The following is a 127,174-nucleotide window of genomic DNA, read 5'->3' as shown; positions in this document are numbered from 1 at the left end:
GACTTTGTGAAGGTTGGAGATAATTTTGTCACCAGAAATGTTGACAGAGCCTGAAAACAGCTGCGTTTTTAATAACAATAACAGCCACAGTTTACTGAGTGCATAGTATGTCCTTGGCACCGGGCCAAACCCATGGGACACTCAGGACTGCCCTGGGAGGGCAGGGCTCGCACCAGACCCACTTTAGGAAACAGGCTCCTAGAACTCGTGCGACTGCCCATGGTAGTGAAGCTAAGTGGTAGAGATGATGTCAGACTCGGGTCCACGTTTTTGACCATGGTGTTATAGCACCTGCATCGCTTTCCTAGGGCTGCCATGACAAAGCACCAAACACTGAGTAGCTTAGAACGACAGACATTTACTGTCTCCCCCTTCTGGAGACTCCACGTCTGAGATCAGGTGTTGGCAGGTTTGGTTCCTTCTGAGAGCTGTGAAGGGGACCCTGTCCCATGCCTCTGCCCGGCTTCTGGTGTTTGCTGGCAATCTTTGCTGCTCCTTGGCCTGCAGATGCATCACCCCGTGTCTACCTTCATCTTCACAAGGTGTCTTCCCTGTGTGTGTGTCTGTCTCTAAGTCCAATTTCCCCTTATAATTAGGACATCAGTCATACAGGATTTGGGCCCACACTAATGACTTCGTTTTAACTTAATCATCTGCAAAGACCCTATTTCCAAATAAAGTCACATTCACAGGTACTAGGGATTAGAACTTCAACATCTTTTGCGGAAACACAATTCAACCCATAAAAGGGCCCTTTCCTGCTTTGTACGCTGGTGGCTTGGGCTTTCTTAGGAGCGTTAAGAGAAGCTGCTACCCTCAGCTCCAAGACAAGATAAGTTCCTTTCCAGGACTCTTTTTACTTGCTCACACAGTATACGCACAGACACACACACACACACACACACACACACACAGCCAGGCAAGGACAGTGATGATCAGGACAGAGGCTGAACTGCCACATTAACATCTGGATCCCATGGAGACAGTGGCACATCTGGCCAAGATGAGGCATGGAGGGTGCCAGGTGCCCCAGCAGGACAGACAGGAAACGGCCAGCAGTGCAGACACTCACCCTCCGGGCACAGCAGTTTGCACCCCCACTTCCCCTCCAATCCCCATACCTTTCCTGAACTCACTCCACTGCACTCCATACCACCACCCATCCCTTCCCTCAGCCTTGGGCCTTCCCTGTGCTCTGAACTGTGCAGAGGCAGGGGCCACATCTCTGCAGCCCTGGCATTTGGTGCAGGGCAGAGCAAGGCAGCTTGCCAGCTGCAACATGGACTCTTCCGTCTCCACCTCCAGCTATACCCAGGGTAGCCCACATGTTTGCTACTACTCCTGCTGGGCCCACGGAGCAGGCCCCACTCGCCTGGTGTGGCTGGGCCCAGCCAGGCCTCCCAGGCACGGTGGAGCTCTCCTGGCCAGCCAGAGCCTTGGGCCTTCCTCCAGGCTCCTGGCTCAGCTCCACCCCAGGCCTGTCCCGGCCTCCCCTTCTCCTCCTCCCACCACAGCTCCTGGGGGCTCCCTGCAACTTTCTGTCTCCTCAGCTTCTCCTCCACCTTGACAGGTGGTTTTCTCTGGTCAGGTCTCCCAGGCCTCAGGCACACGCTCACACGTGCTTTGTGTCACAAGGTCACACACACGTTTTTTCCACAAATGGTTTGTATTCTACACACTGTTCTGTGCCTTACTTTTCTCACTTAACAATATATCAGTGAATGTTCTGTATCAGTAGCACATAAAGGGCCTCCTCATTGTTTTATGGGCCACGTTGAATTTCATTATACGGAGGTACCATCATTTATTTAACTTATTCTCAATGAATGGGACGTTTAGTTTGTTTCTAATCTTTTGCTATTTTAAACAAAGCTTCAGTGAAAAATTCTGGATAAATGTCCTTTCTGACAGGTGTGAATATATGCATTAATATTATAAATATATAAATATAAATATTAATATTATAAATATAATATTATAAATATATATATTATAAATATAAATATATAAAGCACCAGGTGCTTTTCCTGGTGCCTGGGTCTCTCTGCCTCCTTATTTATTTATTTATTTATTTATTTATTTATTGAGGCGGTCTCACTAGTTGCTCAGGCTGGTCTCAAACTCCTGGCCTCAAGTGAACCTCCCACCTTGGCCTCCCAAAGTGCTGGGATTACAGGTATGAGCCATCACACCCAGCCCCTGTTTACTTTTTATTTATTTCTTTTAGAGACAGGGTCTCACTCTGTTGCCCAGGCTGGAGTGCAGTGGCATTACTGCAGCCTCAAACTCCTGGGCTCAAGGGATCCTCCCACCTCAGCCAAGTGGCAGGGACTACAGGCATGAGCCACCATGCCTAGCTCCTCTCTTCCTCCTTAATAGGCACTCATTTCTACAAGCTCAGGCTGCAAGAAGTCTGGTGGGCATTACTACATACCTGGAGGACCCTGGGTTGTCCTAGTACCCTATTAACCAACCCAAGAGACCCTTGCTTTGGCTGAAGTCCTTTCCTTTTGATTCTCAGCATTTCAACTGGATTCAATTCACATGTGATGAGCAAACACTGCCTGGATGTGGAAGGACAGAGAAGAATGAGTTATAGACCTGCAGGAAAAAAAGGGCATTTGCAAACCAAAGAGCATGTCACTTGTGCATTTGCCTATTGCTTCATTTAATGTACGTATTTGGGGACACATACAGCTGCCACGCGCTGTACTTGGGAATGAGGATACAGTGGAAACAAGACGGGGCAGGTCTTGTCCTCATGGAGCCTGCAGTCACACGGTGGAGACAGACACAAAGCAAACAATTCACAAATGACACCTGCTATGACAGAAAAGCAGGGCATAGAAAGAACATTCCTCAGCTTAGGCCAACTCCAGCATTTTGAGGCAGAAGAGGGTACCCCCAGCTCTCTTTCCTGAAGCCCCTTCAGGTTTTCCCGAGAGCTACCCTGGGGTCTTCTGCCCTGGTTTTCCTTCCACCTCCTCACATCCTTTCCCTCACCTGCTCTGGGCGGGTGGGAGCCTGCAGGGCTGGGCTGGCGAGGTGGCTGCTGCCACCGTGGTTTCCCTGGAGCCATGGTGGCATCTCACGCGTCTCCAGTACTGCCGACATCAGCCTTGGCAGGCCTTGGAGAGCTGCTTTTGTCACCGGTGAGAGTAGAAGCTGGAAAGTAAAGAAAGCTCACCCGCTACCCACTCCCCTTCCCAGCGAGGGCTGGCAGCGCTGGAAAATTAGGCAAGGGCTGCCTTCGCGTTCTGGCCACTGCCCCACAGCTTGGTGCTCTGTGCTCATCAGAGCCAGCTCACCCTGCGAGACACACAGGAAAGCAGCAATCTGATAAAATGGGTTGCAACAAGGTGTCACTTAATGTGGTGGCCCTCCCAGGAATATTTGTTGAGGGCTTTGCTTAGCTGCAAAGGAGTGGATTGCTAATTACACAGGCAAGTCAGGCAGGTGGGAAGATTTTATTTGGGTGGATCACAGGGGATCTCCCCATATTAGCAACAGTTTACTTCATTTAGGATGGTATTCTCCATAATCTCTGCCCTGATTTTATTGTTTTTCTAACTGTGTGAAATTTGTGGAAATGAAACATTTTCTTAAATGTGGGAGGTTCTGAGCCCTCATTTTCATCAAACACCTTTATAACCAGGCGTTACCTATGACTGTTAAAAGGCCATCTCCCTTCTGACAGTGGATCCACAGAGAGGGAAATGTGCTGTCACACTTGAGTGAACAATACTGACAGAGTCACAATTATGGGAACATAGTGTGTTGGTTTTCAACCTCTAGAATCTATCTATGGTGAAAGAAGAAAGATTGAATTAAATGTTATCCACCATATGATATAAATGTAGAAGTACACCTGACAGAAGTTGGGGGTAGGAGGGGAGGTCTTGTGGAAAGACAGGTAAGGCCTTAATAAACCCATTTTAGCACGAGAGGAGACCACTGAAAAGGGACCCAGCCAGAAATGAAGTAAGTGTTAAGCAAGTGTTAGAAGTTACAGAGATAACCAATGGAATAACTGAGAACTTGTATTTGCTAAAAACAAGGGTATTGGGGAGAAAGCTGGGGGTTGGATTAGTGAGCTAAAACCTCCTCTTTCTTAGGCAGGAGTCATAGGTATCTGAAGTTGAAAAATAAAAATTTAGCAGCAAATTACTTGGTGTTAGGGTGATGAGCATCTAAAAGCAGAAAAGTGTAAAACTGGTTGTCTCTGGGGAGGATTGGAGTGAGGCAGGGAGCTAGTACAGCTTCTCTCTCTAATTCCTACTGTATCATGTGTAAATTATGGGAAAGTTTTACTGTCATCAAATTTATGGGAAATACTTTTTCTCCCTCCCTCCCTCTCTCCCTTCCTTCCTTCCTTCCCTCCTTCCTTTCTTTCTTTTCCTCTCCCCAACACCCCTGCCTGCCCCCATTTCTTTCTTTTTCTAGAGACAGGGTCTCGCTCTGCTACCTGGGCTAGAGTGCAGCAGCATGATCATAGCTCACTGCAACCTCGAACTCCCAGGCTCATGTGATCCTTCTGCCTCAGTCTCCCAAAGTGCTGGGATTATGGGTGTGAACCACTGTACCCAGTCCCACATTTTTCATAATGGGCATGTATGATAAGAGAATACATGAAAACCTTAATTGATTTTTTATTTAAAATTTTTTAAATCATGGTAAACCATAACATAAAATTTACTATCTTAACCATTTTTAAGTGTACTGTTCAGTGGCGTTAACCATATTCACATTATTGTGCAACAGAGCTCTAGAATTTTTTTGCTTGAGGCCAGGAGTCTGAGAACAGCCTGGGTAATATAGCAAGACGCCCATCTCTACAAAAAATAAAAAAAATTAGCCCGGTGTGGTGCTGTGTGCCTACAGTCCCAGTTACTTGGGAGGCTGAGGCAGGAGGATCGCCTGAGCCCAGGAGGTTGAGGCTCCACCATTCCACTTCCTGTCTATGAGTCTGACTACTTTAGATCCCTCATATAGATGGAATCACACAGTATTTCTTTTCGTGACTGGCTTATTTCACTTAGTGTAATGTCCTCAAGCTTCCGCCATAGTGTAGAATTGACAGGATTTTCCCCCTTTTTAAGGCTGGATAATATTCCATTGTATGCATATGCCATATTTTCTTTACCCATTCAGCCACCGATGGGCATTTGGCTTATTTCCTCCTGTTGGCTATTGTGAATAATGCTGCAAGCTGAATTTATTTTTTTAAAAAGGACAGCCCTTCAGCTGGGCACGGTGGCTCACACCTGTAATCCTAGCACTCTGGGAGGCTGAGGCGGGTGGATCGCTCCAGATCAGGAGTTCAAAACCAGCCTGAGCAAGAGCGAGACCCCGTCTCTACTAAAAATAGAAATAAATTATATGGACAACTAAAAATATATATAGAAAAAATTAGCCAGGCATGGTGGCACATGCCAGTCCCAGCTATTGGGAGGCTGAGGCAGTAGGATCTCTTAAGCCCAGGAGTTTGAGGTTCCTGTGAGCTAGGCGGATGCTACGGCACTCTAGCGAGGGCAACAGAGCAAGACTCTGTCTCAGAAAAAAAAAAAATTAAATAAATTAAAAAAAAAATAAAAAAGGACAGCCCCAAATAGATGTGGAACCTATGGTCAGAGAAGCTCCAGAACATGTGTAAGTCCCTCCTGAGCCAGGGCAAGCCCAGGCATGAACTCAGCTCTTGCCTTCACCGTACTGACAGCTGGGAGCTGGTCAAGGCCCCGCCTCTTGGGATGGTTGGCCCCTGTCAGCTGGAGGAACTGAGATGGGATCAGAGCAAGGTGCACAAAAAGGAAACAACTTGGCATCAGCTTGGCAAACAGTCCCCTTTGTCATCCCTCATCCTCTGAAGTATATCCCACTGCTGGCTCTCCCAGCCTTGCGCACACCAGCACAGTGCCCTGGTCTGGCTTCTGGTGGCCGTGAGCAGCTAGAATCTGAGTTCAATGGGAATAACCATCTTACTTTCCCACAAGCTCATTTTTGTCTTCTAGTCTTGGGCCTGTGCCTTGGTGTTAATTTGCAGGACTAGTGTAAGTTTCTCCTGGGTTTGATAACCCAGGACCCATTCACCTAGTCCCTGACTGTCCAGATGGAGCAGATCCCTTTCTAGGCGGGAGGCTGTGGGTGGAACCCAACACATGCCTGCTGTCTAGCTTGGATGGTTTCCCACTGTGTTAGGTGACAGCTTATTCTTGGACAGGAAATTATTTAAGTTCAGCCTTTCCTCTGACGATCTGGGAGGCACTCAGTCAACACATGCATAACTGAAATCCTGCAGGGACCTGGCCATTAATGGACATGTGACCTGGGGTTCTTAGGCACAGCATGAGATACTTTCCACAGTGGAGGAAGAGTCTGGAATGTGGGGTCTCCAAAATCATGGGGGGAGGGTATTTCCTATGGGACTGTTGGACGGTGTGGAAGTTACTTCCTTCCTCGCTGGACCATGGTTTGGGGGCCACCTGGTAGCCTCAGATGACCTTTTGTGAAGTCCTTTTCCGAGGCAGTTGCTCTCAGAGCTGAGTGACAGTTGCCAGAGATCAGGCAGCTGATTCTGTGTCTAGGAAGGAGGTTGACCCCAAGGTCTTCTGTATTTCCCATTCTATACCATCTGCCTTTCCTGACGTGGATCACTGATTGGGATGTTCTGTTCTAATTTATCCTGTCTTTTTCCCTTCCAAGCCCTGGAGGTAGGTGGAGGAAGGATGTTCGCTGAGGCTTAGTGTCTAATACATAGCCACTAGCATGTGGTTATTGAATTTTTAAATTAATTTCTATTAAATAAAATGAAAAATTCAGTTCCTCAGTTGCACTAGCCATGTTTCAAGTGCTCAGTAGCCACATCTACTTTGCAGATGTGGAACATGACCATCGTCGCAGAAAGTTCTATAGGACGTCACTGTCCTGAGCATCCTCTTTCTTTTCTGCTGATTCTGATCTCGAGTAACTGGAAACTGCTACTCCATTAGGCTGGGAGCCCCAGAGCTCGCTGCCTATTGAAAATTCAAAAGCAGAGAATGAGCAGGGTAGAAATGCCTTCAGCCCCCACTCAGTATTCAGTCCAGGGCAGCGTTAGGCTCTGAAGTCGTCTTCCTGAGTGTGACACCCACAGCCTGCAAGCTGCCACCCAAACCCTTTAGGTGAGTTCTGGCCTGCAGCAGGGGTTCTGTTCGCTCACCTGACATGACCAAAGCCATTTAATGGGTTTTCTGGGGTGTGAGGGTGTGCCAGCCTAACCCGGTCTTCTGGTCTTGATCCCTTTCCAAACACACCACATCTGCTTGGATGCTTATGCAGGTATCAACCCTGCTGCAGTGCCATAGGTAGTCTGTGCACAGGCTCTGGTGGCAATGCGCCATGCTCCCCTGTAAAAAGGGTCTGGCCACTGGGGGTGGGAGGAAGCAGGGACCTGTGTCTGTCTGGAAGTCTGTAACAGGAAGAGGTTTTCCAGAATAACACAGCACAGCCTTGCCTTCTTCCTCAGGCCCGAGGTTGTCCTTTTAGTGTGTTGAGTCCATGGCATGGCACCAGTTATTCCCCATGTGACAGCCACTGGGCTCGACCAGTGAATCTATTTTTCCTACTTTGTCCAGGATCCTGAGAAGGAGCTGTGAAGAGGCCAGAGGGAAACTTCCTGTCTTCCTACTGGGGTTGCTAAGCTCAGAGAATATGAGTGTAGTGTTGCCAGCAACGGTCTTCCTTGCCTCGGAGGGACAGCCGGCCTAGAAAGTGGATCTCAGCAGAGTAGAAAAAGGGAGAGAAAAGAGAGCCCTGCAATATTATCAGAGCCCCTAGCAGCAGCTGCGCCTTCACACTTTGCAAATTAATGTCCTTCCACACCTGGACTTTCCAGTTATAAGAGACAGTTAATGCCCTTTCTGCTTAAGTTAGTTTGAGTTGAGTCTCTGTCACTTGCCATCCAAATAATCTTAACCAATAGAGTCATCAGGCCAGAAAATTAGCAGGGAGGAAGCCTCTGTTTGAAGACTATGTTCAGATTCTTGCCAAGACATGTACAAGGTATGACCAGACTGAAATAACAAGTGAACCAGAGACCAACCTCGACCATGGGTTTGCCTTGCTGACACTGTCTCTGCTGCTGATATGTCCTGTCCTCTTCAGCTCCCCAAATCCTCCCTATCTCTCCAGACCCTGGTTAGAGCCCTCCTCCTCCAAAGCCTTCTCTGACCACCTCAGCCTGCAATGAACTTTCTACCCTCTGCTTTCTGTGACCAATTTTAATTCTCAAAGGATTGTGAACTGTCTTATAGGGTGTCTGCTTTCATTGTCTAGGATGGCACTTTAAAGATTGCACTGTTTGCAGTTTGTCACCCTTTCTTACCAGATCAGAGATAGGATTTGGGATGCTTTCGTGTCCCTGGCAGGAGCCAGTATACTGCCTGGCACATAAGAGACCTCAATGAATGTTTGGGGATTAGAAAACCGGTGGGAACATTGATTTGAAGGCAGAAAACAGCTGGGATCTCACCTGTGGCAGCTATTGGAGGCAAATGTGTATGCTATGCGGCTCTCCTGGGTTGAGAGATAAGCACTGGAATAAGTCCCAGGATGACCGTGGGCTGCATTCCTCTATTAAAGCTCTTTGTCTCTTACCGAAGAACTCTTCTTCATGTCAGGGTGTGCGGATGGAGGAAGGGGAGGAGTGGGAAGGTGGGGAGCACTGGGGTGGGTGTGAGTCAGCTTCTCTTTGGGGCTCCAGGGCTGGCTCCAGAGTGTACTGGAGAAACTAGTGTCCTCATTCCACCGTCACTCCTCATTCTAGATCGGCTTTGACACAGCTGGAGATGGCACTTGCCACCAGACCTGGGTCTGAATGGCATTGGCTATTTCCTTCTCCCAAACCTTAAAAAGCCCAGGATTTGCCAACATTGAAGCTATTAAAAATAATTTAAAGGCTTGTTGGGTGATGAGATCTTTGATATAAGCACATGTCCTCATCCTTTGAAAACAACACTATTTGAATATATGCATTCTGGGTCATTGTTAAAAAGGAGGACTCTGTCTCCTCTGTTCAGGTGTGATAATAGTCATACCTGAGAGTTTAGAAAATATGGCATAGTTAGGCCCTCCACTGTTCTCTAACTGTTTTCTGGCTCTTCTCTTTTTGATTTGGTTGTACATTTTCCACCTGGGGTGACACCATGTCTTATATATGTCTTGTACTTCTCCCAGCAACCAGAACACTCAGTAAGTGACTACTGGATGGATGGATGGATGGATAAATATGAAGTAGACACCTGCCTAGACAAACACCAACAAAAACCTCTAACATTTATTAAGCATTTACTATATCCCAGGCATGTGCTAAGTACTTTACTGATATTATCTCATTCTTAGAAATGTATATGTGTGAAAATTGCATGGGGAAAAATTACATTAGGTGACTTCTAGGGCCTCTCAGCTATACGATACTCCGACTTGATGCAGCACCAGGGAAGCTAGGGTATTGAGGTGGGGCTTGGGAACCTGACATTTAGAAATAAAAATAACATTATTCGCTACCTCTTTCTGTGAGCTAGGAACTGTGCTAAGTACCTTAAAAATATTTTCTCATTTATTCCTGAACAACAATCCAGTATGATAGGTACTACTAACCCCATTTTCAGAAGAGGAAAGCGAGGTGCAGAGAGGTCACAGGGCTGGCCTAAAAAGCAGAGCTCACATCCAGGTCTGCTGACTCCGCAGTCTGTGCTCTTAACCACCACACTTCCAAAGAGACCGCAAAGCCCTCCTACCTGAGAAGGTGCCTTTCCACTGGGCCAGGGGGTTGGGAGGGGGGAGGGCGTTGCCATAGGAACAGCAAGAGCCTCTGCGAGGAGGGGTTGCACACGGGGAAGCTGGGGCTGAGGAAGGTTCTGGAGACAACTCCAGGGCTTCTGGCCTCTCCAGACCTTCAAGGAGTCTCTGAGCCCAGCAGGAAGCCAACTCCCCGCTCCATTCTGTAGCACTTGGTAAACCTCAGCTTAGCTCCCCAGAAGGGTAGGACAGGATGTTCTCTGAGTTCTAGCAGCAGGACTATTAGGCAGCAGAGCTGCGATTAGGGCTTGAAAGTCTGCAGTTACCAGGCACAGGCCCTGCTTCACCTTTTATAGCCATCTAGCTTGAGAAGTCGGAAGAATTCAGGGACTTTTGCTTTTCTCCCCTCCGCTTCATCAGCTTTATGACCCGGAACACATTCTTTCTTCTTTCTGTCACTCATTTACCAGTCCTTGGAATGAGTGTGCAATTCACTAGAAGGCTTTCTGGTGGCGTTTTAAGGAAATTCAAACCTGATTGGTTGGACAAAGCAGAGTGGGAGGTTTGATTTGCTTAAGTTGCTCCCACCTGCTCTGCTCTGGTCTAGCAGCTGGCTCCTTGAGAGCTGGAGTAGGACATTGTGGTGGTAGGATGGTGGATAAGAGCAGGGGTTTAGCCTGCAGAGGGGCCTGGGTTCATGTCCTGGCTTTGCCATTAAGAACCACATGGCTTGAGACATGTGACTTGACCTCTCCCAGCCTTGATAGTCTCATCCGTGAAATGGGAGCGAACTATTACCTGTCTCTCGAAGGACTGCTGTGAAGATGGGATGAGGATGCTAATGAAGTACTTATCACTGTTCCTGGCATGCTGTTATCGCCTAATCTCCAGCCATGGGCCTGGGATGAGGGTATCTGAATGAGGGGTTATGAAGCCAGGCTTCTCTCCTGGCCAAACTTGGAAGTGAAGGATAAAGAGAGCTTCCTGTAGCTGAAAGATTCAGTTTGGGGTTTCTTAAGATGGTAGGATCTAAGACTTGCAGGATTGGAAGAGATCCTGGAAGCCCTCGGAGACTGGGAAGACGATGGCAGCTTTGTTGCAGGAGCATGGAAAGGGTAGTGGGCCAGGGTGGCTTCCACAAAGTACCACTCATGAAGGCATTTGAAGTTTTGATAGGAGCACCTGGCAGCCAAGACTAGGATGGGACTGTGTGGGGTCTGTGAGCTTGGTCACTGCTCGAGTGGAAGAACAAAGTTATCCCATCCTCCCTTAGACTAATTTCTCATCGTTCCAGGAGGAGTTGCTGGTGGCAGGAAACTCGGTCCCAGCTCCCCTAATCTGGTAATCACCAACCCATGCTTCCTGTATGGTCTGGCACAGAAACCAAAGGAAGAGTATGCAGGTCTGTGGGGCACAGCTGCTCCGTCCTCTCTGGGTAAGATAGAGAAGCCAGGCTGAGAACTCACGGGCTCCTTCTAAGAGGAAAACATCAACAACCAAAATTACAGTCAGGAAGAACTGCCTCATCTGCAAGTAACTGAGCAATTACCTGCTAATTAAGCTCTCAGTTTGTTTTCTGAGGCTTACAGTATAGCACTTGGTAGATATGCCCTGCCCTGCTTGTCACCAAGGTGTTGAAGATCAAGCGTTTTTCACATGAATCAAGGTGGAACTCTTCCATCTAATTAAATTAATAGCCTGGTTTATTCCTACATCATGAGGCCTTAAAATGCCCCTTTTTTCTTTGGAGAACTGGGAGGGACTGCAGGGCTTTTATTTTGAGTCCTCTGTATTTCGCCCACCTATTATGAATGCAGATTCCTGGAGTCTGCATCAGTCCCGAGTCAGAAACTTTTCACATGATTCTTACGAACACCCAGGTCTGAAAACCTCAGGCAGAGGTGCAAAGTCTTCTGGGGATATTAATAACACTTATCAGTGAAGTATACAGACAGATCAAGAAACCATTTCAGCCAACCCCAGAAAATCTTTTAGTCTGGCACTGAACAGGGTAAAGCTTGACTGTTCTGTCTTTACACCTCATCTATCTATAGGTGGAGATGCAAATAGAAAAACAGCCCAAAGGCCAGCAACCAAAGAAACAGCGTGCCAGGCCGGTGTCTCTGTGCCAACTCCCTGGTCTCAGGTGTTGTAAGTGCTGACTACAGCCCGTTTATCTACTGATAACAAAGGCCAACATAAGTGATCTCCAGAAATGGTTCACACGGGGCTCCTGAGTTCTTGAAAAACCACAAGTGATTGGCAAATGTTTCTGTTGCAGGCGTAAACTCAAACAAACAGCTAATTTCCTTCAAGAAATGGAAGTGGCTGCAAGCTGAACGTAGGGAAGGAGGGGAGAAGTCTTCTCCCTTTCCCCAGAGCTTCTTCCCCTTTCTGACACTAACAAGTCCAGGCTAGGGGAAAGAAGTGATTCATAAAGAACTTCAAGAAGTGGACCCTTTTTCCTCAGAGGACAGGGCCCTCTCAGAGTTAGTTACAAATTTTTTTTTTCAGGAAGCCTGGGGGCCACAAGCCTTTGTCTCCTAAGACCTCGCTTTAGAAAGATTCTCAAACTCCATTCAGTGTGCTCTGGTGGAATGCAGAGAGGTGGGTTCTGCCCACTGAAGATTCCACAGGATTCTGATAGACTGTGCTAACTCTGGAACAGGGGGTAGTGGCTCACACTTATTTAAAAAAAAACACCTTTATTGAGATATATTTCACATACCACACAATCCACCCATTTAAAGTGTACAATTCAATGGCTTTTAGTATATTCAGAGTTGTGCAGCCATCGCAATATTTTAGAACCCCCCTAAATATGTGTATCATTCCTAAAAAAAAGTCTCAAACCTGTCAGCAGTCACTCCTCATTTCCTCCAGCCTTCCCCAACGCCCACGCCAGCCACAGGCGAACACTAATCTACTATCTGTCTAGGTTTGCCTCTTCTGGATGCTTCATATAAGTGGAATTATACAATATTTGGTTCTTTGTGACTGGCTTCTTTCACTTAGAATGTTTTCAAGTTCATCCATGAGTCAATACTTCATTCCCTTTTATGGATGAATAATATTCATTTGTACAGAGATGGCACATTTTGTTTATTCATGAGTTGAACATTTAGGTTGTTTCTACTTTTTGGCTATTGTGAATAATACTGCTATGAACATTTGTGTACAAGTTTTTTGGGTGGAAATGTGTTTTCATTTCTTCTGGGTATACACCTAGGAGAGGAATTGTGGAATCATATAGCAAATCTATGTTTAACCTTTAGAAATTGCCACACAGTTTTCCAGAGCAGCTGCACCCTTTTGCATTTCCACCAGCAGTCCAAGAAGGTTTCAATTTCTCCATATCCTGGCCAACATTTATTATTGTGTGGTTTTGATTATATGTATTCTAGTGGGTATGGAATGGTATTTCATTATGTTTTTATTTGCATTTCCCTGATGGCTAATGATGTTGGGCAGCTTTTCATGTACTTATTGGTCATTTGTATATCTTCTCTGGAGAAATGTCTATTCAGATCCCTTGCCCATTTTAAAATTGGGTTGTCTTTTTGTTATCGAATTGTAGGATTTCTTTATTTCAGCAAGTTCTTTACTAGGTATGAGATTTACAAACATTGTCTTCCATTCTTTGGGTTGTCTTTTCACTTACTTGATGGCCTTTAATGCACAAAAGTTTTAAATTTTGATGATGAAGTCCAATTTATCTATTTTTTCTTTTGCCACATGTCTCCTATTTTGAGTTCTAAGTTGCTGAAATGCAGCTTAGAACTCTAGAACAGGGGTTCCCCAGCCTATGGTGAGTTGTATAATTATTTCATTATATATTACAATGTAACCATACAAATAAAGTGCACAACAAATGTAACCCGCTTGGATCATCCCGAAACCATCCCCTGTCCATGGAAAAATTGTCTTCCATGAAAATGGTTCCCGGTGCCAAAAAGGTTGGGGAAGACCTCAGAGCTTGGTAGGGCTTTTCAAATCATCTTAGAGGGGGATTTTGAGGTTTCATTCCTCCATTCCAGCCAGCAGTCTCCCTAAGCCAGCACAGAGCCCCAGGGCACCTTCACTGGGTTTACATCCCCTCCCTCTCCTGAGGTCTACCACAATAGAGCAGCTGAAATGACAGTCTGGAAATGTCCTTTATTGTGAAAACTCAATGGCCTTTGTCTCTGGGATTTGAAATGTTCATGCAAGTGTTGGCAGCCAAGAGTTGGGAAGGAGGGGAAGAGATGGGGGAGTATCTGCCACTGATTTCCATAGTGAGTCATCTCAACTGTTTGTCTTGGTTTTCCCACCCATAAAACAGGGAGAATACCTCCATCTCCTGGTCTGGGGGGGCGGGTGGTACTGTGAAGATGAATTAATCTGTATTTGTTAGAACACTTTGAGATTTTGGATTAAAGGCATTACTGAGACATAAGGTATTATTATATTAATAATAAATGATTTAATAGCAGGGTGAGGCCACTGAAGCAAGAAATGGTAGGAAGGACAGAGGCTTTGAGCTGTGGGGGGGCTGCAGCCTGGAGCTCCCCAGGCCCGACACAGATTTTTATTCTTGGAGGTGAGACTGTGGGATTTCTTATATACTCTTCAGGCTGTTTCATCTGAATTTCAGCATTGCTTTATTGAGTGCTTCCTATATGACTTCTGCAACAGGGAGATTACAATCTTTTTAGGAAATAGGCAATGTAAATTAAAACAATCAGAAACAATGCAAGACATCACAATCAAGTGCTGAATTGAAGTGTCAGAAAGAAAGCAGAAGAGGTGGTGGTTGAGTAGAGTTCCCTGTTATGACTCCCAGGTCTACCACCCACTAGCTGTGTGACCTTGCCTCAGTTTCTTTTTCTGTAACTGCAATTGTTCTTGTAAAGCACTTAGAATAATTGCTATTATAGTAAGTATCAAATGTTGGACCTATCTAGGCTCTTGTCAGGCTCTGCTTTTGCCTGTTCTGCAACCTTGGCCCGGTTGCTCTATCCCTCTGAGCCTCAGTACTCATCTGTAAAACGGGATAAGGATACCTGCTGCCTCACAAGGTGGCTGTGAGGACACAATGTTTGCAAAGAATATAGTACAGGCACTATGAGGCGCCCTGGCTGAGGAGTGAGGGGTGCGCTCATAAGTGGCTTAGTTAAGCCAAGGAGCGTCTTTGGAAGCTGCAATTTGAGGGGGACAGGAAGGGACCGGTAGGATTCAGGCGATCAGAAACAGAAAAGGTGGAAGCCTGAGAATGGAAGGCCAGAAGGGTCTGGGGCTTCTCACTTTTCCCTGCAGCTCCAAGCCTGGAGGGCTGCGTACAGTGGAGCCGCAGCGGAAGTTTATCTCCCATCCCCCCCACCTTCTGCAATCTCGGCTCTCACCTACGAGGTCGGCGAGTCTGGGGCTCTGCAAGCGTAGAACCGACCCTCCCTCCCTGAGGAATGTGGGCCCGGCTCTCTGGGCCCGCCAGGCCCAGCGCCTACCGCTTCCTCCGCAGTCAGAAGCCAGGACGCCCGACCGTCTTCACCCGCCCCCTCCGCCGGGATCCAGTTACAAAGTCACCTGAAAGCCATTTCCTCCCGCGCCCGCCCCGCCCCGCCCCGCCCTGTAAATCACCTGGAACCTGCATTTGTCCCGAGCAGCTTTTTTTGGGGGTGGTGGTGGTGGTGGTGGTGGTGGAAGGGGTTATTTTGTTTTTAACGTGACCTCTATAAACTGTTTATACCCGGATATATCCAGTGGTTCTGATATCAGTGGCCCATTTCTCCTCCCAAGGAACCGGTGATCCCGCCTAACCTGGCAGCGTTGTTCCTCTTCCGGAGTCCCACCCGGGCTTCTCTCCCCCAGGCTAGTGTTGGGACAGCATCTTTTTTTCAGGATCTTTATTGATGAAGTGTTACGGGTTTTTAGATTAATGCTCTTGGTCAAAATCCAACGTGTCTGTATTGAATGTCCCTGACCCCCGATTTCCAGGTGTGTACCTTTCCATGCGCACATGATCACTTACAAAGAGCGTTCTCTGTCTTTGTTTTACCAAAAATGGGGTCCTCTATCACCCAGGTGCGCATCTTGTGTTTCCCACCTAACAGTGCCCTGTGGAGCTCGCTCCAAGTTATCATCTTTCCGGTCAGCTTCTTGAAGGCTCGGATTGACATCTGTGAAGGGTCACAGGGACCGAGTTATGGTGAAAAATTCAAGACGTGCCTTTCTGAGTCAGAAAAGCCGAGGTGAACTGCCCTGGTAGGATCAGCACCTACAAATTCGATCCCAAGTGGCTCCCCTGAGAAAAGCCCCCTTTGCTGGACCTGGTATTCCCTGTCCGCACAATGGGGATGCTTTGGCTGTCCGGCGCCCTCTCGGAAGGCGGTGATAGCAGGTCTGTGACACCATGGTGACCCCACCACGTGCGTCTCGGTATCTCATTTTTTCTAACAGCTACTGTTCCTGCAACGTCTCGGTATCTTAGAGCATCTAGGCTGCCCGGGAGGGGCTGGCGGCTGGCAGGACCGACACCGGCCCGGCGCGCACTCGCCCCACCTGCGAGCGTTAATCATTAGCCGCACCAAAGCCCCGCAGCCCCGCCGCAGCCTTCACCCCGGCTCGGGCCAGCAGCGCCGCGAAGGCTCCCCCGGCCCCCGCGGCTCCGCCAATTGCCGGACAGCAGCCGCGGGCCCGAGTCTCCACCCACTGGAAAAATTCCTGGTCCGCCCCGCCCTCGCTCTCTCCCTCCCGCCGCAGTCCGGCTCGGCTCGGCCCCGACTTCCTGCCGGCGCTGGGAAGCGGCGCGCGGGCTGGGGTCCCCGGGGGCCGCGCTCGCAGCTGGCCACGTCCTGGACGGCCCGGGGCTGGCAGTGGGCGGGAGCGGCCGGCAGCCTCGGCCCCTTCCGAGAGCGACTTTCAAACTCGCGCCCGCGTCGCGGCGGCACCTGGGCAGCCCCACGCGCCGTGCGTGTCCGGAGCCCGCGGCGGCGACCGCTCGGTGAGTGTCCCTGGATTCTTCCCGCTCCCCTCTGCCTGCGTGCGGCTGGCGAAGTGGCAGTGCCCGGAGCCGCGCTGGGGACCCCGCCCTCTCGGGGCCCTCGTGCCAGCCCCCTGCGTGGTGAGGACCGGAGCGACCGAAGAGGGCCTGGGGCCTTGGCTCCTCCCCGGGCGACCCCTGCCCGCATAGGGCGAGAAAGCTGGAGGGTCGAGCGAGGAGACATTTTCTGTCCTTTTTGCCCCGACCCGGGAAACAAAGGGGGCGAATGCGCCTGGTGCCTCCGAGGAGCCTCAGTTTGAAATCCAGGAAGCCCGCGAGGCTGCGCGCGGTCCTTGCCCCGAACTGTGGGCCCGGGCAGGGTGGACCCGTCTGCGGTAGGACGAGCCTCTGCTTCAGCGAGCCCGAGAGGCGCCCGCAGCCTGTTCCGGGTTGGTGCCACACGGTGCTGGCTGTGGGGAATCTCAGCTACCCGTACGGGACGAATTAGAGTGGGCTCCAGAAACGGGGAGCAGAAGGCACAGAGCAACTGGTTGCCTCGCCCTCGCGCGCTCCTGAAATCGGTGTGGTTGTTTGGGCCCCCCTCTCAGCCTTTGGTTTGGAAAGCCAGGATGAGGCGTGTAAGCTTAAATTTTCAAGACGTTGTTAGGGTAGTTACTTTTACTCCTTGGGGCTACTTTTGGAAACAAAAGGAGGAATGTGGTGGGAAACTGAGCGGTTGGAGGCTGGAGAGGTGTGGCCTGGGGGGTGCGGTTCGGTGTTAGAGGCCGCCGGAGAGTTTCAACTTTGAGGTCATTCGCTAAGCTGTGGGCAGATGTAGGGGCCTGTCCCCTGCTCTGGGGCCCCCATCGGGCAACCCAGATTGCATCCATCACCTTACAGGGAACCCGGGACTGGGGGTTCCCAGGGTTCCCCAGCCAGTGCCTTTGCACGCAGCCCAATCACAGGGCCCTGGCTCAAGAAATAATAAGCGGGCAGAGTAATGACAGTCCCGAGAGGGGGAGGGGCTCCCCGCCGAGCATATCAGCTGCCTCGCCTTCAGGAAAGTGCCTTTCCCGCCCCTCATTTGCTGAAGTAGAGCTAAGGTCCTGAGTCACTGAATCCCAGCTGCCCCCAGGAGGAAGCCTAGGGAGTAAGAATCAGAAGAAAGCGTACACTGTCTGTCATTCACCCTCCCCTGTGGTTCTGGGCTTACCCCTTGTCTGGGACGGCCTCTGTTCCCCTTTGGACGCCAGCTCTTAACAGTCCTGCTGCCTCCCCCCCAGCCCCTCCTAGAAGGTTGGACCACCCCTTGGCTCCCTGGGTGTCTTGCCCTAGGGATGGGGCAGGGAGCTGGGGAAGAGGTAACCTTGAGGCCAAGTCCTAGCTGCTGGGGGAGTGATCTGTTGAAGAGCTTCTTTGGGGCCTTTCTACTGCCTTTTATTAGAGGTGGCATAGCAGGGAGAGTGGAATGAGCACTGGACTGGGAGTCTGGCACAGGTTTTTGCCTGAGTTTTAATCTTGGCTCTACTGGTTAGCATGGAAGCTTGATTGAGTGGCTTGGGCTGCAAAGTCCCTCAGATTAGCCTGCCCCATTTACAAGTGAAGGCAGCAGAGCCCAGAGAGGCAAGGTGATTATTGGCTCAGATTTCCTCACTGTTCCAACATGGACTGGCCAATTCACTTATCTTTTCTGACTCAGTTTCCACACGAACAAAGCGGAGTTACTTACTTGCTTGCTCTTCCGTGTTAAGGATCAAAGGAAGCCTTGGATGTGGAAAGTATTCCATAAACTCCGGTACAAAATAAAGGGCTCATGGTGGCTGGGCGGGGGATGGGCTGGGGGGGGTTCCTTGAAGGCTTTACAATTTACCGCATATGTCCCTTATGTGCCACAGGATATGGTAGATACCAGGAGCCAGTGGCATAAGTTTATACCCCTGGCCTGTAGTAACTCAGCCCCAGAGTAAACATTTGCCTTACCAAATCCACAGCTATCTCAGGGTCACTGTTTACACCAGAGGAGGCCAAAGGCCATGGTCTGAGGGCTGAAAGGGCTTGAGGGGGAAATGGTCTGTGTTGCAGATGTAAGGCTTGCCCCTCCGCCCTCCACGCCCCTCTACTTCCACCCGTTCTCAGAACCTGTTGAAGGCTCTGGCCGCAAGCCTGGGGGGCTGTCACAAGACCAGGCTGCACCCTGGTCTTGGAGGGTTAAATGTGAAACCATCTAGCTATTCTCTGTTGTGTTGGGGGTTGAGGGGACTCTGGGCATTGGGAGGGGCTATCTTCAGCTCCTCATCTGTGCCCCTCCCCCATCCCAGGCCGTCCCTCTGGCCTGGGCCACTGCTGTCCCGCCTCTCTGGCCAGCTGCACATCCACAGGCCTTTGTTCCAGGGCGGCAAGCCTGCCCTACTCCACCCTCCCTCCCTAGCAGAAGCCCTGGGGCTACGGCCCTGGCAGCTGGAAATCACTCCTGCCAGCAGGAAGGTTCTACTGGAGCCCTCAGGGGACCTGGCAGCCCCTCATTTCCTCTTATCAGACTTTTTCTCTGGCCCCCAAGTCACCTCTGGCCAGACTCCCACACTGTTCTGTCATCTCTCCTTCCTTCCCCTGAATAGATGGATCATCCTCTTTTTCTTCCTTCTATTTAAAGTACCACATTCATTCACTTAATTGTTTATTTAGCACCTACTATGTATGAATGGTAGATGCATGGGACACAGCAGTGAGCAAAATATACAACAATCATTGACCTCATGGAGCTGACTTCTAGTGGGGGAAGCTGGTAATAAACAAGATAGAAAATTGAAATAGCATATCAGTGATAAGCAAAATAAAATATATGATAGGGAAGGTATGATACGAATTGTCACAGAAGTGGTGAGATGACAGTTGGATAGGGTGCCCAGGGAGGCTTCCTGGAGGAAGACACTTTTGAGGTGATGCCTGAAGGAGTTATTTCCCTTCATCTCTGATTTCCCTTCCTTGAAACCCAGTTCAGCATCCCACTGTGGCATTTAGGAGCAGGGTCTGGAGTTGGGCATGCTTGGCTTCAAATCCTGGCTTGACAGCTTACTAGCCCTCTGGCTTTTGACATGGCGCTAACCTCCTTTGAGCCTGAGTTTCTCACCTGTAAAATGGTTAGTCATCCTACCCACCACATGTGGCGTTGTGGGAACGAACAATGAGATAACCAGTGTTGAGTGTTTAGCAAGGCCTGTGGAGGTGTTCTCCAGCCAGATTCTGCAGGAGTGGCAGGAGATACTGAATGCCTGCTAAGGACTCCAGGTGAAAAGCTTTTCATTTTAAGTAGTGGGCAGGAGGGGGAATTAAAGGGCCATGAAAATAGAAAACCCTAGTGAAAACTTTCTAGTTAGTGAGCCTTTCCTGCCCTCCCCTAGATTGCAGATGGCTGAGGATGCAGGACTCCCAGGTGTGTTTGGTTGGCGGGGTAGGATGACCTGGGGAGTCCTGACCCTCCCTTGCTCTGGAATTCCCCCTGCTTCCAACCAGCTGGGATGAATCACCTTGTCCCTGGCCTCTCTACTCTGCCTCTCAGCTGGGAAGGCTGTCCCCTACCCCCCTGCAGATAAGTTATGCTGTGGGTGTGGGGAAAGAGGGAAAGGGGCAGACGGTGGGTGGAGCTTCCCATTTTGGGAAAGCCCAAAAAGATAACAGGATTCTGCTGGAGGCTCTGAGGCTGCCCCGCAAGGACTTTCAATAAGGACTAGAATTTAAAGTAACAGAATGACAGACACAATGAGAGCTTAGGGTCCGGCCTGCCCAGCTCCAAGCTGCTTCCACCCAGCTGATCTGATGAGCCTCTTCCCCTCTCAGCTGGAACCACGGGCCTCAAAGGGAGGGGTGTAATCTAAAATACTGCTGTCAAAGTTTGTGGTGAGCGGTTTCCTGGGGGCCCTGCCCTAGCTCCGGAAGTGAGGGATGGGCGGTGGAGGGTGAGGCCCAGGGAAGTGGTCATCAACCAGAACACCCCTCACCCCCCACCTTCTGCCTACTCGCTGGGCAGCCAGGCAGGCCCTGCGATGAAGGAACTTTCTGGCCCTGCCAGTTGGTGCTTGGAGACTGGGTAATGCTAGATACAATCTGGCCTGGGAGGAAGTTGCGAAGAGGACCCTGAACAGCCAGCCCCGGGCATGTTTATGATGTTGGGTGATGTCAGGAGAAAGAAAACAGGCAGGGTCAACTAACCTGTGGACCTGCAGGAGGTCCACCTGGAGATGCTGGTAGCCCCTCTGGATGTCAGCTGTTGGGATGAAGCCTGGCCTTCCTAACTGGGTCCCTTTTATTTTGGGTAGAAGCTCGCTGCTGGGGGCAGGAACTGGGTGTGACTCATCTTTGTTCCCACGTGGCCTCCAGGACTGTTAAAGTGTGATCTACAGGGCATGATGGGCTTGTGCTGGGTCCCACCCTGACAGTAATCTGGGCTTGATGGTCTCATCCCCTTCAGCTTTTCTTCCATGGGGTTAGGGAGAGAAGGCAGTGGTAGGGGGAGATCCAGCCCTGGGTGCGCTGTTGCCGTCTGGGAATGCAAGGCTAAAGGGAGAACCGGGCTTTGTAAGGTGTTCTTGGCTGGCCTTTGGGGAGAGAGCCCTGATTTAAGCTCAAGGAAAGCTTTAAGGACTCCTGAACACACAACCTGAACAAGGTGCTGGTGGACACAGTGGTGGCTGTGCATGAACCTTTTGTGAAACACAGTTTGAGCCTCCTAGGAGTTGCACTCATTATTGCTAGAGTCTGAGTTGAGAACGAAAGGGAGAGATGCAAGAGGAGTGAAGTCTTTTGACCTTGGTAACTGGATCCTAAAAGGAGATAGGGGTTCTACAGGTACTGGAAGCTCTTAAAACTCATCTCCCTTACTCCCCAGTGAGGCTGTGTGTGTGCTGTTGAGCAACAGACAGCAAGTATTTATTGAAAGGAAAAGGGAGCCAGTATTCATGCAGCTTCTCTATTCATCCAGCTCATTGCTACATCCCTAGTGCCTGTTGTGGAGTAGGATTCCAATAAATATTTGTCCAATAAGTAAAACCCCATTGTGTGATGAAACCTTAGGAATTCAAGAAATCTTCACACTCTTTACAAATGTTCTATTCTTGTCTGAGAATGTTGAGAACATACGATTCTAAGAAGGTCGCCTGTGGTCAGCTATGCTGACAGTGAGGGAGGAAGCCCTGTATTCCTACAGCCTGCAAAGTGTAACAGTACCTGGAGTCACTGGGACCAGTCTTCTAAGACATGCAAGTTGAACCCAAAGTGGACAGCAAGGTGTGCTTAGAGCTTTGGGTAGAGTTCATCCATCCTGTAATATGTTCTATTATATCCTGTAACACTTCTCTCCTAAAATCCTCTTCGGAACTCAGCCTCCCAGCAGCCTTGCTTATTTGCATATAGCCTAGAAGGTCAAGAACTCAAGTTCCTACATTTTTTTCATACCAGCCTCCCCAGACCCTGTTTAAGTTTTGCACATAAGCTGTGTCATCCTATTTGCAAGCCCATAAGAAGCAGCAAATGAGAGGATAAAGGAACCAACATAGAGGGGAAAAATGACCACAGTGCAGAGTTGGCAAGAAGAGCAGACTGAGATCAAAATGTCAGGAAAAGCCAGCATTAGCAGAAGAGCTGGGGGCCATTCTTTGTTAGGGGGAATGGCTTGGCCCACCTTGGACCTTTGGGGATCATCAGTTTGATAACTGATGCTTGGCTGGTAATTGTGACCCTGAGTCATCAGGAAAAGGTTACATTACATTCCCTTGACTCTGCTTAGGAAGGTAGGAAGTGTGTAACAGATTTTTAAAAGATTCCCATAAGTGTTGACAATTAGGTAATAATATCACTAATCTTTTTAACAAGGCAATATAAGTAGTGTTACACCCCCACCCCCCCAGATAAGGAAACCAAGTCCCCACAAGGTTGGATAACTTGTCTAGGAGTATTCAGCTGAGACTTGGCAGGGATGATTGGAGTTTATGCTCTTAGCTCTAAGCCAGATTGTTTCAAAACTTTGCACACTCTTGACAAAGTGGCTTTTTGGACAGCTCCCTGTCCACAGGGGGTCCAGCTGGCTCGGGTTGGACTGTGTCATAGTAGGGCTGTGGGATGGGCCCAATCTTAATTCAGCTCCACCCAAGCAGATTGCTGGTTACCCCAGAGGGTGTTTGCCTCACTTGAAACAAGAGTGCTTTCAGTGCATTTGCGTTTTAAGCACCTACCTGGGTGCCACATAGCACTTTCTGAGGCCGGAAAATGACAGGGAGGAGTTGCGATTTCAAAAATCCCAGGCCTCCTTCCATCAGGAGCTTTGTCCTTTGTTTTGGTCTGGATGCTGCCCAAAGATACTGTGCTGTGCAGTCTTGGTGCTGGTTGTTCCAGTTGGTCTGCAGGGTGGCTGGGCCTGTCCCTGCGCAGAAACCCCTACCCCATGTGCCAACCTTGCAGATCTGGCAAATGTTAATTTTATCATACTTCTCGTTTTTTACAGAGATAAATGTTACAATGCAACTGCAACCGCAACTTGCTTTTGTTTCCTCTCAATCCTTTTCTCTTCCCTACTTCCCTAGAAGTAACATCACACAAACATAGTGCTTATCATTCCTATGAATGTTTTTATACTTTTAAAGGTTATCTATAAGTAATTTATAGTATTGTGTCATTTTATTTTATTTTGAGATGGGGTCTTAGTGTGTTGCCCAGGCAAACTCCTGGACTCAAAACTTCCCAAGTAGCTGGGATTACAGGTGCTTGCCATCATGTTTGATTTCGTATTTTTTTTTTTTTTTTTTTGAGACAGGGTCTCTGTTGCCCCAGGTAGAGTGCAGTGGTATCATCTCAGCTTACTGCAACCTCAAACGCCTGGGCTGAAGTGATCCTCCTGCCTCAGCCACCTGAGTAGCAGGGACTACAGCTAGTCCACCACCATGCACAACTAATTTTTCTATTTTTTGTGGAGCTGTGGTCCCGCTGTGTTGCTCAAGCTGGTCTCCATGTTACTTTAATTTTGACATATATAGTACCATGTTGAATGTCCTTTTTCTTGGACTTAAATTTTCTTTAACTAACATTGGTTTCTAAATTTATTCATGTTGATATATTTAAATCTAGTTTATTCATTTTAACTGCTATATGGTATGTATTATATAACTATATATATATCTCAGTTCCCTCATTGATGGACACTTAAGTGGTTTCCGTTTTCTCACCACTATAAATAATACTGTATTGAACATCCACGTGCTGGGTCTCTAGTGTGTAGGCCAGCAGTGGGATCACTGGGTCATAAAGTGTACTTTTCAAGGGACTGCCAGATAATGCTCAAGTGATTTGTAATTAATTTATTCTTACCAGAAATATGAGCGCTCCTACTTCACTAATATTTGGATTGTCTCCTCTAATCAGGTGGATATGAAATGGTATTTTAAAATTATTTTAAAGCAGAGGTGGGAAAATTTTTTAAAAATTGGTTTTGAAAATTAGCACTTACATTATGAGTAGGGTTGAGTACTTTTCATGTTTACTGGCCAGTTGTGTTTACTATTCTTAGTCTTTGCCGCTTACATGAAAACATTTTTTTAACCAGGTAATAATACATCCATGTGATTCAAACTCCCAAAAAGGAACAAAATGAAAAGTCTCCCACTATTGTCCCCTAGCTACCCCAGGTCCCCACCCTGAGACATGTTAGAGTTCTTCTGTACTTTCTCAGAGATAATTCTATCCTTTATGCATTCTTAATTGCCATTGTCTTTTTCTTGTTGATTTGTAGGAGTTAAAAAAATATGTGTATGTATGTGTTAAATAACTAATCTTTTGTAGGCTATATGCATTATATATATATCTGTGGACTGTCTTAACTTTATTATAATAATGTTATTTTTCATGGGGAAGTTTTATTTTTAATGTTGTCAGATTTACCAATCTTTTATTTGTACTTTCTGTGTCTTGTTCAAGAAATCCTTTCCTTCTCTGATTTATAAATATATTTTCTTCTACATTTAAGTTTTGTTTCCCACACTTAACATTTTGAATTCATCTGGAATGCATTTTTTTTTTTTATATGACACTGGTTCTCAAACCTGACTATACATTAAAGTTTCATGAGGAGTTTTAAAAAACGTACTGATGCCTTAGTCTCACCCCAGATTGGACCAATAAAATACAAATATCTTGGGGTGGCCCAGAAATGATTCTAAAATGGCCCCAGGTGACTTTTATGTATAGTTATGATTGAGAACCACTCAACCTTGTAAGATGGAACTGATTTTATTTTTTCCAGAGGAATAGCCAATTTTTCCAGCACTGATTATTTAATAGTCTATATTTGTCCAGCTGACTAATGATATTCTTTCTTTATATATATTTTAATTTATAGCTTTATTAAGATATATTTCATGTATCTTAAAATTCACCTCTGTGAAGTGTGTAGTTCATTCATTGGTTTTTAGTATATTCAGAGTTGTGCAACTGTCACCACTATGTAATTTTAAGACATTTTTATGACCCCCAAAAGAAACCCTAGACCCATTAGCAATCATTTCCCATTTTCCCTGTCCCCTAGCCCGAGGCAACCACGAATGTACTTTCTCTCTAAACTTGCCTATTTTTGACATTTCATGTAAATGGGATCATATAATATATAATCTTTTATGACTAGCTTCTTTCACTTAGCCTGATGTTTTCAAGGTTCAGTCATTTGTAGCATGTATCAGTACTTCATTCCTTTTTTATTTCAAAATATTAAGCGGGTACAAATGTTTTAGGTCACATGGATCATTTTTATGCTGCTTGAGTCCTGGCTATAGGTGTCCCTATCACCCAAATAGTGTTCACAGTACCCATTAGGTTGGGTACATTAGGTTTATCCCGCTCTTGGCCTCCCTCCTCCCCCCATTGCTTTCCACTGAGTTTTACTTCCCTCTGTGCACATGTGTGCTCATCAGTTAGTTCCAATTTAATAGTGAGTACATGTGGTATTTGTTTTTCCATTCCTGTGATACTTTACTTAGGAGAATGGTCTCCAGTTCCATTCAGATTGTTTCAAAAGGTATGAATTCATCTTTTTTGTGACTGAGTAGTACTCCATAGTATACATATACCACGTTTTATTAATCCACTCATGAATTGATGGGCACTTGGGTTGATTCCACATCTTTGCAATTGTGAATTGTGCTGCAATAAACATTCGAGTGCAGGTGTCTTTTTGATAAAATGACTTATTTTCCTTTGGGTAAATACCTAGTAGTGGAATTGCTGGATCAAATAGTAGGTCTACTTTTAGTCTTTGAGGAAAGAACTGTTTTCCATAGAGATTATACTAATTTGCGTCCCACCAACAGTGTATAAGTGTTCCTTTCTCTCTGCATCTATGCCAGCATCTATTGTTTTTGGACTTTTTAATAAAAGCCATGCTAACTGGGGTAAGGTGATATCTCATTGTGATTTTATGTACTTCATTCTTTTTTATTGCTAAATAATATTCCTTTGGGATGGGTGATTGCATTTAGTTTATCCATTTATTAGGTGATGAACAGCTGAGTTGTTTCCAATTTTTGGCTGTTATGAATCCTGGTGATATGTGATATGGACATTCATGTACAAGTTTTTGTGTGGACAGATGTTTTCAGTTTTCTTAGGTATATACCTAGGAGTAGAACTGCTGGGTCGTAAGGTAACTCTGTGTGTAACTTTTTGAGGAACTGCTAAATTGTTTTCCAAATAGGCTTTACTATTTTGTATTCCCACCTTGCAATATACAATGGTTCTGATTTCTCCAAATCCTTGCCAACACTTGTTATTATCCATCATTTAGCCATCCTAGTGGGTATACAGTCGTATTAATTGTGGTTCTGACTTGCATTTCCCTAATGATACTTCATGTGTTTGGCCGTATGTGTATCTTCTTTGGAGAAATATCTTCAGATCCTTTGCCCCTTTTTAGATTGAATTATCTTTTTATTGTTGAGTTGTAAAGGTATATATTCTGGATATAAGTCCATTGTTAAATACATGATTTACAGATATTTCCTCCCATTTTGTGGTTTATCTTTTCACTTTCTTGATAGTGTCCTTTGAAACACAAAAAATTTAAATTTTGATGGTGAAGTCCAATTTATCTATTTTTTTCTTTTGCCGCTTGTACTTTTGGTGTTGGGTTAAGAAACTATTACTCCCATTCACGAAGATTTACTCCTATCTTTTCTTCTACCAGTTTTATGATTTTACCTCTTACATCTAGGTCTATAATCCATTTTGACTATTTTGTGAAATAGGTGTCCAAATCCATTCTTTTGCATGTGAATATCCAATTGTCCTAGCATCATTTGTTGAAAAGATTATTCTTTCCCTTTTGAATTGTCTTGGCCCCCTTGTTGAAAATCAATTGACTATCCGTGTGATGTTTTATTTCCATAATCTGAATTCTGTTCCATTGATCTGTATGTCTGTTCTTATGCCAGTACCACACAGTCTTGATAATTATAGCTTTGTAATAAGTTTTGAAATCAGAAAGTGTGAACCCTCCAACTTTGTTCTTTTTCAAGATTGTTTTGGTTATTCCAGTCCCTTGTTTTTCCACACAAATTTTGGGGTCAGCTTGTCAGTATCTGCAAAAAAAAAAAAATCATCTGGTGTTTTGATAGAGATTGTGTTGAATCTTGAGATTAATTCATTGAGTGTTGGTATCTAAACATGTTAAGTGTTCTGAGCTGTGAACATGGAATGGCTATCCATTTTTTTAGGTTTTTAATTTTTTCAACAGTGTTTTATGGTTTTCAGTGTACAAGTCTTATACTTCTTTTGTTAAGTATAAACCTAAGTATTTTATTCTTTTTGCTGCTATTGTAAATGGGATTGTTTTCTTAATTCTGCTTTTGGATTGTTGATTGCTAGTGTATAGGAATAAAATAGATTTTTGTTTGTTGATCTTGTGTCCTGCCTTTTGTTAGTTCTAATGGTTTTGTAGTAGACTCCTTAGGATTTTCTCTGTACAAATTCTTGTCATCTATGAATAGTGATTGTTTTATTTCTTTCTTTTCAATCTGGATCTCTTTTATTTCTTTTCCTTGCCTAATTGCCCTGGCTAGAACTCCAGTATAATGTTGAATAGGATGGCAAGAGTGGACATCCTTGTCTTGTTTCTAATCTTAGTGGATAAATATTGTCTTCTCCATTAAGTATGATGTATTTTGTGGTTTTTTTGTAGATACAGTATATAAGGTTGGGGATAGTCCCTTCTATTCCTAGTTTGTTGAATATTTTTATCAGAGAAGAGTGTTGGATTTTGTCAAATGTTTTTTCTGGGTTTATTGAAATGATCAGGTGGTCTTTGTACTTTATTATCATCTTGAATTATACCAATTAATTTTTAGATATTAACCTGATCTTGCATTTCTGGGCTAAATCCCACGTGGTCATAGTATTTATTCCTTTTTATATGTTGCTAGATTCAATTTGTTAGTATTTTGTTGAGGATTTTTGTGTCTGTATTCATAAGGGATATTGAATTGTCGCTTTCTTTTCTGTGCTCTTTTCTGGCCTTGATAGCAGGATAACACTGGCCTCATAGAATGAGTTGGGAAGTGTTTCCTTGTCTATTTTTGGGAAAGAGTTTGTGAATTGGTGTTAGTTCTTTAAACATTTGGTAGACTTCACCAGGGAAACCATCTAGTCCTGGGCTTTTCTTTATTGGAAGTTTAAAAATTACTAACTCAATTTCTTATTCAGATTTTCTATTTCTTTCTAAATGAGTCAGTGGTTTGTGTCATTCTAGGAATTTGTCTATTTCATCCAAGTTGTCTAATTCATTGGCATATAGTTCATGACATTTCCTTATAATCCTTTAAGATATTCTTTTTTTTTTTGTCCTGTGGTCTTCTGCATTTATACTACAATATATCTAAATGTGGACTTCTTTTAAATTTAACTTGGTGTGTGCCTTTGAGGACTAATTTCTATCTTCAGTTCTGGAAAACTCGTATACATTATCTCTTTGAAATTTGTATCTCCCCCATCCTTTCCTTTTTCTTCTTTGTGAACTTATACATCTCTTAATGTTCACACTTTCCATCTGATTTCTTTGAACTGAATTCAGGATGATTTCTCCAGTTTATGTTTCATTTCACTAATTCTTTCCTTAGCTGTGTTTAATTTTCTACTTAACTTAGCTATTGGGTTTTAAATTTCAATACCATATGTTACATATTCATTTAGTACTTTATCTAATTGGCCTGTTTCTTTCCTGTTCATACTATCTTGTTCTTTTTTAATGGTTTTTATTTTATTTTTTTTAGTCATTTTAAATATTCATTTTTTCCAAAGTCTTTTGCAGATGTTTTCTTTTATCTCTAGTTCTTTGAGTGCCAGTTCCATTTTTGACTCCCTGGTGAAAGTTTGTTTTCCCATGCACTTTTGGAAGTATGCACTTATTGGTGATGATGTCTAGGGCATATCAAACATGTGCGTGGATGGCTAAGGTGGGATAGAGGAAAAGATTATTGGAAGGCTGATTCCACAGGGCTTTGCCTGTCTGGCTGCTGCTTATCATACAAGTCTCTGCTCAGGAATCACTTCCTGAAAGCCTTCCCAGGCATCCCTACCTAGTGAAGTTCCCATCCTCCAGTCACACTCTGTTTTCTTTGCTCTGTCTTCATAGCGCTTACCACTCTCCAGAAATATATTAGTTATTTGTCTACCTTTTTGTGGCCTTCTTCCCCACTGGACTGTAAGCTCTGGGAGAGCAAGGATTTGTCTTAGTCACTGCTGTAACTCCAGTACCTGGCATATGGTTTATACTGTAAATAAATATGAATGAGTTTGAGGTTTTCTTTTCCGATAGAAAGTCTTCTCAACCCTGATTCTGGAGCTTTCATCTGAGCTGGGTATGACGAGGAGCAGAGAAGAGGTGAACAGCTTGGCTTTCCATTCCTAAACCCTCCGCTGGGAGTGGCTTTTTCCTCCCATCGTAAGAGCCCCCCGAATCCCATCCACTGTATGTGCATCAGCCTTCCTCTCTGGCACGTTTTTGCACAGCTCTCAGAAGTAGACATTTAAATGCCAAAAGATCTGGGGGAAAAAAGAGCACAAAACCCTGGAAGACCTGGTTCTTACCTTTACGAGGTTGTAATTGCATTAAAGGGACAGAGCACTCAGAGAAAACAGTTTAGGGTAGTTGCCACTCACTGAGCTGCCGGGCAGATTGGCACCCCTGCTGTGAGAGTATGTGGGAGGAAAGGAAGGCCTGTGCCTTGGGGTTGCTTTCTGCTGGTCATATATGGTTTCTGGAGGCATCTACAGGTGGGTTATGAATTCCCAGGTTGCCCCACCGTCTAGGAACTTGTTCTGGGCAAAGTGTTAATTGTAAAGGGGTAAAAAGTGCATGAGGATATTCTCATGTGGGGCGGAGGGTGAGGGGAAAGGCGGCTGAGTGATGGTGTCTTTGACTGAATCTCTTGGGTGCCGTGGGAGGTGGTGTTGCCCCGGATACATGGATTCCAGCAAACCCTGTCTTTCCCACTTACCCAACTGTATGGTCCTGGGTTCGTGTTAGGATTATACAGAGAATGTGTTTAGCACGATATCTGGTACACCCTCAGAAATGTTAACTGTGATTATTTCAGCCTGGCATTTTGGGAGCCACTTGTGCCTCTGTTTTCTGATCTCTAAAACAGGGGTAATAATACCTGAGGCCCACCTGCCCTTCCCCGCCCCCCCTGCTGTTGTGAGGACATAAGGGTTAATATCCTCAGGCTTCGAGGGCCTGGGATGGGGGAGGTGCTGCATAAATAGAGTATTGTTGTGCTGGTGAATGATCTGGCTTTGTTCTTGAGTCTTCAGAATTTGACTTCCTGCAGTTAGTATCCCAAGTGCTTAATTGCTGGAGATATTTGCACCTCCTCAGCCAGTGGTGCTTACCTCCTGGGCTTGTGGCCAGGGTCCTCACCCGGCGTGGACCTGCTGAGTTGTGGTGGGAAGCTGCACTTCCTGTGCTGGGGCCCCCAGAAATCAGGAATGAGAGAAATGCAGAAAGTATGACCCACACGCAGAACTGGTTCTGAATAGGACGTTTATTGACGAGGTTTTGCAGGAGGCGGCGGGCGCTTTAATTCCCGAGGCAGTTGGTGGCAGCTTGCTGCTCTCCCCAAGCCTGTTAACTGCTCTGCTGCCGGTGCTGGGGAGAATGCAGCTCCCCGGCCCCTCGCCGCCCTCCCGGTGCTCGGATGGGAGCCCTTTTGAGGAAAGCGGTAGGTACCCAGCTGGGCCAGGCCAGGGACTGCGAGTGGGGTGTGATGGGGACTTTTTCAACTCTGGGCCTTCAAGCCTTGCCAGATCCCCCCTAGGAAACCTGGCCAGCCACAGATTTTGGGGCAAAAAGGCAGTTTTTTCTCGTGGGGTTCAGAAACTGAGGACCATAACGGGAGCAGGCGTGGGAGAGCTGCTCCTGTCTTACCTGCCCCGGCTGCTTCTGGTGGCCCTGTCATGTGGCTGGGTGATTGTAAGACACTCTTGTTTTCCTTTCGGAGGCGACTGTGAGTGGTTCTGTGAGGGGGCTTCTGAGGGTCTTGAACATGCGCAGTTGGTGGTTAGAGAAGGTTGTGTAGGACCCTGTACACGCGCGTGTGCACCCCCATGGAAAAGCAGAGTTAATTTCCTACTTCTTCCTGAAGTTTCCTTTTCCCAGAATCCACAGAGGGTGGTTGCTTTGGATCAAATCACGTGGCAGCTGGTAGAGCAGGTGAAAGGAGGTGCTTCCCCCCTTCCACAGCCGTGGACAGTGGGGACCGGGCGCCCACCCTTCTGCAACTCTGCACAGCAGGAGCGAGGCCACCCAGGCAGATCGTTGCCCTGACTTGGCTATTTCTTTCAACCCTGAATCAAGGCCTCACTTCTCCAGGGGTAGAGTCTGCTGCCCGGGCTGAGTCTCTCATGCGTCTGCACCCCAGCACCTGGGGCTTGGGGACGCTGCCCCACCTGTCGGAGTTCTGGTCCATGTACCCTCTCAGCAGAGGGAGGAAGCTCCTCTGCTCTGCCCGGGAACTGGTTGGATGAGTTTCTCAGGCCTCTCTGGTGAGGCCCCTTGGAAGGGGAGGCAAGGGGTGTGGGGGATGGGGGCCGGTGCTGCTGGTGGAGAGGGGCCCCCTGGCCTCCTGGAGGGAGACCTGCTGACTTAAGGGCCTGCGGCCTTGAGTATGTACACTTGTGTGTGAGCCCTTAAGGCCTGCTTTGGAAAACCCACTTTCCTAACTTCTCTGGGCCAGGCAGTCGGCCCAAGGTTAGAGCCCAGGGCAAAGAAGGGGGTTCCTTGGAGCTCTTGTTGCAGTCAGTGCCTGTGAGGAAGAGGCCTGAGGGCTGGGAAGGCCATGGGGGATCTAACCAACTGGGTCTGGAGGCTCATGCTTGGCGTTGGGGAGGGAGTTGTTTGGAGGAGCCACCCTGCTGGCACCTTGCCCCCTAATTCTGATGTCCTTGGGTAGGGAAAGTGAAAATTTGGGGAAGGAAAAAACCCTCTTCCGGACCAGTTAAGCTGCTGGCCTGAAATCCCAGTGGGAGACTCCCTTCCAATGAAGACCTGAAATCTCAGTTTTCTAGGGTAGGTGTTACCTCCTTGCTCTTAGAAGCAGTTAATTTGTGTGTAGCTTCATATCCTCTCATTAATTTGGGGCCTCACATCTTCCCCCTTCACGTGGGTTGCAATAGGTCTCATTACTGTTTCTAGCCAAGGTGCCCTCGGTTTCTCTCTCTCCTCCTTGAAGTGCTTTGTGAACAGTTAGCACCTTCCTGGGCCTCTGCATTCTTCTTGAACATTCCTTGGTTCTACAGGCACCTGTAGCCCCAGCCTCACATTGCGGTTTGTACCTTTGTAGGGCTCATTCTCACACCTCATCTCATGGGTCCCCGTTTCCAGCTGTTTCAGTAGTTTTTCTTCCAGACCCGGCTTGGATCTGTCCTTTCCCACAAAGCCACATGGATCCCTTGAGTCTGCCATGGCCTTCCGGCATGGCCTCTTGTTGTCAGACGCCCAGATCCTTGGGTGGTCTGGGTCCTGTCGGGAGTCAGCTGTCCCTTATGCTCTCCCTTGGCATCAGACGCCCTCAGTTCTCTTCTTCACCTGGCGAAAGCTTACTCACATTCATGACTCAGCTGGAATGTCACCTCCTCCTAGAAAGCTTCCTGATCCCCTCAGGTAGCACTAGCCACTCGGTCTTCTGTTCACATAGTTTATTTATTGTACTTCTGTAGTAGCACTCAAGCATTGTTTAGTGAGTATTCTGTTTATATGGCTGTTTTTCCTTCTAGAGTTCAAGTTCCTCAAAGACAGGGACACTGTCTTATTCATGTCAGCATCCCCAGGGCCTAAGCACCGTGCTCACAGGTGTTGAAGGAATTCCCAACCTGGAGGCTGGAGTGAGCTCCATTCTGCTTCTGCCTGCACCACGCTCCACCTCCTCTGTGAGGGATGCGCTTGTCTTGTTTCTCCTAACAGAATACAAGCTCTTGTGGGCTGTGTCTGTGTGTGATTCATCCTTGTATCTCCCACTGGGCTGCCCTTTTGTGCAAAGTAGGTGCTTGATAAAATACTTGTCCAGTGAATGGATTCCAAAGTTGCGCAACTTAGGAAAGATAACTAGTGTTACCCCCAAATAAAAGAAGTGATACTGAGGCACAAAGAGCTTGCTGACTTATCCACGGTGGTTAGGAGCAGAGCTAGGGTAGTTTGGAGGCATGCTGGCCGTAGTCCCCAGGCTCCTTCATATACATTCTTCTGCTTTCCCCCTTTTTATATTCCCTGTGACTTTGGAAATGGGTGAACACCAGGGCCTTGCTGCTTTGTCTTACACCCTGGCTCTCCCAGACATCTACCCTAAATCTGGATCTAAAACCCAAAGACCAATGTCAAGGTTGGTTTTTTTGGTCACTAATTTGTGCTTTTTTTCTTTCAAGTTGCCTTAACTTCCTGTGGTTCCCCCATGGCTCTGTTCCTCTGCAGCTCCTAGCAGTACACGGCACTGTCTCGTCCTGTGAAACGCTGAGGAATGTGCCCTGCATGCCAGAGCAATGGGACTCTGACTCATTTATACTTCACTCTGTGGTTTGACCTGCTGGGTACCAGGATCAGCTCTTTCCTTTCCGACTGAATTGCTCTGTGTCCGCCCTTGTTAGATCGCGGTCCACGATGATGTTGGAATCCTAGAAGATGGATAAGCACAGGCTTGGTGGGGGACGGTTAGGTCATGCTGGGTCCCCAAATCAAACTTGTACCTTTTATTATTAATTTGAGATGTGGGTCAAAAATTTGAGGTGCAAGTCAGAAAAATCTCTTGTCCTGGTGCTTGTGAAACAAATAAGTGATTCCTCTATCACCACCGCCAGCAGCACCATTCTTGGTGGGCTTCCTGTGCGTCAGAGGTACAGATTACTTATGTATATCATCTAAATCCTGGAGACAACCCAGGGAGGTTGGCACTGTTACTGTGCCCATTTTGCCTATGAGGAACTTGAAGCTTAGTGAGGTCAAGTGACTGGCCCAAGGCCACATACATACAGCCAGGAAGGTGGAGAACCTGGAATTCTAACAGGTCTGCCTGACCCGAAAGCCTGTGCATGAGTTTACTGCATTTAACCCTTGTGGGTCCCCATTGCATGCCTGCATATTCCCTTCTCTGCTGAGAAAGCAGAGGGACCTGATGAGGCCCCTCTGTTTCTACTTGGTTCCCACTGAGATTCTCCAGTGCCTTTGAACCCGACTGGTAATAAGTGCTGTAGCTCTGAAGGTGTGACTCTTTCCTCCTCCTTTCGCAACTGCCTCTGCCGCACCATCCCTGCCCCCACTATCCTAGAGGCCTCAAACTGTAGCCTGTGAAGTGGGGGTAGGGCCAATAAGATGGCTAATTTGCAAGGCTGGGTGCCTGAATTTGGCTGGTAAATAGCAGTGGTCCTGTGAGACTTTGATCCAGAGGTGAGAAGGGTAAGGCCTTTGGGAACTTCAGATCTGTGATTTCCAGGGGTAATTTCTAACACCACCTTTTAGGACTATCTGGCTGCTCCCTTTCTGGGGAGAGTGTGTCATTTCCCCACAGAGTGACAAGTTGTGCTGGAAGCCAAGTTGACCTACCCTGGCTGTGAGCAATTTGCAATCAACAGTAATTGCTCTCACATGGCTTTAGTATATTGTTTCCGTGAACCTTCCTAGTGGACTGCTTTTGCTGGGGTATTTGTAGGGAGACCTTATCATCTCAGTCCCCTTTCCAAACTTGGCCACTTTCCCCTTGCTCCCAGTCCCTGGTGGTGGTCACTCAGTATGTGGCACTGCAGGACAGCTGTGCCCTGCCCTAGCCCCTCGTCTGGGGCCACGTAGGATGGGACTGCCGGGGTGAATGAGCAGTCATAGATCCTGGTGCTTCTTGGCTGATTGGAAACTGGCTGGTGGTGACTAATGTGGAAACTCATTAGTCTAGGAGGAACTGGCTTTGGTCTTGACCTCGGCCACTGTTTACCTTTCTCGCTCCAGGCACCATCCTGTAGTCCTTCCGGCAGGCATTTATTGAGCACCTAGTGGTGCCTTTCCCACTGGGGGTGAAGGAAAGGTTTGGGGAAGAAGGCCCAGCCTAGTGGGGTTCACTGTCTTGTCCGGAAGAAATTATTGCACATAGGAAGTCCCGCAGCCAGTGCTTTAAGTGGTATCCTGGCCCATTAGAGTTCAAAGTAGTGTGTGTATGAGTTTCCTACTGCTGCTATAACAGATGTCACACACTTAGTGGCTTAAAACAGCACACATTTGTAAAGTTCTGGAGGTCAGGAGTTGGGCAGAGTTCAAGGGGCTGTGCTTCTTCTGGAGTTCCCGGGCAGATTTGCTTCCTCGCTGTTGCCAGCTTGCCCAGGGTGCCTGCCCAGGGCAGGTGGCCCTTTCCTCTGTCTTCAGCCAGCTGCATAGCATCTTCCAGTCTCCTCTCTGTGCCTCTGCTTTTGTTGTCACATGAACTTCTGTCTGACTTTGACCCCTGCTGGGTCCCTCTCCTAAGGGCCCACCCAGATAATACAGCACAATCTCCCGATCTCGGGATCCTGAACTTGATCACATCTGCAGGGTCCCTTTTGCCATGTAAGGTAACCCTCGAAGGATTAGGCTGTGGCTATCCTGTTGGGTGGTATACAGCTTGCAGTAGGGTGTATGTTGGGAGGGATTGAAAATGGTTGAGGAGGCCTTCCTGGAGGAAGTGATTTGGCTAAATTTGTATAGGGGGAGGGTCTGGGGACACATACCAGGTTGGAGAAACAGCATGAGCAAATGCAGGGGCTGTGGGTGAATAGCCTTCCCTCTGAAACAGGGTGCCAGGGGCTTTCCTTCCCTCCCGAGGCCAGGCCAAGGGAGTTTTCTGGACTTAAGTCTGTGGGCCCAGACTTCCTCCCAGAGTCCAGGTGGGAGGAGGCGCCCCCCCCCCCAGCAACGACAATCCTTTTCCTTCCTGGCAGCTGTGTCCCTGCTGCAGGGATGCGGCCAAGGTGTGTGGCCCTGCCGTGCTTAGGTGGTGGGAAAATGAACTCCCGAGGGAAAGTGAATTTGAGCCAGCTGGGCCGGGTTTGGGTGGCCCAGAAACCTCGGTCACACTGTTGGCACAGCCTCCGCAGTCACGTTGCTCACAGTGAACACAGAGTCACTCCCCGGGGAGCCCTTTCTTGTGCTTTCTTAGGGTGCTCAGGGCCCCCGAATCTCCGGGAGGCTCAGCATGAGGAGACTGCGAGGAAGGAGGGCAAGGAGACCCTCTGGGGCGTCCTCCCTTCCACCAGGAGAGCCTCGGGCGGGGAAGTGGGGCAATGGGCAGAGCTGGGCTTCTGCGGGGGACAGTCTGGGGAGCAGGGTGGTGCTGCGCTGCGGGTGAGAGCACAGCCGCGAGATTAAACCATCTCAGCCCAGGTCTCTGGCCGTTCACGTTGCTCCCCGCTCCGTCCATCCGTCTGGAAAAGCCTATCTGGAAAAGCAGTAGCTTTTCTCGATTGCTTCCTCCTGGCACCCTTCCTGAGGAGATCTGAAAGTGGAGTTGGGGGGATTGTTCTGGGGAAAGGTCAAAGGCCGGTCAGCCGCCCTGGTTTGGAGAGCCTTTGGAATGTCTGGATGTTGCGGTTGGGGTCAGGGCAGCACAGTCACTTTCCTGAGGAAGGACTTTCCCTGTGTGCAGGTGCCATGTGAATTGTCACCCCACTGGGGCCTTTGCAGCAGCTGCCCTTGGGGACCCTCCTCGCACACAGGTGTGCTGTGGGGCTCCCGCTTCCTGGGTGTGGGTGAAGGGAGCCTTCACCCTCTCTGAGCCAGCATGTTTTCTGGGGAGTCTCTGGCATGTCCACCCACCAGAGGGTTCACCCCAAGTGTCCCCTCTCCCTCTCCTGCCTTCTCCTCAGCTCACTGGCCTGGGAGGGGTCCCGAGAGAGTGTGTGGCTGGCTCTGGGATTCCTCTGCAGGTTCCAGGTGAGTGCCCCTGTGGGCAGATCCTTTCTGAAGGTGGGGGAGCAGGGTCCCATTGCCTCAGTGACAAGAGGCTAGTGCAGATTTGGGGATGCGTGTCATTTTGCTTCTGTGGGGTCAGATCGGGGGCTTGGTGCTGAGGCACCGTGGAGAGGGAAGGATGTGGGCCCAGACGGGGCCTGCTGCGGCCTGCCCACCTCCTTACCTGGGGATGTTCAGGGAAGGTACTCAGAGGCAGGGCCGTGGAGTCAGGACAGGTGTGGGTGGAGGAAGGGTGTGGATTGCATTTACATTTAAAGAAAAAAAGAGAGAAACTGATCTCTCACCCTCTCCCGCCCTGGATCCTTAAAGGTGTATGTCTGAGCGCTTCTTAGGCTCATCAGAAAGAAAGGTCTTCAGAGACCTTGTCAAAGAGGGCTTCACAGGTGTTGGGCTTGAGATATATAGAGTTTTCTGGAAGACTGATTCACGTTGAAAGACGGAGGAGGTGGCGGCTGGGGGGTACTTGGGGGAACCGGAAACCGGGTGTGGAAGGACGGGCTGGGTGTGGGAACCTGGCCTGAGGCTTTGGCTGCTGTCGCCCCCTCACCTCCCCTGCCTTGGGGTGAACGTTACGATACAGGGTGGTGCCTGTTGGATAGAAGGAAAGGTCGGCCCTGCCCAGAGAGAGTGTGGGCAGGTACTTTTGCTGTCTCTGCAGGAGTTTGAGCCACACATGATGGTCCCGATCAGTCTCTTAGGGCCAGAATGCAGTCAGAGTGAGTGCGATGTCTCATCATCACCGTCAAGTGGCTCTCCTAACAGTGCACTTGCGCCCTGCTTTGTTTGTGCTCACTGCCCCGTTTGTTCTTCAGCCCTCCCTTTCTCGAGCCCTAGTTCTTTTCCAGCAAGTTCTGGTCACTACAGGGCTTCTGTAGTCATCCAAGAATGTGCAGTCTGATCCTGGAGGCCTCATGCTTTTTCCTTCTCCTTTCTGCTTACCCATGACCTGCGATCCTGTGACCTGAAATCTGTATTTTACTATGTTGTTCTAACAGGGGAGTGAATGGCCAGAGGTCACAGAGTGGCAGGTCCAGAAATAGCGGTAAGGAATCTTGACTCAGTCCTTTCGAGTGTCATGTTATTAGCTCTGATCTCTCAAGTCTTCATAAGTCCCCCACAGCTTGCGCTGAAGCGGAGCCAAGGCATCCAGGGGCTGTGACTAATCCTTCACTTGTGGCCCTGGCTGGCGTGAAATCCATTAGGGAGGCAGTGGCAGGAGAGCATGGACGCTGGAGCCTGAGTGCCTGAGTTCAAATCTAGCCTGTGCCACTTACTACTTCTGTGGCCACAGTGTCTGCATCTGTAAAATGGGGGTAATAATAGAACCCACCTCATAAGCTGTTACCAGGGACAAGTAACTTTTACTATGTATGCAGCACTTTGTTTTAGCCTTAGGGAGATTTGGGCACTAGTACTATTTTTAAAATTTGAGCTTAGTTTGCAGGTAGATAACTATGTTCAACCAGAGAAAACTTCTCCAAGTAGAAAAGGTGCTTCAGTTTCTGGGCTTGAAGTGTGCTTATGTTGCCACGATGGGGTCCCCAAAGAGTGACCCTCAGAAGGTCCCCTATAGAGATAATCTCTCTGATAGTGTGTGTGTGTGTGTGTGTGTGTGTGTGTGTGTGTGTGTGTGTTGGGGTGGAGGCCGTGGTGAATCTTTTGCTTTAGGGCTGCGACCTGGCTGGCTGTGAAATGCATTTGGGACTTGGGCGTTTGCCGTTTGGCCTCCCCAGAGGAGCTGACTGACCCCAGGTCTGATCTGGGAAAGGTCTTAGGCCAGAAGTCCTTGCCCCATTGTTCCAGCCCTGGGACAGATGGGGATGGGGTTGGGGGGCCTGACTACACTACATGCTTTGAAGGACATCAGAGTGTCCCAGGGCTAGGGGTTAAGGGCTGGGGTGGAGCTGGGGTTTTTGTCTTTCCTTGTGCTAGAAATGACTTGGTGTGTCCCGCTGGCTGGTTCTGGGGAGAGGCGTAGCTGATCGATTGTAAAGGCTCTTTGGAGGAGGGAGGGAAAAGCAGCAGTGGTACATCTCCCAGGGGCCTCTCCTGGGATGCTGAATTTCACCAGATGATCCTGTTAATTAGTTAGTGCTCCTTGCCTTGTGCTATGGAGGGGAACACGGTGCCAGCACTGCCACCACATCCTTATCTGCAAAATGAGAGGCTTATATGGAGCACCTCAGAGGTGACCCCCTCTGGGGAGCCGCAGAGTGACAGAGTGCTGTGCTCCAGAGCACCTGGCTGGGCCAGCGGAGGATCGTCAGCAAGTCTTGACATATCTGACTTGTAGCTCAGTAAAAGCATCAGTTTGTTCACCATCATTATTCAATTGCCAAATCAGCCCTTAAGACCCCTGCCCTTCAGTAACTTACAGTTTAGAGCAGAGGGTCTCATAGCGAGTGCTACAGTAGGGAACCCCGGGAGGCTGTAAGAGTACGTAGAAGGGGTCCTGGATTTGGGGGATACAGGAAGGTTCCCAGAGGGGGCAGCGTCTAATTCTGGACCCGAAGGTTGGAAGCAGTTACACAGGTTGGGGGATGGTATGGCATGGGGTGGGTCTCAAGGACACAATGCCAAGGCAGAGAGATTTGCAAAAGCCAGAGTCCCAGGTGTGCTGGTTTCCAGGTTAGGCCAGAGGCACAGAAAATGAGGGGCCAGTGCCAGAGCTTCTAGACCCTTCTTGTAGCTCAAGCCTTGGCCCCCTGGCCATGTCTGTGGTCTCATAGCTTCTGAGCCCTACAGATAGGGGTAGAAGACTTGGGTCAGTAGGGGTGAGAGGGATCCCCAGGAAATTTTTTTTCCTCCCTGTGGAAATAACAAATATGCATTCTGGAAAGTGGTGTTGGTGAGCTCTGGCCCTGTGGGGTGGGCCTGGGGTGTCCTTGTCCTTCTCACAGGCCACAGCCTGCAGTAGGCTCTGGCTACCGCCCCTTCCCCGTCCCCTTGCAGCTCCAGGTGGGCCTGCCTATGAGCCACTGTGTGCTCAGGGAATAAAGTCCACCTAGGGCTGTGTTTGCCTCACCTGGGTGCAGTTTCCTGCCTTCTGTGCTGAGGGGAGCTTGGAGAGACTCACCCATGGCTCAGCGCTGGGGAATGTCCCGGTGCCTGATATGAGTCAGGAGTACCAGGTGCTGGGGGTGGGGCAGGGGCTAATGCTGGCTCAGCCTTGCCACCACCATCTCCTCTCCCTGTCAGCATCCAGCAGATTTCAGGCTCATAGTAAAGCCAATGGTGCCTCCAAGGTTTTGCAGTCCTGGGGCGAATATTACCCTCTGATATGTGTGTTGTCTTAACATGGTAAGAGCCAGATCTTTGCTCATCCTGTATGGTGACCCCAGCACAGGCCCAGACAGGTGGCACTTAAGAGGTGCTTCGTGACGGCTACCATTATCATCACCAGGGTGGTGGTGTGTGGAGCACTGACGCTGTGCCAGGCACCATGCTCAGAGCCTTGCAGGTCGCTTTGTCCTTGAGGACACAGCCCTGGGGTTGGTCATGTCCACCTTTATTTTGCAGGTGAGGAGCTGAGGTTCCGAGAGGCTAAGTACTTAGCCCAATCAGTGGAAATGGACTTGGGCATCCCTGTCAATGCTCATAGAGTCTGAGGAAAGGGCTCTTCTTGGGATTCGGTTTTGTTTTGTTAGTTGTAGTAAAATACACATAACATAAAATTTGCCATTGTAACCATTTTTGAATACACAGTTTGATGACATTAAATACATTCACATTGTTGCGCGACCGTCATCACCGTCCACGGAACGTTTTCCATCCTGTAGCACTGAACTCCGAACCCAGTGAACGGTGGCTTCCCACCCCGCCCTCCCCTAGACAGCCTTCTGCTTTCTGTTTCTGCGGGTGCTCCGACGTTGACCCTTGGTCTGTTTTGCCGCAGAATCTCCCTGGGGTGCCCACCCCAGGCAGCAATGCCAGGATGCCCGTGTCTGCCTCCCTCCGCCAAGAAGGCAGCCAGGAACGGCCCGTGAGCCTGACGTCCACCAGCTCCTCCTCAGGCTCCTCCCGTGACAGCCACGGTGCCATGGAGGAGGCCAACGGCTCCGAGGCTCCTGCCGAGAATGGGGCAGGCTCCCCGAGAGGCCGGCATCCCCCTAACAGTAACAACAACTCCAGCAGCTGGCTGAATATGAGGGGGCCCCTGTCCCCGTTCGGCAGCCGGGCGGCGGCAGGGTCTGTGCACCACAAGCTCAGCTACCTGGGCCGCGTGGTGCGGGAGATCGTGGAGACGGAGCGCATGTACGTGCAGGACCTGCGCAGCATCGTGGAGGTGAGTGCCTGCTGCAGTCCGCGGGGGCCCTCGGGCCTCCAGTGGCCCAGCCCTCTAGCATAGACCCGTCTTCACCCCAGGAAGTGTAGTTCTCAGATCTGCTTCCCGTGGAGCAGTAGGGAGGCCTCAGTCTCTAGCCCTCGCTTCCCTGCCCTGTGGAAGCTGTTGACTCCTCACACGTCCTTATGACATTGGGCCAGATCAGTAGGTGGGGCCGGTAGAACGTCCGGCAGGTGCCCAGGGAGTAAGCACCGTTGACAGGGAGAAGGGGGACCCCAGCCTACCTGGGAAGGTGACTCTAGAAGACTGTGCTCCGCGGGGGCTGAGCGCAGTGAAGTGGGCTCTGGGCCTGGCCCGTTGCATCCAGAGCGCCACTCTGTTGCTTCCTGGCTGGGGGTCTCGGGCACGTGGGTAACTTCCTGTGGCTCAGGTTGCTCCTCCGTAAAATGAAGACACACCCAAGTTGCAGGGCTGATGTAGGCGAAGTGTTTGACACTGTACAGGGTACACAGGGAAAGGCGGCTGTGTGGCCGCCGTTGAGGAAGCCCCCTGCCTTGCTGGGGAGGGATGTGTATGCGTTGGCTAGGGCTGCCGTAAGAAATGACCACAAACCAGGTAGCTTAAAACAACAGAAATTTATTCTCTCAGTTCAGGAGGCCAGAAGTTCAAAATCAAGGAGTTGGCCTGGTTGGCTCCTTCTGGAGTCCCTGAGGGCGAATGCCTTCCATGCCGCTCATTTTGCTTCCGGTGGTTGCTGGCAGTGTTTGGTGTCCTTGGCCTGGAGATGCATCCTTCCAATCTCTTCCCGTCACCTTCTTTGTGTCTTTCTGTGTCCCTCTTATGAGGACACCAGTGGATTTAGGATCCACCCTAAATCCCATATGATGTCACCTTGAGATCCTTAACTAATGACATCCGCAAAGACCCTATTTCCAAATAAGGTCATACTCTAAGGTTCCTAGTGGACATGAATTTTTGGGTGGACACTGTCCAGCCCAGCACCGTAGGTGACATCTGTGAAGTGGTGTCATAGCAGTGCAGAAATGAGGTGTGGCTAGAGGTGGGGGGTGGGGCAGGATGGTGCCAGCAGGGGCTGGGGTCTGACTGCCTGCCTCCATGCAGGACTACCTCTTAAAGATCATTGACACACCCGGGCTGCTGAAGCCAGAACAAGTTAGCGCCCTCTTTGGGAACATAGAAAACATCTATGCACTGAACAGGTATGTGTGTGGGCCTGACACTCACCATGCTCTGCCTGGGAGGCCCACTTCGGGGTCTGAGCAGGGGCCCTGCATGTCCCTGGACTCGTGGGCTGTGATGTGGGCCTGGGGCCTGATCTCTGGGCATGGAGGAGGGTGGGCCACCCCCGTGCGATGGCGTAGTTAGCTCCTTATAGGAGGGAGGGCACCAGCTGGGAGGATGTGTGCTGGGCTTGATGTGTTTCCTCTCAGGTGGGGGGAGATAATTTGAGGGCCTGTGTGTGTTGGGTCCAGCCTGGGCCAGTGACCTCTTGGGACTGCTGGACCCTCGCACACCAATGCTCTTCTCTGTGGGTGGTGCCTTTGTCCTTCTCATCTTCCTTCCCCACGTGCACGTCTCTTAATTTCTTTTCCTCCTTCCCACCGACCCCAAAGGAAGCTGGGGCTCCCTGGAGATGATCTGACCTCTTAGTGGAATGCACAGGCCAGGCAGGACCGATGGGGGAGGCTGAACAAGGCCTGGCCAGGGGCTGTCTCAGGACAAAGGGGACTTCTTGAGGGCCCAGGTCTGCTGCCTTGGGACCACAGACTCCCCAGGGAAAGGACAGTGGCCAGGCAGAACAGAGCTTGAGGGGCAGCATTGGCAGGACAGGCGCGATCTTACCCCTGAAGGTGGACAGAGGGACCCCCGCTGTGTAAGTGGGAGAAGTCTGGGGGGGGCAGGGCACAGGCAAGACTTAGGCCAGTGGGGGGGGGTTGGGAAAAGAGGGGGAGCACAGACGGAGGAGGCAGGGGAGCACCATTTCTAGAGTTTCCTAGAACAGCCCCTACTAAAAACAAGGGGTGCTGGGACTCACCCCTCTCCCTGCTTCCTGCATCCTTCTGAACTGGGATCCTTGGTTCCTTCACCAGACCCCTCTCCTTCTTGTTCCCCTTTAATCTCTGCTTCTGTATGTTTGACTCCTTCTGCCCGCAGAGGAGCTGGGTCTCCTCCCAGGTGGGTACTGGGGCCCCCGTCCCTCCTGCTTGCTGAGCCGTGGGTCTCCCTGGCCTCCTGACTTTGCGGTGGTGTGGATTCTTTCTGTGCTTGCTGCCTGGGGCAGGGCTTACTCTGGGTGGAAGCCGGGCTCTGTGGCATGACAGCTTGCCGTGAGGGAGTCTGGGCGTGAGGGGTTGCGGAGGGGGCGTGTCTCTGACTGCAGAGGGTACAACGGCCGCTCTCCCCCCACCCAGCCAGCTACTCAGAGACCTGGACAGCTGCAATAGTGACCCTGTGGCTGTGGCCAGCTGCTTCGTGGAAAGGGTAAGGCCTGGGTCCTTCCCAGGCGAGTGCTGGGTGTCCTGCGCCCGTTCTGGTGAAGGGTGTTCTGGGGCGCAGCCAGGGCTGCCGGGTGGACGGGATGTCCTAGACAGACGGGTGCGAAGATGGATCTGCAGGCGCTCGGGGGAAGCGGGACAACTTGACCTGTGTGGCACCTCCGTCTTTACAGTGGGAATCTCCCTGAAATCACTATTTTTGATCTCTCCTTAGAGCCAAGAGTTTGATATCTACACCCAGTATTGCAACAACTACCCCAAGTGAGTAATTGGGGTATGTGGGGAGCAGAGCCACTTGGGGAGCCCAGAGTCCCCGTCCCCATCCAGGCCTTCCCCAGGCGGTGACGCCCCTTCTTCCCACTCGCAGCTCCGTGGCCGCCCTGACGGAGTGTATGCGGGACAAGCAGCAGGCCAAGTTCTTTCGGGACCGGCAGGAGGTGCTGCAGCACTCGCTGCCCTTGGGCTCCTACCTGCTGAAGCCAGTCCAGCGCATCCTCAAGTACCACCTGCTGCTCCAGGTGGCCCAGAGGTTCCCCCCACCCCAGCACATGGGTGGGAGGGGGTGGGGCCTTCGAGTCAGGGTCACCTAAACCCCTGTCTCCTGTGCAGGAAATTGCCAAACATTTTGATGAAGAAGAGGACGGCTTCGAGGTGGTGGAGGATGCCATTGACACCATGACCTGTGTGGCCTGGTACATCAACGACATGAAGAGGAGGCACGAGCATGCAGTCCGGCTGCAGGTGCTGGGGGTTGTGGGGGGAGATGCAGGGGCCGGTGGGCCAGGGCCTGGGAGAGAGGGCCTGGGCCCCCCCTGCTGGGACGAGCCCAAGGGTCGTGTCTCGGGGTCTGCATGAGTCTCTGGGGCCTCGGTAGCCTGACCCTGGGGGTCCGGGTCTTTCTGCTGCAGGAGATTCAGTCGCTGCTCATCAACTGGAAGGGCCCAGACCTGACCATCTATGGGGAGCTCGTCCTGGAGGGCACATTCCGCGTGCACCGTGTGCGCAACGAGAGGACCTTCTTCCTCTTTGACAAAACACTGCTCATCACCAAGAAGCGGGGCGATCACTTTGTGTACAAGGGTCACATCCCGGTAACGAGGCTGCCCCGTCTCCTGCGCTGCCTTCCCCTCCACCCTGCCCCACCCCCATCCCCACCCCCAGGCCCCGGGCCCTTGCACATGCCGCCCTTTCCCTCTGCCCCAGTGCTCCTCCCTGATGCTGATCGAGAGCACCAGAGACTCCCTGTGCTTCACCGTCACCCACTACAAGCACAGCAAGCAGCAGTACAGCATCCAGGTGAGGGCCATTCTGCACAGGGCTGGGGAACAAGACCCCAAGGACACCTGTGTGTGACTCCTGGCTCCTCTGCTCACCTGGCTGCCCTGAGCCCCAGGGTCTCCATCTGTAAAGCAGGGGCCGTTGCAGGCACCCCTCGGGGGCATGGGGAGGAGTCAAGCCAACCTCACAGAGGCCCCAGTAGGGCTCCTCTTTCCAGCTCTCCCCCCTGAGCATAATGACCCTGGGTCCTTTTCCCTTGGATCCTCCCAGGCCAAGACGGTGGAGGAGAAGCGGACCTGGACTCACCACATCAAGAGGCTCATCCTGGAGAACCACCACGCCACCATTCCCCAAAAGGTGAGCTGCAGGGCGCCCCTGGCTCCCGATGGGGTGCAGGGGGAACATGTCCCTTTGAGCCAGCTCCGGAGGGTCTGCTGGGGTCCCATCTGCTGGGTGCTGGCTCCACTAGACAGTGGGTCAGTGCAGCAGATGGCACAGGCACTGTGGGGTGTCCTGGTACAGCACGAGTGGGTCCCTGGGTGAGGGAGGCACAGCCCTCAGCAGGGTGGTGACAGGTGGGTTTCCTTCCCTTCCAGGCCAAGGAAGCCATCTTGGAAATGGATTCCTATTGTAAGTGTACCCTTTTCTTCTGGTTTTATCCCTAACTGTGCACATTGCTGGGTCAGGCTGCCCCTGGGAAGCTTTGCCTGATGTTTTTATTCTAGGAGCAGAGAGGACAGGGCCAGGGGTCCATTGCACAGTTAGGGACATGGTCCTGCTGAGGGGCCTGAAGCTCCCAGGCTGGAAGATGGGGGGAGCTTGGAAGGCTTCTGGCCCCTGGAGCTGGGCAGGTGGCAGAGGTGCGGCCGGGTGTGGGCAGGGTCTAGGCCAAGGCTGACTGGGAACCAGAAGCCTGATTGTCTCTGTCCTGGGTGCAGATCCCAATCGGTACCGCTACAGCCCGGAGCGGCTGAAGAAGGCGTGGTCCTCCCAGGATGAGGTGTCCACCCACGTGCGCCAGGGGCGCCGGCAGTCTGGTAAGGGAAAGGCTGTAGGTGCGGGAGCCCTTTTGTTTGGACCCTTGACCAGGCCAGGGACCAGCTGCAGCTCTCACCTCTCTAGAAATCCTGTGCTCATGCTGCCTCCACCAGGAACCCCGGGCCCTTCTTGCCCCCCAGAGCTGGGCAAACCCCCATTTTGAAGGCCCTAGGAATACTTGTTCACTCAGGCCTTGGCACCCCTTCTCAGCGGCTCCCTTTTGATATAAACCTCCCCCCTTTGGCACTCGGAATACTGAGCCAGCCAGGAGCAACTCGGACATCGTGGATGGTCTCCAGCCTGTCCTGGAGCAATGGAGCAGAAGCAGGACGTGGGGAAAATGAGTTAGACTGCAAGTGGCACCAAAACCAGACAGGAAATATTGACTTTGGGTCTCAGGAAAAAGTTCCATTTTTCTCTCCTGGGTTTTCTTCCATTGCTGGTGTTGCTACCGTGTCCTTGGATTGATTTCTTGGAATGAATTGTCTGTTTAAAAAGAGAAAACCTTGCTTTTGCTCTTAGCTCTGTGGCAATGAGAGTGTGTTTTCTATGTCTGTTTTTTTGCTACTATTCCATTGTGGTCCAAGATGGGTCTGGCATAAGCCAGGTGCCTACCAAATGTGTGCCTGAGGTGGGGAGTGAGGTGAGAACTGTCTTAAGACCCCGAGAGAGAAAGATTCTAGAGTGACTGAGAGCAGTGTCCTGGCTGGGACTCACAAGGGCACTGGGTTTTGATTGGCCATGACCCACGGGCCCCCTGAACACGTGTGTGGATTGACCTGTGGGCTTTGGCCTTCTAGAAGGCGGAACCAGGTGGTCTCTGGAAAGCGTTTGTGTTTTTGTGTTGTCTGGTGTTGCTCTGGGTGGATCTTGAACCTGAGGCAACCTAGCTACAGTTGCAAAAGTTTGATGGTTAAAAGCCCCACATTGGGAGTGTTATTTTCTTAGTCCCTGGCCCTCTCTCTTTCCTTTCTTCTCCAGTAATTCTCTCCCTGCCCCCCTTAACTCACCATGATATAGAATTGAAAGCTACGGCACATGGAAGTATTCAGCAAGTGATAGTGTTGGTTGTAGTAATAGTAACTCAAGTTAGCTATCCCAGGCATCCAGGAAATGAGCCATTTTAGAGAGTTGAAATTTCCACATGGCTGAGATTTTAGCTTATAAATACTAAAATAGTTGGCATTTTTAAAATTTGTTGGTTGGTTTTTTTGTTTGTTTGTTTTACCTCTTATGAAACAGACATAAACATCTCTAAAGCATGTTTTGTACTCTTGAGCTTCTAAAATAATGGGTGCTGACCATAGGTGAACTCTTCCTTTTCTGGAGTCCGTGCGACAGTGTCACTTCTTCTGTGTGAGCTGCCAGGTGGGGCGGGGGTTGCCCTAGACACAGCCTGCACGGAAGATGTCGTGCCTCTGCACGGTTCTTCTGCGGCAGTGAAAAATGTTCGTTCTCATCGGTCTGAGCATATTTGTTTGTAGCATCCCTTCTTCCCTTCTGTCTGCTGGAATTCAGTCGATTGAACCCGTGGGAACTGGGTGTAAAAGTAGACCGGGATGGGGGGGTGTCGAGAGAAAGGACCCAGGCTGTGTGCAGGAGGGGCTTTCGCACCTGGGCTCGGCCGTCCACTCCGACTGCTCGAGGTCGTCTCTGCTTCCTACTTGCAGAGAGCTGAGGTGGGCAGACAGGTGCACTGTATGGATAAGCAAGGTCTATCATTGTATCTTAAATATTTGTCGCTTACTAAATATTCTTGATTACAAGTTTTAAAGTGAAAGAATAGGAGCTTTTCTATTTCCTACTATAAAACAATGAGTTGTTTGCATACATTGATGCAGATAGAGTGTCTGTTGTGTTTGTGCGTCTCAGGAGAAAGACAGTTCTTCAGTAGACTCTCCTGCTGAGGAACAGCTAAGAGACCTTAATAGACTTTGCTTCTGGCTCCAAGTTCATAGAAATCGTGGCCATCCCTGGGCCTCCCACTGAACACTAGCTGGGCAAAGATAGGGATGGGCTAAGGCCAAGGCTCTGGAGAGAGCGGTACCTTGAGACAATCCTCTCACTCCTCCCCTCCGTTCTCAGGTGTGTCCCCAGGAAGGCTGGGGTGCAAGGGGATGGCACTTTCTGCCTAACGGGTGTGTTTTGTATCCTGTCCCCAGAGCCTGGTCACTCCCCGTACCGCCGGGCAACACTCCCCAGCGAGCAGCGAGGCTTCCTGATGCCAGGCCTTAAGGGCCGTAGAAAGTCGGGTGCGACCTCCGCTTTCCAGCTGGGGCGCTGTCAGGGGGCTTGGCGGCGGGTGCGGCTCTCGTGCTGATGTGCTTATTGCAGGGGAGGTGGGGGCTTGAGGTAGAGCCAGAGATGCGGCTGGTTGCCTGAAAGGACAGCATGGGGCTCAGTCCCCTTAGAGAGGCTCCTGGGCCGTGGGCCCTGGGCGGGGAGCGCTGATGCAGGGACCCTGGGCAATGCTGCTCCTGTGGGGCTGGCGGTCACCGTGGAGGTCCCTGGAGCTGGAAGGGCCCTGCCTACCTGGTGGGTGGGCATGAGAGTGCTCGCTGACACTGGAGGGCAGCCGCCCTGAGGCCCGAGGGCTGCTGGGGCCAGGCCAGGGTGGACTTTGAGCTGGTGATGGGCTGGTGGCGCTGTGAGCTTGCGAGGGCCAGGCCGGCTGTCTCCTGGCCTGTGCTGACTGCCCGTTCGCTTTCCTCCTCAGAGCCAACCAAACACCTGCTCAGGCAAGCGAACGAGAAAGGTGAGTGTGCGAGGGGTGCGCAGCCGATCCCGTAGAGCCGGGGGAGGAGGGCGAAGCAGGTACCCACCTGGGGAGGGGTTTGCCGAGAACAGTTCAGAGGGGACTCTGCCCCCCTTTGCCGTCTGAGGGGCGCTGGGGCTCTCCCCACGGGCATGCCTTGGCCCCTCCCGCTCTCCTCAGTAACAGCAGGAGCCAAGCGACAGGCGCAGACCTGCCCTGTGTCCCCGGGCTCCTGTTCTGTCACTCGTTCCTTTGAAAGCCCAGGAGACTGGGTGAGGGTTCTGGGAGCAGGAGCCCCCATTGCGGCCTTCCCCTTTGGCCTCCGTACAGAGGCTCTTTCTCCTGTTCATTGATCTCTTCCCCTCCCCCGCCCCTCGCTCGCGTGCTGGGACCTGGTGACGGTGTCAGCAGCCAGCGAAGCAGGAATGAAGGTGAGGCCAGTGGGCAGTGGGGGCCAGGGAGGGGATGGGATGGGACTGCCCCGCTCAGCCCTGGCCCTGTAGACCTCCTTGTCCTCATTCACTCCACACATACCTGTCAAGCAACCCACCATGTGCCAGGCTCCGTGGCACAAGGGTCACAGAGATTAATGAGACATGGCCCTTGCCCTGGGGCCCCTTCTGCCCCTGCGGGTGGCTGCCCAGCCTAGATTCTCTTACATTTCCTTCTCTCTGGGCAGGCAGGCTTCTTTGGGTTCTGAGTTCTTAAGCAGGTCCCCCAGCCTTCCCGCTCCTGCCTGGACCCCGGTAGAGACCCGGGGTTGGGCACGTAGATATGGCTGTCTGTGTGAGGCCTCCTCACCCCCAACTGCCTGCAGGAGGAGGGGACATTGCCCAAGAGGCTGGTCACGAGGGGGTCTTGTGCTCTGAACAGCATGCAGGCAGCGCCGGCACCCTCCTGGACTTTGAGCAGCACCCCTGTACGCGGGGCCTACAGCCGGAGGCTGAGGGGGCTGCTCAGGAGGGGCAGGAGGAAGAGGAGGAGGTGGTCGAGGAGGAGGAGGAGGAGGAGGAGGAGGAGGAGGAGGAGGAGGAGGAAGAGCAGGCCTTTCAGGTTTCTCTGGAGGACCTGGCAGGGCATGAAGTCAGCGAGAAGGGGACTGGGCCAGAGCCCCCAGGCTCGGAGGAGGAGGAGGAGGAGGAGGAGAGCCTGGCAGTGGCGGAGCAGGTAGCCGACTTTGCCAGCTCCCTGCTGGCCGCCCTCCACTGCTGGCACTATCGGGCCAACGCTTTACTTTTCTCCCGGGGCGCTATGGTGAGGTGTCTCTCTGATCTCCCCTCCTCCTTGCATGTTCCCTGGCACGTGCATGCCCCTCGAGAGTCCCCTCCGCTGCCCCCCCACCTTCCCTGCCTCCTTTACTCCTGCCCTCAGCACCTCTTAACCCCTCGCTTGCTGTCATGCCCTGGTGAGCCCCTGGCATGTGCTGCTCCAGCCTCGGGCGCTAATCAGTGTAATGCCCAGGGGGCATGACGAATGGGGTGGGCTGGGGGGGGCAGGGAGCGGCTGGCACACTGTGGGGCTGGGAAGGTCAGGCCCACCTGGCCTGGAAGGGAAGGTGAGCTTGGCTGTTCTGAAGCCGCCTGCCTGGCAAGGGTTTCTGCGGCCCAGGCCTGGCAGTTCCGGTTGGCTCTGGACTGGCTCAGGGCAGCCCAGCCCCCTGGAGGCCCAGGAGGTGCTGCCCATGTTGGGATGCAGAAGGGACCAGCTCCCAACTGTCCTGGAGTTGACAACTGACCTCTGCTTCCTGCAGGGGAAGGGGCACAGGGAGTCTGAAGGCCCCAAGAGCTGCAGAAGGCCCAGTGGCCGGTCCCCAACCAGTGCTGAGAAGCGCATGAGCTTCGAGTCCGTCTCTTCCCTGCCAGAGGTGAGCGGCCAGCAAGTGGGATGGAGATAGTACAGACGTACCTGGAGCCTAGATCCCCAGGGCTGCAGGTGCAGCTTTCAGGCCTGGGCTTTCCGGTTGGGCCAATGGAAACAGAGATTCCCCACCCCCAGGACTCTTGCCCCTTCAGGAAGCCTGTTCGGCGTAATGGCGTGTGGTTTGATGAGCAGACTGCCCCTTGCTATGAATTAGAAAAAGATGCTCCTTCCTTTGGGCAGACACAGTCCTGTGCCAAGGGGCACAACTAGTAGAAATGAACCAGATTGTAACCCCCTTGGCCAGCCACCTTGTTAGGGCACAGGGCCCTGCCCCCGCCAGGATGCCAGACATTTAAATCACACCTGGGCAAAGGGTTAGGGTTTTGGTTTCTATTGGATACCTCCTACATGACTGATGTTTTCTCCCTTCCTTCTATTCCCCCATAAGAGCTCTAGAAGCAAAATGGCTCTGAGAGGTTGATTATGTGTCCGACCCTGAGCAGCTTCCAAGATCAAACTTGGGTCTCTGACTCAGGCCTGCTCTGCTCTTCCCACCACCCCATGCTGTCTGCGACTTGTGTGGAGCTCTGAGTCCTTTGCTTTCCCAAAATCATTAGGGAAAGGTCATGAGCTGAGACCTAGACCTCATGTTGGGCCTCACAGCCAGGACTGGGAAGCCCGGGTAACATGGGACAGGAATGTAGCATGGCGTCTTAGTTGGTTCGGGCTGCTATAGCAAAATGCCTTAGGCTGGGTAGCGTATAAACAACAGACATGTATTCAGTGTTCTGGAGGCTGGGAATTCTCAGATCAAGGTGCCAGCAGGTTTGGTGCCTGGTGAAGGCTTGCTCTCTGCTTTGTAGATGACACCTCCTTGCTGTGTCCTCGCATGGGGCAGAAAATAAGCTCCCTCAAGCCTCTTTGATGAGGGCACTGAGCCCATTCATGAGGGGGGGCTCTCGTGGTGGCTGGTGGCTACAGTGTTGGACAGTGCAGGTTGTGAGTCCTACTCTGCAGATTCTGGACTAGAACAAACGGAATCAGATCCGATTCCTCAGAATTTAGCGTTTGGTCTTGCCTTCTCCCTAAAGACCTCTGGAAAGCTGCCTATCCCAGCCAGTTTTATGGTTCAAATTGCCTCCAAGGTGGTCAAGAGGGAATTCTCAAGTTTACCTCCCTCCTTGCCCATATGCAGTCGTGCTGGGCCCGCAGGTGCTGAGGCTGGCTGGGAGGAGCCACATTCCTGGTCCTCACCCTGTGACGGGGCCCCAGCATGTGCCCTTGATGCCCTCTGGACCCTGGTCCACACAGAGGGCCCTGGCCCCTCAGAGAAATTGGCATGGCCTCTCCTGTTGCTCAGGCCTGGGTTTGCATCCCAGAACCCCCAAGTGGGGAGCCTCTGGGGCTTTAGGAAGCTGCCTTCCCATCAGATGGGAGCAGGCCACTGGGTGCCTGACCCGACGCTGTGTGTCCCCACCATGGTTCCCGGGCAGGCTGCCCCTGAGGTGTCACCAGCCTATACCATCTGCGTTCCTAGTGTTCTCCTTGGGTTTGAGGGCATGTGCCCAGGGCCCCAGCTGCAGGGTGATTAAAGGACACGATCATGTTCCTGTCCCTAAGGACCCATCGCCCCACTTTGGATCGTGCTCATTCTGGTTGCCTTGAGTCCTAAGCTGCAGGCCCCCCTCCCTGGGCTTTGTGCAGGCTGTGCTGTCCCCTCAGCCCCCAGGTCTCATGAAGGAGGTTTTTTCACTCATGTGAGCTCTTTCTGCGATGTTCCAGGCTGAGCCAGACGCCGAGCCCGGGACCGAGCAGGAGGTGTTTGCTGCCATGGAAGGTGCCAGTGCCGAGGAGATGCCTTCAGACACAGAGTCTCCAGAAGCATTGGAGACACAGCTTGACGCCCACCAGGGGCTGCTGGGGATGGACCACCCGGGTGACATGGTGGACTTCGTGGTGGCCGAGAGCACCGAGGACCTTAAGGCCCTGAGCAGTGAGGAAGAGGAAGAAATGGGGACCGCTCAGGAGGCTGAGAGCCTCCTGCCACCCTCCGTGCTAGACCAGGCCAGCGTCATTGCTGAGAGATTTGTCAGCAGCTTCTCCCGGCGGAGCAGCCTGGCGCTGGAGGACGGCAAGTCCAGTGGGTTCGGGACCCCACGGCTGGTCAGCCGCAGCAGCAGTGTGCTCAGCCTGGAGGGCAGTGAGAAGGGCCTGGCCCGGCGTGGCAGCGCCTCTGACTCCCTCAGCTGCCAGCTTCCCTCAGAAGTGGATGTCAGTGTGGGGCTGGCCGCGGAGGACTGCCCTTCTGTCAATGGGACAGAGCCCCCAAACCCAGGCTGCCCCATAGAGCCTGACAGGTCTTCCTGTAAGAAGAAGGAATCCATGCTCTCCACCCGGGATCGGTTGTTGCTGGACAAAATTAAGAGTTATTACGAAAATGCAGAACACCACGATGCAGGCTTCAGCGTCCGGCGCCGGGAGAGCCTCTCCTACATCCCCAAAGGACTGGTCAGAAACTCGGTCTCCAGGTTCAACAGCCTTCCCAGGCCAGACCCAGAGCCAGTGGCCCCAGTGGGGCGCAAGAGACAAGTGGGCTCCCGGCCGGCTTCGTGGGCTCTGTTTGATCTCCCAGGACCAAGCCAGGCAGGCGCGGCGGATCCGCCTCCTATCACAGATGCTGAGTTCCGCCCATCTTCCGAAATTGTGAAGATATGGGAGGGGATGGAGTCTTCCGGGGGGAGCCCTCGGAAGGGGCCAGGCCATGGCCAGGCCAATGGCTTTGACCTGCACGAGCCACTCCTCATCCTGGAAGAGCACGAGCTGGGAGCCATCACCGAGGAGTCGGCCACTGCCTCTCCAGAAAGCGCCTCGCCCACCGAGCGTCCCAGCCCAGCCCACCTGGCCCGGGAGCTGAAAGAGCTGGTGAAGGAGCTGAGCAGCAGCGCCCAGGGAGAGCTGGTGGCCCCACTGCACCCCCGCATCGTGCAGCTCTCCCACGTGATGGACAGCCATGTGAGCGAGCGCGTCAAGAACAAGGTCTACCAGCTGGCCCGCCAGTACAGCCTCCGCATCAAGAGCAGCAAGTCGGCCAGGCCACCGCTGCCCTGGGAAAAGGCAGCTCCCGAGAGGGATGGGAAGAGAGCCACCGTTCCCTGCCTACAGGAGGAGGTGGCTTGGGAGCCATCCAGTGGCAAAGGTATGACAGGAGTGGGAAGTGGGCCCTTCTCACAAGTCTGGGTGTTAAAGAGCCAAGGAGGAGCCAGTTGGCTCCCAGGGGAAAGTGCCCTTTAAAAGCCTCTAGCAGAGAGAGGAGCTGGACCCTGAGCACTGGGGGCATGGGGTGAGCCCCGGCCACTGGGCCAGCACTCGGAGGCCAGGTCTGCACTCCTAGGAGCCCTTTTGATGCCCTCAGCTCCAGCCCTTCCTGGCCAACAGAGACCTCTGGGGGAAACTGGCCATGGGCCCCCTTCTTTACCAGGATGGGGCAGAAGCTCTCATCTCTTCCTTTGACTCCTGGCCCTTTCCGCTGCCACCTTCTTCCCGTTGCCCTTTGATAGAAGGGCTATCAGTGCTAAATGAGATTCCTCTCCCATCACACCCCAAACCCCAACAACCAGCCTTGCCTGGAAGTGAGGTGGGGAGGGCTCAGAGCCCGCCCTCACAGCTCTCCTGTCCTGCCCAGGGATTCAGGCAGCCTCCCCTCTCCTCGCAGGTAAGAGAAAGCCAGTGCTGTCCCTCCTCGACTATGAGCCTCTGGTGGTCCAGGAGCATAGCCCCCCCAAGTCCTCCTCTGCTGGGGAGACGGCACCACGGCGTTTCTCCTTCAGCCCTTCTGCTGCCAGCCCGAGGACCACCTCGCCTCGGGCCCGGTCCTCCTCTCGAAGCCCCCGAAGCCCCTTCGACACTGAGACCTTCAATTGGCCTGATGTCCGAGAGCTCTGCTCCAAGTACGCCTCCCACGATGAGGCTCTCCGGGCCGAGGGCAGCCAGTCCCGTGGCCCACCTGTCAACCGGAGCCGCTCGTTGCCCGAGAACATGGTGGAGCGGCCTCTGTCTGGCAGGGTGGACCGCTCCTGCAGCCTGAACACCACGAGGGCCAAGGGAGGCCGAGAGGCTGCCCAGCCCCAGCCCCCCCGGTCTCCACCCCAAATCGGCATGGACAGAAGTGAGGCCTTGTTTGTCACCGCAGACCTCACCCTGGAGGACAAGCGGCGGGTGATTATCATGGAGAAGGGGCCCCTTCCTGGCCCCGCTGCAGGGCTGGAGGAGGAGGGCAGGGGGCAGGGACCAAGCTCACCAGCAGCCCTGGTGGGGCAGGGCCAGGATTTCCAGGAGCCTGTAGAGTGCCGGCCGAAGGAAGAGAGCGCCAGGGACCCAACAGACCCAAGCCAGCAGGGCAGAGTGAGAAACCTCAGAGAGAAATTCCAGGCCTTGAACTCTGTAGGTTCACTCTGACTCCTGGGGGAAGGAGTCATGTTGGAGGCTGGGAAGAGCCTGGGTCACAGGAGCCCTGCCCAGGGCCGGCGGAAGGCTGTCCCCTCTGCTGTCCTGGAAGAACGCTCCCATGTGCGGTGGACTCACTGCTGCCTGTGCCGTGTGCTGGTGCTTGTGACAGCTTTCCACAGGCCCGATGAGCCACTCCTCCCCTCTGAGGCCAATGTGCCACTTTCCTTGTAAATAGTTCTTCTCTGGTAAGAAGCCAAATACTTAAGCTCACCTCTTCCCAGGAAGAGCAAGCTCTGCTCAGGCCACTGCCAGCCCGAGGAGCCCACCCCAGGGAGACTTGGGACGGGGCCTGGGGGGGTCTTTGCTCTTTAACTGCGCCTTTCCTTAGGATCCAGGCAGGAATGAAGCCGATAATTTATTGCTTTCCATTCTGTGGTGTGTGTGTGTGCACATGTGAGTGTGTGTCCTCTTGTTGCTTATGCCCCTCCTGTGAGGAATGTAACAGATTCAGTTCAGGTACTCTGAGGGTTGTCTCGCTGACCCTGTGGTTGTCGCTAATGTACACACATTTCATTATTTGCCAATGGTGCAATAACCGCTGCTGACCAACCCACCTGTGTGTGGCCTCCTTACTGGGCCCGGCGGGGTGGGGAGGATTGTTCGTGGGCCGGGGATGTCTCAGGGAGGCAGGGACACGGGGGCTGTTCCACCACACCCATTTGTCGTCCAGGCTCACGACGCGTAAGGCAGCAGGGTGCTGGCAGGGGAGGTGGGTGTCGAGGGCCGGAGCTTGCTCTCCTGCTCCCATGGGTTCCTCTGTCTGCCCACGGCTGGCTGTCCTGTCTGGGGTGGGGACCCCGCATGCCAGCCTTCAGCTTTTTTCCCCCCAAGAGGCCAAAGTTGGACTAAAAAAAGGGGGTGGGGGGGTGAATGGAACATTTTTCTAAGGAGCAGATGTTTCCGATGTCTGGCGCCTTTTGCTCTCCTCTCCCTCACCAGTTCCCACGAGACATCCGGGAAGGCAAGGACTCTCAACTTGGAGCCTAGAAATATCTTAAAAAGTAGCTGCAGCATTGGGTGAGGAGTGCAAGTGTACTTTCCTGGGATGGGTCCTCTGTTTTTATTGCATTCTTAAAAATGTCATTGATTCGAAAGAGCTGGGAATGTCTCCCGGTTTCAGTTGGGTTTTCTGCCCTCTCTCCGTGGAGGACCAGCTTTGTTTTGCCTGGTTGGTTCCTGGCGGGGGTGGGGGGGCTGGGAGGAGGGGGCTGCAGGGCCCAGGTGGTAGAGCTGTCTGACGAGTGTTCCACAGGTCTGCGGGGTCAGGGTCCCTTGGGTCTTCTGACCTAGGAACACGGGCTCAACCTGCAGATGGGCCTGCGGAGTCCAGCAAGGTCCAGGGAAGATCAGAGGCGAGTGCTCCCCTCTTTGGAGCAGCAGCACGGGGCAGTGATGCTGTGTTCTGCCACCTGCCCTGAATCTTCTGTGGTCACTTCCACAGTCACTGAGAACTGGCTCCGCCCAGGCCCGTCTCAGGATGTGACGCTGAGTGGCCACAGTGTACTGGACGGTGTGGGAGTCAGGCCACCCAGGTTCTCATCCCAGCCTCGCCATTAGCTGGCTGGGTCACCTACACTCTTACTTTTTTCTCATCTATACGTTGAAAGATGGATGAGTCGCTGTTTCCCAAACTCTGACGAGGACTCTTGGTTGCAGCTAACCCCTTCCCCAGGAAGCCCTTACACAGCCATCCAGGTGTGTCTGGGAACTTGGGACCGGGGCAGCGGTTCTCACTGGCTGCCCATTAGAATAACCTGGGGAGCCTTCTGAGGACTGTCAGTGCCTGCATCCATCCCCCCAGACCCCGTGAAACTGCCCCCGGAGATGAATCCAGGCAGAGATGCTGGTGATTCTGCCATCCACCAGGTGCTGAGATCTGCCCTGAGCTCCGTGGGGAAAGGCCTGGGCGTTCTTTGCTTAGAAGGGATTTTGCTTAAGGTGATGAACTGCGCTAGTGAGCAAGCTTTTCCCAGGGACAAACCAGAGTCTGGCTGTCCCTCTGTCCCCATGGTGCCAGCCCTGCCTTGTTAGGCCCAGTTCAAAGCGAAACAAGGCTAGTCAAATAAGAAACTGAGAGAAATATAGAGCATTATTGATTTATTAGAAAAACTAGTAAATGGGTTTCCTCTGGTTGGTGGAAGCACAGTTGAGCAAGTGGAGGACATGGCCCAGCCGGCCCCAGGGCCAGCCCAGATTGCATGGTCTGTGCCCAGCTGGGTTGCTTTCCTCTGCAGCCACCTCCTCCTTGTGTCCTCCCTGAGCTTGCTTGTCCAAGGGACCAAGCTGTGTGGTCCTCTGGCCTCTTCCTCCTCTGGATTTCTGTCCCTTCCCACTGAGGGAGGAAGGGGAGCCAGGACCGGCCTAGGGGACCCTGGCTGGCCCCGATAGGCAGGAAGGGGGTGTTGAGGAGGGGAAGCTGAGCTTTGCACAGGCCTCCCATGTGGGTGCCAGTGGAGGTGTGTTGGGGGGAGCCCAAGGACCTCCACACCTCAGTTGAGGCCCAGGGATGCAGGGGAAGGAGAAGGGGAGGGAGGACCACCTGACCATACCCAGAAGGAGCTTCCTCTGAACTGCCCTGGGGAGGAAGCCTGTTATGCTGGTGTGGACTAGAGCTGTGCCAACCTAGTTTGGGAGTACCGTCAAAGGCAAGACTGCAAACATGTAAGAACAAAAAAGAAACCTTGCCAGGGCAGCAGCAGAGCTTAGCCCTGGTGTGGCACAGGGTCTCCCAAAGCTGGGCACCTGCAGTCTCAGTCCAGTTGGTCAAGTGTCTCAGGGCCTGGGTGATGTGGGAGGGATGCGTGGGGAGCTGGCAAGAGATGGTGGGTCACATGCAGCTGGCTGCCCTTGCCCCATCCAGGGGACCTGGGGTGGTGGACTCCTAGCTCTTCCCTCAGAGCCCTTTCTTTCTTAGGTCTGTGGAATTGCTTGCTGGAAATTGCTCACTTTAAGTGCTACTTTGGCACACGTTGGGGGGAGAAGGTGGGCCCTTGTCCCTTGGCTCCCTAAGGACTGGCCCCGGGAAACAGTTGAGGGAGATGCACCTCTACCCTTCAGCAAGGAACCTGCTCTCTGCCCCAGAGGACATGCCCTTGAACGCACCAAAGGCCTCCCTTATTGCTGGGTGAGTGTAGTCACTGCACTGCCTTGGTTTCCCCAGATGTAGAAAGAGGCTGGTGAACCGACACACACTAGGTTCCCTGTAGAAGCAGAGCACTGTAGGGTCATATGTGTTGAGGCCAAATGAAGACCCTGGCTACAGAGGTGGGAACGTCTGACCTGGGGACGTCAGGCTGCATCGGATAACCCTTCCCTCGTGTGGTGCCTGTCTGCGAAGTTGGCCTCACCCTGATGTGTCGTCAGGGCCACAGGGTGGACTGCATCTCTGCACCGTGGCCGCACCGGTCAGTGCTAAGCATTTCCGGGAAGGCCTCGTGATTCTGGACACCTGGCCCTGGTGCTTCTACCTGAGCCTCACCCTCTTCATCTCCACGGATCTAAGGCTCCTTCCCATGGGGAAGGTGGTAGAAACAGTGTCTGCAGGCCCTGGGGACCTTTATGTTCTCCCTCGGGGGGAACACCTTTTGCCCCCAACTTGCCCCCTCTTTTGGACCTAACCCCCACTAAGATGCTGGGCTGCAAGTGTGTTGCTTTCAGAATAGAGTGGCGGAGAGATCCTTGTGGAATGAACGGTCTCTCTCCAGAAGTCTGACCTTGGCGGCACGGGGAAGGCCATCCCCAGGGATGTAGATTGCAGAGCCCCTTCCACTGTTTGGGGATGGAGGGTGGTAGATGTGTGACCTCTGTACTCATGTGACCCCCAAGACCCAAAGCTGGGACCTTCAGGAGAAGCCAGCTTATGTCACATGGGTGGTAATACCTAGGTGTGGCCACATTTACCACCCTCAGGTGGTAGGGGATCAACTTTGCTGCCTATCCAGTCAATACCCTACGATGGTACCAGCTGCAGATGGGACACAATTGGGCGTTTGGTTCTGGATGCTTCAGTCCAGGTGCCGGGCTGTGCATCTTGTGTCCTGGGGGGTCTACACTGTTTCCCTAAGGGGGCCTGTGTCTGGTGGGTATTGCTGGTTTGGCTGCTACTGAGAGTGAGGGGAGGGTCCCAGCATGGAGAGGCAGAGCCTCTGGCAGTGTGAGACCTGTCTGTCACCCCTCAGGTCTGAGCCCTGACCCCTAAGCTCTAACGGGCTTGAACTTGCCCATCCTCCCTTCGCCTCCGCGGTGGGAGCAAAGGGTGCTGGAGGTGGCAGGAGGCCCCTTCAGTCAGGACCCACCAACCTTGCAGGGTGCTCTCTTTTGTGGTGGGAGGAGGAGAGGGGAAGGGATGTGGTGGCCCCTGAGGTGAGAGGCCCAGTTCTGAGGAAGCCTAGTGCGGAGGACGCTGGCGGCACCCGGGGCTCTGCGTTCTGTCTTGTCCCCTCACTCCCCCAGCAGCCCCTTGCGACCCACCTGAAGGCTCCTTCCTTATGTCCCTAGGGGGCAGGCCAGGCTCTTCCAGGGTCCTCTTCCCTTTCCCTTTCCTTGGTGGCGACCAGGTGGGAGGTGACCCCAAGCAAAGACTTGCTTTGGGAACGGGCAGCGTTTGAGGAACCCCTCAGCCACCTTCTCCAGCTTTTACGGGGTGTAGGGGACCAGTGAGCCCCCAGCTGGGGAGGAGGCGGGAGAGGAGGGCGCGTGCCTCAGAGCCGTTTCCTGCCCCCAGGCCCGGCCCGCAGAGGGCGCCAGGGGAGCGGAGCCCTGTCCGCGGGGCACCCGGTGGGCGGCGAAGGCAGCTCGTGCAGGGCGGCTGGCGGGCGGCAGGCGGGAGGAGGACCCACCCGCGGGGGCCCCCGGGAGCTACTTCTTTTTGGGGAAGAAGCTGAATCTCTTCTCCTTGTCCTTCTTGCCGAGGCTGGCGTCCGGGCCGGAGAGGGAGGGCAGCGGCAGGCTCTGCGCCTTGACGCGGATGCTCTGGGACTCGTTGATGGCGGTGCTCACGCCCCGCAGCCAGGACAGCATCTCCTCCTGCGGGCGGGAGGTCGGCGCCCAGTCTGGGAGGCACCACGGCACCCACACTCCCGCCCCGGCAACGAAGGGTGCCCCTAGGCCTGCCCATCTGGAGACAGCCTTGAGAGCAAGTGGCCGGGGTCTCCACCTGACCCTTTGCTACGCGTCTGGGCTAGGCTGCCCCACCCCCTGCCCCCGCTTACCTCGTCCTTGCCATGGAAGAGCCACTCGCTGCCATTACTCAGCCTGGGAGGACAAAAGGTTTCTTGTCATGTGGCTTCCTCTGGGGGCCTGGGCAGAGGGCTGGCTCTGATCCCACAGTCCCCTGAGCCTAGTATGCAGAACCCTCCCGGGAGAGCACAGCACCTTCTGAGAGGCAACAGTCTGGACCATCAGCCTCTTTGGTTGGAAAAATCCCTGAGGAGCAGCAGATCCAAGAGCTGGTCCCATGCAATGGGCCTCGCCCTAGCCTTGTACTAAGGCCAAATTGGGCCATCAACCTGACAGCTCAGGCCCAGGCAAGGGGCAAGTGGACGGAAGACTCACCTCAGCTTAAAGACATGCTTCTTCTTCTTGTAGTTGGCAGCAATCTCACAGATGGCATGTCTCAGGGCCAGGGGCTCCTCCCCATGGTAGGGCACCCCCAGGGCCAGGTTCTTGGCGTCCTTGTAGAAGGTCAGCTCGCTGTTCCTGAGCACACAGTACAGATTGTTCCAGGACCTGCAAAGCAGCAGACAGGCAGGTCACCCACAGTCCCGATGCAGCATCTCTATAATCGGTTCCTATAGCTTTACCATTTTTTGATTTTTTGCCCTGGTACGTAGTAACATTTAATTTTTTAAAAAATAAAAATCATCTATATTTCATTACCTAATTTTTAATATTTTATGTTTTCCATCTAGTCTTCTATTCATGTAGTCATTTTTTCTAATCACATAGCTAAAATTAGATTATGTTGTATATTCAATTTTATATCCTGCTTCTAAGCTTAATGCTATATCATGAGTATTTCTCCATATCGTCAAATATTTCTTGAAATAATTTTAAATAGCTATATGGTGTCCCATCGTATATATACAATTCACTTTATTGGTGGACCTTACAATACTGGAACATTTACCCACAATTTAAATAACAATGTGATGACCATTCTTATGCGTCAGTCTTTGCTTACTTTGAGGTACATTTCTAGAAGTAGAATTATTGAGTCTTAGACCAACAATATAAACTTAACTTTTCAAAGTGTTTCTACATCCATTACCATATTTGATTCCCACTACAGACCTGTGAATTAAGCAGGGTTTTGCTTTGATGATTGTTATTTTTTGTTTTGCTGAGATATGCCTAGTATACTGTACTAGCACTTTTTAATTAATTTTTTTAAGAGACAGGGTCTCTTGCTCTGCTGCCCGGGCTAGAGTGCAGTGGCATGATCATAGCTCACTACCTGGTACTCCTGGGCTCAGGTGATCCTCCTGCCTCAGCCTCTGGAGTAGCTGGGACTACAATTTTTTTTTTTTTTGCTATGTTGCCCAGGCTGGTTTTGAACTCCTGGCCTCAAGGGATCCTCCTCCTGCCTCTGTCTCCCAAAGTGCTGGGATTATAGAAGTGAGCCACCACACTTTTTGAAAAGGAACAGATTCACAGATTTGTGCAAATCAAGGCTCATCTCAATTGCCACAAGCTCCTAAGCTCACAGGTGGGCTAAACGCAGCTCTGTCACTGACACATAGGAAGCTCTGTTGTTGCATTTTGACAGTAACAAACTCAGAAATGCTAAGCTTTTCCTCCTTCTCCCTCCTAGTTCTCTTTCTCCTCCTTCCCTCCCTTTTGAGGGCAGGAAGGTGAACTGGTAGGGCACATAGTGGGGAAGTACTGGAAGGCCAAAGAGGGAACTTGACTTATCCAAAGCTGGCCGCAGAGCTGTGTTACAAAGCCCAGATTTCTGACTCCCAGCTCAGGCATCAGGGCACCTGCTACGGAGCCGGGTCTTTGGAGTAAGATCCTGCCTTGAACAAATGACTTAACTTCTCTGAGACTCTGTCCCCATCTGGAAAATGGAAACCTTGACATAGGGTTGTTGTCAAGATTTTATCAGTCCTAACATAATGCCTGGCACACAGTAGGTGCTCAATAAATATTAGTTTCCCCTTTCCTAGTGGACTCTCCATTTAAGCAATAAATTGCTTCAGGGCAGTTGAGCCCCCAAATCATTCATTTCTGGAATTTGGAGTAGCTTTGGTGAGTCCCCCCAACACGTTCTGTATGCTCTCAGGTGTCCCTGGGATACGGCTGGCTTCAACCTCTTGGTGCTGCCCTGTTTCTCTGGGACGTGATTGCTGCTAGAAGAGGCCCCCAGGGACGCCAGGCAGAGGCAGACCAAACCCAAGAATGTGACCATCTCAGGGTCAGGAAAGGACACAGCCTTTGAATCAGGTCCTCAGCGTCACAGTCACTGAATGACAGCACTGGAAGGGACCCTCCCGGAGGCACCTAGGTCGTGCCCCTTCCCCCATCATCTCCCGTTTTACAGCTGAGGAAACTGAGGCCCAGACTGGTTAAAAGTAGGGCTCAGTCAAGGACACATATGTTCATGCTAAGGCCTACCTGCCTGTCCCCCAGCCCTGGGACAACAGGACAATAACAGCTAATGTTCACTGGGTGCCTACTCTGCGCCAGTCGAGTCTCTGCACTGAAAAGGCCTCTTGCCATCATCCTCATTTTCCAATGGGGAGCCAGCTTGAGGAACTTGTGTGAAATTAGGATTGGAACTCAGGACCAGAGCCGAAAGTGGGCTTTTCCCATGTAGGGCTTTCCCAGGAGCCCCAGGCTGGCCCAGCGGGGTGCCCAGGACTCTCACAGGCCAGAGGCCAGGGCACCTCTCCCTCAACACACTGGCCTCCGTCGCCAAGGCTCTGTTGGTGGAGAGAGCCGGGAGCTGCCCAGGCCACCCCCACCCAGCAGCTCTCCCCACACACCTGTTGGATGCCTTCTTGTTGGGCCCCTCCAGGTCGTGCTTGCGGCCCAGGTAGCCCTCCATCTGCACGCTGTGCCCGTGGTCCCGCTGCGCCGGCAGCGTTGCGGGCTCGTCGCCCTCGCTCAGAGGCGTGTCCAGGACCTTAAAGAGGGGCTCCGAGGCAAGCCTCTCGTCCCCACTGGATTTCTCCTCCTGCCCGTCCTGGTGCTGCCCCGGTGGGGGTGGCGGCTGCAGGTCCTGAGGCCACGACCCCTCTTCTTCCCCCTGCTCGGGCAGAGGGGAGGGGCACACCGTTCTGGGCGCTCAGGCCTAGGGAAGGCTGTTCTCAGCAAGGCTGGGGGGTCAGCAGCCCCCCGACCATCCCCGGGGCCTGCTTCCTTTCTGCCCTGCGCCTCCTGCCACCCTGGCTCTCCCACAACCCGCTGTGGGCACCCAGCTGCTTCCCTAGCCTCGGCCCGCGCCTCTGGGTCCACTCCCAACCATCCCCCTTCAGAGGGAAGTGGGGGCCCCTCCCTCCCCTCTAACGTAGCGGCACCGAGGCACTCGGAGCGAGCCGAAGGGGCCCGAGTGATCCTCTCACTGCGGGGATGGGGTGCTGGTTCCAAGGCAGACCCTCCAACTGCATGACATGTGCAGCTCTGGTAAGATTTTATACGAAGAAGGTTCTGCTGCTTAAGACAAGTGTGAAAACCGCTCGTACTAGGATATGAATAGGAACTCCTCTGGGGCCTTCAAATTGTACCTAAAGCCCTAAAACTAAGGACACTAGGCCCTAAGTCTCCCCCCACCACCTTCCAAAGGGAGAATGCAGACCTTCCGTGGCCGTTATCAGATCTAACAAGTCCTCCTCCTGGGTTAGATGGGAATCTGTTGCATAGGACAGCGGTTCCTAACCCTGGCTGCCTTCTGCAATTTCGAAAACATACTCAAGCCCCACCCTGGAGATTCTGAGTTAACCCTTGGAGGGGCTCGGAGGGGGTGAACGCGTTGGTATTTGGCGATAAGCATTCCACAAGCTCTAATGTACAGCAAAGGCTGGGAGTGGCTGCTGAGGACGCATTGCCTGGGGGCACGCTGTGGTCTTACCCCTGCCCCTCCCTGTGGGGGCCAGGGTGACCCCGGCCCTCCCTGCGTCATGTCACGTGAGGCCTTGCTGGTCTGCCCACGCCCGTTGGGCAGGAGAGGGGGCTAGGAGGGTTGGCACCGCAGGGGGCAGCCAGCCTCCCGCCTGCAAGTAGGGCAAGAAAGAGGGGGTCTCCTCTGTGCCAAATGAGCACCAACAAAGGCAGCCTCGCTTGAGCCATCTGGCCAGAACACTGTCCCCAAGGCCTGACTGCTGGAAACCTTTCTGCATACGGTGGGAAGGTGCCCCAGGCAGGCTGTGGCTGGATGTCCGAAGGACCAGAGCCACCCCCGGCTCCTTTTCCTACTCTCTCTCCTCCCTGCCCCAACTGGAGCGGCAGAGGCCCAGAAGAGAGCTGTGGAGGAGAGGGAAGGAGCCAAGGAAGGGCAGACTGAGTTCTCCTTCCTGCCGTGGGTCCTTTGGCCCGTGGGTCAAACCCAAAATAGAGGATGGAGGGTGGGAGGACGTGGGCGCCATACTGGGTATCAGATTGAAACTTTAACTGAAACAACTGGGTAGACTTTTTAACAGCTGAAAGTGACCAGGGCCTGCCTGAGGTGGCATTAAGGAATGGGAAGGGGAGGCTCCATGGAGATGTTTGAAGGCAGTGGTTGGAAGAAAGATAAAGCTGGTCATGTTTGTATCCTGTCAAATTAGGACTGTTCAATCAACAGGGTATAAGTTAGGATTCTAGTAAGATTTCATTTAAAGGAAGGGTAATGTGCCTGGAAACGTTTGGAAACCACTGACCTAGTCTAACACTTTCAATCTATAATGAGAAAAGTAACGTTCAGAGAGGTTAAGTGACTTGCCCAAGGTCATACAGCTAATAGGTATAGGAGGCAATTAGGAGCTTGTGCTCCATTGTCTTTTCCCACCTTAGAGCCCCTTGAGGGTTGTGGCCAGGCCACACTGCTCTCTGCATCTTGCAGCATTTGTATCTCAGAGTGTCTGCAATGAGTGGAAACTCCACAAGGATCTGGAAGCCCCAAGCCCTGCCTAGATTGTCCTCCAGCAGGGAGGAAGGGCAGGAGTGGCAAGGATGGGACAAGGAGCCTGGGTTTGGGGTCCTTGTGTGGACCCAGTCAGGCCGACCCTCTGACTTGGGTAAACGGCTCGGAGATGGGTCCTTGATGCCGACAGTAAAGCCTCCTTTCCTCTCGCACCCCTCCAGCCTCCAGCCCAACTGGGCCTGTTCTTCCTCCAGGAGCGGGGATGCCAGAGGACGGGTGCGCTGCACTGCTGCTCCTGGTGAGGGCCTGAGCCCTGCCTGGCCCTGCCCTGGGGTCTCAGAGAAGATGCCGTAGCAGGCACAGGCAGGGAAGCCCACCGGACCCTCGAAGCCATGTGTGCCCCTCTCACCCAGCCTCGCCCTCCTGGAACTGGTTTTGCTAGAGAACCCTGTGTTTGATTTCTTCCTACACTTTTACTGCCATTCTTTTTTCCTTCCTTTAGGGAACTGTCCTCTGAAAATAAAGATGGATTTTGCTAGGGCTGAGTCCCAGCTCAATCCCACCTTCCTTCTGTTTCCTCTTAATGGATGTGCCGGCTCACATTCCTTGGCAGGGACACTCAGAGGCATGGCCTGGTCATGACTTGGCTTTGGAAACTAACGTTTTCCAACGTGTGCAAAGATTTCTCCTGTGTTCCTGTTCACGTAGAGACAATTTAAAACACACCCTGTGTCCCCCATCCTGAAGGCTGAGGCCTGAGGAGGAGGATCCAAGAATGAGGGTGGGAGATGAAGGGTATTTGGCTTTGGCAGGGCCTCCTTCCTCCCTGGCCGGGGGAGGGGACACAGATGAATAAGATGGGCATGGAATGAAAGTGGGGTGCAGGAGAGAGGGAAAGGGCTTTGGGGACCCATCCTTTCTTCTTAGCCCCAAGGAAGCCGGCCAACTCCCTGGGGAGGACAAGGTAGAACCAATAGGGCCTGGGGTGGGGGCAAGGGGCGGACAAGGGACTTCTGGAAGGCTCTGTGAGCAGAGCCAGCCCCTTCCCCCAGGCCCCTCCCTGCTCTCCCACCAGGGACCACCGGCAGATGCCCTGCTAAGAAGCCAACCCCTTCCCCACTGTACTCTTTGGAACTGTGCACACAGACCTCTCCAGGGCTCAGAGCCCAGGTGTTGGGCAGACACACCTGGAGTGAAAGTCCTAGCCTCCATTTGGGGGAAGGGAGAGAATCTTTAGCAAGTCACTGAACCTTCCTGACTCTTGATTAGAGAGCGTGATCCTAGTACGTACTTCTCAGGTGGTTTGGAGCATTTTGAAGTGAGGTAGCGTCTGTAAACACCGGCTCTATTATGATCCTTCACCCCTCCTACCCAGCACACCTCCCTCCCTGGGGCTGTGCTGAGCAATTATTGTGGCCGGTGTCCTATGCAGCTAGTGTGACGATCTCAAATGCCCTTCTCCCCTGGAGTGGGGGGTACTCGGGACTGAGAAATGCGGAAGGGGGAATCCTAGCTATTGGCAGGGAAGGACTCACCCCTCCTTCCTCAGCCATTTTCAGCTGGAGCATTCTGAGGCCAGGACAGGAAGGGGGTGACCATGTGAACAGCAAAAGCGGCCTGAGGCCCCACCACAAAGCTTGGGGGGCCCCAGAAGGAGAGGGCAGAAGTCCCCAGAGAGAGCCGAGGACAACAGTGTGCTACTTAGTGGAAGGTTCTGGTAATTCACAATTGGATTTTTGCAAAGAGCTCACAACTTTGTAAAGCAAAGACTTTGAGGAAGACTATCTCTAGGCATATATTCAGGTGGTCAAATCCTTTTCTGAAGAAAAACTATTTTTAAAAAATTACTCTTGGGGTTCTGACCTGCACAGGGAAGCACACAAGACAGTGGGGAGCAGGACGGAGGAGAGCCCAGGCGGCCTCCCTGCTCCAGGATCCTGACACAGGCATGTGTGTGTGTACAGATCTTCCTTTTGCAATTCAGAGGAGATAAGGAATTTCCCGGAGCCTCGTTCTCTAGCCATGGCTCTGGGAGGATGGAGGTAGGCCAAGAAGGGGGCCTTATTAGAGAAGCAGGCCCCCGGGGGAGGCTGGGGATGGGAGTGACTGAGGGTCGGGGAAGCTGATGTGAGAAAACAGATTCTCAGAGTTCTGGAGCTGGAAAGAGTCCTTGGGGCCACTGGATCCAGCCCTTCCTATTACCGATGGGAAAACTGGGTTCCAGGAGAGCTCAGTGGCTGGCTGGGATCGCACAGCACGTTAGTGGTAGAGCAGGAGCGAGAATCCATGGGTTCTGCTCCCCTGTCCACACAATGCCTCTCAGCCCTAAAAATGACACACCCAGGGCAGCTGGCTGCTGCCGGGCACACAGGGCGCTAAGAGGCTGGGCTTCAAGGCTGCCTATGGAGCACGCGAGAGGCAGGGACTGACACCTCTGTCTAGGCCAGATCTGCCAAGGACTTCCCCATTGGTGACAGGGGGACCCCAGGTCAGGCTGGTGGCATGGTTTGGGCTGGAGGGCCCACCTTACCCAGGCCCCCGTGCCAACAAGGTGGGAACAAGAGGGAAGAAGCAACAGTGCACCTGCTGCCCTGGAAGCAGGCCATGGTCTGAGGTGGAGACTGCCCGTCCACTGGGCAGGGGGATCAGTGGACAGAGGGCGCCAGGAGGGGTGGTGCTGGCTACTCATGTGGTGTGGTCGTAGGGACAGGCAGGCTCTGTCCAAAGGCACCGGACAGATGAGAGGACAGATGAGAGGACCTAAGCTTCCCCTCTAGCCTCGGTGCTGTAAGGGAAGAGCCTGCTGCTGCAGCCCTGAGGGCTTTAGAAGATGCAGATTCCAGCCACACTGCTGAGGGCTGCCCAGCACAGAGACACCACCCACAGGAGCCGGGGGACACTGTGAAGGAAGAAATTCCAGGTGTAAGGCTAGGGGCAGCTGGGAGGCTAGGCCCTAAGGGGTTGTGCCAGCCTGAGGGAGAACGGCCAGGGTGGGACTGGAGTAAGAGGGGCCAGGGTCTCTGGTTTGGGGGCCGGGCGGGGGAGGCAGCTGAGGGGAGCCGTGTGCACGGGCTGAGGGACACCAGGGAGGAAAGGGCACAGACAGGAGAGCCTTTCAGGGCCTCCCACGATTGCAGTCCCCCAGCAGGCAGAGGCCCAGGCTCCCGATCGGTGGGGGACGGCCACCTCCGAGCCTCTGCAGAGTCTTACACAGTCAAGCAGGTGTTGTACAAGCTTGACTTTTTAGGGTCCTGCCTTGCTAGGAAACTGGCTTGGGTGGGGGAGGCAGGCAGAGGGTTGGGGTCTCCTCCACAGAGGTGGGCAGGGTGGGCAAACCTCTCCCCTGGGGGAAAGGAGTTGGCGGTGTATTTCCAGGCTCAGCCAGCAGGTGGCGCAGGGGCCGCACAGACAACTAACTCTGGGCTCCCAGGAGAGAAAGAACCTGGCTCCGGACCACAGGGTCTTATAGACCCTGAAGATGCTCAGTGAACCCAGATATATTCACAGGCAACGAATGTCAGGGGCTTCTCTCTAAAAGTAATTCTGGTAAGTGAGAACCAGGGCCTGAGGATGCAACCCAGAAACAGAACGTTTTTGACTTTAGCAATGGGATGGATGATGTGATGATTGAGCCCAGACCGTGTGTACAGGGATCTCAAGGGGGCGCCTCCAGGAACGTTGGTTGGGGGGGGGGGTTGGTAATGGACATTAGAATTCATATGGAGGATGTTTCTTTTAAGAGATGAAGGACTGAGGTGGGAGATGGAGAAAAATGAAGGGACTTAAGTGATCACCTACTAGGTGCCGGATGCTCTACCTACGTCCTCCCTTCCAATCCTCCCAGCCTCTCTGCAAGGCAGGTCTGTGACTACCCCTAAGTTACAGATGGGGAAACTGGGGCTCCGGGAGAATGAGTAACCTGCCCACAGCCACACACCCAGATGGAAAGCTGAGGATGCAGGTCTGCCTGGCCCAGAATCTGTGCCCCCCCTACTGTATCCTGTCACAAGAGCGGGGGCCAGTGCCATCCCTCCAGATGAAGCACCTATCTGATGGGTTCACAGTCTAAGTGAGATGAGCCTGGTGTACGTAAGACACATGGCTGATGGATGGAGGCAGCATAATCACGTCAGAGCTGGAAGAGGGCTTGGGACCAGCAAGACCCACTGCTAGATGCCTTAGGCAGCCAAATGGTGCTGGGTGACTGTGGGCAGTGTCAGGGTGAGGGGGAGCTGGCCACTCCAGCAGCCAAGAACTTTGACGCTCTCCCAACGTCTGAGGTCTCAGTGCTTGTCCTCCTGGTGAAAGGGCTATCACTAGATGGGCTGAGAAGGCTGTTCAGAAGACAATTGTTTGCAAGAGAAGAAAAAGGAATGGTCTGTGGAGTGGAGAGCAGCCAAAGAGATGAAGGGATAGCCACTGAGGGTGACCAGGGACAAATGCCTCAGCTGTTTCTGAACAGGGGGAAGAGCCAGGGGGAGCTGAGGCTGGGGTGGATGGCGAGCGGACCCTGGCCTGCAGGCTGGGGAGGGGCTCTCACTAGAGGTGGGGTAGGGATCAGAACGGCTCAGCACTGCACCCCTAAGGTCCAGCTGTCTATCCAAGATGGCAACCAGGGGGCCTGGGCAAGATGAGAAAGCCACCAGGTAAAGGGAGTGAGGGAAGAGGGGAATGGCAGTGTGCACAGCCCCCTTTGAGACCCGGTCCATTGCCACCGGTGGGGGAGACAATGGGGTTTCCTCAGGAGCTGCCTTTACCATGCCCACCACCTGTGTGGTCTCTTCGGGCCCTGCCCTGGGGGGGCTGACGGCTGCTCAATCCCTCGGTGACCCTGATCCAGCCACTTAGCACTAACAAGAGAGGGTTAGAAGACACCAACTCCCCCACCCAGATCGACCACCCAGTGGTCACATCGTCAACTTCAAACCCATTTCTGAGATGCCTCTGATGCTGAGTCTCATCCTGAGACCATCGGTATCTGGGATGGTCTGGAACACAGCTGGAGAGAAAGAACTGAGGAAGAATCTTCAGAACAGAGGGGCCAGGAAGATGGAATCTGACCATAGCAGAGAGCAGGGCACACCCAGCAGCGGGCAGATGTCCAGAAAGAGCCTAGAGCAGGTTTCTCCAGGGAGCCGGTGAGCGGTGCCAGACTGCAGGCAGACACACCCCTGCCACGCTGACTCAGGCATCCTGGAGAGACAGGGCCACGCCCAGGTTTTGGGGAAAACTGACGTTCTTTCCAGCTGGGTCTGCCCTTTACGAACAAACATGGGATTTGCATTCACTGCAAAATGTCTGAAAGAGCGGCTCTTACAGGGAGAGGGGAAAGACTGGGAATGCTTGTTCAGGCAAGAGAAACACACCCGCTGCCTCCACACCCACGTCGCTTCCAGCCAAGGACACCAGAGCCTGGCCACTGGCCGCTCGTCAAAGCTCCCGGCTGCCCACCAGGGAGGCTGCTGCTGGGGGAGGTGCCCGGGTTGCCAAGGGCGACAGTGGTGCAGCCAGCCAGGCACTGGCTGAAAGGTGGTCCTGGCTGCAAACCCAGTGCCCATTCAGCCCCTAGGCACTGCCCCTCACATTTGCTGCTACTTCCCCAAAGCCACTCAACCTCTAAGATGACATACAGAAGGGAGAGGCGAGGACCTAGAGGCTGCACTCCCCCTGCTCAGTGCTAAGGAGAAGCCCAGTCCCCTACTCCGGGGAAGCTGGCCTCACAGGCAGTGCTGGGACATGGGAGCTTTCCCTGACATCCTGATGACAGGGCTGGCAGTGAGGGGCACCCAGCCGCTGCCTTCTGGGGTGGCCTCACGTCCCAGGGTCCTGCCTGCACTACAGGCTGGATCTAGCCTTGGGACTTGGAGACAGGCAGGGCATGTTTGCCCCAAACAGTAAGCCCTGACAAAGGAGACTCGTTATTGTCACAGACCCTAGGAACGCCAGTCCCTTTTCGGGATGTCACACACGTCATCACCGCAGCCCTGCTGGGTGAGTTTCTAGAGCGGGCCCTGCTTTGGTCCCCAGAGCAGGAATCGGGCACAGTCTAGGAGGACATCCCAGGCCTGCGGAGACTCACATTGTCTTCAATACCGTTCTTCTCCATGAAATCTGACTGAACTCCACCTCCTTCTGCCCCAGGAGGAAAGAGTGTCTCGCCACAAGTGTCACAGTAGGGCTTCTGCGGCACCCAGAGCCTGGGAGGTGAGGGACGCCTGGCAGGACCCCAAGCCTGTCCCAGAGCCATGCCCCAGGAGAAGAGACACATTAGTATCTGGGTCCCCGCAGGACCCTGGGCGCACTAACCTTGGCTGCAGCAGAGGTTCGACAGTGACAAAGTGACAAAGGCAAACACCTGGCCCTTTACCTCTTCTTACTCATCCCCGCCTCGCACCAGCCAGCACCTGGCAAACCACCCAGGGACCCCCAACCTAACAGCCAGACAAGAGCAGAGTGGGGGAAACCACATCTCCCAGCCCCTCCCTTTAATTTGCTACACTGCTGACATATGGGAACGTTCCAGACTTTCTGTAATCCTGCAGAGAGGGCTTTATAAGAGCAAGGAGACTTGGGGATTAGGTGATTTATCTAAATCATGCAGGAAGGTTCCAACAGAATTAGGGACTGGAACACTGACTGGGATGTCCTGACTTCCACTCTAGCCGTTTTGTCTTTTGTGAGTGACATTCTCGTTTCTTGTACGTGGCCTCACGTGCGCTTGTGCACTTACCTGTGTGAAGGGACTGGTTTTTACCAGAACATGCTCTAATGTGAAAAAGCGAGAGGTGAGGGAAGGCAATGGAATCGCACAAGGAGGTGCTTGAGGAAAGGTTGATGCGTGGAATGGTAGCCCGTCACCGCGTGTGCGAGAAGGGGCCTGTGGGGTGGGTGTCCTGTGGTGTGTGGCTGTCCAGACTGGGGCAAGGGCGCCTGGTCCACTGCCATCCGTGTCCCCAGCAGGAAGCCGACATGCACAAGTGAGGGGTTTGACACGAAGCGACACCGCGTGGATCTCTGCTATGGGGCACCAACACCAGACCACGCACACAGGACCAGCAGGAGAGCCACTGCCACCAGGGCCTACCCCAGAGAGAAGGCGCAGCAGACAGTGACCTTCCTGGGAGAGGCCTGTGGTTGTGCAAAGGAGCAGTCCCAGGGCAGAGGGGACGGGCCAGCGCTGGCTTTGTGAGGAGCCTCCCAGAGCCGGGCCGGGCTCTCCCAGCCTGCGTGGGCTCCGTCCTCCTCTCTCTCTGGTCAAAGGCTGATTGGGCACTAGGCCCCCCGGAGTTTCGTGGGTCCCCATGAAAACTTCAAGGGCTCAGAAAGAGAAGCGGCAGGAAGTCTGTTTGCACGAGGCTCTGGGCCTGGTGTTCATGTGATTCGCCGTCTGGTTTCTTTCTGGCCCCGGCACAAGCCAGTTTTCCCATCTGGTGGCGAGGCTGGCTCTCTGGAAGGGGTCTCCCCGTGGGCTCCCTCCTCCTTCCCCCAGAGACATACTCAGGTCCAAGCAGGTTTTATTCCCCCCAACCCAGTGACACTCAGCAGTTGGCCGGAGGCCGCTCTGATGCACACGTGGTACATTCGCGTGGACGCACACGACACAGACAGTGGTGGAGTCACTCGGGTGGTCACAAAGGAGCCCGCACACCGGGACACCGTGGCATGCAGACACACAGGGACACACAGCAGAAGCAGGTGTGGGCGGGAGGCGGGGACAGCCCCAGCCGTGTCTGCAGGCCATGCCAGCCCCCAGAGTTCTCGCTCCTTCTGACACGGGCTGTTGCTGGGAAAAGGGGGCTGGGATGCAGTTCACCACAGACAGGGAGGGGAGAGTCCCACGTGCCATCATGGGAGCTTCGGAGGGAACCGGGAGGGACCCTTTCGGCAGGAGCTCAGCAGTGCCCTCTGCTGGCCACAATGGGCTGGTGCAGCTCAGAGGCCTCTGGCCAGGCTGGAGGCAGCAGAGGGAGGTGTGGGGTGCACGCGTGTGCGTGTGTATGTATGCGTGTGTGTTTCTGTCTGTCTGTCTCACTCAGAGGGTACAGAGGGTGGGAAGGGCTGAAATCTGGGCCTACCAGCGATTCTGCACAGGGAGGGCTCATTATATATGCATTTTTCTGGGGTACCCAAAATTTCCACCTAGAATCCCCATCTTCCCAACCCTCACCTCCTGGAGGTTCCGGGCAAGCTCACCCGGGCACCTGGAGAGGTGGGATACATGGAGGATCTATTGCTCCCTTGAGCTCTGGCACAGCATGCCACAGGGGTACGTGCAGTGGTGAAGCCATGCAAGCTGCGAGCTGAATTGGTGCTTTCTCCCCCATTGGCTGCTCCCTAGAGTGGTCCCCTAAACCTCAGTCACAGCCTCCCAGGTTCCCCCCACGGTCCTCAGGGGCCTGCTCCAGGCACATGCCCTAGGCCTCTGGCCGCTGGTCTGTCTAGGTGCCCCCATCCCCTGCCCCTTCAGCCAGGCCCTTGCACACCCTCCTTTTCTGCAGGTTAGGGGACTGGCCCCTGCTACCCAACACGCTGGGCTTCTCTTCACTCCTGCGGGGCTCACTGACGCCCAGGCGTCAGGCCAGGGTGGTGGGAAAGGGCAGAGGGCTCTGCATAGAAGACAGGGACCTGCTGGAAGGGCGGCTGTCCCCACCTCACTGCTGAAAGTGCCCGTGGGTAGGGGACAGGATGAGACAGTCTAGTGGTATGTGTCTGTGTATGAGTGTGTGTGAGTGCATGAGTGTGTGTGTATGAGTGTGTGTGAGTGTGTGTGTATGAGTGTGAGTGTGTGTGAGTGTGTGTGTATGAGTGTGAGTGCATATGAGTGTGTGTGAGTGTGAGTGTGAGTGTGTATGAGTGTGTGTGTGTGTGTATGAGTGTGAGTGTGTATGAGTGTGTGTGTATGAGTGTGTGCATGTATGGAGGGGGCGCTGCACAGAGCAGAGTTACAAGGCAAATGGGAAAAGGGACTGTGTTCGAAAATGAATCATCTCTGGATACACTGTCTCCCCTGATGTGGATGGTCATATATTTATACAATAAAATTTATTAGACTAGATAAAACCAAACTAATAGAGTCATGTCAGTGGACTGGCATGTCAGTTTCTTCTGGGTTGAAGGGAGGAGGGGAATTATTCTGAGAATTAAGAAAACCTAAGTAAAAAAGTAGACTGGTCTGAACTAGGTGTGTGGCGGTGCCCCGGCTGAGCCTAGTAGGGATGAGCAGGCTCTGGCAGTAGTGACTCCCAGGAACTAGACAATTGGGACAGGAAACTGACCGGGGACGTTCTCTCGGTGGCTGCACGGTGAACTCGGGGACCCTCCCCTGCTGTCTCGCCTTCCTCCTCTTGAGGCCTAAGGAAGATACAGCCTCTTCTTAAAAACAAGTACCTCTGAGGCCAGCGACACCCCCACGGCTTGGCTTCCACCCGCACCCCAGGGAGTGTGTCCCACGTGTCTCCCTGTCCAGGCATCCCGGCGGCCTGCAAGGTCTCAGCAAGGAGCCGCCCCAAGGCTTCATCGGAAAAGCCAAGGCAGATACTTCAGAAATGAGCCAGGTTCCCTGCAAAAGGCCTGTGGGGCCTGGGCTCAGGTGGTTTGTTTCAAGGGGGGACCCTCTACCGTCCCTGCTCCCACCACCCCTCCTCCTGCGCCAGCCCTTGTGGGGGAACCTCCTCTGACTTCGTGCTCCAGACACTCTGGGCTTCTCTGACAAGTGGCCCAGGTGACAGGGCGAGTATGTCTTGTTCCAACGTCAGGTTTCTGAAGAAAAGCACTCCTGCCCCTTTGGCAGAGCACGCGGTGCCTGGGACACACGGCCCCTACTCACCCAGTCTCCTCCGCGGGTCGCTCTGGGGTCTGGCGCTCTTTAAGCTCAAGCTGGGGGAGGAAGAGGCCGGGGGTCAGGGCGGCTGTGTTCTCAGACCCTGTCTAGATGCGCCCCTCACCCCAACACACTCAGCACTGGTTCCTCCCGGGCCAGCCCCTCTGTCTTTGTGCTCCTCAGTCACCACCTCCTGCCACTTGTCTTTGCTTCCCACCCTCCCCGCTGGCCAAGCTGTTCCACCACCCTAAGTACCTAATATAACTGGCCTAGAGCTCCTGGCCCGAGACCCCAGGCACGCTGCGGCCCCCCGAGCCTCCCAGCGCGAGCCCTGCTCACCGTGGTGGGCTTCTCCAGGGCTGCAAAGCGCTCCGCCCAGGTGGCCGTGGATTTCTCGAAAGCCTCGTGCCTCTTGATGAGCTTCTCCACACTGTCCACCGTGTGTCCAAAGTCCCGGCTAGCCAGGTAGGGCTCCTGGGCAATCAGCCACGCCTCGGCCACGGACGCATCCCTTGAGAACTGGCACACCTCCAGCACTGCCACAGGGAACAAGCCACGGACCCACTTAGCACCAAGCAGTCCACTCCCACCAGGGCCTGGGGGTAGCTCAGCAGCAGACTTGGGAGCTGGCAGTCAGGTGGCCTACACAGGTGCCCTAAACTGCATGGACATCCTGCTGCCAGAGGCCACCCTGTCCCCACTCTGGGCCCCCAGCCCATCTCCATCAATAGCTGTCTTTTTTTTTTTTTTTTTTAATTTTTTTTTGAGACAGAGTCTCACTCGGTTGCCTGGGCTAGAGTGCCATGGTGTCAGCCTAGCTCACAGCAACCTCAAACTCCTGGGCTCAAGCAATCCTCCTGCCTCAGCCTCCCAAGTAGCTGGACTACAGGCATGTACCACCATGCCCGGCTAATTTTTTCTATATATATTTTTAGTTGGCCATATAATTTCTATTTTTAGTAGAGACGAGGGTCTCACTCTTGCTCAGGGTGGTCTTGAACTCCTGAACTCAAACGATCCACCCGCCTCGGCCTCCCAGAGTGCTAGGATTACAGGTGTGAACCACCGCGCGCCCAGCCAATAGCTGTCTTTTTAAAACAAATTAATTAGGAAAAACTCTTCTTTGAAAATAAGAGATAGTTTAGATGTCTCTCTTTGAGAAGCTGTCTTCAGCCCTGAATATTCTCTTTGCAGCCCTGGGCTGTCTCATATAATCATAGACAAGGAGCCATGGGGACCAGTCTGGGCCTTCTGGGCTCATAGGTCCTCGAGCGGTGGGCTTTCTCTACCTCTCCCCAGCATCCGCTGCAGGAGGACGAGCTCCTTCTGTGCCCAACACTCCTCAGAACAAACATCTGGGACGCAGAGCCTTACTTTGACACCTCCCCAGGCCGCAGCTCTGCAGGGACAGCAGCTCAGGCATGGGGCTATGGGCAGGTGGGCAGAGGGCGGACTGGGAGTGGGGGCACGCTGGCTGGCTGGAGGTAGGCTTCCTGACGCATGTCTGCTCCATCCTCTGCGCGGACCACCAAGGCCCCTGGCCCAGAGCCCTGCCTACAAGTGGTGCTATGGTGGCTTCTCTAGGCAGTGGTGAAAATCCACTCCTTGTGACATCTCCCCCTTCCCTTCCTGCAGCAGGGTCTGGCCCCTGCCCCCAGGGTCCATGGCTGCCGGGCCGCACTCACACATGTGGAGCCGCTCCCTGCGGGCCTCCCACTTCTCATTCATCTCCTTCCTCCTGGACATCACCTGCTGCAGCTTCTCCCGGATCTGTGGGGAGGGAAGCGAGAAAAGCTCAGGCTTTGGTCACCCTCCTCCCTGTCTGAGGCAGTGCACAAATGGATCCTGCAAAGAATGCCAGGTTTGGTCACACAGTTCTGGCTGCAAGTCCTACCCCTTGCCAGCTGTGCAGCCTTGGGCAAGTTACTTAACCTCTCTGAGGCACATGTGCTGCACTTATAGAATCGGATTACCAACTCCAGAGCGTGTGCACACGTGGGTGTGAGCGAGGCTGTGAGCCTGCGCTCCTTTACGGAGCGGCCAGCTCCTCGTGGCAGGGAACGGGCTGGGCGTGGCTGTGATTCCCGAGTCTGCGTGCACCCCGATCTCCAAGAGTGAAAGAAAGACAAGCTCCTCAGAAAATGCACAGCCCACAGCTCCCTCGCAGCAGGCTGCCTGGCTGACGAGAGTGGGGACAAGGGGAAGGAGGGGATCGCTCTGTCCCTACGGTCCCTCTCACCTCCTCTGAGGCCTGGTGCTGCCGCTGCAGCAGGGACTCGCCGAGCTCCAGGCAGGCGCTGAAGTTCTTGCTCCGGGTTTCGATCTCCGCACTGATGCCCTGGTGATACTTCATGAGCAGTTCCACGGAGGAGACATCCCTGGGGGCAGGAGGACAAGGGTGGGAGAGGCAGTTTGGGAAGAGGAAACTCTGGGTCACTCTGGCCCGCGTGAGTCCCAAGGAGAGGGGCCACCGCTGGACAAGGGCCGCCTGCTCAGCCTCACTCCCTCCGCTCTCTCTGGCCACCCAGGAAGTCCCCTGCCAGCCCAGCCCCAGAAGGAACACTGATGCCCTCGTGTGTTCCGCTGCTCAGTGGCCAGGGCACGGGCAGTGGGTACAGGAACCTCAAAAGCAGCCTGGGAATACTATTCAGCAATAAAAATGAAGTGTTGATTCACGTTACAACAAGATTCGCGGATGGACTTTGAAAACGTTAGGTTAAGTGAAAGAAGCCAGGCACAAAAGACCACGTTGCACGATTCTGTTCATATGAAATGTCCAGAACAGGCAAATCCAGAGAGACAAAGAGCAGAGAAATGGTTGCCAGGAGCTGGGGGGAAGAGGGAAATGGGGGTGACTGCTCATGGGGACGGGGTTTCCTACTAGGGGGATGAAAACCTTCTAAACTTAGACTGTGGTGATGGCTGCGTAACTGTGAGAATACTAAGGCCCACTGACCAGTACGGTGTCTCTCCACAAAGATGTTGAAGGTGAAAGGACACCCACCAGGGACAGGCACCCGGGGGGCGGGGGACAGAGATGGGCCTGTAATAACTGCTAAACTGCCCCTGCCGGGGTGCCCACCGCCCAGGTGTCTGCCCCATCTCTCAAGAATAATCAGCTCCTTCCTGAGTCTGGGGGGACGGTCCCCACGTCCCGCGGCTGGGGGAAGAGTGAACAGTCTTGGCCCTGCCCTGTGTTGGCCATGTGAGTCCCTTATTTTCCCTGACAACAGTGGTCACTATCCCTGTTGGAAAACCCAAAAGATGTCTTTCTCCCCACACTCAGGACTCCCCTCACTCTGACATGGCCGGTCCTCCCACCGAGCCAGTCCATCTCCGGCTGTCCCCAGCCTCGGGCGCCCACAGCAATCCCCACGCACCCAACAGGTCAGGACCGTCCCCCAGGGAGGGGCCCCAGTGTGGCACCCTGGCCTCCCCGCCTCCCCTGGCACTGAGTGGGGCTGCCTCGAGGACGTCCCCTCACCTGGGCCTCTCCTGCGTCTCAATCTGCCGGATGATGCTCTCCATCCAGGAGAGGAGGTCGCGGGCCATGCTGAAGAAGCGGAATTTGTCCGCCGTGTCCACCAGCTGGGTGCGGCGCCCGGCGCAGGCGTCGAGCAGCGCCTGCCACGCGGCGGACACCTCCTGCTCCTTGTTCTGGATGGCTTCTGCCTTCTCCGCAGCATACGCCGTCTGCAGGCGGGTGGCCACATCCTGGAACTGCTGTACCTGTGATGAGGAGAGAGCAGACCCTGTCCCCTGGGCGGCTCGAGCCTCGGCACGGAAGGGCATCTTTCTCCCCCGGCTTCCCTCCCCGCTGGAAGGCAGGGTCTTCAGCCTCTCCCAGCAGGCGCTGCAGGAGAAACCTCCTTGCTTTGACGCCTCTGCCCACCCAAGCCATCACTTGCACTTTGTGGGGATTTGGGAGTGAGAGGGACTCTGCCCTTCCATCTCCTCAGAAGTGCAATAATGACAGTAACTATGTACCAGGCACCGTTCCGAACACTTTCTATTTATTAACGCCCTCCATCTTTACAACCCCATGAAAGAGGCACTCTCACTGCCCTGAGATGAGATGAGGAAGCTAAGTTACTGGCCCCATGTCCCTCACACTAGCAAAAGGCACAGCTGGCATTGGCACTGTGTCCTGAGTCCCTATTCTTAACCACTCTGCACACTGCCTCTCCCAGGAAGGGGCTGCACCAGATCCTGACTGGGGTGGCCCCAGGGACAATGAACTCTCACTCCTGTGGCCTCAGTGGGGCTACCTGTCTCAGGGGCTCTGGCAACCCCAAGCACAATAGCCACATACCAGGCCCCGCCTCCTCCTGGAGGACAAATCACTGAGAGGTCCCCTTTTGGGTCCAACTTACCTTGGTGTTTTGTCCCCGACCCCCTGGGCTGGCCCAGGACTGCACAGCCAGCCCACCTCTCCTACCACTCTAAGCCTGGGGAGCCCCTGGTAGCTGGGGCCCCTTGATTTGTCCTTTCTATCACACCGAGCTCTGGGGAACCCTTGGGATCTGTGGAGGGGCCTCTGGAAGCACCTTAGTGATGGGGGAAAGGGTCTAATCAGCAGATCTTGGGGTTCCTCCAGCTTCCATGTGGAAAGGCTGAAGCACCTCGTGGCTAAGCACATGGGATCTACAGCCAGGCCGCCAGGGTCCAAGTCCTGGCTCCACTGCTGCCTGCAGGTTCTGGGACAACTTACTGACCCTCCACAGCTCACTTTCCTCATCTACAAAATGCAGACAGTGCTAGTACCTACCTCAGAGGATGGCCACGAGGGTCCAGTGACTACATATGTCACTCAGAACAGTGCCTGATGCCAGGACAGCGCTATGTATGTGTTCGCTAACACTACTGTACAGCTAGGGGACATCGTAAGGTATTTTATGCTTTGGCTTTCTGCGAGGATTCGGTTTCAAGAACTACTTCTGAAGCTAAAGAGTCTCTGAAAGCCACTGCTCCCTGCCCTGAGCTGCTGGCTCCCTAAGGAGGCAGAATCTCCTGGTACCCATTTAGAGCTGTCCCCTCTGGAAGCCAGGTAGGGCCTGACCCCCAGCCCCGGGAGCTGGCCATGGGGAAGCCACGGAAGCCGGAAGGCACCTGCATGCCCAGCAAGTGGAGCTCCCGCTCGAAGGCCGTGTGCACCCGGTGGAAGGACTCGGCCGTGCTGGCGTCCAGCCCCACGTCCTCGGGCAGCTCGCGGTGCTTCTCGTTGATGAGGCCCAGGATCTCCGTGCCCGTGTAGAAGTAGCGGTGCCAGTCGTAGGAGGCGGCCAGCAGCTGCATGTGCGTGTCGATGAGCTCCAGCAGGTCTGCCCACATCTCGTTCAGCCCGTCCTTCCACTCTGCGAGGGTGGCCGCTTCGCTGTGGCCCGCGTCAATGAGCCGCTCGATGATGGCATTCATGTTGTCCACCCGCTCCTGCCCAATCGCCCCTGTCTCCCGGGCAAAGTCCCGGAACTTGTCCCGGAGCAGCTGGACAAGGGGCAGACAGAAATGCACTTATCAGGGCACAGGGGCAGGTGGGGGCCACCAGCTGAGCCCTAGACTTTTGCCGGTGGCAACCACAGCACCTGGGGACATGCCCTCACACCTTCCCCAGGGAAGCCTGAGCCCGCTGGTCACACCTCACACAGGTGTGACCGCGTCCTGTGCAGCACTCTGCAAGTGGCAGGGGCGCGTGTGTGTCTGGAGTGCTGGCTGGCCGCGTCTACTGCCTTGCAGGAAGACGAAACCAGCGGGAGCTATGACTACTCACAGTGACATGGTCAAAGTCTTGCCCCGTTTCTTGGGAAGAGGCCACCAGCTCCTTCTCTGAAATCCACTGTTGCAAGTCTTCCGTCTCCCTCTTCACCTGGAACCGGTGGTATTTGTCCTCCAGCTCTCGCTTGCGCGTCTCCGCCGTGTCCTTCAGCTTTGCATACTGCTTGTCCACTTGCCCCTGCAGTCTGATGATCTGTTCCCTGAATGCAAAGCAAGAACGGCCTCAGAGACGCCCGCCAAGCACCCAGAGCAGCAGCTCGGAGGAGCCGACCTGCTGCTCCCCAGCCCCCGGCAGGGTCAGGTGGGGAGTGAAGCTCAGGAGAATCACAGGGGCTTTGCTAGGGGAAGGGCTAGGGAGAGAAGGAGCCACCCTGAGACCAGGATGCCTCAAAGGATGACAACCGGGTCCTGGAATTCTGCCCTGGAGGGGGGCGTCTCTCGGCACCTCTCACTCTGGGAAGCTCGCAGAGACAAGTGCAAATGCTGAACTTCTCCATTATTTTCCCAAAGAGGCTGAAGGAGCAGCGCTGTCCGAGCCGGGCTCCAGCAGCAGGGGCCCTGCTTAGTCCTTAGGGAGGGACAGGCTGTACCCTGGGCTCAGACCCAGGAGCTCCCTGGGAGATGTCTGGGAGCTGCTGAGGGTCCGCCATGGTGGGTGCGTTACTGGTGGCTGAGCACAAGGCCCTGACTGGGGCGCTGTGTGGTCCCTGCCCTCCCATTTCTGCGGAATGCACATCCACTGTCTGGGTGGACAGAGGGGCTCTGCCTTCCCTCCCACAGAATGAGTCTGCTGCGACACCGTGAGGTCCTGAAGTACCTTCTGGACCATAAAAAGCAAAGCAAAAGTGGTCTTTAGTGTCTCTCAGCATATTCTAACTCTTTGGAAGACTGGAGCCCTCAGTCCACCAAGAGGGTAGTTTTGCTACTCCCTTCCTGGAACTTTCTGCAAACCAGGGCCTAGTTGGCCTAGTTTGAAGTTACACAAAACCAAGGCGTAAAATGAAATTGGGCCAACTGACAGTCCCGAAGCAGTTTTCTCAAAGCCTATTTTTTGGGAAAACTGCTCCCATTTTTCTCTCTTAGGCCTGCAGGGACACTGGCCGGTGAGCCTGCTGTGCCCACGCCCTGGCCAGGGGTCCCCAGGAGGCGTACACACCCCTCGGGGTGGCCTGCGGACAGCAGGCTCTGGGCGCGGCCGGCCAGCTGCTTGATGTTCCTCCCGTACTCCTCCACCGCGCGCTGCTGCCGCAGGTGCCGCTTCAGCATCACGATGGCGCCCTCTTCGTCCTAGGGGCAGCGGCGTGTCAACGCCAGGGCTCAGCCCGCCACGCTCCCTCCCTTGGCAAGTTACAGCCCAGCTCCTGGAGGTGGCCAGGCAGGAGGACAGCCAGGCTTGCAGGGCCCCACGGGACAGCCGTGCGTGTTCCCTCTCTGTGCTCTGATTGCCCGGCACAGAGCCCACGGCAAGAAAGGCAGACAACTCCCGGGTTAGAGCAAAGCTAAGCGGGCAGAGGGCAGCCTGTGCACCTTGGGGGTGAGCTCGAGAGAGTCCACGGGCGCCTGTGCCACTGCCCACGGCTGCCTGCTCCAGCCCTTCCTCTCCACCTCGGTCCCCTGCCCGGCACCCCCCCCGCCCCCACCCCAGCAGACCTCAGGGGTCTCGGTGGAGCCGACATAGAGCTCCTGCTCGCCGATCCAGGCCTCGGCCTCGCCCGCGTCCAGGTAGTACTGCTGCGCCTCGTTGGCGTCCTGCAGGTGCTGCAGCCGCCCAGCTGCTGCCTCCCGCAGCCGGTCCCACGAGCTCTGCAGGTGTCCCAGGCGCTCCTCGAGGTCCTCGCAGTCAATCTCCGCTGCTGCCACCAGCTGCTGCCCTCTCTGTAGCACGTCCTCCACCCGCGGCGCGTGGCCCTGGATCTCGTTCTGCAGGGTCTGTGCCAGAGGGAAGGGCTCGGGGCAGGGCCTCCTCACTGTGGGGGGTCAGGGGCCGCTTCCCCTGGGCCCCCCGCACGCCTCTGGTGGCCACTTGGCAGCAGGTGCCAAGCCTTTCCTGCACACCATCCTCTAGCCCTCAGGCGGCCCGCTGAGATAAGCACCTGGAAGCGGGCAGTGAGCGGCACAGCCAGGTTTGAACACAGCTCTGCCTGACTCCAAAGCCGTGCTCCTGACGGTGCCCCGCTCTTTCTGTGCTCAGCAGAGCTCGATTTCTCAGGTGTATGTGTTGGAGGAAAGGAAATGGCCTTTTTGATATTTTAGCAGCTTTCGTTCCATACAAAAGAAGAGTTGATGTCTGCCTCTTGTTCAGGGTCTCGGGTTTTGTTTCATTTTTCCCAATTTCTATTCTCGAATATTTTGTGAGCTATTATTTCTTGTTTGAGCCTTCTTTGGTCACCAAAGTGGACTTTTCCTCCCACTCTGGTGACTGGGTCACCTTTTTCTTCAGGAGGCCCTGACACATGTGCTATTTACTTTTGGGGTCCTGGGCCAAGGCCAGCTGCTTCCTACATGTGGGCTCTTGGGCTCCTTCTACCTCGTTTCCTACCTTTCTACAATTTCCTCCTGGCCTTTACCACCACCTGGAAGGCAAGGGGAAGAGCAGTCCACGTGGGCGGGGCAGGGACTGCCAGCGTTTAAAATACATACAAATCAGTCTCATCCACAAGCCACCTAACCTGCTGAAACGCATCTTCACACTTTATGCTCAGAATCTTGACTTTGACAATTTCCCGTGGTCTCTGCAATTGCCTTCAAACAACCCATTTTCAGCTCCATTTGCCTCTACTTTCCTGGAGATCTTATGACCTCTGCATGGTGCCCTAATTTAAGCAATTACTTTCTAGTTTCCTGTGCGGGATGCTTGCTTATGATGTTTTCTTCTCTGTGTTCATTCATTCAAAAAATATGTATGAAGTTCTTTCTATGTATCAGACCCTGTCCAAGGCAGTAAGAAGAATATGAAACGAGGTAAACAAAACTGCTACACTCACCAAGTTTACACTCTGGTGGAGGAGACAGCAGGTAAGCATGTAAACAAATGAATACATAAAGGGTGGGTCTTCCTCTCTGGGGGCCATGAGGAAAATACAGCAATGGGATAAAGAGTGTCTGTGGAGCTGTGGTCGTCACTTTCGCTAAGGGAGTCAGGAAGGCCTTTCTGAGATGACTCGAGTGAGACGTGAATGATGAGAGAAAGGCAACCACACAAAGATCTGTGGGTGTGTGTCCCAGGCAAGAGGACAGAGCAAGTGCAAAGGCCCTGGGGTGGGAACAAGCCTGGACTGTCTGAGGGCCAGAGAGGGGGCCAGAAGAGTCCCCTGACAAGACATGAGATTTAGAGGGAGGTAAGGGCCAGATCAGGCAAGGCAGTGGTTCTCAACCCTGACTGCCCATTGACTAATCCAGGAAAAGATACAGCTAGGGCCCGATGTTCAGAGGTCCTAATCAATTGATCTGAGATGGGACCTGGGCATTTATCTGTTTAAAAGTTCCCTAGGTGATTTTAGTGTGCAGGCAGGGGTGAGAACCACTCATGTAGCAGGATGTGTGCTAATTGCAGCAGGTAGCTAAGTCCCTGACCAGCAACATCAGCGTTACCTAGATCTTGTTAGACATGCAAATTATCAGGCTCTGTGCCCAGAGTTTGATTCGGTGGATCTGGGGTGGCGCCTGGTCAGTTGTGTTTTAACAAGCCCTCTGGGTGGATGACTTGGAAATTGGAGAACCACTGCAATAGAGGGTTTCAAGTCAGGAAATGACAAAATTGGATTTATGCCTTAGCCAGGTGAGCCTAAAATAGTTTCCACTAGGGCAGTCACGTTCCGCCTTTCCCTTCCTGGCTGGGGGAACCTCACCTGTATTTGTCTTGCCTGTTTCCTGAAATAGCAACTTCCAGCCAGGGGATTTGAAAACCTTTGGATAATACCACTTACTGAGGCTGGACAGAATCTAAAGTCTTTAGTGTTGGAGAGATTAGAGTTGGCTCACTTTATAATTGAGGATACTGAGGCCCCGAGGGTACCGTCTCCTACCAGCCCTCCCTCTCCACTGAAGGTTGTGGCATTCACTGAGCCTAGATCTCTATCGTCTTCTAGCTCAGGGCCCTGCGTGTGGCCGCTGGAGCCTCTGTGACTAGATCATGTCAACTGGAAGCAAAGGGCCCAAGAAAGCTTTGAAGACGCCTCTCTGTATATAATTCAGGCCTGTGCACCGCTGCTGGGCTCAAACGGTGCAGCAGGCAGACGCCAGCTGCTGTCTTCTTGGGGAGGGCAGTGCTGTCTGGCATAACCTTCCTCCCCCAGGGAGCGCAGCACCTGCGGGAGCACCCTGCGACACGCTGCTCTTCTGCGGGGCCTCTGTTCCCAGGCTCTCCCCGCAGACCCAGAGGGCAGACTAGGCAGGGGAGGGGTTCTCTGCCCAGGAGAAGGGTCTTCGGCCAGCCCCCCGCTGGGCAGGAAGCCATTGCAGCCCCACGCGGCTGGCGTCCTTGTACGATTCAGGCTCCTGCTGCAGCCCTGACACGAGAGGAGGTGTTTGGCCTCTGCTCGTGTCCAGGACACTGACCATGACCGATCAGGCCTAAGAGAGCACCAGCCATGATGTTTGCTCCAAGGGCTCAGAGTTCAAGTTCAGCAGCTTCCTATGGGGCATGAGCCCCCTTTAGTACCCTCACATGTCCAGAGAAATGGGGCCTACTTACCCGGAGGACACCACACACACCTCGGCCCTGAAGTGGGGCGAGGCAGTGGCGTGAAAGGGAACACGCCTCCTCTCCGGGAGGCCACTGAGCACAGAACTATGCAAACATGTTAAACTCCAGGCCAGGGCTCCGGGATCCTGCACTGCCTGTGCCTGAGGGAGTCTGAATGGCCCCAAATTCCTGAGCACAGGGAGTCCTCCTCCCCTGTGATCCTCCCAGAATTCTCTCTGCAGTCACCAAAGCCTGCTCTTCCTGCTGTGAGACTACAAATACAGTCTGGGGACCCCAAAGCCACCAATAGGAGCAATAATCTGCTTGCTGGCTGTTGGCAGGTTGGGGCTGGGCCTCCCCGGGTGCCAGGTGGGGGTGGGGGGCGTGGGGGGCTGGAGGGTGAGGCAGGACTCACCTGGTTCTTCTTCATGAACAGCTGCACGGTTTGCAGGTTAGTGCCATAGTCGGTTGACTGGGCCAGAGGCAGCCTCTCCTCCACCCAGAGCTGCAGAGACGAGAAGGCAGGGGACGGTTGGTGACAATCATGGCCACCCTTTCCTGCACCCTCACCATGGACCAGACAGAGCTTTGCTGGCAGTGTCTCCCTGGTTCCTCCCGACACCCCATCAGGGCTGTGCCCCCACTTTAAAGATGGGGATACTTGGAACTGAGGTTCCAAATAACTTGCTCCTGGTCACACAGTGGGAAAGTAACATAGCTGGATCTCGAACCCACGTCTGTCTGACCCCAAAGTCCAGGCTCATCACCATCAATGCTAGCAAGTGGACAGCGAGCTACCATTCAGAGAGCACCGGCTTGACTTTTCCATTTAACGCAATCATCATCCCCAAAATCCTGAGAGATAAGGGGGTGAGATGACCAGTCATCTGCTGCCAAGAAGTGCTCTGGATGGCAGCCAGCTACCCTGATGGCAGCTGGCGGCTCAGCCTCAGGGGTGGGGAGAGGCTGCGGCCCACGCACCGTCTCATCCTCTAAGTCCCGGCTGATCTGCAGCTTGGCTTTGGATGATTCTAGCTGCTTCTTCCTCCTCCCCAGGGGTTCCAGGAGATCCAGAAATCGCTTCTCGATGCTCACGTCTGCGTCTACTGCCTCCTCTTCCAGTGAGGGCACCTGGGCAAACAGCTCGCCTAGCTCCTCCTTCCGCACGTTCACTTGGTCCTCCACTCGCTGAGACACAAGGGGATGGAGTCAGCACCAGCCTTGGCACCCAGGCAGCCCCTCCCCTCCTCTTCATTTATCCGTGTCCCGCCACCCTTTAAGGCCCAGTGTGAGCACAGCCTCCTCCAGGAAGTCTCCCTGGATGCTCCCATCCACTTTGCCTCCTCTGAGAGCCTGTCCTATATTTCTCATGCATCCTTTTGGATCCCTGTCCTACCCACTGCAAAAGGGCTAAAAGATGGATGACAAACCAGGAGACAATTTTGTATGATAAAAGCAAGTCAAGTTAAGAGAACAGGAGGAATACTTACATTAAGGTTCCCAATTTGCTCCCACCATCCCTTCTATCCCAACACTCTGAGTCCACAACCCGCTCACGTGCCTTCAGCTTCACCAACATGCGGTTGACGCTGGTCAGGTCCTTGCCCGGGTCGTCCGACCGCAGCTGGTCCTCCATGGCGCTGATCCACTTGCTGAGATCGGCATGGGTCTGCAAGCGCAGGTCCGAGCTCCTCGCGGCCGAGAGCTGCCGGGCCTTCTCCTTTGTGGTGGCCTGCAGCTCGTCCCAGAGCCGGTGCAAGGCGTCCAGCCTCTGGGACACCAGGTCTGCGTACTGGGGCTTCTCCTCCATCAGCTGCCTCCCTTCCTGCAGGGAAGGCGGAGAGCTCACCCTCTGAGGCCTCGGAGCTGCCCTGCTCCTGGCGGTTGCAAGAGGCTACCCAAGGGGAGGTCAGCAAGGCACAGAATCTGCACAGAGCGTGGGTGAGGCGCAACTGAACTTGACTCTGCACCCCCAGAGCTATTTGCAGGGGAAGGCAGGGCAGAGAGAGCAGCGTGTTGGGGGCAGATGACTCAGGGAGCCTGCAGCTCCCCAGGCAGTGTGAGACCAGGGATGCTTTATCCTTCTCTCCATATTTCCTGGACCTAAGACAGGGCCTGGCATTTTGTAGGAACTCAATGAGTATTTCCTGGATGGATGGAGAAAGCCATCCTTTTGGCAGTAGGGTGAGAAATCCTTCATACACACAGGACAAATGTTACCTGAGGGGAAAGCCAAGGGCAGACCCTATCATTAACAAGGATCAACTGGCCCTAAAACCAAGATTCCAGATCCATCCAGGAATGGCCAGCACGGTAACCTGCCTCTGTGTTCCAGAGGTTGTGTGCTAACCTTCAGTGACTAACCACCTTTGGAGAACTAAATACCTAACATTTCTTCATAGATGAGGAGACTGAGGCACAGGGAGGTTAAGGAGTCAGTGTGGCTCCAGAGGCCACACCCTTAACCACCGTGCGGCCTTGTGTGACTCCTAGGGCTGCTTCCTTGTGGACAGCCACAGCAGAGAAGTGCGAGGGTACGTGATTTCCAGATCTGATTCCAACCACATTTTGACCTGTGCTACAGGGCAAGCTCATCACAGAGGGGTCGCTTGGTTTGCTGTCTACAGGGGGTGTGAATGGCCATGCCCTATGCTGCCCAGCCAAATGAGGAGGATTAATGGGTCCCCTGGGCCACCCTGGCCACTTCAGGGGTTCCCCTGGCCCCGGGCAGGACAGTGCTGGAGCCCTGTGAGGATAATGGAGAGCAAACAGTGAGAACCGTGGTCGTGGCACTGGGCACTGGAGCTCTAACCAGGGTGTCCTCCGTGTCCTGGACTGTCCCGATTCAGGTGGCCCAGCCAAGAGGCTCCAATTCTGACCAGGCTTAACAAGACTGGCTATCCCAAGAGTTCTGGAGATTTGACTACTATTTAGAGAAGGTTTTTCACTGCCAAGTTCTACACTGTCCAGCAAGCTGCAGGATGGTGTCTACGTCCCAGGGGAAGCCTCACTCGGGCAAGCAAATCTGTGCAGAGCAACCCCTCACTCTACTTACTGCATCGATGTTCTCCAGCCACCCCTGGTGGGAAGCCAGCTCTGCCACAAATGCCTGGTGCTTCAGCCACATGTTGTGAAGGTTTCGCGCTTCACCATAGGAGACATCCTGAGAGGTCAGCAGCTTGTCATTGATCCAGAGAGTGAGCTGTGGGCAGAAAGAGTGGGTCCGACCGTCCCTGAGTGTATCTCTTCGGCAGGGCAGAACCCGCTGCCCACCCTGGCTGCAGAAGGAGGCAGGAGTGCAGGAACAGAGGAGAACTCATCTCCAATCCTGGGGCCCTGAGTCCCGGCACAGGCAAATTAACCCACGGCGTGCCAGGGCTAAGATGTGGGCATGAGTGTGTCTTCCCCACGTGAGTGAGCAGTGTGGGACCAGGGATGCTGTGCTCTTCTCTCCATGTTTCCAGGACCTAAGACGGGGCCTGGCATTCTGTAGGAACTCAATGAGTATTTACTGGATGGATGGAGAAAGCCGTCCTTTGGCAGTAGGGTGAGAAATCCTTCATAAACACAGGAAAAATGTTATCGGAGGGAAAAGCTGAGGGCAGATCCTATCATTAACAATGGGGGAAGAACTGTGATGAGCATCCATTGTTTTGAAGATGTCCTGGCACCACACCAAGCCTGGCTTGTGCCAGGCAGAGGTAGACGGAAACAAAGTTGTCTGGGCTGAGAGGAAAGGCATATGAGGATGAAAGCAAGAGAGAAGAGAGGGAAAGCCCCGGTCCACACGGGGAGTACTGGCAACGGAGGGCCCAGGAGGGCAGATCAGCGACCTTCTTTGTACAGTTGGCCCCAGGCGGAGCTCTGAGCCGGCAGTTCTGCAACGGCGAGACTTGTTTAGAGTGTTCTTTATCTCACCCCTTAAGGTTCTGATTCATCCGCCCAAGTGGGGCCCAGGAGTCTGCTTTAACTGAGGGCCAGGCCTGGCTCCACAATGTGGGGCGGGGGGGCTAGTACAAAGTGAAGTTGTTCAAAGGTATTAAGAATTTCAAGACGGCAAGAGCAGAACATCAAACCAAGCACAAGGCCCTTCTAAGCACAGGCCCTGTGTGAATGAACACACAGGTCACGTGCCCTTGAAGCCGGCCCTGGCCAGGGCCCTGGGTAATTCCAGTATTGGTAGTGCTCAGACTACCCTTGAGAAACTCTTGGCCTACACTTGGCAGGTTAAAGCATGACTTCTCAGATTTGAAAAAAAAAAAAAAATAGTGTAACCGAAGATTCCAGAGGATGACCCAGCCATCGAGTACCCAGAGTTCCCCACCCACAGAATCCAAGCTGGAAAGGATCCCTGTGTCCCTACGGACTTCCCACCTCTAGAGCACTCTGCTCTAGAAAGGAATTGTCTGAAAAATGTCCCCGGCCTTGCTGGAGCCTCACCTCCTGGCAGTTCTGGAGGAAGTTCTGCAGCTCCAGGTTGTCTCTCAGAAGAACTGAAGCCTCCTGGGCCTTCTCATTGTTCTTCCTGTGCCTGGAAGGGAAGCCGAAGCCACAGTGACAGCAGTGCCAAGCCTGGGGTCCTCATGAGACACCCTCAGCCCCTCCGTGGCTCCAGGGACCCTGGGGGCAGGTAGTTACCTGTCCTCAATCAGCTGCACCTTCTCCCTGATCTTGTCCGAGTACAGGTTTCCCTCAGCTACAAGCTTGTTGCCAGAGTCCACAGGACTCAAGACCTTATCCCGGTTGTTCTCCATAGACACCAGGAACTCCTCAAACTTGCGGATCCCGGCCTCTGCGGCTTCAAGGGAGTCTGGGGGCTCCAGGTGAGCCAGAGTATATTCCTGTTGAAGTGAGTTTCCAGACAAGGCGTGAGGCAAGCAGAGGAAGTGGGCAGGGCACCTGCCAAGTGGGAACTACAGTGTGACAGGCGCCCCCTAGAGTTGTGCGAGGAAGAGGCTCTGCTCCTGGGGCCTTGCCCCCACCCCTACCCCAGGGTACCCAGTGAACAGCGTGCCTCACCACCAAGGCAAAATTCACTTCTCTAGCCTCTGACGGACCCACAGGAAGGCATCGTTTGGGACACAGGGTGGGAAAAGGCATGTGACGAAGGACAAAGAGGATTTCCCTCCCAATTAGCAAATACAGAGAGTCCAGGAAAAGCATAGTTTGGTCCCTGAGCCTTACAGCATGCTTGCACATGCACCCCTAGTGCTGCTGCCCGAGAGACCCCCGTCCCGGCCCTCTCTACCTGGTTGCTAAGGATGGCTTCAGCCTGCTTGGCATCTTTCTGGAACTCCTGGAAGCCCAGGCACTGGGCGAGGGAGCGGCCGCGGCTCTCCCACATGCGCCGCAGGGCGTCCCAGCCAGAGTCCAGGCCCCTCAGCCGCTGGCCCAGGAGCACGTACTCCGGGTCCTTCTGGTCTCGGATCACCTTTTCCCCGGACTCCTTGACATGCTGGTAGCTCTCCTGGTGCCCGTCAATCTCGTCCTTGATGGCCGCATGCTGCTGCAGGAGCTGCTCGGCCTCCGGGAGCGACTCGGGTGTGTCCTCGGAGGCCACGGCCTTCTGGGTCAGGGACAGCCAGGCCTGGAAGTTGTCCAGGTCCTGCAGGAAGGCCTGTAGCTGGCTGGCTTCCCCCAGGGAGGCCTCCTGGCCCTGCAGGGCTCGCTGCAGGCCCTGCCACAGCTCCTCCACGTATGCCTGCCGCCGGCTGATGTCCTCCTTCAGCTCCGGGTGCGACTCCATCAGCCGCTGCGACTCACGCTCCAGGGCACCCACGCGGGCCTGGATGGCGGCCACATCGCGCTCCAGCCCCGACAACTTCCTCTGGATGGCAATGACACCCGCGAGGTCCCGCCCCAGGTCCTTTGTGGACTCCACCACCTTCGTCTTGTCCACGATCCACTTGCTGGTCTCCTCGCAGTCCACACAGTAGTTGTGTACTCGGAGGGCCGAGTCCACCGCCTCCCGCCTCGCTGACACCATGGTCTGGAATGCCTGCCACCTGCCGGGTGGGGACACGGCCCGGGGGAAACAGAGAGACTCCTTCCTCAACTCTTCCCACAGGGCACCCCTTCCCAGGTTTCCCAGGAGTCTCCCCACACAGACCTTGCATGCTGAAAAGAAAAACATTATCTACCTAACAACCGTGGGTGAGCAAAATTTATTTATCCAATTTTACTCAAGATATATATAACTGTCAGTCAGCTCTTTTTATCAGCAGGAGGCAAGCAGTGATGTGTGATTCCAACCACGAGTAAAGGAACATGAAAGTAAAGGCTTCTGCATGCAGTTGGATTGTTGGCAAATATATGATTTCCCTAGAGTTTATAGAATACCAAAAATAATCAGAAAACTCACATTATTAACTTCAAGAATGCTTCAGGACATAGGTCTCCAGCTGCCCTAGAACCATGCAAATGCCCAAGGCCACACTCAAAGTGCCCCAGGTACTGAAAAAAATCACCTTGGATCTAAAAGAAAGGAAGCCTGGTAAAGAAGAAGAGGAAGAGGAAGGGGAGGAAGAGCTATGATTATAATTAAAATGAGTAACATAATCTTAGCCTTCAAGGGCAGCGTTGCTATGAACAGGAAAATGTGCTAAGGTCTGGCGGACGCCCAGGGCCTGGGTCGAGCTGCAGTACACAGCAGACCTCTTTTAATAAAGGGCTGCCCACCAGCCCGGCCAGACCACCAGGGACACCTCCCGGGGACCCAGGTTTATTCATTCTGCATCACTGAAACATATCCGTACATGAGAGTGTGCAGAATGCTGATTCCTACTGAGCCCATCTTTCTGGAATACCTGCGAGGGTACAGGGCAATACGTTAGACTTCGAGAGAATACAGAAATAACCAGACCTTGCCCTGTGGAGTGATGTGATTTAGAGAGAAATTCAGACAAGCTCACAAAACAACTACAGCATAAAGTGCTATGTACACTGCACACACCAGGCAGAGCAGACTGAGGGAGCTGGAAGGAATGACAGGGTAGTGGTGGCACATTTCATGGTGGTCACCAGTCTCTCGGTGAACAGACCCTCAGTGTCTCCACTAGAGTGATGTGTTTAAGGATGGGACCAAGTATATCATTCATCTTTGTCCCCAGGCCCCAGGGGGTGGAGGGTGGGGGCCAGGCAGATGGACCTGGCAGAGTGCAGCGTGGCATTCCCAAGGTGTGACAACAGCTCCAGTCTGGTTTGAAAGACAGGCCTGCAAAGAGAAGCAGGGGGCAGGCTGGGAGGGATCAGGAATGCCATGAGAGAAGAGAGGGCACCTGCAGGTTTCTCAGCTCCCCTCCTAGCCCAGGACGTGCCCACGCTCTGGGGAATTCTGTGCCTGGCTGGCACACAGACGGTGCTCTGAGGCTGGGAAAGCAGAGGAAAGGAGCTGCAGGTTTTCTCTAAGCCAGTCTGACACCTCTGCCAAGGGACAGAAGTGCTCCTGGGAGAGGGTCTGGCTGTGTCTCGAGAGAAGAGGCCCCCTGGTGACTTTCCAGACCTTTCCTGGTGTGGCCTCACTTAAGCCACTTAGTAGAGGCCACACCGGAGGTGGACTGGGGCTTGGGTCTAGTCTGCCTCCTGGCCCCGCACTTTCTGCTTATACTGCACAGTCTCTGGGATGGAGGAAGTTGATAGAGCCACCCTGATTAGCACTGGTCATGCAATGTGAGGAGTCCAGGTTTGGTTGTGGGCCCAAGATTTTTAGAAAAATGTCAGTCAACTGGAATGGCTATGGTGAAAGATGACCACACATTCAGCAAGTGTTTGAATGACTCCTATGTGCCAAGGTTGGCAGAAAAACCTCAGCTTTGTCCCAGCCCCCTCACTGACTGAGCATTTACCATGCAACTATCACGCGCCTTGTGCCAGGCACCGACCTGGGCACCGGAGATGCAGCAAAGAACAAAGCAAGGTCTTTGCATTCATGCAAGTGGTGCAGACATAAACAAGTCTACAGCCCGGCAGGTGTGATGAGTGCAAAGAAAAATAAAGCAAAGTAAGGGGATCGAAGCTGAGGGGTTGGTGAGAGGGAGGATGAGCTGCTTTCAACAGGGTGGTCAGCGCAGGCCACTCCAAAAAGCCGACATTTGAGCTGAGACCTGAGTAAAGTAAGAGAGCAGACCAAGGGGTTAGCTAGGAAAAGCATGTTCCAAACAGACACAGCCTCGACCGAGAACGTGCTTCATGTGACGGGCACTGTGGGCACTATAGAACAGAGCTCTTCCTCTGCTTAGAGTCCAGTAGGAAAGTCCGTCAGCACAGAAGTAATTATAACACTGGGTAGGATATGAAGCTGGAAACCAGTACAAAGGCGGGAAAGACAGCTTTTCAGCCGGGAAACTGAGACAGAGGTGGCCTGGACTGGCCTGAAGGACAGACAGGGTTTGGAACGTACAGCTGGAAGAGAATGCACGCTGAGATGACAGCAGAGGCTCAGAGGTACGACTGGGGTGGTGGTGTAGGATGAGAACTATTTCAAAAAATATTTAAAGGGCTGTACATGGAAGAGGAATCAGGATAAGTCTGCTATCTCTAAAGGACAGAGCCAGAGCAATGTGTACACATTTCAAGGAGGCAGATTTCCACCCAGTGTGAGATCAAACTTTTTAACCAAAAGGAGTTGCCGCAGGGTGGGATGGGCTGCATGGTGGCAGTGAGCTCTCCACCCTGGCTCGAGGGTTGACTTCTCAGGTCCCCTTCAACTCTCAGACCTAGTGGAGAACCACCTTACCATCTCGTGCCTCAGGGCTTTTCTCGCCTAAGGACGGCAGGCACACTGATGTTTTTCACTTGGGATGGGGCATGGTTTAAGGGTCTGTGAAGATCAGCATTCTCAGACTACAGCTCACTGTATAGCTGGCAAGTTCTTCCTGTCTGAAGTTTCTCTGGTTGGGAGCTGCTCTAGTTTCCTGCATTAAGCAGCACTTGCAATAATCTCTCAATCTCTCTCTCACAAGCACACACACACTCACTCACGCAAACCCATTATCTACAAGCCTAAAGGAGAGTCCTCCTCCTCTGTGTAAACATCAGACTTACAGAGCAATCTCCTGAACTGCAGTCCCCATCTCTCAACGCTGAGACAATTGGCCCCAGTCTAGTGGCTCCAAAGTATCCCGGTCACCCCCTGCCTCTCCGTAGGCTGCCAGTAAGATTCTCTACTGTGATGATCCTTCCCTTTACAACTGAGTCTTCCCTCAGCCCACCTCCCCGACTGCCTCAGGCAGAGCAAGGCTCAGGCACAAGTGGGGGGGAGGGGCGGGGAAATGGGGATGTAGTGGCCACATGGCATTGCGTGCGCAGGGCCCAGGGTGAAAACAGGAACAGAGACATTTGCTCTGTCCTCAAAGATCCTCCAGGAACTAATGGGCAATTATGCCCCACACCAAAAGCACCCCCTCTCTAAAGGCTCCTCGGGGCCTGGTTTTTGTTCGGCTGCAAAGCTTGCTCAAGGCTCCCTGCTAATTCCCCTCTTCGTTCAAGCCAGCCTCATTATCGATGCTGTATTTTGGCACAGGCGGGAGCATTCTTTTATGGACAGTACTTAAGAGCTCTCAGAAAGCAATTTTCCCTGCTCAAGAATGTCCAGGGAAATATGGCCTGAGAACCATATGGCCTGATTCTAACCGCACGCACGCTCAGAATGTCCCCTCCAGCACACATGCACATACCCCCTTCTCCCCAGGCACAGCACTGAAGCATGTCTCTCTCCCCCCTGAGCTGTTCACCACTGCAGCCCTCTCCTTGCTCCACTGCTACTAACTAGGAAGGAGACAGTAGCTGGGAAAGACAGGTGCATTGACGGTGTACACGCGGCGGTGTGTAGCAGGTGGCCTGAATACGGGGCCATGCCCCCCTGGGGGTGTCAGGTGTGGGAGCAATACCCCCAGCCCGCAGCCCCACCCACACCCCACCTGGTATTCAGGTGGTCCTGATACTGCTTCACTTCCCCACTGCGCGGGTGGCCGCTCTCTACCAGGCTGTTGGCAGCGAGGTTCACGCCATCAATCTGAGCCATCAGAGTCTTCATCTCCTGGTCCAGGATGTCGAACCTGGTATACAGAGAGAGGAAAACAAGGACCAATGAGGCGGCAGCAGATTCTTCGTTGCCAGTGGCCCCCTGGTCTCTAGAACACGTAGCTCTTGCTTTCTCCTTCCACCCTGAGCCCATTTGCCCAGGTGAAGAGGAGAAAGGAGATGCATGTGCTGGCACACCCTCCTCTTTGGTTCACGGTCCAATTCCATGGTTTGGCATTATCTGGACCAGGCCAGGAGAGAGCCGGTTACTTACTACAGAGCCTTCTGGTGCAACAGAGAAGTGTGAAGGGGAGGGAGGGCTGAAAAGAGGTTATACTGTGTTTAGGGGGGTGTCGATTGCCACAAGGACCACCTGTCAGGTCCCCACTGTCTCAGCTGCTGCCCTTGGACCCTGATTCTGCCTTGACCCAAAGGATACCCTCCCCAGCCAGGCGCTCCATTCCTGGGTAGGACAAGAGAGAGCTGCCAAGGGGAGGGGCATTTGTGGTTCTGAAGGTAAGAGCCCAGGACTCTCCAGCATCAGGGCAGGCCCACCTCGGCACTGCTCCAGGGAGTGGCCTCTCCTCCCCCTGGACTCCCTGGATTCTGTGCTTGGGCTACTGAGATGCTGCATAGACCCGGGCATGCCTCCCACAGCCGTGCTGACGGAATCGGAACACCGGGAATGAGAGCAGCCTTGCAGACAGGCGGTTTGCAGACTGGTCTCTGTGGCTCCTCCGAGTTCTGTGGCTTAGGGACTGTCACAGAAAGCTAGAGCTGGCGGGGTTCCAGCCTCTCAGCCCCCTTATCCAGAGAAGCTCCACTTTTCCTCTGTGTTACATGGATGTTCCACACACAATTAGTTTGGGAAAAGACTGCTGTAGCTGAAAGGTAATTGAATAATTGAACTAGAAAATTTTCCTTTGTTTGAGGAACCCAAGGCCCCAGTGGGTGAAGTACCCAAAGCCACAGAGTCAGAATAGAAGTCTTGACTCCCAATGCCTTGGCTTTGCAATAAAGGACACCCCAGGACCTCTTACAGAGACCCCTGCTGATCCAGAAGCTGTTATCAAACTAGGTGGGAGGCGAGGAAAAGATGAGCCAGCTCTGACCTGTGCTGCACGACCTCCAGGTCCTCCAGGGTGTCTGGGATCTCCATCTGAGCCAGCCACTTCTCCTTCTCGCCCATCCACAGCTCACAGGCATCGGTCTCCCCAAACACCGTGTACAGGTCCAGGGCGTCCTGCAGCCTCTGTCGACGCAGGTCCGCCTGGGCCACCACCTGCTGGTAGAGCTCCCGGAGGGCCTGCAGCCGATTGGTCACATCTGGGGAATCCCGAAACTCTTGGGGGAAGCCCTGGGCCTGCTGCTCCAGGTGTTCCATCACCAAGCGGTTCTCTTCCAGCTCCTCCAGGAAGTCCTTGTGCTTTTTCCCCAGGGCCCGTGTGGCCCCTTCATCCTGCCCTACATCTTCACCCGAGAGCAGCCGGTGGGCATCTTGCAGCCAGGCCTTCAGGTCATCTGCATCGCCCTGGAACTGGAAAAAGTTCTCGGCATCCTGGAGGTTGTTCTTGCGAAAGGCAGCCAGCTCCTTCAGCTGGTCCCACTGGGCCGACACCTCCGTGATGCGGGCCTTGATCTGCGGGTGCCCAAACTGCTTGCGTGCAACCATGCCCTCGGCCTCCTGGAAGATCTGCTCCAGGTGAGTACCCAGCCCGCGGAGCTCATCTTCAAAGGCCTTGTGCTTGCGCTGCAAGATGAGCACACTGGTCAGGTCCTTGCCATAGTCCAGGGAGGAGTAGATCTGCTCCTTCTCCTTGATCCAGCTCTCAGCCTCATCCATCTCCCAGAAGAACTTCCAGAGCCGCTTGGACTGCTCTAGCTGGGCCTTGCGCCCAGCTGCCATGTTGCTCAGCTCCCCGAAGCACTGCTCCAGGTGGCTGATGCGGTCCCGGATGACCTGGGGGTCACATGGCTGGTACCCTGGGAGGAAGAGGAGGAGGGAGGACAAGGGCTTCATTTATGGGCAAGGGATTCATTTATGGCAAGATTCTGATCGGTTTCCAGATTAGAACCACACAATCCAGAAGCTGCCATGTCACTAGGGCTTTGGGATTAGATGCAGGGAGTCCCTGCAGGCCAGATTCTTTATAATTAGTTCCCACTAAACCTCAGGAATAAGAAAGATTAAAAGTTGGGTCAGTTCTCAGAAGAAATGCACAACATGAAATTATTTTTAAAAAGCTCAGATATATATTTCAAGGTGATTCTACGGGGGGCAGTGAGGTCTCCTATTTAAGACCAAAAACTAGAAACCTAAATTGTCTCAGCCATAACTTGAACTAGCAAGGAGAATGAGACGGAGGAGGCCTCCTCAGTGCTTACAAATGCCTTTCTGATTACAGGTTCCCTGCTCTCTGGAGAGTTCTGCTGCCCCTCAAGCTTCTTTCTTGTACCGTTACTTGATGAAAGAAGCAGAATTCTTCTTGTTCCTGGAGATTTATCTAAGGTGGGGTGCTGGGCCAGAGGACGGGGTGCTGGCAACAGAGGCCTCAACAGGGAGACACCCTTGGCCTCACCTTTCTCCTCAGTGAACTGCAGGGTAGCCGCGGTGATGGCCTTCACTTTGTCCCCTTGGATGGCGATGTCGGCCTCCATCAACTTGTGCTTCTGTAGCAAGTCTTCGACCTCCAACAAGTGCTTCCCAAACTCAGCAGACAAGAGGTGAGCCTGGCAGAGAGGACAGGTAAAGGGAACAAGAAGTGAAGCGACCTACACATCAGGAGAAGAGACCTCTGCAAAGGGCATGTCCAGGGTATCTGAGCCAGGGTGGGTCAGAAAACAGCTGCTGCTTGGGATGGAAAAGCTACAGAGCGGGAGTGTCAGAGTCCCCCATGGGATGTCTCACAGAAGCCCCACGCTTATCTACCACATCTGTCGCACGGTTGGAGCCTGGGCATGTGTATTTCTAGAAAGCTCCAGGGTCAGTCTGATGTGTGTCCTCAGTTGAGACCCACTGCAGTAGAGGGAGAGGAGAATTCAGACTTCTTGGGCTGCCCCTAGGCAGGGAGGGCTGGATTCTAACCAGAGTCAAACTGTAATTCCTCAGAGCCTGATTCTCCCAGCTTCCGATTAACCCCTGTCTCTTCAAGGCCCTGAAGGCTGGCACCTGTGCTTCCATGAACCCAAGGTGTCTTGGTCATTGAGAATAGTGTGGACCTGGGCTAGTGTCATCTACCTGGAGCACAGTGAGCCAAGCAGCAGACACTGTGCGCCTCTGTTTTCTCCATTTTGACTCAGGGATGTGACTGGCGGGAGGTGTCTGGGGAGGCATGTGCTAACCGCAGGCCCACCTTGATCTCGTCCATCCAGTCGATGCTGTGCAGCATGTCCTGGAAGAGCTTCTGCAGTGCCAGGGTGGTCTCGAGCCGCTGGCGCCGGGACCGCAGCAGCTCCTGCAAGTAGCTCCACAGGCGGAGGATGTTGTCCTTGCGGGCTGTGATGCGCTTCTGGTCGTGGTAATTCTCCTTCTCCAGCTCCTGGGCCAGGTCCTCCAGGGCCCTCACCCGCTCCTCGTAGGCGGCTGTGTCCGTCTCGATGGCCTCGTGCTTCTTCTTGGCGGCCTCCACGGCTGCCAGGTCATACCCGAAGTTATCCTGCCCCGCAGGGAGAAAACAGCAGCTCAGTCAGACACCCCCTGGCTCACCCCCAAATGCAGGGCAAGGCGGGCCCCTTCCGAACAACTGCTGGACGGGGAAACCCATTACCAAAAGGAGCTAGTTCTGCCTGCTTGGCTTATCAGCGTCAAGTTCCCAAAATCAATGCTTCCCAAGAACCTCTAGGAGAAGCTCATGACCTCATCCCTGTGCCACATGTGTGGGCAACGCTACTCATGTGTTACTAACAGAGCCCTTTGGTGACCCGCTGGCACTCCCCAGCCTGCCTTGGGTGGGCTTGTCTGATTCTGGGGAGGAAGGGGCTGCTTCCCACATGCAGCTGCAAACCAGTGGTTTGCCCATGTGCTATCTGGGGAGTGCATACACTCTCCAGTGCGCCAGAACACTTGCTATCCCCTTTATGGAAGAATCTAATTTGATTCCAAGCTTTAGGTAGGTGGGAACAGATGCTCTGATGGAGAATCAGCCCTGGGGTCAGTTCCTAGCTAGTGAAACACCTTGTGGCCCCGGAGGCCAGAGTCCAAAAGGCACGTGTGACACTGACAAGGTGCACTCTGTGATTTCACCATATCCCCAGAGAACCATTATTAACGTTGACTTGAACCCGAGCTTTAGTTGATGCTACCAGCCCACATAAGACAACTTCAGGGGCCAGTTCTGGACTATGAAGCTCTTTCCCAAAAATGAGACTTAAGAAATCCTGGAGACTCTTCCTCACATGCAAATCTGAATCCACCCAATGGTGGGAGCTGGACCGCAAGGCTCGGGGAGCAGCTGCGAGAAGCCAGCATGGCCTCTGGCCCAGCCCAGAGCTGGGGGCGCTGAGGAACTTCCCCTCTCCTGCCACCCCCTGACGTGTGTCCCCCATTACCTGGGCCACCAGGCGCTGGTTTTCATTGAGCCACGTCTCCCTCATCGCGGCCTTTCGGTCAAAGCGCCGGGCCAGCTGCTCCAGCTTCTCCTGCCGAATGAGCTCGTTTCTCAGGGCCAGCTCCCGCTGGTACTCGGCCTCCTCCAGGCTTTCCCAGGCCTGCGGAGAGGGGCATGAGAATTCTCAGGGCACAGGAGAAACACCTGGGTTTTGGGGCCCCATCTCTTTCATCCGACTCTGAGTGACTTCCGGAATCTAGGTAGGGCCTGATGCTCGTAGGTGAGGTAGTGGCAGATTAAAGGCCAGTAAAAGCTCTTCTTGGCTTCCATTCTGGGTTCACCAAAGATTCAGGGAGCACTGGCTATGATCCCCCAGTTCCCTCTTCCCCTAAACCAGCCTCAGACTCTTGATGTAATATAATGTTTTCCACCTCTCTGCTCGATAAATTCTTATGGACTAAAATTTGATTAGAGCTTCCAGGTGGTGTTAAGTCTCCACCTCTGAAACGTCATAAGGCACTTCATTTCTAAGTAGTTAATATTCCATATTTAAAGACAAACTCAAGGTCCTAGAGAGGAAAGGCTATAATAAAACTGGCTTTGAAAAACAGGCTCTGGACATCTCAACAGGGGGCTAAATTGAAGGGTGGTGGGTAGAGTCTGACCTCTCAGACCAGGTTCAGATAACTCCCCGAAATAGCCAGCATGGGATTAACAGCACTGAAGAAAGTGGGCTGGATTAACCTGGTCCAGTGACCATTCCCTGTGCCCTCATCAGGAACTCAATCAGCCCACTGGCAACACGGAATGGAAAGTGCTGCTATACCCGGTTGATGTCGGACACTAGTTTCCCATCATGGGGCGTGTACACTTTCTGATTGTTGGCTCTCATCCGGGACTGGATGGTGAAGAGCAAGACTTCCAGATTCCCCTTCTCCTGAAACCTGTGGAGAAAACAGAGGTAGGGACATTGTTGTCAAGATCCCAGGCCAAATTTTTTGCTGAAGTCAACACAGAACCCTGGCATCTTGGATCTTGGATAGCAAAGCATATTTCCCTTAAAAACACAGAAAAGGTAGAGAATCTATAGGTCTAATTACCTGTTAGATCTATCATTCTCTCCAACTGAGATCTAATAGGGGTTTGGGTCTTTACAGAGCAAACCAGAGAAAACAGAATGGCTACCACAGCATTTAGCATCTGCTTCCACAAGGGAATGGCTAACTGAAGTGTTCTGGAAACATCTGTAAATTTCCAGTTTTACCAATCAATACAAAGAAACCCTCTGTGTTCTGCAAAGGAGGGAGGCATCTGACTAGCTCTCCAGTCAGTTTGCTACTGAGTGAGTCGATAGAGCCTTAGCAGCAGCATTACCCACGTAAGAGCAGAGAGCATGCTGCCCCGGCAGCAGTGCTCACGTGAGTCCTATTGAGCTGGATCTCCCAACAAGTCCTAGAGCCAGATGCTTCCAAGGAGGCAGGAAAGGCTGGGCTCTGGGAGACTTGTGGGTGTCAGAGAGAGAATTGGAGCAGGATGGATGTTTAGCACGTACGGTCCAAGCTCCAGGTAACTGGGAATTTTCTCATTTCTGTGCACATACAAATGTCTACCCACTTCTACATCCTTGACATGGCAGTCAGAGAGCAGCTATATGCAAAGTCCCCATGCTGAGCCCAGCCTAACAGATCTCAGTGCTCATAGCCCCACAGAGCCATTTTGGTGGGCTGTGGCCCTCAAGCATCGTCTGTACAGCCAAGAGATAATATCCCTGTGTGCGGTGGCTGGTAGACTCACAGGGGATGTTATCTGTATTGAATCTAGGACTTTAAAAGTGGGTTAGGGTCAAACCAGAAACCAGATACTTGTTTATAGTACATCCTAGACTGGTGTCTGACCTTTCCCTGTTTGAGAGTTATGAATGGAGAGTGTGGGAGATGGAAGGGAGATGAACAAATGGAGGGTACCACCATTGAGCTAGAAACCTGTTTCAGGAGAGCTGGACAAGCTAATAGCAGACTAGCTGGAATGCCCCATGTGCATATATGTGCATGTGTGCATGCATGTGTGAGTACATGCATGGTTGTGCATGTACATGTTTGTGTGACTGCATGTGTGCATGTACACATGTATGCATGGTTTTGTGTATGTGCATGTGTGCATGGTGGTGTGCGCACATATGTGCATAGCTGTGTGTGCACACGTGCATGTGTGTGCATGCATGTGTGTGTGCACATGTGTGAGCATGCATATACACACAGACCCCACACACACTGGCTAAGAAGCAGACTACTCTGCAGCTGAGCAGTGACAGATGGGAGGGAAAAAGAAGGATGTACTCAATTATCCCTAAGGCCCACACAGAGGTCTCAGGGGCCAAGAACACAGAGGACATCACCAGAAGCAAACCCACAGCTCAGTGGGCAGGCAAAAGTGGAGCTTTCCAACACAGGGTCTTCAAAGAAACTCAGAAGCCTGAGATTTCCCTCCTGCTCTTCCTCAGGGACCTGGGAGGAGCCACTTTCTTTGGCTATGCGTTGGGGTTTCCTATAAGCTGATGGCTTGGGAGTAGGGTGGTGAAGAGGGCCCTGGGCTAGGTGACAGGGGTGCAGCTCTGTAACCTCAAGGATGTGCTTGCAGATATACCTCCTAGGGCCCAGAACCTGGCTCTACCTTTTGACAGTCAGTTTCTCAGCCCCTGAATACCCACCCTCCCGAGTGCCAGGGCCCTTACTTGGGTGGCTTTTCCACGGTGCGGTAAGTGCTGAAGGCCTGCAGCTGCTGCTGGACGCCAGTCAGTGAGTTGGCAAACTTGCGGTTGTTTAGGACGGTGATGGTCTGCTCGATCCAGGTGAGCAGGTCCGAAGCTAGCCCACTGTACTTTTCAATCATCTTCTCAGTCTCAATGGCATGGTCGATGACCTAAGAAATCACCTTATTATTCATTCTCATCAGAAGGACAATGCCACCAATGAGGCCACCAAAGAGACCACCAATGAGGACCACAATCAAGGTACCCTGAAGTGAGGCTCCCACCTCTCAAGCCCTGGAGTGCTCTAGGTTGGGTTTGTTCCCTGAGCCCAAGACTGTGGCCAGGGCAGGAGGAGTGGACTGGAAGTGGGGTAAGCCCTCCTCCTGTGCCGATAGGCAGCAGGGAGGTGGCCCTGCTAGGATTTGGGAGCAGCTTTCCCCCTCCCTAACCCTGTAAGTTTGATAAGCTTGCTGTGCCAGGATGGCAGCCACTAGGGGGCCCAGGATTGTATTTTAAAATGTTTATGAAGAATCAAGGCTGCCAAACGCTGTCTTTGCTAAACACCAGGCACACAGAGACGAATGAGAAACAGTCCCTACCCTCTGGGAGCCACGGGCCTAGCAGGGGACAGGAATGTGGCATAGGGGTCTGTACAGAGGGGTGAGTTCCTGGTACACTGTGGGCCCCTAAGCAGTCTGCAGCCACAATAAACTACTCAAATAAAAGCCCATATTGGTTGCTGTAGGAATGTTCATGAGACACAGGTCTCTGGGTCGGGGACAGGCACAGAGCCATCAATGTGCCAAAGGTCGGCTTTAGAGCAAGTTGGGGGGTGGATGATCTGCACCCCCCACCACAGCTGGGGTCCCAGGCATGAAGCTTTTAGGATGCAAAGGGAGCCCCTTGGTCTGGATCTGGCTGTGGCAAACAGGGAAAGGGTGACTCTCTGGTTCCAGAACAGCTTGGTACCTTGCCAACACGCTTGCCCTCCACTGCCAGCACCTTCATCTTGGAAAAGTAGTGGTAAAACGCCACTACGTAGGTGATGATGGATTTCTCATCGGGGTTTTCTGTGAAGACATCTGTAAGGGGAAAGGGTGCACTCTGAGGACCAAACCGGAAGCAGAAGGGTCCAGCCCAGAGGGTTTACCCTCCACTCCTCCAGCACAGAGTTCAACCACAGCCACGAAGTGACAACCACTGGGGCAGGAATGGAAGGGAGTGATGGAATCTGCATCAGGATCACAAATTATGAAAGAAGAAAAGAGGGGTCTGAAGTCTACTTCAGACCTCCTAACAGGCCAGGCGAGGTGCTGGGAACCAGCCTGGAGCTGCGGAGCAGGCCCCAAGCAGAGCCTGGCCTGGCCACTATGTCCACAGCCTGCCCAGCACCTGGACCGGTCTCCAGGGGCCCAGTGAGTCTGGCTCCTTCCAGCTCAGCAAGCGCCAGCTCCCACGGCCTCAGCGAGGGGCTGGCCAGGCCGGTGGGGCTCACCTTCGGGGTCAAGGAGCGGGATGATGCCCAGCTGGCGCTCGGCCACATCGAATGCGTGCTCCAGGTTGTGGCGGGCATTGGAGTCCTTCAGCTTATCAAAGTCAATCAGGTCGGGCCTGGGGACAAAGTTGGACTGTGAAAAGGGAGTGGCCACGGCATCCCCCCGGGGCAGGGCAGCCCCAGCACGGAGCAAAGACACTGGGCGGACGTGGCGGGGCAGGAGCAGTGAAAGGAGGAGACGGGAGCAGGGCAGAGGGGCAGGTGTGAGCCCAGCATGGGAGGAAGTGGGCAGCAGGCGTGACTGGGATTTAAGGGAAGCAGGGATGCTACGGGATGCCAACGGGGAAAGGAGAGGGAATGGCAGAGGTAACATTCCTGTGACTCAGAATTAAGTGCAATGTGTGCAAATGCCTCAGGGAGGATGTCTCAGTCAGTCCCCATGGCCGTCCCCTCCCTCTTACCGGTGCTTGTGTATCAGGGCGTTAAAGGCCAGGCCATCCTTCCAGCTGGAGGTGAAGTTGGTGACATTCACACGGGGGTAGCTGCATCCAAGAGAAACATTAAGACCTTAGAAATAGATTCTTTTGTGGCCCCAAACAAGTACACAAACTGAGGGCCAGTACTCCAGGAGAAGAGTGGACCTGTCCCTTCTTGAACTGCTTCTACAAAAGGGGACAGCAGCTAAGTGACAGAGAGAGACTCCCCCACGAGATGTGAACCTGTACATCAGACAGACCCCACAGCCTGATGGCAGGCAACTTCGGGAAAGAATCCTGCATCCCAGCCTCAAAGAACCAGGTCAGGGCAGATGGGCGTCAATTACACTGAAGCAGCTGTAGTTCTGGGTGACAATGTCTAGTGTCCCTTGGGATGCGGGGAGCCAGGGGCTCAGAGTGGCGGGTGGGGGGAGAACGTGACAAAGGCTGGATCCCAGGGCATACCCTGCTGTCTTCATCTGACACCATAACAGCAACGCGTCCTTGGCTGAGCGTGTCTCCTGGCCTTCCTGAGTTTCGATAACAATGTCCTGAATCTGAAGGCGACAGAACGAGAGAGATTTGAAGTGGATTTGCATCTGGATCTGTGCCTGCCTGCTTTTCCTGGGAGGCTGCCCTCCTCTTCCCCCGTAGCCATCTTCAGCAGTGTCAGTCCTGCAGCGACACGCCCTGAGGCCTGGGTCCCGTCCCAGCAGTCTCTTTCCCTGCCTCGGTCAGCCAGAACGGCACAGGCACAGATTCCTTGTGTCATAAGAGACAGCTCTAATTGGATAACCCTAACAGGACACTGGGACAATGACAAGATGCCCTGATTCCTCCTCTGGAGGTACGACGCCCTCCGAGGCCGGGGAACGAGGTGAGTGTTGGGCAGTATTGTGTTTTCTTTAGCAGTTCCTTTTGCCTTTTCATTCTTCCTGATTCTGCTACTATTATTGCTTAATCTCACACACTCATGGAGAACAATTTGGACATCCAAGACGATGAGGATGAGGTGTGTGGTCTGTGAGTCTCATGCTATCTGTGCCTCCTGCCCTGGCCTCCTTGGGCTAGGTCCTTTCTGTCCCCAAACCAGCAGGCGTGAGGCCCTGTCTTCCTTCTCTTGCCCTTTCTAAATTTCCTTACAAATAATCTGGACTTTGAATTTCAGGGTGAGAAAATTTTCTGATCAGAAACTATAAAACCAGATCTTCTGTACTATCTTTGCAATTTCTGAATCAAATTATGTCCCAAACCAAGAAGTTACACATGTCAGGGGAGTGGATGTGGATAGGAAGATCTTCCAGCCAGATCTCAACCCAGCTACTAATTAATCTCCATCTTCTCCCTCAAAAGGCTACACGACTGACTGAGCAGCTTGCCCTGAGCGTCAGCCATTTGGGGTGACGGGGAAGATGGCTACTCCTTCCTACAAGCACTGTCCCATCAGACAGGTTTCTAGCCTCCCAGAACGTGCACTAACACTCTAGTCACCATTGTAGAAGATTCCCAAGCCCTGTCCAGCATTGAGAGGCCCCCTGACTTCCTCTGCCCCCTGCCAGCCCACCTGGAAGCGGAGAATGATGGTCCAGATGAGGCCCAGGACCAGGCGGTGGTTGCCGTCCACGATGTCATGGGAGCCCATATTCTCCAGGTGCACGCGCTGCTCCTTGAGGAACTGGAGGGCCTTGTCCACATTCTCCAGGCAGTGGATGCGCATCTTCCCCTTGGTGGGCTTTGGCTGGAGGACAGCAGTGGCCCCCGTGGGCATGAAAGGGCTGCATGGTTGCCCCAGAGGCAGCTGCAGCCTGGACCAGCTTCTGTCATCAGCACCTCCCATCCACCCTCCTGGCCAAACTCCAAGTCTCATGGTCACTCCTTGACACTTTTCAGTCCCTTCCTTTCAGCAGAGCTCACAGGTTCCCTCCCTCAAGCACCCAGAGCTCTGCAACCAGGCTGCACTGGTGCCCTTCTGGGTCTGAACAAAACCTTCCGAGGGGGTAATAAATGGCCTTCAAACACAATCACACAACAGATAGCTAATTGAGCCCTTATGATGCGCCAGGCACAGTTCTAAGAACTGTTTACAGCCAGTCAGCGATCACAGTGGCTTTTAGCTTGGTGATTGATAACGGGTTCAGCTCTGCCAACCAACCTCCTCCCTCCCCTGACTGTCCCCAGCCAAATCTCCAGGGGAACGTCATCGATGACAACTGCATCATCTGCAGGGTTCCCCGTGGTAACTCTCTAGTGGGAATTTCAGCACCGGCTGAGCAGCAGGACTTCAGCCTGGAGCTGAAAAGGCAGCAGAAGAATGTGGTAGTTTTTCATTCAAACCCTGAGGATCTCAGAGTCCTTCATCAGGTATGGGTTTCATTCATTTCACACATGGGGGAAATGGAGGTAAAATGGGTCCTACCTGGTAGGCCCAAGGTCACAAAGCTTCCTTTGTGCTGAGCAAAACAAAACCCTTCATCTATGTCTCCTACAGGGGCAGCAGTACTGCCAGGCGGGTTACAACCGAGCGGGCCTCTCATAAGTGTCCGCTGTAGGAATGGCAAAGCACACAGCAAAATAGCTTGCCTGCTTTCCTGCTGGTTCCCAGAGGGATACCTCCTAGCCCATGTGAGGGGCCCAAGGGCCCAGCCATTGCAGGCCAGCCACAGATGGCCAGATCTTGGTGACAAAGTCAAGAGCCCTGTGTGGCTTCTGGGGGAAGCAAGAAGTGGTGGGAATGGTCAGAAGGGGACAAGAAGTTCTGGAAAGAGGTCAGAGAACCCAGTAAGCCACACAGACACTTCACATTACAAGCACTGGAACCTCCCAAAGAGGCAGAGAGAAACCTTGGAAGGCTGTGAGAACGCAAGATGTCCCCAAACCGTGCCTTTGCTGGAGAGGGGCTGATGGCACCAGCGCCAGGGCCCAGGGAGAGGGGCTGGTGGCACAGAAAAGGGCATTACCAGCATCTCTCCGGAGAGCACCTCCAGCAGCTTGATGAGCATCCGCCCATCCCGCAGGTCCTTGTAGAGATCCGTGATGCGGCAGGACACTCGGGCCAAGTGGGAATTCACCCATTTCGTGAAGGTCTTTTTCTGAACAACTTCCCGCTCATCTAGGTGGAGAAAGGAGTCTTGGGTGAGGCACCTGAGGTTGGCAGGGTTAATGTGACACGGAGCCAAGGGGTGTTACCTTAATCCCAGGGTGCCCCCCACCCATCCCCGTGCCTGGTGGAGGAGGTTGATGTATTCATGCCACTCCCTTCCTGGGAGCATTTGCAGTCAAAGCATAGGCTTTTGGCAACACCAATCCCTGTGCCATTGGAACAAAGGCAACAGAGAGATCACTCCTACCGACACCACGTTCTATGCAAAATATCAGGACACCCCTGATTCAGCCATCTGCTTCCCTGTGCCAGTCAGAATACTCTGTACTGTTGTGGTATCGAGCTCAGATTCCAATGCCACTTCACTCATACATCCATCCGTCCAGCCAACAAATATTCCCTCTGCCTAAGTCCCTCCTAGGCTCTCTCGGTCCCTCCACTCCACTCCACCCCCGTCACCGAACTCCTAGACATCCTTTAAGAAACCGTGTAAATGGTGCTTCTCAGGAGAGCTTTTCCTGACCCCCTCGCCTGGGTGGGTCTTCCCTTGTGTGCCCTGACCCCTAGCATTTGCATTTCCAAGTATTAGTTGAAGGTTTGTCTCTTCTGTAAAACTGGACGCTCCTTGAGCCTGGGGAAGTCTGTCTTGTTCACCTCTTATCCCCAGGGCCTGCAGCCTGGCAAGCGGTCGGTGCTCCATAGCTGTAACATGGCTGACTGTGTGAACATTTATTTAGTTCCTATTATGTGACATGCCTGATGACACAGAGAGGTAAAACAAACTGCCTGCCCTCAAGGAGTTTCTGGTAGGTGGAAGAGGATGGTGAGCCGGGGGACAGTTAGGCTATGTAGAATGTAAGATCCATGTGGGGTTAGTGACAAAGGTGGCCTGGACTGGGAGCTGCATTGCATTGTGCTGTCTTTCTCACCCCCAGAACAGCAGGAGAGATTCTTGATCTTCAGTCCTGGGAAGGTGACAGGACACCCTCGCTCTAAATCAGCACCAGCCCAAGCCGAGCCCAGGCCCGTGCTGTGTCAGTTCAGGGGGGGCCCTTCCTCGCACCTCTGTACAAACGAGGCTGCTGACCTGCCCAAGTAGGGCTGGGGAAGCTTGGGCAGACGCTGGAGAGAGGACAGGAGACTGAGACGGACCAAAAGAGGGGAAGGAATGGTAGAGGGGAGAAGGCGAAAAATAGAGAAGCAGCAGCAGCAGAAAGGAAGCAGGACGGAGACAAAAGGAGAGGAGAGAGAAGGACCGAGCCCTCACTCTGGTTTTGTGAACAGTTTGTGGCCGTTGCTTCTGCACACTTGGGTTTGAAGCTTCAGGGCAGGAGCCGACCAGCAGGGAGGCAGGGCCTGGGGGCTGAGGAGGGGCCCCGGGGAGGGCCTGTGGGGGGCAGGCCACAGCCAGGACAGACTGGGAGGGGCCCAGCCAGGAGGGATGTCAACACTACGGGAGAGACTGACAGCGCGCTTGGCTGAGCCCTGGCCGTGGACGGGCTGGCTTCTTAAATTATTAAATATCTGATTTAACAACAACAAAAAGAGGAGCTCAGCCGGTTCTGCCTCAAGGGTATAATCCTGGCAGTTCCTGAGGCCGCAGCATCAGATGCCTTCCTACTTCATGGCTATTTCAGTGTTAGGAACTCAGCCCCTTTATTCATCGGTTCATCCATTCAGCAAATGTTTACCTACAACCGTCAGGTGTGGGCCCTGGGTGGAGGCGGGGATTCAAGGACAGACGGTCTCTATCTTTGAGGCAGACAGACTCTATTATAAATATGACATCAGGGTTTGAGATGTATGTATATGAAGAATTCTATGGCAGCCATCTAAATGAGACTTCCAAGACGAAAAGTACTACTCCTGATGACAGAAATCTTAAATAAATATAAAATTAAAATAGCATTCATTCATTCTGGGCCTCTGGGCAGTTTCAGGGGGGAAAATCACCCTTGCTCTTTTGTCAGTAGCAAATTAAACCACTTCCCGATGTCAAGGGAGGCTTCAGCAAAACGTAACTGAAGCTTTGATGATGCACTGGCCAGAAAGCCACTGCATTTATTCTGGGGCCATTTATTCTAGATTCAACGGAGCCAGCCACAGTCCCACAGTGCTGTCCCTAGAAACCAGATCTGTCCTTTAAGTGGCTAACCCTTCACATCAGATGTGCAGCCTTTGACTAAGGGGCTGAAAATTTTAGCCCCTTTAGATGTTACGTGCTCCCAAAAGCTACACTCCTTTCTTCCTTCCTCCTTTTCCTGTCCTTAGGAATCTAAAAATGTCATTACACGGGTGCTGAGACCTGTTTATTTGTGCTTGGCAAAAGGTAAGGAAGAGCTTCTAGCTAGGGACGTGGAATTTAATTCTAGGCCACTGGGCTGGCACATTTATTGGTGCAGAAGTTATCATAAAACACCCTTAGACCTCCCCAGTTTTCAACACACGAATGATGCCTCCTGGAGCCCAAAACACCAGAGCTGCAGGTGTAGAACGCAGGCGGGCGGCCTCCTGAGGGCCTGTTAGTTGAAGGCTGGGGTGAAACTGCCCAGAGTCCCCAGTACCCTGAGACACTCTGCAGTGTTGAGAATGGGAGAGATTCTGAAGTTAATACGATGAGAAGGAGAGAAAAGGCCGAGGGGGCGGATTAATTTCCATTAGCTCATTTGCTCAGCGGCTCCACCCCAGCACGCTCAGCACATTCACTCCGTGTGGCCCAAACGCTCCCCAGGAGCCGTCCAAGTGCAAGAGAGGTGGGTGGCCCAGAGCCAGCGGGGCTGGGAACCCTGGTGGTGTGGACAGGAGGAGAGGCAGCTGTGCACTGGGCCTGCTGTCTCTAGGGGACCTGGGCCATCCTGCAGGGACCTGTTGTGGAGAGGAGGCCTCAGCAAGGACCTGCCAGGAGCCAGGCCTCCCTTCCAGTGCAGGAAAGGGGTGAGCCCGCCAGCAGGGGGCTCACAGCCTCTGCTGCCAACAACCCAGGGCCTCTCCGTCTCTCTCTGTTCTTCCTTTCCCTGTCCTTCCCAGGCTGTGGCCATCCTCATCACCCTCCCCATCCCATGTGTTACGGCTTCCCCTAGAAAGCTCATCTTCCTTCCTGATCAGCTCTGATGCAGTTATTGACCGGGTATCATGACTGAGCGACCTTTTCTTTACACCCCCTTTGAAGGTTTAGTTTGAGGTCAAATATGCCTGGAATACCAAAACCCTCAAAAACCCTCAAATATTTATCCACTAACACATGAGTTCACACATGGAAGTGCTGGAACACAGAAAGCGTGTAATGTGAACCATCGTTGCCATCACCACCGCTGTTACTGCGTGCACGGGCCTGTCCTAGACGCCGCAGGACACAGGGGTGAGGGTGGGCATGGGGGGTAAGGCAGGCTCACTGCCCACAGGGCCTCACGATCCAGGTGGGGAAACAAGACCCAAACTCGCAAACATCTAATTTTGCAACCACATAGGAAATAAATGGCAGTTCACTTTAATAACATAAAAACTATCACGAGGTAACACTGGCTTTGTTACCAAATTAATGCCCAAGGGGTCCAAGAGGAGAAAGGTCATTTCCAGTTGGAGCAGTCAAAGGGGGAACGTGTGAAGAGAACCACTGTGGACAGTCAGAAGTGGAGGACAGCCAGGGACACAGAACGAGCCCAAGCAGACAGGCACAAAAAGTTGAAGCTTGCTCAAAGACTACTGAGTCGCTACGGGTTAGAAGAAAACGTGGGGCAAATAAGTTTTAAATAGGATGTGGAGAGGCTTGAGTGGGAGGCTAAGAAGTTTAAATTTAATCCTAGAGGCAAAAGGACCACTGAAGGTGTAGCAGGGTTATTTCCTGAAATATGAATTCATAAGGCCCCCAATGATAATAAAGAGACAAAATGTTTCAGATTATATCTCCAAATAAGTGTGCAAAATCTATACAAAGAAAACCTTCAAATTCTCCTGAGGCACACATAAGAAAATTTGAACAAATGGAAAGGCACACTGAGTTCTTGAATTGAAAACTCAATATCATCAAAATATCAATTTATCCTAAATTAATATATATATTGAGGGCCTGGTGAGGTGGCTCATGCCTTTAGTAATTCTAGCACTCTGGGAGGACAAGGCAAGAGGAGCCTGCGCTTGAGTTTAGGAATTTGAGACCAGCCTAAGCAAGAGTGAGACCCCATCTCTACTAAAAATAGAAAAAAAATTAGCTATGCATGGTGGTGCACCTGTAAACCCAGTTACTCAAGAGGCTGAGGCAGGAGGATCCTTTGAGCCCGAAAGTTTGAGGTTGCAGTGAGCTGTGATAATGCCACTGCACTCTAGTCAGGGTGACCAAGCAAGACTCTGTCTCAAACAAAACAAAACAAACAACAATAACAAAATATATATATATAGAGAGAGAGAGAGAGGCAGAGAGAGAATAGTATTTTAAATATATTTAAATTATATAATTTAAATTTTGACAAATGATTCAAAACTTCACTGGAAAAATAAGCAAACACAAATAACTACGAATGTTCTGAAAAATAAGAGTAATAAAGATCAGCCAACCTTCCCAGATTTTTTCTATCAAAGAACCATATAAACTTACAGGAAAACTGTGTTGTACTGGCATATGAAAAGATGAACATATCAATGGAACAGAAATAGTCCCAGGTACAGATAGGCATTTACTATCTGATAAAAGTGGCATTTCAAACACTCAGGAGAAAGATGGATTATTCAGTAAGGGGTGCTGGCAAAACTGGATGGCCATCCAGGAAAAGTTAGATAAATTCATACTTCATACTCCAGGAGAAATTTCATTTGGGTCAAAAATTGAAATGTATAAAAATGAAACCATAAAAATACCAAAATCAATCATGATAAATGTTTTTTATACTGTTAGTGTAGGGAAGGGCTTTCAAAATATGACACAAAATCCAAAAGCCATAAAATAAAAAATTGAAAGTCCAACTATATTAAAAAAAAATTTGTGTGGGATAAAACATCATGAGCAAAGTTAAATGAGGAAAATATTGGTAACACATAACACAAAGTGCTAGTTAACTTAAAATGTAAGGACCACTTAAAGGTTAACAAAGAAAAGACCAAAAATAAAAACAAAGAGTTAACAGAAAAAAAATTATGTGTCTTAAATGTATAAAAAATCGTTCAAGCTACTCATAATAGAATTACAAATTAAAGGTGCACATGCATGCACAGTCTAATACATGGCCTTTCATTTGTTTAAACAAACTAATCTTTTATAAAAGACATTTTGAGACAACTGGGAAAATCTGAATATCAAGTGGGTATTAGATTGTATTAGGGAATTATTGTTCATTTTATTAGGTGTAGTAATGGTACCATGGTTAGATGGGAAATGTTTTTCAGAGACACATACTAAAGAAATTAGGGATGAAATGTCATGATGATCTTTAATTTACTTTAAAAATACTTCAACCCCCAAATAGATAAGCAAATATGACAAAATAGTAACAACTGTTAAATTTAAGGGATGGTTCATCATACTCTTGTCTCTTTTTCATACGTTTGAAATTTTTCATACTAAAAGCCAAAAAGGTAAAATGAAAGTACACCAAGACACCATGTTTCACTTATCAGATGGGAAAAGATCAGAAAGCATGATAAAATACTATGTTGGCAAGGATGTGGGGAAAAAAGCATTCATGTGTTACTGGAGAGGGTATAATTGGAACAACCTCTATGAAAGGCAATTTGGCAAGACCAATAAGAACTACAAACACACATGATTTTGGACCCAGAAATTCCACTTCTAGCAATTTATCCTACAGATATACTTGCACGTTTGCAAAATAATCTACATACAAGTTTATTCATTGCATTATTTTGAAACAGCAGAAGATTGGAAACCACCTAAATATCCACCAATAGGGGACTGGTTAAGTTAAAATTATATGTCCATACAATGAAATACTATTAATATACATCTGTAAAAAGAATGAGGCAGCTGTTTATATAAATATATAAATATAATCTTCAAGATATATAAGGTAAAAGAAAACATAGAACAGTATACAGTAAAAGAAAAACTAAAGCTGAAAAACACCAATATAGACCATTTGCTTATATATGTATAAAATATTACTGGAAAGATACATTACAAAATGGTCAGCACAGGCTGTGGGCAAAGAACTGGGTGTCTGGGGGAAGGAGATGGGAGTAAAACTTATTAGTTGCCTTTTAATAGCTTTTGAGTTTTAGTCACTGGGTGTACATATAACTTACTCAAACAGAAACAAATACATTTTCCTTTTCCCTTTTTTTTTTTTTTACATTTTCCTTTTTCTAAAGAAAATATTAAAATGTTTTTCTCTCCCCCTCTTTCCAAGGTGGCCTAGCTCCTTTTGTGTTTCCTTGCCTTAGGGATTTTTCACTCAGCAAAAATCACAAGCGTCTTTAGCCCCCTGAGCCCCCCACAGAAGTGAAAGGGAGAGAGGAAGGTTTAAGAGGCAGGAGCCCTCCCTCCACCCCGGACGGTAGCCGGGTACACTAGCCTCCCCCGCACCACACCGCTGCTCTCTGAGGTCCCGCCCTCTCTAGATTCCCTACAGGAGTTCAAAGGACAAATGTCCCCCCGCAGGGTCAAGGCTCTTCCCTTGCTGGCGTTACGCTTTCCCCGGGCTTCCTCTTGGCGCTGCCTTCAACCTCCCTCCTCCCTACTTGGCAAGCAGCACGTGGGCTTCTGGCCCCACCCACTCTAGTACCTGCTTCACCTCTGGGAAGTTTGTCATTAAAAGTCCCCAGCTGGGCTGTTTTAAAAATAGGAGGCTGTTCTCAAGCTAAACGGTAAAGTCAAGGTATCTTATCTTTGGAATCTTAATCTCCCATTTCTGGGCCCATCTATTTATTGCTTCCACGGCTTCCTATAAAACTCCGGTGTGCTTCCTGCCTCTCCTCTCTGTTACAAATCTGTTCTCAAGAATTGAAAATAGCAACCTAAATAACCAGCAACAGGGGATTATTTAATATTTTTGGTACAGCAATGAGGATATTAATAAGGTTGTGGAAGAACTTGCAATGGCGAGACAGGATATTATAATACATTTTAAGGGAAAATTCAGATTATCAAACCTCATGCATAATATGATCCTAGTTTTGCAGACCTATCTGCATAGAAAAAAACTAAAGCTGGGTGTTGTTATACTTGGGGGTAAGATTGTGGGTGACTTTTTTTTTCTTTTTGCTTATCTGTGTTTTCCAAAATTTCTGCAGTGAACATACATTACTTTCATAATAAGAAACAACAGATGTCATAAAGTAACATAGGATATAAAGTTCGCAAACCCTGAGGAATAAATGATGAGAAGTCCAAAAGGTATCTTTCTTGAGGAAGTCTGCATTTTTACCAGCTCATAGCCTTATGCTATGGGTAAAACTAGGTGGTCAGGAAGACAAGCAGGAGAAAATGTACCATGGAGGCGGGTGGGACCAGCCTGGGCCAGGGCCTAAAAACAGTCATTTCAGGTTGAGCCCTTTGTAGGTTCACACCTTGGGATTTCTCTCCTCCTCTTGCCAGGAAGCCAAGCACTTCGGGAACCAGAGTGAGCCATACTGTAACTCTCAGGAACTTGTGACAAACATCAATGACACAGATGCCAATCCATCACAAAGCCTAGCACAGAGGCAGACCCTTGGTGACACAACATAAATGATGTTGGTGGCATGATTTCTCCTGCTCCTGTTTAACTAGTTTGGAGAGGAATTTTTCTTTCAACAAACTAACTTTCTTCACATTGGTAGTGTGAACAGCTAGAACACAGTTCCTCTGCCCTTCAGGATTTACAGTATATTAATAGCTAGGTAGAACTTTAGGATGTTTACTACATATCTAGAACTGCAAATGCAAGAATATAGCACATAAGACTGACTTTAGAAGTGGTCAGAAGCTGGGCGCAGTGGTGCGCACCCTGAGTCCCAGCTACCTGGGAGACTGAGGGGAAGATCACTTGAGCCCAGGAGTTCAAGGCTGTAAGTGCACTATGATCGCACCTGTGAATAGCCACTGCATTCCAGCAGTGGGACCTTGTCTCAAAAAAAAAAAAAAAAAGTGATGAGAATGGAGCACTAGGAGGCTGGTTAATTAGCTTGGGGTATATTAACACAAAGGAAGACTAAATAGCCATTAAAATGATAATTTGCATGTTTGCTCACATAAAAAGATATTCATAGATATTGTTATATGATAGAGGTTCTAAGATTATGATGTTATAGGTAACATTTTAATATTTACACATATAGGCATTAAAATATCCATGAGACATTCACAATCTAGTTTTCTGTTTCTCTAATCTCTCCTATATTAAATATATATTCTTGTTAACAAAAATTTTTAAAAGATATAAAGGTAATTATTATTTTTTAAATAAAATAGGATCTTTATATATTACAGCAAAAGAAAACTTAGCATAGACCAGCTTAAATCAAAAAGTTATTTTTGAAGAAAGCTAGTTTTCATCTGAAGTTTGAAGATGCTAATGGTTTTAGAATGGCAGGAAAGAAAAGGGAGTCGTGTTGGAAGCCCCTCAGGTGGCAACTGGCAAGTGTGTATGTGTATACATATAACTGCGTGTGTGTGTGTGTGTGTGTGCCTGTGTGCACATGTGCAGGTTTTGGGGTGGGGGTGAGAAGCAGTCAATGTACCCAGAGCAAAGCCGCTGCAGGCCAGCCGAAGGAGTGTGAACTTTATACTCCAGGCAGAGAAGAGCCTGGAGGTGCTTCAGTAAAGTAGCACTTCACTAAAAATTTGTTAGAGGACAAAGATTATGCGTAAATGGGATCGGACAGGGGAGAGGCAGGAGCCAGGGAGACCAGCTGAGGGGCAGCTGCAGAAGTCTCCGCTTGAGGTGACATGGCCCCACTGACGTGTTAACCGTGGAAATGAAATGACAGGAGGCAATTTGGAAAACAGAACAAGGATCAGCTAGCCCTGGCAGGTGACAGTATTTGGAGGATCAAGACAGAATCAAAAATGAGTTAAAGGTTTTCATAAAGAGGCTCAAGAACTGGTGGCCGAAGGAAACATGGGAAGGGGCATCTCGGGTGGAGCACAAACGAGCAGAGAATGTAGGACTGAAGAACATTCAAGAGGGCCTGAGTGCTGCAGCTGCAACAGCACCATGATGGTTTTAAAACCCTGGGATTCTAGTCCTGTGCTGGCCACACTTCCTGGCTTTGTGACCGTCCTCGTCTGTAAAGGGGGATGGTAATGCCCATACCCTGCTGACTTCACAGGGTGGTTGAAGGGTCGGTGGAAAGCAGCACTGGGGATGCCAAGCAGCTGGCGAGTATCAGGCCTTGTGTCGTGCATGCAGGTGGCAGCTGCACAGACTGCACTCACTGAGCACGTGAGGCCACAGAAGTCAAGATGGTCCAGGACTCGGCCTCAGCCTGGGCGATGCCTTTAATGAACAGAGAATTCCTGGAGAATGCACTGATTTGCTAAAAAGGATCAATTTCCTTCCCCTAAGCCAGAAACACCAAGCTACACTGTGCAGGGTAGAGCAGCACCTTGTCATCCCTGTTCCATAGGTGGCTTCTCAGGCTGTCAGAGCTGGAAGCTCCTTGGGCATCACCTAGTTCGTGCCCTGAGTGTTGCAGGTGAGGGAACTGAGGCCCTGAGGAGCAGAGGGGTGACTTAGCCAAGGTACCCAAAGGAGAGCAGCAGGAGGACAAGAGAGTGAGACTGCAGGGAGGGACCCCTTTCTCCTCACCTACGACTACTGGGCTGGCTCAAGCACCCGTGGTCTCCCCTCTCCTGGACTTCTGCAGAGCCTGTTCTCCCTATTGAAGTCAGACCCAGATATAAAAACCCAGATCGAACCATGTCACTTCCCTGCTGAAAGCACTTTGATGGGCTGGGAGCAGCTCCTGGCCCCCAGCCCTCCACTGAAGGCCTGACTCCCGGCCTGGGGCCTGACGGCTCTCCCATGAGCCTCCTTCTCTTGGACCCTTCGACCTGGCCACTTCTCTGCAAATAATTCCCTCCTATAACCCCTCAGCCACCCCTTTAGAATTTCCTTCTGCATCTTGCCAGAACCCTGACTGCACCCGAGGCCTACAAGGCCCCCTGCAAGGAGGCCCCTTCCTGCCCCTATCGCCACCGCTGACCCCACACTCTGACCCAAAAAAGTCCCTGCTCACCCTGTGGGTGAGTTCTAGGCCATAGTTTATTTTATAAACTCTACCGTTCCCAGGAAATCTTCATAGCATTTACCATGTGTCATGCATGTGTGTCTATGTATACAGGCACGTGTGATCATTTGATCTACCTCTCTCTCACTAGACTGTAAAGTGAGATTCCCTGGTTGATCTAGTTCCAAAGTCTGCAGGCCAAAGGGTTTGAAGGCAAAATGCTCCCGGAGACTCAGCTGCTGCTAGCCTCCCTGTCATTCCCTCTCAGTGACATGGATAAAATGGGAAAATGAACAGCTGCCACAGATGCTCTGAAAACAACACCCCTGGCACCTCTTTAGTCAAGCAGCTTGAGGGGACAGTGGGTGCTGGCTGCTCCTACGGGCCACAGGCGCAGTCAAGGCCTGGTGTCAGAGCTTGCCCTTGGGAACAAAGCTGACAGCCCATGGGAACGTCCCAAAGATTGAAAAGGCTATTAACACGGCTCACTCAGGCTGCATTGCATGGGGAGAGAATAGTCTTATTATTAACCTCAGTGTATTAATATTTGATAAAGCATCTTCACAGTGATAGATAGCAGTCACCCGTAGAAGGGGAGCAGCCCTGGTTCTGCAAAGAGTTTTCCACAAGGAAGAGCAGCTGTTATCAGAGGGGTGAGGGAACCATGGAAGGTGTTACACCCTCGACAGGGGAAACCTGCCCTGGGCCGCACAGTGCAGGCGGCGCGGTGGCCTCCCCTGCAGGTGTGCCTGCGCAGGTGACTGGGTGATGGGCAGGTCTATCTACACAGTGGCCTTCCTCGGGGGGCAGGGGACTCTCACAATGGCTGACCTCCAAGAGAAAGCCGCTGATCCAATTATTTTTCTCCTCTGACAGTACCTTAAAGTGATTGCTGATAAATATAGATATCTCTGTGAATAGCACATTTTTCCCAATACATAGTCTCTAAATAAAACTCCATTTCATGTTTTGAAATCTAAGAAGAAAAAAATTCAAAAACCTCCCACTAAAGACACCACCTGTATTGTTACAGGTAGCTGGAGAGAGCCATCGGGACCACGGGCACCTGGTGCCTTGGTCCCCAGCAGCTGCCCCTGAATCTGGCGACTCAACAGGCTGCCAAGAGGCCGTGGCCCCTCCTAACATGGTGAAATGCTGCCCCTGGAGGAAATCGCACCCTCTGGACACAGAGCCCTTCCTGGGCCACTGGGGCACCATTCTGGTACCAGTGGGGAAAGGGGTCCACGGCAGAGGCCAAGCATCTCTTGAGGAGACTCTCAGGGCCTTTTGCCAACAAAGTCCAGAGGAGCCCATTCCACCCTCTCTGGGAGCTCCTGGCAGTGCAGGAGGATGGGCAAGGAGCAGCAGGTCTGAGGCCTGGGCACGGGGGATCAGGAAGACACTCAAGAGCCCAAGTGGCAGCAGAGCACAGGGACGCAGCCTGCGGTGCACCTGCTGCCCCAAGGGATTTTCTCTGGGTTGTCCCCAACCAACCTCACCACTCAGCTGTGTCTCACTTCTAGGAGGAAGGTACAAAGAGACAATGCAGGGAGGAAGCTCATCTCTAGTTTGAAACATCACTTGGATTCCAATTCAAGGGCAAAAGCTGAGTGGGCTATGCAATTTTGTGCACCTAGTTTTAAAAGGAGGGGCTCTGTTTAGTCTGTCCCTTAGTAACTACTGCTCAACGGGCCAAGGAACAGGAGGAAGACTGAGAAGAACATGTCGGCCCTCTCTTTCACACAGCCCCTTCTCAGGAGGCTCTGGACTCCCCCTGCACCGCAACCTTCAAGATGCCTCTGTGCACCAAGGAGCTGTAAATCACCAGCAGGAGGCCAATGCCAAGCCCTGTGCATGGGTAAAGCAGGGGAGTGGAAGGAGGGAGGGGAGGGAAGAGAGGAAAGGGAAGGGAGGATAATGCACAGGGTTTCTCTTTTCGGGGCATCTTTCTATTGTGTTCCTCGACTCCCTCCTCTCCCAGCTGGGCCACATCTGCCCCAAGGCAGCATCCTAGCTGAGTCACTGGAGTCCATAGCCAGGTGCAGGGGAGGGCTGTGCGGGCAGGCGAGGGATACATTCTGGCTGGTAAATTCCCTGCAGCCTGCAGTGCTTCATCCTTCATCCAGACGGCCATAAATGTTCGCCGAGTGGCTCCCAGCACGAAATAGGGAAGGAGAGGAAATGGGGTTGCGTGGGAAAGAGGTATTCTAGGAGACTCTGGGAGCTTTTGTATTGAAGCATGAGATCTGGGACCTTGTGGAAGGGTAGGAACTTGGGCTTTTCAGCTGCTCCCCCTTCCTCTAGTCCCTCAAAGCAGGCCCAGAAAGCAGGAAGGTGGCAGAGACAGTCATCAAACCAGAGAAGGAGGGTCCCCTGTCCAGGAAGAAGCCTCAGGGCTACCTGCCACTTGCCCCATGATGTGCCACCAGCTTAGAGAATGACATTAAGAAGGTCAAATCTGCTCAGGGATCCACAGGGCAAATATTCCTGTTGTGCTCCCAGCCCTCCCTTTGGCATTGCCAAAGTCAAATCCACCCCTTTACGGGAGCTTTCTGCAACATTTTCTTACCCATCTCCCCCTTCACTTAGGCTGACTCCCAGTTTCATACAGAAAATCATTCATTCTGGAGAGAGGTCAGGTTTTTATATACCAGGGCAGAACAACCAGATGGCGTGTTTTCTTTAGGCCCAGGGAGGAAGAGCTGGGACTGGTACGAAAGGCAGCATAGGGAGTATTTCCTCTGGTGCTGAGAGGAAGCTGATTTAAGAGGCAAAAAAGATCACACCCAAGTGCCCAAATGCAAGTCTTCTAACCACAGGTCACTAAGTGGAGAAGGACCTGGAGGAGCTGCTCCGCTAGGAAGAGCATGTGAGGAGGCCCATCATCCTTTGGTTCTTGGGTCTCCCACGTCACCCAGCCAGATGGTGGGGACACAGCAAGGATCCCAGACTGGATGTCCTTGTGGAGAAAGGGACCTGCAGACCATGGGGCGTCATCCCATGGCATGAGGTCTGGGGGCCAAAGATGGGGCCAAGAGCTCCAAGCACAAGCATCAGCCCACTTTCCTTGGTACTTGGCTTTTTCTTCCAACCCAGGCCTCCAAGGCAAAGGAGGGTGGGTATGAAGAAGGAAGAAACAGGTCCTGGAACAGGCTAAGGCGCCTGGACAAAGACCAAGATCATCATCTTGAAGGTGTGAAGTTCAGAAAAAAGGAAGGACAGAAAGTACTTCGAGGGAAGTTTCTTAGCACTAATGATGTCTAACATTCACCTAGCATTTTAGTACTAATAAAAAGCTTTCATAACCTTTATCTTATTTGATTGTCACAAACCTTGGGAAAGTACCACTGTCCCCATTTTACAAAATAGGCAATTGAGTCAGTAACTCTCTGCAGCAGGGGCAGGAGAGGTGGAACCAGACTCGAAGCTTGGTCTTGGGACACATTCCTCTTCACCCCAGAACCTTTGATTCCAGACAGAAGATGCCAGGCCGATCTCCCCAACCCTGCCACCTATACTTATGGAGCAGATCACCACCATCATAAGAAACACAGGGCTGGATACGTCCTTAAGATTCCTCCAAGTGGAGAGTGGCTGAGAGCAAGCTGACATGATGGGACCTACCTAGCTTCTGCTTCCTAAAGCCCCTTTAGAAAGGCCGACCCTTGCCTAGGTTGCTAAGGCAGCCCCAAAGACAGTACTGAAGAAATATCAAGAAGTTAAGACTGGGAAGACTGACCAGCTTCACCCTGCCTACCCAGCAGAATGGGTCACCTGGCCACTCTAGTCTGGACCTTTCCAAAGCTTTAGCTTCAAGCCCAGGTCACTCAGAGTGGACTCTCAGGGAAAGAGAGGCAGTAAATTGCTCAGGTTGTTTGTTTTAAAAAATCTTGAAAGGACCCCAAACTTGTATGTTTACTTGCTAGCTAGATGTTCTGAATCATTAAGGTCCAGGCATGCAACTCTACACTCTGTGGCTTCCTTCTCCCTGGGGGGTAATTCAGATTCTTTGGTAGGTCGGATGAGAAATAGGTTCAGCCAGGCACAGCCAGGGTCAGCAAAGGCTCCCTCCTGACCGGCTCAGGACTGACCATTAAGCGCAAGAGGACAGCTGCCCTCCTGGGTGTGCCTTTCACCCCTCTCCACCAGCTCCCCCGGCAGCTCATCAGATCTGGCTACCCCGCACACAGGCCAAAGGGAGAAACCTTGGCTCACCTGCCTGCCAGAATCGCACGCACCCTTCAATTCCCAGCTGTCTCCTCTACGAACTGTTCCCTGATTCTCCCTGCATCTCCTCCCTGGCTCTCTCATTGCTATTTAATTTATGTGCCTTTCCTACAGTTCTTCTCTAATTCTACTCATGCTAATTAATTGTGAACATAGTTCATTTTTCCCTAATAGATTATGAACTCCTTGGAGACAGATACTATATTGAATTCATTTCTGTGGTTCCCCTCTCCCCTTTCATGTCTGGCCAGTGGTTTAGCTTTAAACTTAGCAGGAGTTCAATAAATAATTGTTAAAACAGAGTTTACCTTGGATTTTTTTTTTTTTTAACACAAGAGGGTGTCTGTGAAACAGATTAAAGGATCTCTGCACAAGGGACAGTCCCCACTCCCTGTAGAGTGCACCTTACAGAATACCTTTCTCCCTCCACGTGTACCACCAGAGTCACCACGGCCAGATCCAGCCAGTGGGAAGACACAAAGAAGGTGAAAACCACAGGGACAAAGACAAGGGTTCCAAGCTTGGTTATTTAAAGAGGTTAAAATTACATATGCAAAAGCCAGGGGTCCCTGCTATGATCTGTCCCCAAGGAAAACCAAGGAAGAATTGTGTGGAGTCAGGGCAGGTGAGGGGGAGATGGAGGAAGAAGAGAGGGAGTTTCATATAAGCAGCAAGGATGCCAAGGGTGATGGCCGGGACCCGAGTGGCTTCCCTGTCCTCACAAGGGAGACGAGACACTGCAGAGTTCCTATTAAAGGATGGGAAGCCCAGACACCGCTGAGGTGAAGGGTCTTTATGGTCCCTGCGGGGGCTGGGGCCCCGTTCACTCCTCAAGGTCAGCCAGGACCGTGGGATCTGGGAACTGAGTTGGGAGGGAGGATTACCATGAACTTCAAATAGGGCCACGGGGGAGGGGGCATGGAGAATCACTCCAGAAGGTGTTTATGGGAAAGGTCTCGGGCTTCTTACAGGGCAGAAGGTGGAAACAATGAATGATGGGGGAACAGTCCAGTCGGGCTGCTCACAGGTGGGTCAGGTGAAGGAAGCCTCCCCACTGCACGCGCGCACAACCCACCTAACCCAAACTTCCTCTGTCGGCCAAGGACATAGGGTCTGAATACAGTCACCCTGGGTCAAGTTCAGGAAGGCAACAGTCACAGGGACTAGAAAAAAAAATCCCAAGAATCAGATCTCAGCCAGTAGGGGGAGGAGAAGCCATTTCTACTAGAGATTTAAGATAGTCTTTTCTCTCTCTCTTGAGAGAGAGAGAGAGAGAGAGAGAGAGAGAGAGAACTCTATTATGAACCTGCTAAGTAAAAATCTAATTCCAGTTTAAGGATGAGAGGTTTCATCCAGAAAATCCTCCTTCCTGAGGCAACGTGGGGAGGACGATCACTTTTTTCTTTTGGGACCACAGAGAGGACGACAATAATTCCTCTCTCCAGGGCCAGGCAGGAAATCGGGGCGCACAATGAGGCCCCGTGCACCTGTGCCCAGCTGTCCAGCCCTCAGACACTCCTTCGCCCAGACTTTCTCGCACTCCCGACTCTGGCCACGGGTCACTCAGGGTGGAGGCAGAGGGCAGGGCCCAACTTCAGCACCTCCTTGCCTCTCAGGGGCACTTGGGGCAGAGGCTGCCTGAGCCCTGCTCCCTCCAGAGGGGCCCGGCCTCCCCGAGCCAGGCAAACACATCTCCACCGCTGCCACGCCAGGGCGCACCCCAACACAAGCAAAGGATTTCCTGTAGGTGGGGAGGGCATAAGCCTCAGGGTCGTGAGGATGCCCCCCAACCCCTGTGGCCCCCAGCGGTACCTGCCAAGGCCTTGATCCGGGACCTCTCAAAGAGCCTGGCTGAGCTGTTGTCATTATCCAGCTCGTCGTCCGGGGCATCCCAGCGGGCATTGATCCGGCTGTACGGTGGCTGGTTGCCCACGTTTTCAAACTCCGTGGCCGATGTCATGTCAGCAGGCTCTTCTCAGCAGCTGCGCCTGCCTCAGTCTTCATGGAAGGGTCCCTGAGGGGACAGCAGCACGGTCAGAGGGTTAGCTTCCCACCCCCTTGGACTTTTTCTCAGGGGAAACTTATCCGGAGCATCCAGCAGGAGCAGATCCTCGGGGGAGCAGCACACCGTGTCACCTGTCCGGGCATGCTTCCCACCCGGGGTCTTGGGGTCGTTTGTTATAAAATAATGCACCAGCAGCAGCAGCAACAGTAGCGGCGGTGGCGGGGACGGAGAGCTGCATGCCGCAAGGGTCAGGACGGCCAGCAGGTGGAGACGTCAGTTGCAGGAGCCGCTTCCTCCAAGCCGGCTGCGCCCTGAGGAGCACAGCGAGGGGTGGCTCTCCCGGGAGCCAGAGGCTGGTGGGGGTCGAGCTGGGACAGGCAGCCCTGCCCTGTACACCCGGCAGGACCCCCCTGGAGGGGGAGAAGGGACAGGCCAGGAGAGGGGAGAAGCTGGAAGTCAGCTGAGTCCAGCTCAAATGTGAACTATGGGGACAGACACAGGTGAGCTCTAAGCTGCTGTCGCCACCACCCTGGGACAGCTGCCCTGGGGGGAGGTTGCTCCCCACTGAGGCTGCCCGAAAGCCCTCTCGGTTCTCTCCCTGCAGCCGATATTCAGAAAGCTGAGCTCCCGTTTTTTGCCTTCTCTAAAGTATGATCAAGTGCTTGGACAAGGTCCCCTGCTGAATCCCAGGACAGACCAAGCAGCCGCGGGCAGCCAGCTATCCCATCCAGGCCGATGGCATGACGGCCCCAAGGGTGGTGGCGAGGGCATCCCATGGACAGTGGAGCTTGGCGGGGGAATCTATGCAGTGAACGTGCATGTCATGAGCACTGGGCCCTCATTACCCATCATTTATCATTTTTGCTCATTCATTCATTCATTCATTCACCATGAATTCAAATATGTACCATGCCCCACCTACCTGGCAGGCACTGTGCTAGGCAATTCTGAGTAAGACAAGAAGGGTCTGGCAGGGGAAACGCACAGTTGGACAAGCAAACACGATGAGGTGTGATGTGTGCCACAACAGGGTAAGGTGGGGACACACGGCTGGGGCTGGTGCCAGGAAGTTTAAGCAGGAGGCCTGGAGGTACCCGAAAAGGGACAGGTGGAAAGGGACAAGAGTGCAAACAAAGGGAATAAAGAGCAGATGCAGAGCTTTGAAGGTGAGAACAAACACAGCAAGTTTTTAGCACCTTCAGAAGTAACTGGAGGGGGAGGGTGGGGCCGGGGAGAAAGTGAGGAGGAGGCCAGGGAGGCCAGGCTCTGTCCCAAGTGCCCTGGGCCTTGGGAAAATGACTGGCTTTCCTCCTTTGCACCTGCCATTCAGTCCTCTCTCGGGGAAGCTTAGGGGACTCCAAGATCAAGTCTGTAAGAGAGAATAGGGGGCCCAGGGCTTCACATCCAAGAAAGCAAACGAAGGTGGGGGAGGCTGTAGGGCAGATGAATGACAAGTGTCGACAGCCAGTGAGCAGGGGGTAAAGCACTCTGCTGTGGGCAGGTGCACACACACCACACATCCAACACGCTCACACACAGCACACAGGTACAACACATGCACACGCACCCAAGCAAGCACACAACTGCAGAAGAAAGGCAGCACGCTCACCAAGCCGAGCATGATTACAGTGCTACAGCCTTATTTTCCAGACAGAGTTACTTCAGACTCTTTTTTCCCCAATCTGATTAATCAATCCCACCACATCCCTTTGAGGTAAGACAGGAGCCAGAATTATCCACCCTAATTGCACAAGGGAGAAAATCAAGGCCTAACACAGGATGAGGCCTCCCCAAGGTCATCTAGGGAATCATCGCTGCAGCTAGGACCAAACGCCAAACTGTAGCCCAGTTTATCCTCCACATCGGACAGATTTCGGGTCAGCAGGTGGGCCAAGAACACAGCACACAGGACGGAGAGCGTTCCCCAGCCGCCAGGGTGTGGCAAAGGTGTTGCTGCTTGGGTGAAGGGAAGGTACAAGGTGGGGAGAGCAGTCATCACCCTGAACATGGTATGCCCCATGATGCCAGGCCTGTGCCCAAGACCATCCTTGTCCCTTTGAACAGCTTGTCCTCCTCCATGGATGGACACGCTGCTTCCAGGGCTGAGATTTCCCACTCAACTGGCTGGACAAAAATAGGTGGGAAGGATTCCCCGCTGCCCACGCCTTTCCCTACTTCCCTTAGGGGAAACTACCACGGGCTTGCCTCTCTGAGCCAGAGAGGGACAGATAGGCCGACCACCTCCTGCAGGGCCACAAGCCTGCCCAGCAGCCCCAGAGAAGAGCCAAGCTGCCAGATGCAGGAGCCGAGGTGAGATCGGACCCTGAGCTGAGGAGGTAACCAGACCCTGGCCCTCCCTCCTTGCCTTGGGCTATTTTTAAGAGTGGTGGAGAGAGGCCCAGGCTGTGGGCTGGGGAGTGAGATTACCTTTGCCGTGGCTCCGTAAATAAGTCTGCCCCAGAAAGATGAGCCTGAGCAGGCAGACCAGCAGGCCCAGCGTTCAAGACAAGATTGATGGCCCCGGGTGCAGAAGAGCAGCGACTCGACAGCAATTCATCCTGCTTAAAAACGCCATCCCTCCTGCGGCC

At 52.7% G+C, this 127,174-nt stretch overlaps 2 protein-coding genes across 9 annotated transcripts; one reads left to right on the top strand and one right to left on the bottom strand.

Moving 5' to 3' along the window:
• Positions 1-16,493: 16,493 nt before the first annotated feature.
• On the top strand, positions 16,494-56,023 carry PLEKHG3 (pleckstrin homology and RhoGEF domain containing G3). Of its 6 annotated transcripts, none has more exons than XM_045565736.1 (18): positions 16,494-16,753; positions 41,131-41,520; positions 42,643-42,740; positions 43,953-44,022; positions 44,251-44,297; positions 44,404-44,554; positions 44,646-44,777; positions 44,945-45,127; positions 45,240-45,332; positions 45,585-45,671; positions 45,911-45,944; positions 46,253-46,351; positions 48,515-48,604; positions 49,069-49,107; positions 49,516-49,538; positions 50,858-50,971; positions 52,750-54,163; positions 54,680-56,023. In XM_045565736.1, the coding sequence occupies exons 2-18, from the start codon at positions 41,170-41,172 to the stop codon at positions 55,420-55,422; spliced, it is 3,768 nt and encodes a 1,255-aa protein (XP_045421692.1). In that variant the 5' UTR covers positions 16,494-16,753; positions 41,131-41,169; the 3' UTR covers positions 55,423-56,023. The 6 variants fall into 6 exon arrangements, with proteins under 6 accessions (XP_045421692.1, XP_045421719.1, XP_045421684.1 ...); XM_045565728.1 differs by lacking the exon at positions 16,494-16,753 and adding an exon at positions 30,591-30,978 and having other exon boundaries at positions 49,519-49,538; XM_045565719.1 differs by lacking the exon at positions 16,494-16,753 and adding an exon at positions 30,591-30,978.
• A 1,532-nt stretch (positions 56,024-57,555) lies between these two features.
• On the bottom strand, positions 57,556-124,624 carry SPTB (spectrin beta, erythrocytic). 3 transcript variants are annotated; one of them, XM_045565694.1, is made up of 35 exons: positions 124,394-124,624; positions 108,054-108,205; positions 106,661-106,834; positions 105,562-105,653; positions 105,082-105,162; positions 104,621-104,736; positions 104,095-104,207; positions 103,108-103,295; positions 101,203-101,320; positions 100,378-100,536; positions 99,183-99,485; positions 98,409-98,559; positions 96,942-97,812; positions 95,727-95,864; positions 91,058-91,814; positions 90,448-90,650; positions 90,250-90,340; positions 88,865-89,011; positions 87,371-87,634; positions 86,791-86,997; positions 86,225-86,314; positions 82,776-83,054; positions 82,282-82,412; positions 81,121-81,325; positions 80,463-80,837; positions 78,838-79,082; positions 77,593-77,731; positions 77,039-77,123; positions 75,693-75,889; positions 75,360-75,409; positions 74,809-74,884; positions 63,459-63,721; positions 61,027-61,200; positions 60,684-60,726; positions 57,556-60,498 (listed from the first exon to the last, which is right to left on the bottom strand). In XM_045565694.1, the coding sequence occupies exons 1-35, from the start codon at positions 124,539-124,541 to the stop codon at positions 60,331-60,333; spliced, it is 6,993 nt and encodes a 2,330-aa protein (XP_045421650.1). In that variant the 5' UTR covers positions 124,542-124,624; the 3' UTR covers positions 57,556-60,330. The 3 variants fall into 3 exon arrangements, with proteins under 3 accessions (XP_045421650.1, XP_045421660.1, XP_045421667.1); XM_045565704.1 differs by having other exon boundaries at positions 82,776-83,045; XM_045565711.1 differs by lacking the exons at positions 57,556-60,498; positions 60,684-60,726; positions 63,459-63,721.
• Between the last annotated feature and the right edge of the window lie 2,550 nt (positions 124,625-127,174).

This window comes from Lemur catta, chromosome 1, assembly GCF_020740605.2.
Source record: "Lemur catta isolate mLemCat1 chromosome 1, mLemCat1.pri, whole genome shotgun sequence".
Classification (NCBI taxonomy): Eukaryota; Metazoa; Chordata; class Mammalia; order Primates; family Lemuridae; genus Lemur; species Lemur catta.
The sequence above is the reverse complement of the archived record's forward strand: the minus strand, read 5'-3'. Positions and strand labels throughout refer to the sequence as shown.

Excerpts from the sequence above, each read along its gene's own strand:
- PLEKHG3 (XM_045565719.1), top strand. The coding sequence starts at position 30,955 with ATGGGAGCCCTTTTGAGGAAAGCG. Across the intron at positions 45,128-45,239 it reads TGTACAAGGGTCACATCCCG|TGCTCCTCCCTGATGCTGAT; the intron begins GTAACGAGGCTG and ends CCTCTGCCCCAG. Across the intron at positions 45,945-46,252 it reads CTTGGAAATGGATTCCTATT|ATCCCAATCGGTACCGCTAC; the intron begins GTAAGTGTACCC and ends TCCTGGGTGCAG.
- SPTB (XM_045565694.1), bottom strand. The coding sequence starts at position 124,541 with ATGACATCGGCCACGGAGTTTGAAAACGTGGGCAACCAGCCACCGTAC. Across the intron at positions 97,813-98,408 it reads GCAGTTCACTGAGGAGAAAG|GGTACCAGCCATGTGACCCC; the intron begins GTGAGGCCAAGG and ends TCTTCCTCCCAG. Across the intron at positions 87,635-88,864 it reads GGCTGGAGAACATCGATGCA|GAAGGGAGGCAGCTGATGGA; the intron begins GTAAGTAGAGTG and ends CCTTCCCTGCAG.